A 143,754-nucleotide genomic window follows, 5' to 3' on the forward strand; every position below is an offset into this window, starting at 1 on the left:
TTGATGAATGTTACTGCGAGCCCCTTTTAATCCTCATTTGTCTGTGCAGTTTACCCCAGTTTACACTTTCTTTCTGCACTTCACACGCTGCAATAACCTGAGATGTGATGAACAACTACATCATTTATATTCTGGTTATTTATTTATATTGCACTTTTTAAAGTCAATAAACAACAACAACAATAAAAACATAAGAAATTGTAGCAAATTATTATGAATGGAAACAAAAACTTGATGGGAAAAAAAGACAAATAACCAAAATGTGTGAAAACTGTAAACTGGTCCACAGACAGATTTCCATTCAAACGATTAGTTTTATTAAATGCATCATAACACTGCGACAGGCACAGCTCAGTGGAGGTGAGGCCGAACACACAGCTGTTGCTCCAGCTGCCTGTTCTTACGTATCAGCCTTACAAGTGTCCAGATAAATAAGTAAATAAAAGAATCACAGTTTTTATGAAGGTGGGAATAATCCACACCGGCCAAACCACTTTAAGCTGGAAACACTTTTTTCATAATAACATTGAACATTTTAACATGAGAGTCTCTTGTAGGATAAGCCAGTTAATTTCTTACACACTGTTTTACTGTTTTAGTTTTAGACAATAGGCACAACACACACACACACACACGCGTACTATTATTATTGTTCAGCTTCTTGGTTTCTGTTACTATAAACGGAATAAAGATGCTTACACGTTACGCCCAGAGAGCATGAACCGACTGTCACTTCCTCAAGTGGAAAGGGAAGTTTCACAAACATGTAGTATAAATAAATAGTAACATAAACACATTCATGGCTCTCTCTGCATTTACATGTTTCTTTTGCCATCGAATACATTAGAAATCACATAGTAATGACAAAAGAGCACATATGATTACAGAAAAGTACAAATGCTTTTGCAGAGCAGCTCAAATGTGGTGTTTGATTCTGCAGCATTTGTTTAAAAATGTAACTGAACATAAATGAAAACAAAGAAATTACTTATTTTTTTACACAATCAGTTTGACACAGAAACAACACAAGGAGTTACTGTCACATTAAATAACAATTCTGTTACTGGGACTGATTCCTAATCTGCTTTAATCAACGCTCGTCTTTCACAGACCCAACAGTTTCTCATGTCACAGCTTGCTTTGCCCCAGTTGGCCAAAGGGGGCGCTTTTGGTAGGCTTAAAGCACAATATCTTTTGTTGACATCTTGTTGCATTTTCCAGAACCTAAAAAAGTCACATAGTGTCAGTCTGCATGCCTACTCAACATTTCAACATTTGACAAAATAATCTTTATTGTATTTCTGAAATTCAGCTCGTGAAGTGCTTGGGTGCCAAAAATAAGTCAATGATCTGTGTCAGTCTCTGCACACAGAGCATTCCTGATGGTAACAGGGATCGAGGCAATTTAACCAACACAGAGGCCATAAATGCACACTTGTGTTTGGTTTCGCAAAAGTCAGAGACACAACCGAGTCCATCACGGATGTGGAAGCTTAAGAAAAATGTCAAAGGTCAAAAATCATCTTTGAGAAACAAGCAGTGGATGCAGCGAAGAGTTTTTAACAGCTTTTATTATTTTTCTTCACTCTGCTACAAATAAGTTTGTTGTTTATTAGAACTTGTGTGTTCTCAGTGGTGGGAGCACACAAGTCACACAACAGTGTTAGCCAGGGGTTTTGTAGTGGCGAATTTCTGTCCCAAGCTTCGAAAAAATAATTCTTCCACTTCTTAATGTGAGCTGTTCAGATTTATTTCTGACTCGTACATACAAACCAAAGATGTCACTGTCAAAAAACGATTTGCTGCTACAGCGCACATTTCCATTGCCGTCCTGGCTCACTCTAACCTGCTACCACACATGCGCTGTAATGTTTTCTTACCCGACACAAACGCGCAGCATTTATTCTCTAACAACATATTATACAAAATCAAACATGTAACATAATAACAGTTTTCTTCACTTGGATTCATGCAAGACGTCTTTTTATGTTGAATGAAAACACTTTGTTGTTTTTTTCATTTCACAAATGCAAACAGAAAACAAGTCTGCCATCGACATGCGCTGATTCGACTTAATCGTCACTTCCTTTTCCAGCCTAAAGGTTGTTTTAACTTGGATTTTTTTAAAAATCCTCAAAATTATTTGGAATTCGTTCATACTGTAAACTTCCTGTGGCTGTAAATCTTAAACTTCTTGTTATTAGAAGAAGGAAATGTTGAAACAACTTTTTCATTCTGCTTTTTACTTCCATGCCATATTTTTAAAGGGTATTTACAATGTGTTGTTAAAATGTGTGTGTTTGCACTTATACATCTTTGTGAGGATCAAACTTTGACTGTTACTATACTTGTGGGGACCATCAGTCCCTTATGGGCCCAAATTCTAGGCTTCATGAGTTTGAGGCTGAAATTGTGGTTTTAGTGTCAGGGTTACAGTTGGGTTGTGGTATTTGTGATGGTTAGAGTTCAGCTAAGCAGCTAAGGAAAGCATAATGTCAATTAGATGAGCTAAGTAAGATATAATAGGCAAGTATTTGTATGTGTGGTGGTGGGCGGGGTCATGCTTACGTCACGGTGAGATTACTTCCATCGACCCACGTCCACGTCTTTGGGCTCTCTGCTCTCAAACCGATCCAGTAGCCGTGCTTATCATCAGCGTGATAGTCCTTAGTGTGGTTGCTGATAAATTCCTAAATTTGTAATACATGTGTTATCTACCACATAACAATAGTCGGGTTTTAGTTTTCCTTTGAGATAAAAAGAACGATGACTCGTCTATAACAGCAAAAATAAAAACAAACAGGTTTAAAAAAATAACAACGTTTCCCTTTTTTGGACACTATGTTTCCATTTTAAATGGATCAAACTGGCTTTTGTTCCCTCAAGAAATCAACACTCAGGACCCATATTGACAGTTTACACAATTATCCAGACTGTTGGCTGTAGTTACAGCTGCTGGGCTCAGACTCTGTGGGCTTGTTAGACCAGATTGCTCAGATGATCTCTCCAAACTGCAAACTCTGATCTGACGCTTAGAGTTTGGAGCTCTTGCAAATGAATTTACGTTTGTCCAATCAGATTAAAGAATATTTTTCTCTTCTCTTTTAAACTCACAGCCTGTGTCTTTTACTTCGACTATCTTTCGTCTGATGTATGAAGAGTCGTTCTCGCTCTCTTTTTAAACACTCTGGGGACTCTGTAGGAATGATCGCTGGTTTCTTTTCCACAGCTCTGACCAAAGATCATGTCATTTACTGAATTTGGAAGTGAAGGCCACGAAGACTATTTTAAAGAGAGCAGCGAGCTTGCAGTTCCTTTTTTCCTGAATATTTCTCTTTTCTTTTTAAGTACAAGTTGAGGCCTGCTTGAATCAAAACATAACTCAAGTATAAAGCAAACCCCAGTGCACTTCAGAGAACAGGATTCTGAATAGTTTTAAAATAAAATAAAAAAATTTTACAGTATTTTTAAGTGTTGATTGAGGAAGAAATACGTTTTCTTAAAATCCAGTCAAATGGCAAAAAGGTGGGAAAAGACTGAACTGAAGGAAGGTAACTTGGCTCTTTAAATTATAGTTGCAGTAACTTCCTCTTCAAGCCTTCCTGTCTAAATCGCTTGAACTTTGACACTGTTTTTCCTCTCTGCTCTTTCACTTTATTTAAACTTTAAAAAAATATATACCAATGAAATCTGGCTCACCTGTTCTTCCTGACTTTCGATCACTACCAGAGCCGCCTGATGCCTTTTGCATTGATCACGACTTTCATCCCAGCTCCTCCAATAAGCCGAATATTGATGTTGGGAAAAAAAGTAACAGCTTGACCGAAACAGCACCCAGCCATCCAGGCAAGGTTTACACACTGTTCACAAAAAGAAAGGGACAACAAGACCAGAATCATTTTAGAAATCCAACTTTACGATACGTCACAAAGAGTTTTGAAGATTTTTAAACAGTTTAAAACATTAAACCTTCAAATAAAAACATGTTTGCCTTGGACTAAACTTCAGCCCGAAGCCCTGGAATAATGCACTTAAACCTATGTCTCACTATGTTATACTTGTTTCATATTTTTCTGGAGCACTATCTGTTAACCCTTGTGTTTTGTTTTGTTTTGGGGTTTTTTTGGTTGTTTTTTTGTTTTTTTTGTGGGGGGGTTATTTTGTTTTTTTTCGTTTTGTTTTGTTTTATTTATCTATATACATATATATATATATATATATATATATATATATATTTTTTTTTTTTTTTCCTGTAATAATATCTGAATGATCTACATGGGAGAGTATGTATAACTATATCTATGTGTTCCCCTAACACTATTCATATATGATGTACATACATTACTATTATACACTCAAATTATTATTATTTTTTATTTATGTTCTCCTTTATTTTATTTGAACTCTCTCTTCCTGTTGGTTAAAATGTTGTTGGAAAAGCAATAAATAAATCTTTGAGAAAAAATTTTTTTTTAAAAAAACAAAAAAAAAACAAAAACATGTTTGCACCGGTGGGAGTCATGACAGGAAGTGAGTAAAAAGTAACATAAAACTAAGACATGTTCACCTTTCTGTGGGCAGTGTTTTTCCACTGAAAATTCCTGATATTCCATGATGACTCCGATGGTCCAGTTGAGTTGGTCTCTCAGTCTGGTCAGCTCCTCTGTCCGTCGCTCTGAGGATGTTTTCTGTGTCATCAGCTGCAGGTTCTGCGCTGTGATGTTGGCCATTTCTCGTTGCTGCTCACTCATCAGTGTGTTAACTGCAGTCAGATAAGAAACTGTTAGTGTTATTGTCTGATTACACTAAAGTCCTTGAATACACAGCAGGTGGACTTACAGTGGAAGATGAGGCCGATGACGACTGACACCAAGATGAGGCAAATAATCACCAGACCTGTCACAACCAACGCGAGCCGACTACAAGCTGGAGCTAACTCTTTATTCTCTACAAGAATAGAAAAAAATGTTTATTTTAATGATTGAATAAAAAATGATCATTTATTTGTTCAGAAAACCACAAATAACCTGTTATAACAAGGGATGCATCCAATTTCCTCTCCTCAGTGTTCACCTCGTCGTAGATTGTTTCTGTGTCTTCTGGCGTCACTGCAAAAACAAAAAGAGTTTAAAGGAAATGAAAACTCATTCGTAGTTTGTTCTTTGTGGGGATTATTTATTAAACACCAAAAATAGCAGCGACATGCTGAGTAGCATAACATCGCCAGAATTAACCAACTGGTATTGATCGTTCCCCAAAACCACAAACATCACAGTTTTGGCAATGAAAGGGAAGAAAGTAAGTCTGTCACTCACCGTATGTTGGATTTCCTTTTGTCTGAAATATCACTGTCACATAATTCTCTTCTTCCACCATTATTTATGTTTGCTGTTTATTGTCAGCGGTACTTACTTTGTTAATCTCGGAGTCAAACAGCCACTGTGGGTTTACTGGTCAGTGTAAGTGAAGTTCAGAGGCAGAGAAGTGGACCGTTGCAAGAGCTGCACTTCTTCTTTTTGTCAGAAAGCGGGAGGGTTGTGGTTATAAGAGGGACATTTTTCTTTTTTTAGATAGTTTTGCAAGAAGAGAAAAAATATGTCAGAATAAAGCGACGGCTGTCGGAGAGTGGAAGACTCACGTTTCCAGGATACTAGTGGCGTCATTTTTTTCATTTGAGTTTAACAAACAATTACCTTCAGTGAATGAAGCTTTGTTTAACATCTGTTGGCAGATGTTAACCAAAGCTAACTTTTAACTTCCAATTCATTTCCAAATTATTAGGCACATCCAGCTCAAACTGATCTAACACAGCAGTGAAATAAATAAATCAGCCACGATAAAGCTTAATGTTTTGGATTGGGGCTGCAGCTGCAGTAATGCAGACGCTGCACCGGTCCGTCGTGGTGAAGAGGGAGCTGAGTGTAAAAGCGAAGCTCTCAATTTACCGGTCGATCTACGTGCCTACCCTCACCTATGGTCACGAGCTGTGGGTAGTGACCGAAAGGACGAGATCGCGGATACGAGCGGCAGAAATGAGCTTCCTCCGAAGGGTGGCTGGCCTCTCCCTTAGAGATAGGGTGAGAAGTTCGGCCATCCGGGAGGGGCTCAGAGTAGAGCCGCTGCTGCTCCACATCGAAAGGAGCCAGCTGAGGTGGTTCGGGCATCTGACAAGGATGCCTCCTGGGCGCCTCCTGGGTGAGGTGTTCCGGGCATGTCCCACCAGGAGGAGGCCCCGGGGCAGACCCAGGACACGCTGGAGAGATTATATCTCTCGCCTGGCCTGGGAACACCTTGGAGTTCCCCCGGATAAGCTGGAGAAGGTGGCTGGGGAGAGGGAGGTCTGGGCCTCTCTGTTTAGGCTGCTGCCCCCGCGACCCGGCCTCGGATAAAGCGGATGAAGATGGATGGATGGATGGATGGTTTTGGATCAGTTTGTGTTGAAACTTCAAATGTGTGATCAATTTTTAGGCTTCACATTAAAGGTTAAAACTTCCAGCATACTTCAGTTAACCTACATGGCAGACGTTGTACGTACTGAGTACGATCAATCATCACAGTTCAATCAATGCCGCTGAAACATTAAAAACTACAGCGGCTTGCAAAAGTATTTGGTCCCCGTGAACTTTTCCACATTTTGTCACATTACAGCCACAAACATGAATCAATGTTGTTGGAATTCCAGGTGAAAGACCAACACAAAGTGGTGAACACGTGAGAAGTGGAACGACAATCAAACATGATTCCAAACATTTGTTACAAATAAATAACAGTAAATCCATGTAGAGTGTGGTTCAAGAGTTCAACGTGTGTTTCATGCAAACATGCAAACAATCAGAAACTTTAAGGACTTAAAAACAGAAATAAAGACAAATTAAATATTTTATATTCTTTATTATAATTCAAATTTTAAAAAATAAAATAGTTTACAGTAATTTAAAAAGTTAACTGACATTTCTTTGACTTGGATCTGTCCACTAAAGACTTGGGGGTAACTGTAGATTTGATCATACATCAATCTTTTTTGGCTAAATCAACCTGCAGTCATTGTTCCCCTGTTAGAAATATTGGTGTCCTTCAAGGTTCAGAAGCTTCAGAAGCACTGTGACAGAGTCTGAAACTGTGTGTGAAGTGAGACCGCTTGTTATTGGGGTTACTGGGAATATGATTGTTAGGGTTTTCTCTGTTTACACTTCAATTCAATTAAGTGTAATCAATTAAAATGTTTTGATGCTCAATCATCCAGTTAAGTAAATCTCCAAAAGTTGATTCTGTTCATCTGGACGCAGTGTTTTCCCCAATCTTATAAACAGTACATTTGCATAATGACTGAAACCAGCCCAGTGAACCTGCAGTCAGCTGAGACTGAAGACGTCACTGAAAACGTCCAGATGAACAGAATCAACTTTTGGAGAATCAATTAAAATATAAGTTTATATAAAATTAATTCAAATGGAATAATGTTAAGAAAACAGAGATAACCCAAACAATCAGAAATCTCTGCTTCTTTGTAGGGTCCTTACATTACAATATGAAACACCTTGGGGAAACTGTTGTTGTGATTTGGCACTATATAAAAAAATTAAACAGAATTGAATAATGAGCCCAAGCACACCTCGAGGCTTTGAAGACCAAAGAAAACCAAAGATTGCTGACTGTTGCTGGACTTTCCAACACAATCATGTTCATGCATGAAGCTCTGAAGAAAAAAATGTCAGAACATATTAGGATAATGTGACCTATGACCTATGAGGCTGCTGTCATTTAAACAAAAAGGGGAGGCAACTAAATCCTGAGATAATCTGAAGCTCGTGTGGATTTGACACAAACTGATGTTATATATCTGTTGATATTATCATTTGTAATGAAGCTTTTTGCTTTTGGACTCCTGCTGGCACAAATAAAGAAGCAGCATTGTGTTGTATTATAATGCATTTAGTATGTTTTATTGCTTCATCTCTGAAACAGGAATGCAAATACACAGATTCATGTAAGTCAGAGATGTAAACAAACATGCAGCAAGTTCTAATTTGGCCTATTTGAGATCTAAACGAGCTGTTTGTGCTGAACGTGGTGGTCCGCGAATTTAAGAAAACCTCGATACTCTTGATCTGTGATATACTTTTCATCCACAAGGGGGAGCTATAGAGTAACATAGTCCCTGCTGTGTAAAGGATTTGACTCCAAATCATTGTAGCAAATTCAATCATGTTCCGTGAGAGGACCTTTACTTCTGCGTTATGAGATGTTAATCGTTAAAATGAATAAGTTACCATGAACCAAAGTAACTTTGTGAAATCTTCTTGTGAGATCATCTCGAAATTTCTGCAATCAGCTGCTTGAACAACAATCAGTGAGTCACCTCAGCTGACAAATCAGCGCGCAGGATCTCTCCAGGAAGCACCTGTCGGGTGTCCACCTGCAGATCAGCAGGTACAGCGTCAAGAGAGGCACTGCGAGAGAGCTGCAGGAGAAGAAATCTCGTTTTTAAACGTTTTGTCCCGAGAGCAGCGATGGTTTGCGGCGGATTCGTTTGCACCAAGAACGCACTCAGCGCGCTCAACATCCTTTATGTGGTGAGTTGAAATCTGTTGATGTTTGCTGGAGGGTAAAATGTGTCCTTGAGGGCCACTTGACGTGAGACCTCTCTAGTCGGTTAATTTACAACTAAGAGCGGAGAAAAAAATGCGTGTTTGCCATGGCAACGAGGTGGCAGGCGTAAATGATTACTTTTTAGGTTATTTATTATTGTTTTTATTATTTTTCTACTTCAACTTTTATTTCCAGTGCCAAAAAAGTGCGTAACATGACGTTTTGAAAGCTGATCCAGTATTAGGCCCAACTTTAATATATCAGGAGTGTTTATGTGGCCTTTTCTTCTTTGTTTTGTTTAATCATCAAACTGAGTGCTGTTTACTGCTTTCCTATGAGCTGTAAAACATTTAAAAAAGCACACAGGAAGCGTCAAATTGTTAATGTAATGTCATAAAAGGAAATTTCTCAAATGGGCTTCACACAGGAAATATGATTATTTCATCAGAAATTTAAAAAAGTGTAGCATACACTGGGTCAGGTCGTACATAAACAAGTATTTGCACTCTTTTAGTAAAAATTATAATCCTGCAAAAGTATTTAAGTAAAAGTACTCAGAATCACTTACTAGACCTAAATGATTAATGGCTTTAATGTTGTAGCTGTTGCTAAGCAGCTTAACGACACACCATGATGTCATAGTAGATTTCTAGGATAAGCTCTGACAGGTAAAATGAATCAATGATCAAATTGATTAAAGCTCCATAAAATGGAACAAAATTAAGAGCTCATCAAATGAAATGTTCCTTCACAGCAACATCTCGAAACAGAACTTTTCTAATCTGCAAAAAATAAACAACTAAAGCTTTAAAGTAAATGTTGTTGAGACCAAAGTTCAAAATTTTATCAACACGTTGATGTAGAAACTAATGTAACACAGGAATACTTAAATGGCTACTGTACACTGATAACACTGTAAAGATGGACTTGTTCTTATTTTGTATTATAGAAGAACTGAACTTTGTACATAAAGCATGTTTTTTAAATTATATTAATAATTTAAAAAGCCATGTATTCTTCATTTCTGATCAGCTTTCGGTCTGGAACTCTTTGCATTTCAGTGGATTTGAGTCCAAAGTGACCTTCAACGTTTCATAATTTTGGGATGGCTCCTCTAGTCAGTTAAACCTTTTGTTTTGGTTTCTTTCCTTTTTGAGGGACAGACATTGAGTTTGTCACTGCGCTCTAATATTCTGTAACACAAGTCCATTTGTAACTCTACATTTTCTCAATGAAGTGTTGCTTTCACAGGTTAGAACGTCAAAAGCATTTTCCGTCTCACAATTCTAGATATAAATTATGTAATTCTTTTATTTGTGGAACAAATATTTGGTATTACCACCTGAAGTTGATCTTCTAACATGGACAGGTGGAGATGAGCTCTGGAGAAGAGGGATAAAAGTCAGGATAAAAGGTAAAGCAGAGTTAGTGTACGAGTGAAGTGTCAGGGGTGATGTCAGCAAGAGCGAAAGGGATGGTTTACAAGATGGTACAGAGACCTGATGTGACTGGGACAGCCCAAAGCTGGACAAAGAGAGTCTAGGAGGCTCAGATGGTTTGTGCATGTGCAGAGGAGAGATGGAGGAAAAGAGGACCTCAGGCAAGTTTCATGGATGTAGTGAAAGAAATGAAGGGAGAGCATCTTCAGATTTTACTTGCTTAGTGAGCTTAGTTTCATTCTGCAATCAGCACCTTGAAAGTTGATTCCTGCCCCTCCTAAAAAACAGTTCCTGGTCCCGACTTAAAAAATGAGACTTTTCCTTCTGTTTCCTTGTGTTATCTCACCTTTCCCCCCTCAGCTGGTGAGCCTGTTGCTGATTGGCGTGGCAGCCTGGGGGAAATGGTTTGGCCTGGTCTCCAGTATCCAGGTGGTGGCAGGGGTCATCGGCGTGGGAGTCTTCCTGTTCTTTGTTGCCTTTGTGGGTCTGTGCGGTGCCCTAAAGCACCACCAGGTCCTGCTCTTCTTTGTATCCTTCACACAAATCCAGGATTTTATGCTCTAGTGTATCCTGAGTTTTAATGGCTCGTCGGCATAGCAACAACATGCTTTAAACTTCCTCAACTTGGTCCAGTACATGATGGTTCTCTCCATAGTGTTTGTGCTGCAGTTTTCAGTGTCCTGTGCATGTCTGGCTCTCAATAAAGATCAACAGGTGAGTTTATTTTGTCTTTTCTAAACAATCCAAACAATATTTTGGACACAGTTTGGCTTTTAGACAGTTACAGGCAGACAAACGTCTTTAACGGCTCTATTCCAGTATTATTTTTATATTTGAGTATTTCTGCTATGTTTCTTCTGTATTTTGAGAGTAACTCTTTGATATTTTACTCAGTTATAGCTGCTTGATTGTAGTTACTGTGCAGATTCAGATGAATCATTAAAAATATAAATCATAATGAGGTTTTTCAGGTTTTAAAAAAAACACAAATGGGACTTGTAGTCTCAGGAACAAACTTGGAGAACTGCTGGTAGCTTGAGTGTTGGGGACTGTAGTTAAAACAAGATTGTTTTATGTGGAAACGCAGCATTTATAATTGATTTCATGTGTCTGTTCTGGGACCTCCACAACGGTGAATATGAATATGTAAAAATCCAAAGTGGTAGAATCAGCAGGCAGAAATTTGCACTCAGGCTATTTACATTATATTTAGCTTTGTACATGCAGACAGTTAACAGCAGAGCTGCACCTGATTTACATGCCAAATAAAAATCTGAGTTTAAGCAACATTAATGTTAGATCTTACTGTGCCTTAACAGGGACACACTGAGTCTTCTAAATGATGTTGTCTGCAGTGTTGCAGGCTTTCCTTCCTCCATATAAAGAGCCTACATGTTTTATAGCGCTTATAATGGCTTCCTTTCAAGACAATATATTACTCCGTCAAAAATCCATCATTTTAACTCAAACATCCCAGACACCTGTATTAAGTGTGGAGTGGACAGGGGCACTTTATTTCACTGTATGTGGGAGTGTCCACATGTGAAAATCTTTTGGGAAAAGGTAATAAATCTGTTGTGTCAAATTATTGGTGATGTGATTCCTCTTCATCCTAAAATATGTATTTTAAATATATACCCGAATAATTTTGTACCTGCTGCAAACAATAGAGCTTGTTAACGATTGGACTTTTGGAAGCCAAGTGCTGTATTGCTATGTGCTGGAAAAATCAAAAAAATATGTGGACTATCTCAGTGGCTTAATGGACTGACATCTATACTGTCTATGGAGAAAATAACTTATACATTAAGAAATAAACTGGACAAGTTTTGGGCTACATGGTCAAAATTCTACAACTTTCTGGAGAACTGCAGCGTGCACACTGTGGACTTAACAGCCTGAAACTCTAACTTGATTTGTATATCTGTCCTTCCCTTTTGTTATGGTTTGCTTTGTTTTTGTTTCTATTATTATGTTGTTTCTGTTGTTGTTGTGGTTTTGGTTTTTTTTGTTTTTTTTACTTTATTATTTTTTATTTATTTATTTATTTATTTATTCTATTTTGTTTTTTTTACTTTATTATTTTTTATTTATTTATTTATTCTATTTTATTTTTTTTACTTTATTATTTTTTATTTATTTATTTATTCTATTTTATTTTTTTTACTTTATTATTTTTTATTTATTCTATTTTATTTTATTTTATTTTATTTTTGCTCATGGTGCACCATGTAAAATCGGTTAAAACCAATAAATAAATGTTTAAAAAAAAAAAAATGGCTTCCTGATCACAGGATGACATGTCTGGACTCAGGGTCAACACTGTGGCCTGCTTGAACTGACACTGTTGAGACTCCTCTACCAGATCGCAACATCCTAAAAATAGTAGAGCTTATTAATAACAATTTAGGAATAAACTCTAAAAAGCGAACTTATTCAGAGTTGGTCGTTTCTGTTTGAGCTACTGAATGCAGGACTTTAATTAAAGAATGTTTGCGTGGCTCTGTGAAGCACATGCAAAATTCACTGTGGAGCAAAGAGAGACAAATCAATGAGAATATGCAAGGTCTGAATAAAGGATCATTTCAGGATTACTTTTAAGTCTCGTATACATGAAGTGATGCTGATTTTCATCTGCAGAACTTGCTGCTGGAGGCTGGATGGAACAAATCTACAGGCACTCAGAAGGACCTGGAGAGGACTCTAAACTGCTGCGGCTTCTCTCAAGTGGACAACAGCTCGTGTCCTGCTGTGAGTAAAACACTCTGAAAAGATTTCTTCTAAGAAGCAGCTTGGTCAAGATTGTGTTTTGTTTGCTTGTTTTGTTCCTCCAGGTCTGCGTTAACACTTCATCTTGTGTGGCCTGCGCAGACATCCTCCAGAATTACGCCGGGCAGGTGCTGCAGTTTGTGGGCGGCATCGGCCTCTTCTTCAGCTTCACAGAGGTCGGGAAAATGTCATTACAGTGAAGCTAAAAGACTCGTAGTCTGCTGTGAACGGGTGCTGGAGGAGGTTTTTGTATACTGAGAAAACTGACAGCTGCTTGTTTGTTGTTGATTTCAGGTCCTTGGAGTCTGGCTCACCCACAGATACAGAAACCTCAAAGATCCTCGATCCAATCCCAGAGCCTTCCTGTAACCCATCGCATGGAAATCAACCCAAAAGTGCGCCGCCGCTGAATCATTTTTTTTCTCTTTTGTTTCGTAAACCGAAGTTATCTCTGTGTTTGTAAGTTCTAAAACGAGTCTGCAGCTTTTGATGCACAGTCGGGATTCAAATCCTGCATCCTTTGAAAGCCTCACAGCTCAAATAATTCAAACTGTATCCTACTCTGGCCTTACCTGAACTGTTTAATATCTCCACACTTTTAAAACTGTACGCATTTGACAGGAAATGAGGAAAAATAATGGATCCAGCTTTAACTTAGATATTACTCGTAAGAAAAGATGCCTGCTGTGGTTCTGGCCCAGGAGCTTCTTACTGTGAGGCAACAGTTTTACCTACACTGTCCCTGCCATGTTTATTACTAATGACACAGTGAATCGACGTGGCGTAAAAGCTCCCCGTGTAAATGGTGCAGGCAGTAAAATGTTGTGCAATGTTAGAAAAGTACGATTGCAAACAAGGTTTTAATTTTATTAGACGTCTGTGTCATTCAACGCTTCGCTCTCTGTAAACTGACACGTCATCGTCACAAAGTCATCATGAATTCAACTTCTTGCTTGAATTATTTCATCTTTAAAGGTTTCAGTCTTTCTTTTATAGCTGCTACTTAAAATAAGAAGCGTGTTTTGTTTTGTTTTCCACTGTGAACGTTGCGTCTTCTTCTTCTCATTTAATTTCTAGGATGAAAACACTGATAGGACTCGTGTACTGTATATAAGCCGGGTTGTGCTGAAGCATGTTAATCAGCTGTGTGTTCGTGTAAGGCACGTGCTGTTTGACGTGTGCTGGACTTTTCTCTTTGTCAGGACGTCACCAGGAGCTACAGTCAACTTTGATCTCGACATAAGCAACATGCTGCTGCTCACACTTCTCTAAATGAACTGTTCTTTTTCTCCTGTTATGCTTCTGTCATCACTTTCTCACAGATATATTTGAAGTCAGGATTCTTGTCTTGTCTCTGTTAAAGAAGGAGACCAAGTATGAGTAGTTATTTACTGAAATGGAGATAATCTCATGTCATGTGATCTCAGTAATCCAAGCTTCTGTTGACTGTGGGCTTGAAAATTATGTCTTTTTGAAGGATGGTCAGTCATATACTTACTGTCATAACTCTCACTGGTTCTGGTATTTATGTGACGGCAGTCATCATCAAGTTAAGCTGATTTAACACTCATCAGGCCTCTGCTGACTCATTTACAGTTGGAGTTTAGGTTAAGTTAAAGTCTCCTGTTTGTCTTTTGAAAAACCAAATGTGAAAGCTGTTAATGGAAAAACGCTGTCGAAATAAATGTTTAAGACGTCATTTGAAACATATCTTCTAGTTTTTGAAGCTTACTTACTAGAGGTGGGAATCACCATACATCCCACGATACGATATTATCACAATACTTAACGCACGATACGATATTCTTGCAATTTTTAAAAAATATTTTGCGATATTCAGATTCTGTACATAAAGGTAAACTTTATCAATATTCATTTTATCTAATATCAAAGTCTCGCACTCAGTCTTTCTCTCATTTCAGTTTGATTGTTGACAAACTGAACGGTTTGTATTACAGTCTAGTCCAACTTAACTGAACGCAACCATCTGGTACAATTATAGCTATTCTGAACTATGCAGTTTATGAAAACTATGCAGCCCCTTCAGCAACTGAAGAATTTGAAAGTAAATTAAAACAAAATATAATTTTACATTAAATAAAAAAGTTTTAAACTTAATTAAAATAAAACATGTCTTAAATTAAAATAAGTAAACTGTCATGTTTATTGCTGCCAAAAACAAGTTAAACACATTTGGACAGTGAAGGAATGTCAGGATTCTTGCTCAGAAAAAGGATCAACATGCTCTGAAGTCAGAGCACAAAAACCTTTTTTGTAACAAAATATCGATTTCTGCTGTCCCTGTATCGATACATTATTAGCAAACAAAATATCACGATGCTACACAGTATCAATTTTTCCCCACCCCTATTACTTACACGCTAAGCTTACTTAACATGTGGCCAAAACAAAATCCAAGCCTATCCCTATAAAAGCCACCCAAGCCTTCCTGGCAGTAAAGAAGAGTAAGGCTAATTATTACTTTTAATAATGAAGGCCGCTCCTCATCACGTAACCTATGTTGTTTCCCTGAGCGAGCGGCTCTTCTCTGCTCTGAACATGTCCTGGAGCATGGTGGTCTCGATGTGATGGAGAGGCCCGGCAGTGAAAACTACAAGCTCTGGTTCGTGCTCCCGTCTCTCTCTGGCTGAAACAAATGAAGCATATTTGCAGCTCTTTCTTGGCCGACAGTTTGACTTGTCCAACAGGAAATGGCAGATGAATAAACTGCTCAGATTTTGTCATTTTGAGTGTTATCACATTTCCTTCCTGTTTCCATTCTTTATGCTAAGCTGAGCTGACCAGTCGCTTTATTACCGCTTGAAGCGGTAATAAAGAGAAGCTGCGTGAGCTCTGCAAACAATACACCTTATGCAAATAGCACAATGGTGGCTGGATGAGGACACGCCACTGCCTGAGACGGGCTGAACGCATACACTGAATTGTTTTTTCACAGTGGGTTTGTCTGTTTGCAGCGCTAACAAATGAAGATTAGGATCAGATTAAAGTCGAACCTGGCAAAGCTTGTTTGGTTTCACTTGTGTTGCTTTTTTCCTCCCTCTGTTTAAAGCACATCCCAAGTCACTGGAGCAGCTCTCCTTCATTTTTCAAATAAGCAGCAGGACTGAGGTGCTGGCACAGACACGGTCGTAGAGCTTTGTTTGCCAGATCCGCGCTGTTGCCGAGGTGAAGGTGACTCACTCTCATTCCTCACCCTGAACAGGATGCAGATCAGGAACTGCAGTCCTCGGGCGGTCGAGCCTGTTCATCAACATGTTTGTGAACTCAAACAGCTCAGCTGCTGATTTGGCAGGTGAAACAAAATGCTTTGTGTACACATTAAATAATAAAGGCCTTCTGTATTCAAATGTGCCAATGCAACTGTAGAAAATGAAATTCAAACCTCTGTCTGGACGGTGTGGGTTTGCAGCATATCTGACTTAAATATCAGCTGTTTGCTTTCTGGACTTTCTGTTTCTTATAGAAGTTTACATCTCAACACACAAAGAGTTGTTTGAAATGTTTTTCTTAAGAAGAAGAAGGAGGAGGAGGAGGAGGGGAAATCTAAAATCAACATTTCTGGGCAGGAACATATTAGAAATGCTTTCAGGGTCAAAGTTCATTTTAAAGGAAGCTGGGAGGAAGCACATGGTCTGTGTGTTCTTCATGATTTTTAATGCCTGAATTATAAGAACGTCAGATTATTTTGTTTTTGCAGTTAATTTTCATTCAGTGCAACAGTACCAAAATAAATGAAATAAGCAGTTTAGTTTCTGTCCTTTTACACCCCAAACTCTCACATTTAGAAATACTGTCGGGGTGGAATCAAGGAAAGTCGTCCAAATGACGATCGCATCTCTGTGACTTCACTGAGATCCTTCACCTTTAAGTGTCCTTCTCATCTGAGAAAGTGTGGAGCATCTGCAGCACCGAGGCTCTTGTTGTGACAGCATTTATCACATTGTCATCTGCTGCTCTCTGCACTGGCGCTCACTGAGATAGGCTGTGATGGACTGATACACTGAGATTCTTTGGATCTGCAGTAAACTCAAACCTGTCCAGGTGCAGGAACCAGAACTGAAGAAACGCTAAAATATGAGGCGTGGCTAAAAGGCTTTTATCATTTGTTGGTAACAGCACACATATTTTGACTGACAGAGCAAAGACTGGTCTCCAGGACTCTACACTCCTATAGTATCAAGTCTTCATTACAAGATAAGCCTGACCTAATTCCCATCCTGCGCGGCGCCCTTTTGGACTCTAATGGGACTCGTTTCCAAAATAAAACCGGTGTTGTATTAGGTAAGACTCGAAACTAGTGACTGAGACCATAAACTCATCAGGAGTTTATTGAGGTCATTGATCATGTGGGAAGCATCAGTGTTGTCTCAGACTTCTGTACAGTTACACATCCAGAGAAGATGCCCCCTGCTGGTGATTATAGGGGATGCATGATTTTGCTACTTCTCTTTTCTGACTTTAGTATTTACACCCATCTTTTATGTCTAGTCTTTGTATTTCAAAGTATCATCAGCACCCCCTGGTGGGCAAACTATAGAGTAGTCAGGTCATTTATTTCATTTTAGTCCTTTATTTATTTATTTATTTATTTAATTTCGGGATTTTTTTTTAAATTTTTTATTATACTTATACTTTATTAAACTCATGATAGTCAGATTTAGATACACGTTTATATATATAAAAATTATATATCCAGGTTTCAATCTTCAATCTGCGTGATGATATCTACCCCCCCAACTTGTCGTCCTGGCTCCCCCTTGCCGTAGCATGTGTGTTGTACCTCATCAATCTATAGCTCTGTGAGAGTCCCTTCTTCCAAATGTTGGAATAACTAGTGTTGTCCATGAAGGTTCTCAGTCATCCAGGTCATCGTAGTCTAAGGAGCTTAGAAAAGAAAAGCGCCTGGACTTCCTTAAGTTGTTTGAAGACGTTTCACCTCTCATTCAAGAAGCTTCTTCAGTTCTAAGGTCAAATGGTGGAGAGTCCCAGATTTAAGCCCTGTGGGAGTTTCCCCCCAAAGAGGGACAAAAGGACCCCCTGATGATCCTCTACCTAATCGCCTGAGCCAAGGTGTGAAACTGGGTGTGGGTCCCAATCAGCCAGAGTTTCAGGTGAGCTCATTGTGAAACCTGGCTCCACCCTATCATGTGATTTCCTGAGGTCAGATGGCCCAGGATGTGAGTGGGCATTAAGGCGTCTGGGGAGCTCACAGTGGACATAGATGCTTCTTTCACTCCTTTTTCAAACCATCTGTCCTCTCTGTCCAAAATGTGAACATTGGCATCCTCAAAAGAGTGACCTTTGACCTTTAGATGCAGATGGACTGCTGAGTCTTGTCCTGTGGAGGTGGCTCTTGTATGATGTGCCATTCGTTTGTGAAGAGTTTTTGAGTGTGTTGCTGGGTCTGAAGTACACTGGGATGTCGTGCTTGAAGTAGTGTTCCAACAACATCCTACTATTGTCGTCTCTTGTTCCATGACTTCATATTTACTCTCTCTGCGGTAGGCTTGCTTAGCATGGGGGGTTAGGACCTTTACAGACGCCCCAGGTGGGAATCAAACTTGCAACTCCCGGTTACCGTTTTTCTCACTACACAACTCACCTTTTTACCTTGGATTTTAGAGTTCAGTCCTATCAGGTTTTTTAAGTTGTGGTGTCTTTCTTTCAGGGTCTGCTTTTAGTCACATTACATTTATTTTATTGATCTGTGGTTTTCTCTTATTTACTAACTTGGTCAATGTTGTTCCTTTTAAAATTAGCATTTCATGAATATTACAATTGTTGCAACTTTATGGCAATCATTAACACAACTTAATGTACTGATGCACTTAAACTCATACTCAAGTGTACTTAAACCTTTTTAAAACAGGATTTTTCTTTAGTATTTTCACAGTGTAGAATTAATACTTTAGGAACTTCTTTCCTTAAAAAATATGAACAAACAGAGTACTGTACTGTAATTATCAAGATTTTTATTAAGCATACTGTACATTCATGTACCAAACAGCATCACATGAAAGTCTTCTCCTGTGCTCAAGAGTACTGACAGGAAGGCCAGAGTCCGCTAAATAATGAGGATTCAGGCTCCGCATGAACAAAGCGACACGAGGGGGGAAAAGAAAGCAAACAAGACTAGAGTGACTAGATTTAGTCTAACTTAAATCTGGTGAAACACCTTTTTCAGTGAAGAACATTCTGTCAGCAAAGGTTGGACTAAAACACAGAGCAATAAATAGGCACTAGGGAAGTAGCCACATCAGCGCTAGGCCGTTAGTCAGAGAGCTGTTGAAAAAGTGGACAGGCTGTTCGGGGGGTGAAGCTGTGCTGACTAGTAGTCAAATCAAAGTCCCAAAGGAAAGCAGGTGGAGGAGGAATCGGCTTCAGTGTTTGTGATTATGAGTCTGGTGAGAAAGCTCTGTGTGCGTTGGGAAACTGCTGAGAGCTGAAATCCGGGTCTTCCCTCACTCGTTTCTTGATGTCTGTTTTAACCTGAAAAACAATTGACTTCCATCATCAGTCAAGAAGGAGAACGGGCAGTCGTGTGACTGTGAGCAGCTTCCCTAAAGGCTACAGTCATAGTGGAGGTTAAGGTGGCGTTTTGTCACTCATCATAGTGACTTCTTCAGCCACAGTGTGACTTGGATGAGTGATGAAAGGTAAGACTTTTACTTTGAATGCAAACTGTCTCTGTTTACAGTTCGTGTCATAGTGTTACTCCTACTTAACTAACAGTTAATGAGTGTTTGGAGACGAACTGGCATCTTCCAAGCAAACTACAGGTGACCGCAGACTGTATACCTCTTTGCAACCATTCACCAACTAATTGAAGAATACACATCTTTCCCTAGTGCTGTGCGGTTCCCAGCAGATCTCTAGGCCTGTCTGGCAGTAGTGGCTTTAACCACTCTAGTAGTTTTCTACTAAAGGAAGTAGGGATGGGTGTTGAGAACCGGTTCCCACTGTTTCAATTCCTTGGAATTGTTTGCCATTTTTGCAAACGATTCCCTTATCGATTCCAGTCGCCCCGAATGACGTCACCACGTTGCGGAGCGTCATTTACCTGGCAGGAAACACGGCGGCTCAAACACTCAAAAGTTTGACAACTGGGCAACTTGCAATACTTGCAAAGTAGAGATTTCATTTAAGGGAGGAAACACTACGAATATGCAAAAGCATTTGCTCACAAAACACGTGATGACCTTAAATGAATGTCGCGTTTTTAATTCGCTCCGGACTCGTGAATCTCAACCCAGCAGCAGCGGTAATGTTTGCACGTCCTCTCCCGTTAATACGGCAGGTAAATAATCAACAACAGTGCAGATTATGTTAGCGCGATCTGCCTTATTACAAACCTGCCATTACTGTGCATTTAGGTGACCATGATGAGACAGACAGAGTCTGGCTCAGATGCTGGCAGTTCTCACTGCAGTCTACCGTAGAGTCTCCTTTCAGGCAGGATAGACGAATGTCACCGAGCAGAGACTCAGTTTGTGGTCAAAGGCTTGCAGCCATTTGCCACAGCAGATGATTTTCGGTAAGTGAATGTGTTTAATTGTAGGGAGATTACTGGATATTCTTGTGTAATTGCTACAGAAGAATATTTATTTGATTATTTTACATTTACATTTTTTTTCCTGGGGACCCTGTGACACCCCATTGAAGAGCCGTAGGCTGTGGATCTCTTAAGATCTCACTGTTGGGTTTGTAAGGCCATGTTACTCCTAAATTTCTATCTTGTTCAAAGAGAAGATATAAAACAAAGTTCTAAGCTAATCGACCTTAGTGTTCTCCTTTTTTAAAAAGAATCGATAAAGAATCGAATCGTTAAACAGAATCGAAATCGTGAAAATCTTATCAATACCCATCCCTAAAAGGAAGGAGCTCTCCAATTTACCGGTGTGTGCTAACTGCAGGAACTGACCCTGCAGGGCAATTGTCTTTACTGCTGGTTACCAGGAAAGGGAAAAAAGCAGCTACTCTGGTGCCGGGAGGTCTGAAAAATATTTTCAGGGGCCTGATTGCTAAAAGTGGCACGCACAATTTTCCTCTTCACCAAAAGGCCTGTGATCAGTTACGCTTTTAAATTGCATAACAGCAACATAGAGGCTGCTCGCTGAGACAGCGTTTTGTGAGCTTGTAAAACGTTAGAAAGCCAATTAACTGGGTCACAACATGACGTTGTAACTGTGTGATCAGATGCAGCCACTGTGTCAAACAAATTCAAGTCAACACTGCTGCATTTTTCCATAGTTTAGCATTGAGATGGACATTATGTTACAGGATTATTTAAACTGTGAGTTTCCTTTGTAGCATCCTGGTGTGCTTTCACTCATCCTTCCTGTCCTTGCTCTTAAAAGCCCTCCTCATGATTTCCCAGCAGTTTTCCAGTTAGCCAGATCTATGAAAGCTGCGCTAAGTATGAACATAAACAATGTTCGATGTGCCTCTGCTTGATTTTTGCCAGTTTCTGTAAGATGTGGTTACCTGTTCTGAATAAGCTTCCTTCACCTCCTGGGTCTCCAGGTCTTCCTGCAGCCGTTCAGCAGAGGTGATGGGCTTCACTCCGGCCGTCCTGGCTGCTTGACTCACTGCATCAGAGAGGGAGAGGAGGGCCGCGCTGCCCTGTCCTGTCTGAATCACACACACAAACATGCAGCATAAAGAAAAGGGAGAGAGGCCAAATTCTTATGCGATGACAAAAAGTTGCACCTGATTTTATTACCTTTCTGCGTTTTGCTGGCATGCCATGCAAATATGCATCAGACAATGGAGGCTGAGCCTTCATCTTCCTCTGAGTCATTATATCACACCTGATGATGGGAACCCATTCCTAAAACAAAGACGACGGAGAATATAAGGATTAAGCAGAAGTAGCTGAAAGGACAGAGCTGTGTTGCTGTGTTGCACTACAGTTAAACAAGGCAAACGCAAACGTTCAGGATTTTGCACGTGTCCAAAACTTTGGTTAAAGTTTTTTCACAGAACAGAACTGGACTTTATACTTCAGTTGATGGCCAATAGAGACGATCACCTATTATTACATACGTGTTTTTCAAAAAAATAAACAGTTGCTATATATAAAAAGAAAAAACTAGCACACGGTAAATGTAAAGCAGGGACACAAAGAGTTAAACACTTTTTCCAAATGGAGGAAAAAGACGACAGTTAAAGCAGTAAAAAGCGGTGGGAGGGAGCTCTTACAGGAGGAACAGCAGCAGCCCAGCCATCCGACTCTCCAGCAGACTCCTCCCTCCCTCCCTCCGCTCCCGCTGCAGCCATGTCGCCACCTAACGGCACGGCTCCTCCTGAGGCTCCCAGGTCCCCAGGCAACACCCTCGTGTCCCGTGATGACACCCTCGTCTCCTGCGACACCGACATGGCCTCCTCTGCTGTGGTGGCTGCAGCTGGTGACAGGTTGTCCCCGATCTTTGTAGGTGGAGAACAAAACCATGAGGAAACTCAAAGGAAAACACAGGACCAGAACCGGCAAACTAAGGTCCTCTGAACTCTCGCACACCATTCTTACCGTTGCACTTTGTGCCTGTTCAGGCTCTTGGCCACCAGCTGCAGAAGACTGATCTCTCTGTGAAAGAATATCATGTAATATTTATTAGCCATTTCAGACGTGCAGTTCAGAGAAATGTGATATGGAGCAGCCATCAGATAAGAGGGACTGCTCTCTCTGCATGTTGCACATGTGCTCTGCACTGCAGGAAACACACAAGGACGGTAAAACCAGATTCTGAGTCTTATCGCAGATGAATTATTGGCAAAGGCTTGAAAAGAGTTTTTGACCGACCTGCTTTGTCAGTATCTGCTTCATGTCACTTGGAAAGATTTTATTAATATCAGAAGAGTCTCTTAAAAAGAAGTTATTTTAACTATTTAGCTGCACAGTTTTGTTTCATGTTGTACTTAGATGGTTATGTTTTTGATGTTTAAGGCCATTAATTATCTTAGTAAGCCTGCACTGTTTCTCATGGCCAGCAGGGGGCGGGCGAGCATCCAGTGAAGTCTATGACCTCTGATGACTTCATGGTTCTATTACAACATGATGATCACTTTGTACAGTCCAAATGAAAGTTAAAGACGAGGGTGATGAGCTGCTACTGTGCAGGTGTGCGGTTTATGTATCAGATACACTCCTCGCTTGTCACACACACAGCAGCAGATGTTCTGCTTGAGGCTTCTACACAATGACTTCACAATGACCACAGTGTCTGTGTCCATCTTTTATATCGTGTTTGGTAATAGCTCAGTCAGGCTGTCTTCTTACATGAAATTTGTACTGATCTGCACACATATGTCGCAACGTGCAAAGATTTATCTGTAACTGCAGGTTTTTGTTTGCTGTGAGTCACAAAAAATTATTTACAGATTTACAGTTACACAACTCTAAACACACACTACAAAAACAGCCTGAAGCTTGAGCGGCTGCATCATGCAGGTGAGGCAGGGGGATTTGCTTTCCTTGTATTACCATCACGTCCAATTTTATTTTGAGAATTAGAAATTTAACATGCATGCGTGTGTGTGTGTGTTTGTGTCTGCTGCGTTACCTGTGTGTGAACTATGTAGCTCTGGATCTGCTCCTGTGTGATAGGGATGTGCTCCAGAATCACCTGCAGTCTCATCGTCATCATGCTGGTCATCCAGTTAACCAGACTGGGGCTGATGTCACTTGACATCCTCCGCTGGAACAAAACAAAGTTAGTTTTTTATCTCACAGGCACATTTTCTTCTGTATTTTGTGACTCTTTAGGTTACATCCTCTCTTTAAATTGTTAAAGTATACCACTTTTCTTAGTTTATATCTCTGACTATTTCTATTAACATCAAATGACAGAGCAGCTGAATTGTTCATTCTTTACTTCTAAGTTTATAACAGTGCACATGACACTTTCTCTTTATTAATCACTTTAAATAAACAAATTTAAGTAAATAAGTGCAGTACGGTACTTCTGAAGTGTGTTTCATATCTACTGTTAAACAGTGGATCTCCATATAAACTTGAACTGTTTCAAATAATGTGTAAACTGTATGTTTTACCTGTAATAGCTCAGAATTTACACTAGTTGATGCTAATTGATGATGCAGTGATAGAAAAAATATAGATAAGAGTACAATGGAAGTGTCTCCTGTCAGAAGCACTCGGTAGCGCCTCTGTGTGGCACTGACTTCTCCTGTAAATGTGTGTAAATAAAATTGAATTTGTACAAAACACCAAATTTGACCTTCTTTGACCAAAATGTACAACTTTCATTTATGATAAGTATTTTTTCTTGCTGAGTGGAAATTGTATACATACAATTCGGTGGTTGATAACAGCAGTTAGAGCCCTCTGGTCTCCTCTCAGGCAGTGAAGGTTGAGAGCAAGACACTCGAACAACGCCTGGTTACACATCTGTAACAGCTGGGGCCCAAATGTTTCATCTGGAAAACACAATTTAAATTGAATAATAAAAAAAAAGTGAATGTATTGCAGTTACAAGTATAACATTTCCCACAAATATCCCACAGATGTTCGACACAAAATGAGGAAACAATGAGCTAAAGTTGAGTTCACCATTGCAGCGCAGGATGTGTGTGGCGATGCGAGTCAGCTGCTGTCTGAAGAAAGTCATGTTGGTCTGGGTGATATCAACGCCCTCCAACACGCTGACTGAAGACTCTCTCTGTTGGGTTTCAAAGGAGAAGATCTCTTCAGAAGTATTTCAATCAAAAGCAGATGGCACTTTAACATAAGTGGCTATTACTCTAATGCTGTGCAACGGACTCAAGGTCTGCTGCTGCTTACCCTGTTTGCAAGCAACTAATGTTTTACCTACAGTGTTATCACATCCCATCTTCCTGTCATTGAGTGTGGCAAAATTCATTTGAACACTCCAGACTACATGCCATGCCAGCCATGACTGACTAGACAGAACATAAACATGCAAATGGTATAAACCGTAATCTTTATCAGTGATAGCAGCTAGGCTAGCTATGATAGCAAGTTGTTTTATCTAGGTGCTTCAGTACTGATGAGTAGGGCTGGGACAACGCATCGACGTAATCGATTACGTCGACGCGTAAAATACGTTGACGTAAAAAAATCTGCGTCGATTCGTCGTCACTTTCAAAAAAAGACATGGCGGCAGCGAGTAGCGGCAACATGAGTGAGGCAGCCGCAGTCGACTTAAACCACTCCACCCGAACACGCAGTTTTACAGTATGGGGATATTTTAACCAAAAAGGAAGTGATTCAGTCGTTTGCCGGCTTTGTGAGGTGGAAATGGCCTATCATAAAAGCACGACGGCTATGCACCAGCACATCAAACGACGGCATCCAGGAGCAGCTTTTGCAAAGGACAAACCACCGTAAGTTTTCAACTTTTTTACTAACGCTAGTTTTTACCCGTTAATTCATGCAAAATGAGTCGGAATGCGTGCAGGCTGATTATCAGAATCGGCGAAAGACGAAAATGTGAGACAGCGAATTGGCCGCAGGAAAAATGTTAACAAGGATAATGCACCACCTGCTAAACGTAGCCGTCGTGGACACTATTACAACATTGTTAAAGTGCTTGCAAAAGCAAAATGACAACAAACTCTTGATTTGTCAAATTTAATGTGTTTCATCCTATTTGAACGCTGTTTTTATACGTAATGCTTCTCCAGCTTGATCTTATAGGACAAAGTTATGCCATCTAATGACTAGAAAGCAGTGCACCAGTAAAGGTGCCATCAGCTATGGCTGTTTAAACGTTATTTTCTGCAGCCATCACGATTACTGCATATCATATGTTCAACATTGGGGATTATCATTAACCTCTTACTGTTATGCTATGAAAGCACATGGCATAATAGTGTGTGTATATATATATATATATATATATATATATATATATATATATATATATATATATATATATATATATATATATATATATATATATATATATATATATATATATATATATATATATATATATATATATATTAGGGGTGCAACAATACTCGTATAGATATTGAACCGTTCGATACAGTGCTTTCGGTTCGGTACGCATATGTATCGAACAATACAACATTTTTAATTTATTTTATCAACTTTCCTTCTGAAGATGCTGTCTGTTTTGAGCGCTCAGTGGATCTGCGCTCGACAGTGCAGCCTAGGCGGAGTAGTCGAACGCAGATCCACTGAGCGCAGGGCAAGCTAGCAAGACAGAAGCTAAGCTCTCGTTGCAACATGGCAAATTGAACCTCCCCCACCCTCATTCAGATCTGGCGTTTGGAACTATTTTGGTTTTCATGTGATGTATGACCCTGAAGGTAAGCACGTCATGGACTAAAGTAAAACAGTATGTTGGATGTGCCAGCAATGCTCAATTGCAAGGGTGGGAACTAGTGTGTTAGCGCAGTTAGCTGGTTAACGTGTTGGCCGTCCAGCCCCACGCACGGGGAGATCCGCGGTAGCTCGTTAACGGAGATTCGCCGTGTTGTGGCGTTAACCTCATTTCAGATTAACGCTGACAGCACTAGTGGGAACACAACGAATATGACTGCACATTTACACCGACATCATCCTAGTGCAAAGACAAGTGGAAGCAGACAAAAACAACAAGCACGCATGCTACAAACTTTACCCGAGTCATTTAGACAGCCGTTAGCACATGATTCTCCTTATGGGGACCTGATATGTTTAATATGCTGCTGAGAATATAGCCCAGAAGAAGCGTATAGTATAGCTTTTATTTTGGAAAGAGACATTTCTCTGTAATAAACTCTCTTTTCCAAAGATGAGTGATTTCTCCATCAGATACAGGGCTCGCAAAATCGCTAGCCCAGCTAGCGATCTTTCCAGTCGGGCTACCAAAATCTATCTCTGCCCTGCCCGTCGGCCTATCGTAGGAAGGAAAAATATATGTCAATGCTTTTGCATTCTTTTGGAAATGTAGCTGGGTAATTATGTCATTGGCATCGGCCACTGTCAATATGTGACATACTGAAATCGCGTTTGAATTTGCGCTTGTTTTTTGCTTTCACTTTGCAATCGCGTGAACTGTGTATAGAGAGCGACAGTACTGATTGGTGAGTGATGATAATTTGCGCACCAATTCCTCTGACATCGTCTTATCAATCGTTAGCTTACTATGCAAACATGACAAGTGAAATCTCCCGCAGCAAGCTTAAACATGTGAGCGGTTGATCGCGCAGAGAATCGCTGAGCGTTATGTGAGTGCGTGTGTAAAAGCAGCAGGATATATATTTTAGTTCTGCTGAGCCAAATAAGACAGGTCAGGGTGAAGAAGTGACAGCCAAAGAAAAGCTTACCACAAAACGGTAAAGTTATGACAAATCAGACTATAAGGCAAAAAGAAAGCGCAGCTTTCTGGTTTCATGGACAAAAGAATTTCTGTGGCTGCAATATGACGAGCTAAATAACCAGGGCTGCACATAAGTGGTCCGCAGGTGCGCATTCGCTGTCAAAATAAAAAACGCGCACAAGATAAGAAGTTGCAACGCGTGTTTGCGTCCATAAGATTTTCAGGAGGAGGACAGACATTTGTTTAGAACTCTTAAAGATGTCGAAGAAGCTCCTTTAAGCAATTACTTTGGTTTTCCTCCACCTCCAAAGAAATGTCAGAAGGAGTCCGAAACACAAAAGAAGCGCGTATTCTCGGAAAAGTGGTTGCAGGAGGTGAGCTGGCTTCAAACAAATGATGAACGCACAGAGATGTGGTGGAAAATGTGCCGTGAAAATTTAATAAATTACAAATTAAACAGCATGAACATTTTTTTTTTTGTATCGAAAAAATATTGAACCGTGACACCAAAGTATCGAACTGAACCGAACCGTGAATTTTGTGTATCGTTGCACCCCTAATAAATATATATATATATATATAAACCAGATCCTTATCAAATTATTTTGATATTATGCTTTCCATATAATTATTTTGTAATTATTCGAATTCATCTGTGTGCTGTGTGTGATTTATGATTTCAGGAACAAACAGAAAAGTCTGGAGGACTACTGCCAGAGAAGAAGTACACCATGCACCCCCCAGGAGGTGGCTGTACTTACCGAGAGCGTCTTATCTATGATTTTCAAAGACAAGAGACCACTTGCTGTGGGTGAGGGATTCAAAGAAATGCTGACCACTTTCCAACCAGGTTACACTCTGATTGTACGACCTCTACAACTTTATTTTTTGTCAATTGTTGTTGCAATTTTTTTTATTAAAAGGTCTTCAAATGAATAAATTTGTGTTTTTCATTTATATACATAAATTAGTAAATGTGAAATTGCTATACAAGTCAAATAATGGGGAAAAAAATCATTAATCAAATCGAATCGAAATTGAATCGGATTGAAAAATGAATTGTTAGATTAATCGATGCATCGAAAAATTAATCGCTAGATTCATCAATTAGGAAAATAATCGTTTTGCCCAGCCCTACTGATGAGACTGAAATAATACCAGTTCAATACTTGTTGCTACTATCAGCAATTCCAAACACTGTCTACCTTCATCTACTGCAAATTAAAGTAGTTTTATATACTTCACATCTGCTTTGCCTATCAGACAAAATAGCCCATTAATATTAGTCAAAGTCGAGCACAGCCTGAGCTCTGATGGATGTTACGCATGCGATGTTTTCCCTCGACAGTTTAAAAAATAAATAAATAAAATAGGTGAAATGATTTTGGTGTCTGGTTCCAAATTTGTTGAAGGTCAAATTCATATTCTTATCGTTTTTTAAGGATTTCAAACTGATAGCATACATGACAATTTATAAAACTTTTCTTTAATACAAATATCTGCAGGCTGCACGAGATGCAGATATGTGCAAAGTCAATCTATGGAATTAAATTATGTGCTTGATCGAATCCTGTTGTCATGAGAAGAGAGTAAGTGCAGGACTTACAAAGCTTTCAGTGATATATTCCTCCAGTTCATTGACGAGACTGTCAGCAGCAGCCTGTGAAAGAAAAAGAAGACAACATGCAGAAGGAAAGAAAACATCAATTATTGATCACGTCCACAAAAACATAAAACACACAAAAATGAGGGCTATGTTATGAAGTAAAATAGCTGCGTCTACTTGTAAAGTACCTTAAAATTGCCAACAACATTCTAAGAATAATACAGATTGTGGTGAGTGGTACTGACAGCAATGTTCTGATCGGTGGGCTCTCTGCCGTTGAGGTAGTTCTGGTTGAAGAACTGGGCCAGTTGTGGCTGGATGCGGCTCAGAGGCTGGTGCTGACCATGAAGCAACATCACCAGGTCGGACATGGTGAAAGTCTGACACACCAACATCAGCAGCTCCCCAAAGAACCCTGGACCCACGATACAAAAAAAAATGTACACAATCAAGAGGGAGACAACATACATATAAACAAGACTGTATCTGATATTAGGGCTGCACGATTTTGCATAAAATGAGAATCACGATTTTTTTTTGCTTAGAATTGAGATCACGATTCTCTCACGATTTTCTTTTCCAGTATAAATATTTATTGCACTTATTAACTGCACATCAACTTCGTAACAGTTGAGACTGAACATAAAAACAATAAATAAACATAAAAACAACAAATGTCTCACGTTTTGTCGTTGCTGCAAAATGTTGTACTGCTTGAAATTGCGTCTCCACCGTTGCTCGACACTGCGTGTATAGAGCAGGTAGAGCAACAATAGAAAAATAGTTGCGGGACGGCACTGTGTAGCGTTTGTCTAGGGTGTTGATCATTCTCCTAAATCCCTCGTTTTGCACAGTGTTGATGGAGCCACATCTTTGGTCAGCTGATAAGTAACAGCCTCTGTAATTTCTTTGTGCCTGCGGGAGTACGATGGGTATAGGGAAGCGCTGTATAAGGTTCCCGTTATTAATGTTTGGGTGGTTGACGGGGACGGATTTTCTCCAGTCACTTTCTTGGCCTTTACAGCTTCGTCATATTGCACTTTATGGTGACGTTTGAGGTGGTTATACAGATTTGTAGTGTTACCTTGCGGTGCTTGCAAATTATATTTTTTTGACTCTCATCGTCAAACTTCCACACGGAGGAATGAGAACCTTTTCTTGGAAGGAATTTTACAGTGGGGTTGTCATTCTCACCGCCATCAGGAAACGTTTCCTCTGCGCTCATTGTGTTTTCTCCCCTCGGGCAGTTTCACATGCTCTCCATTGTTTTTTCCCTGCCAGATGGCTTCTGTATCACGTGGTATAAGGCTCCGCCCTCGTCATTTGTTGAGCAGGAAGTGTGAGCGCTTGTTTTCATGCAGATTATGTCCCGGATCAAAATGCGGTACAATCGTCGTCTTTTTTTTTTAAAATTTAAATCGTTGTCATTTGGAAATGAAATCGCACATAAGTATGAATCGAGATCGCGATTTTCTAACGATTAATCGTGCAGCCCTATCTAATATTATAAGTAAATACAGGTTATTACTTACCCGTTGGTTCCTCGGGACTGATGAAAATGTTGGTTGACTGCGACAGCCTCTGCATGAACTGGGCGATGCTCTCCGTGTCGTTCTGACCTTGGCCCAGAGAACCCATCATGGTACTGAGGACACCGCGAACGATGCCCGTGAACAGCTCCGGGTCGAGGGCTTCAGCTGCTGCTGCGCCAGGATTAGGTGTTGGGTTGGGCCTTGCCCCGGGTGCTGGGGTGGTACCAGGGGGAGGAGGGGGTGGAGAAAAGATGGGCTGGGAGGCCTAGAAATAAAGTGGAAACAATAAGTTGGGGTTTAGTGACAGTTTAAATGCAGCTGATTCTTGTGAAAATGGAAAGAACTGCACGACTCACTTGCTACCAGCCTTTCCCTTGGAAGATATTGTGATGAATAAGAACTCATTTAAAATTATGTGTTCCCAAAAACCTTTTTCCTCCTTATGTTTGACGGGAATCTCTTGACAGCCAATAGAGATCGAGGTGATAGAGTTGTGCTCTCTGAGCTCTTTGAATATATTCAGTTTCCAATAATCTACATTTGGACATATTTCAACAAGGCAATCCCTCCATCTTTGTATTCATTTCTTGCACAGCAGAGTGCAGATCAAATCCAAAGGTTATTGAGTTCCTGTTTCTCTTTATTCTTTATCTTTTCTTCATCTTCAAGTTGCTTCCGTACGTTTTTCGGCGCTTAACTACTCCCTCAGCTTTTGTGCTATTTTCACCGTTCAAATCTTAAAAAATTCTGCTCTTTCTGCTCCTTCCTGCTATGACTTTTGGTGCTCATAACTTCTATACTTTTTGAGATATTGAATTTTTTTTGCAATATTTTTTTCCCATTTCTTCCACATTATCAGTGGCGTCACTGATTTTCCTTGCCGGGTTGACCTGTGTTTTAGCTCAGTGAGATGAGCAGCCGTTCTCAGACTGGGAGGCCCGGGTTCAAATCCTGTTTATGGCAACATTTCTTTCAGTTAACAGTTAAACTTTTTTAACTCTTTTCAACACAAGTTTCAGCTTTTTCACCGCTTTTCAGCAAAATTTTCAGTTTTTTCACCACTTTTCAGCACAAATCCCAGCTTTTTCAGCTGTTTTCACCAAAAACCTCTTTTCAGCAGAATTTTCACCTCTTTTCAGCCCAAATTTTGCTTATTCACCTCTTCTGCAAAATTTTCAGCCTTTTCACCTCTTATCAGCACAATTCTCAGCAGCTTCTTCTCATTTAAGCAGAATTGTCAGTCTCTCCACCTCTTCTTTGTGAGAATGAGTTTGGCTCAGTGAGATGAGCAGCCACCTTGAGACCAGGAGGGCCAGGTTTGAATCCTGCTCACGGCAACATTTTTTTTCACCACTTTTCAGCAAAAAATTCTCCGTCTTTACCCCTTTCAGAAGAATTTTTTGCTTTTCACCACTTTTCAGCAAAAAATTTCTGCTTCTTCACCTGTTTTCAGCAGAATTTTCAGTTTCTTCACCGCCATACAACTTTTTGCAACTTTTCAACTTTTTCAGCAGACATCTTCAGCGTTAAGGCATCCACACAGCATTTTCGCAGGAAATGCAAATTTTTCTAGTTTGCATGTGGAGTGCATTGTGTGCACACATGTCAAAGACAGGACTTACCTGCTGCATGAATTCAGCCATTCCCTGGATGAAGGCTGGGACTCCAGACGTGGTGACAGTTATCGAAGGGTTCCCCGCCGCACCGCTTCCAGCGCCGCCAGCTACCCCCAGGAGAGAACCTAGAAGCTGGCCAAGGTCTGAAGGCATCTGCTGAGGCTGGGGCTCACTGTTGTTGGTCTCGTTTTGGTTCGGGGTGGCAGCAGTAGTGTTTGTAGCAGGAGGTGGTGTTGGCCCCGAGGTGGAGAAGGAAAAGGAAGAGGCAGATGAAGCGGTGTGAGAAGAGGAGGAAAAAGAAGAAGAGGTGGGTGTGGATGTAGAGGAAGAAGAGGATGTGACCGTTTGACCAGCTGCAAAAAACAAACAAACAAAAAATCAAAACAAACAACTAAAACACTGTTGAAGAATATGTTAACAGAAACATATGCCTGCATATTTTTACTAACAAACTTTACTAAAGTAGCTTTGCATGATTTACGGCTCAAAATAATGCTTATTTATCTTATCTAAGAGAAAGAACCCTTCAATCCATCCTGTGTGGAAAAAGCTGTTTTAACTCCTCCCCTTGAATGTCATCTCTTTAAGCCAACTTCAGTTTGATTGGCTGCCCCTCATAAAAAGAAGATTTAAATAAAGGTCATTATAGTTAATTATTTTTTCCAAACAGTTTAAAAAAATATCTGAAGTAATATTGTGCACTTTTAACAGCAAAACAATAGAGAATCTGTCTTTAATTGTAGTCTGCCAATTTCAACAATGCAGTAATGATGTTGTCTGTTTATTAAGAGCACAGCATCTACATGACTGAGACTCTCAAGCCTTTTAAAATTGTTGCATGCACTGAAATATCTGCTCAAAATGTCTTTGATCCTGACCCTGATAAAAACACCCCAGATAGCATCGTACAGATCCAGGAGTACAAAGGAAAAGAAACGTTTAATACGTCTCCTTTACTGAGTAGATCATCTCACCCATTTGTCCAGGGAGCAGCAGCTGTCCAACCAGTCCACTAATCATCTGGTTGAGAGCAGCGGGGTTGAAAGCCTGTGAGGAACATATTATTATTCATTGATAATGTTTAAATATCTCATGGAAATCATCACACTGCATTATTCCCACCTGTCCCGGCTGCTGGCCTGGCATGGCAGTCCTCACATTTATGGTGGTTCCCCGGGTACCAAAGGCAGGAGGGGGCATGTTGGGTGCAAACGGGGGTCGGGTGAAGACAACCCGTGCCTGGGGTTGGGGGCCAGTACTGGGTGGTGGCGGGGGAGCGGTAGGAGTGGTGCTGGGTGTATTAGGGCAAGTGGTCGTGGCAGAGGAGCTGGCTGTGGAGCTGGGAGGGGTAGGCTGCGGTGGGGTTGGTTGGCCGGTGGAAGCTGCGGTGGCGGCGCTGGTCGCTACGGCAGCAGCATATTGGCTGATTTGTTGCATGAGATTCCTCATAAAATCAGGAGGGAGGGCGCCTAAGGGTGAAACAAACACCAGGGAATTAGTATCACATGATTTAATTTACTGGGTTTAGAGGATTTTCAGCAGTTAGCAAACGAAGGCTTTCGTTCTCATGACGTTCGCATGACGGAAAAAAATTAAGCTGTCAGAAAGCTTTTCTACATCATGTGGGCAACCCCAGCTCTTGGTACTTTTTCACTTTAGGTTTTAAAAGTACTTTGGCCCAAACAGCTCTGTAGCGAACATAAACCTAAACAGTTTAAAGTCTCTGCTGTCTCAGCCAGCTAGTTAACTTGTAAATACACTCAAGGTAGGAGACCAGGGATTCTATATCTGTCCAGCGCCAGTTTTCTGGCACAAAAATGAGAAGTGATGTTCAGCCATGTAAAAAACTAAAAAACAGGGCACATAAGATTTAAATATAAACAACAAAATTCATGAGCTATGACTTTGGTTTTAGAGCAGGATAAGTTTAGTTTGATGAAATGCTCAAACTTTTACAGCCTCTATACTCTATAATAATATTTTATTAACACTAATAAGTGTTTTTTTGTGGAATGGTTGAAGAATTTACATGAATGAAACATGCCAGTAATCTATATATGCCCAACCCTTGGTGTGACTTGAGTGAAACAGAGTTTGACACCTCTGTTTTACATGAAGACACTGGAATGTAGGGGTGGGGGAAAAAAATCGATACTGTGTAGTATGGTGATATTTTGTTTGCTAATAATGTATCGATACAGGCACAGCAGAAATAGATATTTTGTTACAAAAAAGGTTTTTGTGCTCTGACTTCAGAGCATGTTGCTCCTTTTTCTGAGCAAGAATCCTGACATTCCTTCACTGTCCAAATGTGTTTAATAAACATGACAGTTTACTTATTTTAATTTAAGACATGTTTTATTTTAATTAAGTTTAAAACTTTATTTAATGTAAAATTATATTTTGTTTTAATTTACTTTCAAATTCTTCAGTTGCTGAAGGGGCTGCATAGTTTTCATAAACTGCATAGTTCAGAATAGCTATAATTGTACCAGATGGTTGATTCAGTTAAGTTGGACTAGACTGTAATACAAACCGTTCAGTTTGTCAACAATAAAACTGAAATGAGAGAAAGACTGAGTGTGAGACTTTGATATTAGAGAAAATGAATATTGATAAAGTTTACCTTTATGTACAGAATCTGAATATCGCAAAATATTTTTAAAAATTGCAATAATATCGTATCGTGGCATGTATGGTGATTCCCACCTCTACTGGAATGCCGTACGCAGTATTTTTTTAAACATGCTATACCTGGCTGTCCAGTCATTTGCTGTCCAGCTGTTGCCGTGTTTGCACCTGGGCCTGCACACAAACAAGAACACACTCAGTTAAAGCTGGTCAGACTCTTCATGAATGTAACATTTGCATTATCAGAGCCATTGTGTAACAGACACCGGAAAGACCATCTTGCTCGTAAATCCCGAGTTAAAAGTCCCATTCTGCAGGTCTCTGCTTGCAGCAGTGCAGATGTGGAACTTTAACTCCAGTGCAGTGACAGACACACACAGCTTGAATGGAGCATTCAATCAGTGGCGGGTAGGGGACAACACACCGTCCGTGTTCATCTGCATCATGACCACCGGGACTGCCTGGTGGCTGATCCTGATGACCCGGTGGCCAGCCTGTCCCTGTCCAGCCTGCTGATTGGACGGGGAAGTCTGTGTGGGGGAGGTCTGTCCCTGACCTGCCTGCTCCGCCTGGCTGGTCGGCTGAGTGGGCGTGGCTTGTCCCTCAGTGCTGTTAGCCGCAACAGTCACTGTGGCACCCAGGTTCATCTGTTGGTGAAGACGTAAGCAGTCAGTCTGGTTTGCTAAGAGATTTCCACTTTAGTGACTAAAGCTGCTTCCATCCACTTACTTGCACTGGGATGTGGTGGTGCATAGCTCCAGGAAGGGACACCGGGTTGGTGTAATGAGAAAATGGCCGGACTACATGCAGGTGACGGGGGACGGGACTCATTAGGTTCAATCGCAGGTCGCTGAGAGCTACTAGAGTGTTACCAAGGAGACGCAGACACTCCCACGTCAGCGCGAGTGTTCGCTGGTCCTCCTCTCTCTCCTGTAGCAGAAAAGAAACCAATCTTGTTGAAGTCTTACCTCATATCAAATATAAGGACACTGTATAGAGATCACATTTACTTTATTTTTAATTACCAACTTCTACTTATTTTATTGTTTGGGTTTTGAAATCTTTACATTCCACCTACCAGAGCATTACTTTACTAACCAATTACAGCTTATTGAATACTTTACATGTTATTCTGTCATGTCTCGTCTTCTTAGTGTACTTTATCCAACATTTTTTTATTCATTTTATTTTAATCTTATTCGTATTATTTCTATGATGATGTGTCAATATAATTCTTTTATTTTCTCCAGAGTTTCTAATCGTTTTCTTTTTTTAATTTGTTGTTTGTCTAATTGCAATTTATTAGCATATCTCTGACCAAGGTTATTATCGTTAACGAAAACTAACGAAATAACGAAAACTAGAAGTGAAAAAACATTTTCGTTAACGGAAATAAAAATAAAAACAAAAAAAAGGAAAACTAACTAAAACTATAATGAGTGTTCACAAAACTAACTAAAATTAACTGAATTTATAGAAAATGTGTTTAGTTTTCATTGATGTGTGCGTGTCATACAATAGTCAAGGGTGAAAATGAAGTTTAGTTTACAGATTTTTTTCTTGCTGTGTCTCATTATGCCAGCAGGTGGCAGCACGTTAGTCGAGTCGTCTGTGTTGCTGCTCCGTCCACGCGCAGAATCATGTCAGGAAAAGTCGGGAGCCAGAGTCCAATTTGGGATTACTTTGAATATGACTGTGTTTTGGATAAAGCAAGTGTCTTGTAGTGGAAACAGACAAATTATGAGGGACATTTCTAAAGGGAAAAAAATCCCACAAACCTTAAAGTGCACTTGAAAAGCTCACACAAGAAGGCTAACCTAGCTTACCTTGAGAAGGTAAGGGAGCACACTCAACCCTCATCCCCAGAAAACAGAAGCTAACCCCAGGCAAGGCAGCGTGATGCATCCCGAGACAACAGGACGGGGATATCTACACAACTGTGTGAGTCAATTACCTTCAAAAAGTTTATCAATTCACTTGAACCAAAATTACGAACACCCGGTGCTGCGAGAGTTAATAGTCTCATTGGGGCCAAGATATACATTTTATAGTTGCCTGGTATCAATGGTTGTTCATCTGCCTTTATTTATTTATTTAAAGAACCCATAGGTGGGAATGTGAGTTGTCTGTCTCTGCGTGTTAGCCCTGCGACAGACAGGCGACCTGTCCAGGGTGCAGTATGGTAGCTGGAATAGCAACATACCCAAGGATGAGCAGAATGACTAATATGATGAAACTTGTTGTTTTTTTTTTTTTTACAGTTTTTCATTTAACTATAAACCGGTTAACATCACTGATAGCTGCAACGATCCATTTCCCCAGTGTCTAACATTAAAGACACCCGCTTGGTCAACCAATGCATCCCTGGTTATTCGTCTAAACAAGGATTTATAAGTATCAAAGCATCTGTTATACAAAGCACTGATTAAGAATGTATAGTAAAGATTTCCAGTAAATTGTTTTTTGTTTGAATCCTACTGTATTGTTGTTATATTCTGCAGTGGTGGCTGTCTCGAGGATGGTGTGAGCTCTCTGGATGAATGGTTGCAGTCTCTCCTCAACCCTCCGCAGCTCAGACAGCATCTCTGCCAGTTCAGCCGGGCTGGGATGACTGAAAGAGGAAAGAAAGGCAGACTAATTAGAATTACACATCATGACAGAGACATACAGAGAAATAAATGCACAGTTTGACCTTTGTAGAAATCTGAGTTAGCAAGCTAGATTTTGTCTCACTTGGGTCCAGGTTGCGGTGTTGGTCCCTCAGATTGAGCTGAAGAGGAGGGTGGAGGTGGGGGAGTTGTTGGAGGTGGGGAGGTGTCCATTGGCTGAGCAGAGGGAGAAGGAGTAGAGGTGGTGGAGGAAGATGATGGAGGAGGGGGAGCAGCGGCAGCAGCAGCATCGGTTGTCTCTGTTTGAGAGGACGAGTCAGTTGGTCGACCCTGAAAAACGACACAAGAAAGCAACAGAACTGTTACTGAGAAAGGCAGAGTTTCTCTGCTGAGGTATTTGGGGGGGGGGGGGGGGGGGGGGGGGGGGGTAAGTGCTCACCTCCATTCGTTGGATGACATCATTGATGTCCCTCAGCAGGTTCTCAGCTAAGACCAGCCTCAGCCTCGGCTCACTCTGCACTGGCTGGTCCATATCGATGTGCACATTCACAGACCCATTGCTCTGTAACAAAGAAGGAAAGGTGACAATAAACAAAACAATTCAGTGTCGTGTGTAGCTGTGTACTATTATGGCATCATTAGGATGAAGTTAAAACAATGCTACAGTTACAATGCTTTAGACTAAAAGCCTTATTTAACCATACTTTGTTTAACTTTATACGCTTTAAGCACTACATCTACAAACCCAATTCCAGCAAGTTGAGACACTGTGTGAAATGTAAACAAAAACAGAATGCAATACATTTCTTAAGCCCATACTTCATCCATAACAGAACAAAGAAAACACATCAAATATTCAAACTGAGACACGATTTCTAGAGGTGGGAATCACCATACATCCCACGATACGATATTATCGCAATTTTTTAAAATATTTTGCGATATTCAGATTCTGTACATAAAGGTAAACTTTATCAATATTCATTTTATCTAATATCAAAGTCTCACACTCAGTCTTTCTCTCATTTCAGTTTGATTGTTGACAAACTGAACGGTTTGTATTACAGTCTAGTCCAACTTAACTGAATCAACCATCTGGTACAATTATAGCTATTCTGAACTATGCAGTTTATGAAAACTATGCAGCCCCTTCAGCAACTGAAGAATTTGAAAGTAAATTAAAACAAAATATAATTTCACATTAAATAAAAAAGTTTTAAACTTAATTAAAGTAAAACATGTCCTAAATTAAAATAAGTAAACTGTCATGTTTATTGCTGCCATAAAAAGTTAAACACATTTGGACAGTGAAGGAATGTCAGGATTCTTGCTCAGAAAAAGGATCAACATGCTCTGAAGTCAGAGCACAAAAACCTTTTTTGTAACAAAATATCGATTTCTGCTGTCCCTGTATCGATACATTATTAGCAAACAAAATATCACGATACTACACAGTATTGATTTTTCCCCACCCCTAACGATTTCATGGAAAATATTCACTAATTTACCAGCAGCAATGTGCTGTTAAAAAAAAAAAAAAAAAGTTGAGTGGGGACAAAAAAGGCTGAAAAAGTAAATGGTACTAAAAAGAGACAGCTGGAGGAACATTTTGCAACTAATTAGTTTAACTGATTAGAGAACAGCATCACAGGTCTGCATCAGTGCCTGTGGCATCATGATGCTGTATATACAGGTGTTAGAGACATTTGCCTCCAGCCAGATGACATTTTGTTCAGGGAAAGCCTGTTTCAGCAAGATGATTCTAAACTGCATGCTGCATGTATTACAACAACAAGGTTTAATAGCAGGAAGTTCCAGGTGCTGAACCGGTCTGTCTGCAGTTCAGGCCTTTCAGCAAATAAAACCATTAAAAAATATGACATGAGCCAGCATGGTTGCAGCAGCTAGTCTCCTCATTCCCAATGTTTATGGACTCTTGTTAAAAGAAGAGGGAATCCTCCACAGCAGTAACATAGTCCTAGATTTCTCTGAGACATGTTGTTGCTAAATTTAAAACGAGTAAACATTTTCTCAGTTTAACATTCTGTTAAGGAATGAAATTGCAAATTATTTAATTCTGCTTTTATTCACATTTTTACATAGTTACCAAACATTTTTGGATTAGGACTGTACTTTTATATTTCTGACTAATTGTCAATCAACAATTAATTGAACATCCATGTTTTGGGGGTGCAGGAGGAAGGCGGTGTACCACACAGGGAGAACATGCAAACTCTCACCCCAGTGCTGGTTGTGACTCTGGCATTCCTGGCATTCTCTCCCATGCTGGACACCATTTGCTGGACTGACATCTATATGAAAAGATTCAGGGATAGAATGACCAAAATGAAAACATTAAGAGAAACCAACAGAGGGAATATTGCTTATAGACGTTAAATTCAAAGCAGAGGATCTCTCTGCTACATGTCATAATAATCAGTAGTAATCAGTAATGGAATAATAACATCGGTTCTCTGAGTTGCTTTTCATCACCCTTTGGTTATATCTGAACCTTTGCATGTGACATTGGACCATAAATATAACTTGAGAAGATAAAGCAGACCAACCTGTATTTGCTGGGGATCCATGATGTTGACAGGGAGGTTGAATGTGCCAAGCATTACGTAGCTGTTAGCGTTGCGATCGTGTGGAGGCACTTGCGATGTTCCCTGGGAGGAAGAAGATGGCCCACTCTCAGCTGAAGAGCCTCCTGACCCTGAGCCGGGCTGTGAGGGTGGAGGGGGCGCTCGCTCCACCAGGTGGATCACTTTTCCACCCACATCTGGTAGAGACAGTCATATACAGTTACACATCTCCAATCATACTTCAAGAAAAAAAAAAAAATTGCATTTCCAACACAGACTCTACTTGAATGCACTACCCAGGTATTCTGCTAGCCGCTCGACTGTCTACTAGATAGATATGATGCTTGTCTGAGTCGGGGGGTAGCAGTCTAACCAGGAGCCCAGTCCTCTCCCTCTCCATGTCTTCTGGGGGGAACATGTGGCATCAGGGCATTTTCAAGCCGAAAAAAAAAAGAAAATCTCTCCACTGCATTCTGGGTTTGTTTTGGAGGCTTCTTCCTGCTATGACAGGCCAAAAACATTTGACCTAAGAGGCGCTCTGGACGCAGCCGGGTCAGATGCCTGAACTGGCTCCTTTCAGTGCAGAGGGGTAGCAGTGCTACTCTGATCCCCTCCTGAGTGATGAAGCTCTTCAACACATTTCTAAGAAATCCTTTAGAGCAGGGGTGGGCAATCTCAGTCCCCGAGGGCCGGTGTCCCTGCAGGTTTTAGTTCTCACCTTGGGTCAACACACCTGAATCACATGATTAGTTCGTTACCAGGCCTCTGGAGAACTTCAGGACGTGTTGAGGAGCTAATTTAGCCATTTAAATCAGCTGTGTTGGTTCGAGGACACATCTAAAACCTGCAGGGACACCGGCCCTCGTGGACTGAGATTGCCCACCCCTGCTTTAGAGCAAGCCCATTTCAGCCATTTGTTTCAGTTACTACTCACAGCTCGTGGCCATAAGTGGGGATAGGACTGTAGCTTAACAGCTAAACTGACAGCTTCACTTTGAGCTCTCTTCAGCATAAAAGACCAGAACTGACCAACTTATAATTCATCATATACGACTGGATTCTGAGGAAATGATTGTAAATCATTGTAACTGATTATCAAAATGACACTCATTTTCTGCCAAATACATCTTGCAGTTAATTACACATAGCTGTTACATTCTTTTTCAGCAATGGCCCACATCATCAACACAAATCTTTTTAAAAAGCAGCAGCAACTCTTAAAACACCATAGTAAATTCCAATTTATCTGTAACCAAGTGTAACCAAAATGTTAAGAATTCATTCTCTGTAATACCAAATAACCAAATTTCCTACTTTCCAGGAGGAAGTACAAAGACCAAGAAATGACAATCTAGTTCTGCATTTCATTCTTTATTTACTTACTGTAGTCTGTCAGAGTCCTTTCGTCCTGCAGCACTCTGCCCTGGTAGATCAGCCTCTGTTTATCCACTGGTATACCCACTGATGGGGCAATGTGCTCCTTGAACTCTTTCACCGTCAGCTACAACAAAGATCGAACAGACATGAGTAACGCCACAGGAAAGATGAACTAAGACTGAGAATTTCCTCCTGAGTTTGCAATGCGTGTACTTACCTGAGCGCCAACAGTGTAGGTTCTGCTCTGGGAGTCTAATGTTTTCACCGTCACCTCTATGTCAGCAGTTTGTTCTTCCATTGTGTTCCTGTAACAGAAAGATGTATTTTCCAGTATTTATAGCTCAGCTGAAACTGGATTCTTAAGGTAAATATGATGACTGTTATGTGAGAGTTTAAACACTTTGATAATTTGAAATCCTCTCATATATCTTTCTTAACATAAACATCTACTTTTAAACATCTCTGTGAGATGTCAAATGGAACATTTGGGACTAATTAGGACAATTTACAGTATAAAACAAAGACTCTCACTTAAATTATCACAAACATGTCTTTTGTCATTTGATTCTTGCTGACTCAAAGGGTCTGTAAAAACCTGATGTGCCAGCCAGTAATTACCAACTGATACTGCTCCTACAGCTATGGCCAATGTTTATTCTCAATTAATGTGTTAATGTTTACTCACAGGGTCTATAAAATGTAAAAGGAATATATCAAAATAGCTACAAAATATTGTGGTTGTTGTAACTCATAGGTAAATATATATATATATATATTCAGAAATGTAGGACATATAAGGAAGCAAAACACTGTATCGACCTATAGCAAAACTACACAAACAAAACCACCATAAAATGTTAACTACAATACTTTTGTTTTCAAAAATATGTGCATCCTCTTGTAATAATAATTAACAATATTTAACTATTTTATTTATTTAAAGCAATTTTTCTCTACTAATGTTTTCCCAGTTATTTTCCTCTTTATTGGTGGACCACTCGTGATGTTGTGGCACTACTGTGGCAAAATACCGTTTCCTCACTTATCATTTTAAATGTTAAAGTTCATGATAGTACATTTATTAAAAGACTGAACAAGCTGACAAAAATGGCCATAGCCATCTCTCTCTAACACAATTAGATTTGCAAACTTGCATCTGAACAAACTATAAGAACAGTGTCTGTTAGACAGACAAGACAATTGTGGAGATATTTGGCCATAATACACATGCCAGTGGATTAAACCAAACAGCCTATCAGCACAAACGTCTTATACCAACTGTCAAGCATGTGGTGGAGGGGTGATGTTTTGGGCTTGTTTTGCAGTCTAGGATGTGGGCACCTGCAGTCAGTGAGTGGATCATAAATTTCTCTGTATGTCAAAGTATTCTAGAGACAAATACGAGGGCATCTTTTCAATAACTAACTCTTGTCTACAACAGAACAGCTGAAAAAGAAAAGAATCAAGTTGTTTTAATGAGCAAATCAAAACAAAATCTAAAGTTCATACTGCAATCTGATGTAATTGACAGGAGAGCTTTGTATAAATGAATGCCCGCCAACCTCAATGAACTGAAGCACAAACCATATGTAAAGAAGAGTGAGACTGATAATATCATACAGATAAAGATTACTTCAAGCTGATGCTGGTGAAGGTGTTTCAATAAGCTACTGAATCATGTGTGTACTTAGTTTTTCAAAGTAGGGCTGTGCAATATGACCAAAATCGCATATCCCGATATAAGAATTCTATCGTCGATAACTATATAAATCACAAAAATGTAACATTTTCTGTAAATTCGGTGAATCTCAGGCAGCTCGACTTGCGGGAAGTGTTTCCAACTGCACGTCACGTAGCCGGAGTCGAGTGTTTTAACCGATGCATGAAACTATACATTTTTAGACATAAGTTGTAACGGCCGCCGTTTTCTTTGTGAGTATTTATTACACAGCGTGCTGCGGGGAAAAGCCTGTTCTAACGTTTGAGTCTAAGGTTTATTTTTTTAGCTTCTTTTACTTCTCATCTGTAAATAATCTGCTCTTTCACGTGATTCAGTTTATTTTGAAAAGTCTCAACAGGATCTTGAGCTTTATTGTGAAAGGTTTATGTGGAACATAAACAACCGGACATGCGATGGTGTTACCTTCGTTGTTGCTAACCAAAACGCATAAAAAAGGCGATTGTCCGTCTGTAGCGTGGTTATATTAAATATAAGAGAAAGAGAGAACTTTAAGAAATTGATATAGCCACTACAGTGACCATCAAAACAATGAAAAAAATATTGCCGTAAACAGTTTATTTTGCGACACCACGAAACAAACTATAGCGTAAAATGAAACATAGACGTTTTTATATCGTCGTCTGATATATATCGTTATATCGAACAGCCCTATTTCAAAGGACACATTTACACATAACACACATGCTTTGTGATCAAGATCATGGTAACAGCAGACAATGTAACACGTAGGAGAAGATGATGTGAGAGACTGATAATGTCTTACAGAAAACCATTACTTCAATGTAATGATGCTAAGGGTGATTTTACAGGCTACTGGATTATTGGGACTCCATAGTTTTTCAGACACTACTTCTGCATTTTGAGTTAATTGTTGTTAAACTTTAACACAGTGTCATATGTCATGTAAGTATGTCATAATTTTCATGCGTATTATCAAACTAGTTATTATCACCGGATTTGCAAAGCCTTGAAAATAAGCAGAAGATGCATTATGCATATACCATGGTTGTAAGGATAAGGTGTGTCTTGTTTTCCCCTCTCATTTCATTTGAAATGTTTACCTAAAGAATATTTTTTCGCCACCATCTTACTTGTCTTGACAACTACACAGAATATGGATTTATAAAGAAAGTAGTGCCATCCGCAGGTGCAGAAAACTTCAGTTGCATGTTCCTTAAAACCAACAACAAAAACATGTAACGATTTTTCGTGCAAACCACCGATGAAAAACAGAAGGAAACAGCTGAGTCCGATCAGCTAAACACTTGCTCGTGTTGTTTTGGACTTTGCGTGCTCGGTAACATCGTAATGTTGAGTAGTTAGCCGAGGAACCGAGGCTGCTTCATGCTGGGCCAGACACCGACGTGCATTGTCTTTATTTAAGCCTTTTATTAATTTAACTGTTAGAACTGTGGTATTTGACTCTACTTCTATTTAACAGAAATTACGTGTAACAGTAGCTTACTTAGCCGCCAAAGGCTTGCTAGCATGAATTAGCTTTGCTTAACTTGGAAACCTGGCAGACGTCACGAACGAAGCTAACTTTGAGCTAACTAGCTAACGCTACTAAAACGGAACGTTAAAATTAGCATAGCAATCCGAGACAGTGTGAAATTTAGTTTTAATTAAGTCCGTGTCGTTAAACAGTTACCTTAAAAGTTACTATCCTCTCGACGTATCCAGTGTATGCAGCTGTTTTCTTATCATCAGCTAGCATGCAAACGACTTCCCTGTAGCTTCTCTGGTACTTGCCAGAAACTGCCAGGCTACGCGGATATGACGTCTAGGCGGCACCGGAACCACTACGCGTGTAGAGGGTGAAAGGAAAGAAAAATGGCGAATCTCGTGGAGGCGACTACCCAACAGCAGTTTGAAGATTTCTTAGCCAAAGCTGGAAAATGCCTGACCGTGGTGCATTTCCAAGCGGCGTGGGCTCCTCAGTGTGGCCAAATGAACGAGGTGATGGCCGAACTAGCCAAAGAACATGCGCACACTACGTTCGTGAAGCTGGAGGCGGAAGCGGTCCCGGAGGTGTCGGAGAAGTATGAAATTTCCTCCGTCCCCACTTTCCTTTTTTTCAAGGGGGGAGAGAAAGTGGACAGCCTGGACGGGGCTCACGCTCCGGAGCTGACTAAGAAAGTGCAGCGCCTCGCGGTGAGCGAGGGTCCCGGTGGAGCCGCTGAGGGCAGCGGCGCAGATCTGAACCAACGGCTGAAGAAGCTGCTCAACGCCGCCCCCTGCATGCTCTTCATGAAGGGGTCGCCCCAGGAGCCCCGCTGCGGATTCAGCCGACAGATAGTGGCGCTGCTGAAAGAGCACAAAATCCAGTTCAGCAGCTTCGACATCCTGTCCGATGAGGAGGTCCGACAGGGGCTGAAGACCTACTCCAACTGGCCCACCTACCCCCAGCTGTATGCGAACGGGGAGCTGGTGGGAGGACTGGACATAGTGAAGGAACTGGCTGAGTCCGGAGAGCTGGAGAACACTTGCCCGAAGGCTGTCACCTTAGAGCACCGACTGAAGACCATCATCAATCAGAGTCCAGTCATGCTGTTCATGAAGGGCAAGAAAGAGGCTGCCAGATGTGGCTTCAGCAGGCAGTTACTGGAGCTCTTGAACGGTAGCGGGGTGGATTATGACACATTTGATATCCTGCAAGATGAAGAAGTGCGGCAGGGGCTCAAGACTTACTCTAACTGGCCAACCTACCCTCAGCTCTACGTGAAAGGAGAGCTTATCGGTGGTTTGGACATTGTCAAGGAGCTGAAGGAGAGTGGAGAGCTGGTATCAGTCCTGAAAGGGGAGTAGTAGATGGATCTGCATTGGCCATCTGAGGGAGGGAACAAGAAGCTGCTGCACATACCCAGATTAGCTCCAGTAACCCTGCAGAAGGGTCAAAATATTCTCTACTAACTAATTGTATTGTAGCAGGGGGATAGATTCACTATAATTACAGACAGAAATGAAACTGCTGTCAACAGTAAGAATTTACATCTGTTTTCCTTTCTGGTAGTGGTCATTACTGGGCCACATGACGTTAGTTCACAATATCTGCATTTTTTTGGGATTATAGCTTTCCTTCCAGTGTTGACAGCCTCACACTTCAGTATGTTATATAAACTTTTATTTTCCTACCCAGGCCAGCTGCTCACTGTTCACACCGTCCTGTTTGCACATTCTCCTCCAAGCTGTTTTTAGCTCTGTGCAAGGATCACTCTGTTAACAAGCTATGTGTGTTTGTCAGTAAGATTACGATTAAAAATTAAAACAATTTAAAGTGTTTTTTCTCTTATTGTTTAATCTGTAAGCATTCAGTCTATTCACCCTGTAAGCATTAGGAAACTGAGGAGACAACTGTTGTAGATTATTTATTTACTCAGTAGAGGAGACGATACAATAAGAGACGAGCCGCCCTGTAACAATGAAGCAGCTACGTTGAAGCGCGAGATTTGACAGCGAGGTAATAGAACTAACAAAGTCTGGCTAAATATGTGTGATTCTCCTGAGGGGTAGAAGAAAATTACCACTTACACAAATCCTTTGTTTACAACACAGTTTCAGGGATGGATATAGGTTTCTACATGGTTTTTCATTGATGTGAAACAGCACCATCATGCACGCTGGCTTTAAGCTGGCCTCTGACACTAATCCCTTATGGACCTTCTTTTTATTCAGGAGGATTTCTTTTTGTTTGGGTAAAGGACATTTTCTCACGTCTTAGTACAGCTTAACTGTGCAACATTTCTTGTATAAGCCTCAGACCCACAAGCTTAGAGACCAAAATTCAGAGTTTCATTTTAATGGAAAGAGGCCGAATAATTAATCAAAAGTCCAGAAAAAACACATTATATAATAGTTTATTGAGTGAAATATGTATTTAATCCCCAAGAAAAACATGACTCAGTATGTGGGGTATTTTATAAGTACATGAACTTTGACCTATTGTCAATGTGGAGAAGCCTTCTCTATATTTGCTGCTCAGCTTCAGTGAACATCACCTTTTTTCCCCCAGTTTATTTTTTTCACCATTGCACAACATTTTTATTCTTTTATTTCGATGTCAAAACGTTTTTGAAGCATGTCTAAATATACTGGTTATAAAATTAAACTTTGAAAATGCATCAAATCTCAATTTAGAAAACAAATCAGGTTGGTTATCTACACAGCACTCTGTCAGGAACGACAGTCTATCACCGAGGTTCATGTGTGTTATTTTGAAAATGAGTTAGAGCTGTGTTACACACCTGCTTCCACAAGGTGGAGTTGTTACACCTAATTAACTTTCTCCAGATAATTCACACTTGAAAACAAATAAATAAAAATCAGTTTTTCTACATCGTAAGTCACATAATATCAGCTTTACCTGGCAGCGTCAGATAGATAATGTCCCAGAGGTGTTCTATTGACTTAGGTCAGTATCAGTTCTTTCATCCACCAGGAGCTGCCTACATACTCTTGCAACAAGTGGTTGGGCATTGTTGTGCTCCAGGAAGAACCCAGAGCCCACTGCATTAGTGTACTTATTAACTTACAACTGTGTAGGATCCTTGTATTGCCTCATGCTACCAGTAGTGACAGCGACCCTAGCCAAAAGCTAAACTAGTGTAAAAACAGTCAGAAAAGATGCAGAGGGAGAAATGTCCTCCACCCTTAACACCAATCCTGTTTTGGGGCTGTCTCATTGTTTTCCCTCTACTGCACCTGCATTTAATTTCATTAACACCAAAGCGGCTGAACCTGATTAAAAATTCCCCAAACTGACCAGAAGTTTAACTGACTTGTTTTTATACTCTACTCATTATAGTTTATCATCATTTTATTGTAGGAAATAACATAAGTTGATCACAATTATGTAACCGTATGCAAAAAAAACCCCAAATTGGAATGAAATGTGATGTGATTTAGGATGTAGGAAAAAAACTTTCCTTATTTACTTTGAAGTGTGAATCATGTGGAGAAAGTTATTCAGGTGTAACAACTCCACCGTGTGGAAGCAGGTGTGGAACACAGCTCTGAGCAGAATTCAAATTAACACTTCTTCATACACGAGACATGAAAAGGTCAGTTATTCAATTAGCTGTTCAAAATATTTTGGCAATTATTCATAGTCTTTAAAACTGGTCATTTACAGGGAATGTTTGCTTAGTTTTGTTACTTATTGATTATTGTTTTGTTAATAGTCTTAAACTAAATATTCTTTGTTTTTTACAATTGTTTTCTTGACTTTCTTTTTTTTAAATCAGAAGCAAACCTGATTGAGAGAGCCGTGTGTGATTCTTAATAATCCAGTAATTTAGTTCTCCCAAACCTAGTATGGGAAGACGAAACAGGAAGTTAATGATTCCTAGTGTGTGTGTTGACAGAAGGTGTGGGACGCGGGGCAGGATGAACACAAACAAATAAAGTCAAAACTTGGGGTTGTTGTTTGTTACGTTCGTGAGAAAATTTGGTTGGTTCCAGTTTAGAAATAGCCACAAACACCTCCCACATACGACGATGACTCAGTGATGGTGAGTTTTTAGCGAGTTTATTCCTTTCAGAAAATGTTGGATGAGTAAGACTACCTGTGAGAATAAATGTTTCAGTTTCCTATAAATGTATTCTATCCTGACGCTGAAGTTTTACGCTCATGGATGCAAACATCCCATTTCCAACTTATTATTTACCTTTAAAGTTCAGGGGTAATGCTGCTGTGCAGATTAATAATTTACCTCCACCCACACTGATAAAGTGGTCTGTTGGAGTATTGCACACATTCAGAGACAATCCTGGGAGTTTCCAGGCATTTTGATCAGGATTACTACAAAGTGTTGACTTAGACTGCAGCTATGTTAAAAGAAGTCTTCTCTCTTCTTCTGTCTTTGTACACTTTGCTGTATCAGACCATCGTTCCCTGCTTGGAGCCTGAGATGCTGTCTGTGAGCGCGATCGACCGGCAGAAGGTGAGAGTAAAAATGAAAGGTAGAGGTTTAGATTTATGAAAATACCAAAGGCACTTCCCTCACTGGTCTGAGGGTTTTTTTTATAATAACCTCAGCACGACGGGATTTACTGTTGACCTTATTGCGTAACGTTCTGGTTAAGTGCATCTTATCTGTACAGGATTGGTATTTCACACTTACTACAACTGCAGAGAGATTTACCGAGATAAATATTAAGTACAACCACAAAGATGCACTTCCTACTCCCTCTGGTCTTTCCATAAGGGGTCTTCTGACGTGGGCTATTTTAAATAGCTTTCGTTCTCATACACTTACTGCTACCCCGCACTGTCGTGTCACACTCTGTGTGTCTGTTGCAGCATCTGGGGACGTGGTACTTTAAAGCAGCAGTCAGTCACAGAGAGGCGCACATCCAGAAGTTCAGATTGCTGGACAACATTGTGTTCACCATGGAGGAAAGAGCAAACGACACACTGCTGCTGACTGGACACATGCGCATGTGAGGCAGCAAGTACAAGCACACACACACACACACACACACACACACACACACACACACACACACACACACACACATTTTCATATCTTTCATTTCTTTCTGGCCTTTGACACCACATGAGACGTTGGTTTTTATTTTTTCGTTTTATTTTAGTTGTTTTTAGTTTTATGTTGTTTTCTTTTTTAATATAGGGCTGTTTTAATTTTTATGTATTATGTGTTTTATTTATTTTTCCTGTTTTCTGTTATTCTATTTTTTTCAACTTATTTTCTGCACAGCACTTTGGTCCTGTGCTGGATATTTTAAAGTGCTTCATAAATAAAATTGGATTGGATAACTTTGTTGGGACATCTCATTGACATAATGCTTTCCCTAGCTGCATACCCGAACCCTAACCATTACAAATGAACCCCTAACCCTATCCCTTATCCTAAACCTAACCATAACCTAATTGTAACCCTGACCCTAAAACCACATTTTGAGTCTGAAAATGTCTTCATGGGGACGAGCATTTTGTCCCCATAAGTGACTGTTGATCCCTGCAAGTACAGTATGCCAGTTTTCTTTTTTCACAAATAATAATAATAATAATAATAAAAGAACTCGATGTAAGGGAAAAAATGAAATGTTCTTGCAAAACTCAAAGGATATGCAGAAGAGAATTTCTGAATGTGAAACTAAGTTTAAAATTCAAGCTCACAAAAACTGGGTAATAGAAAACTGGAAGGATGTTGAGGTCTGATGAGTCTCAGTTACTGCAGACAACATTTAGGTTTGACAATGGCTGTATCCCAATTCAGGGTCTGCAGCCTTAAAGTACGCAGCCTCAACGATCCTCAAGGGCCGCGTACTCAAAGACCGCTAAGGCCGGAAGTGCGAGGCTTGTGAAATGGGACGGTCTAGCCTCCGTTGCGCTGCTCAGGTTGCCTAGCAACCATGATACTAACAGCTAGAAACGTTTCATACAGCTTTGTTTAACAGAAACGAAGGAGAAAATCATTTGTTCACGTGTTTGTTTGTTTCTACATGAGCTTTGATCATTCTCTGTAAGATTAAGCTCAGCTATTGAACGGCGTATATTTTAAAGTAAAGGCTTTAAAACCAAGTTAGTACAAACGTCACTAATGTCACATAACTTTGCCGACATGTGGCCAACAGTAATGTTTTAATGTTCTTCGTTATTAAACATTTGCACATAAATAAGTGACATAATATTCAGTACTTACTTAAAGTTTACTCATCAGGTAAACTCCTCATCCGCCGGTTTTTTTTCGGCAAAATTATCCACACCCACCGCCGCGCTATGCATTCTGGGATATGTTGGGCCACGAAGTCTACACCGCCACGTCCTTAAAATTCAGGGAAATGAAGGACGCATTTGAGGGCCGCATTTCGAGCAGCCTTCGCATTGGGACAGCCTTCGTCGCGTCGCGGTGACGTAATCGGCCTTAAAATGCGGCCTTTAAGGCTGCAGACCCTGAATTGGGATACAGCCTGTGTTTCTAGTAAATAATGACAGAAAAGCTGAAGAGGGTGAATTGAGGCTGTGGTTTGGGGAAGGCCTCAGGATAGCACACTGTGTTTGAGCTCAGATCAGCTCAAACTGGTTTATTGAACATGATGATGACGAGTTCGCTGCAGTCTAGTGGCCTTTCACAAAACTACCAAATCTCAATCCAACACAGCACCTTTAGGATGTAAATAAATCTGCAGCTATTGTGATGCTATTGTGTCACTATGGACCAAAGTGTCCGAGGACTCATCTATGCCACTATCTGTGAATCTATGCCACAAAGAATTAAGGCAGCTCTGAAGGTAAAAAGGGGTCCAGCACAATAAAATCATGCTATACTCAATAAAGTGGCCCGTGAGTGTATATGAATGCAAATAATGAAAAGCATAAATAACCCACTTCAATGATATTCTCTGGACCAGGGGTGGGCAACTCCAGGCCTCGAGTGCCGGTGTCCTGCAGGTTTTAGACGTCCTTGATCCAACACAGCTGATGTAAATGGCTAAATGACCTCCTCAACATGTCTTGTTGAGGAGCTAATTTAGCCAGAGGCCTGGTAATGAACTAATCATTTGATTCAGGTGTGTTGACCCAGGGTGAGATCTAAAACCTGCAGGACACCGGCACTCAAGGCCTGGAGTTGCCTACCCCTGCTCTGGACCTTGAAGCTAAATGAAATCACCTGTGTAATTGTGAGTAAAAGTGTCTTTGATGCAACTTGCCTTGCATCAAAGCAAGTTGAAACATGTGATGCACACAATTATTTAATAAAATCTTATCCCGAAAAAGCACGTCAGCTTAACAGCACAGAACACTTCTAAGCTGTGAGCTATAGCTTCCTCTGAAATGGAACAACTGCAACTTACAATTATTGTAATGCCCTCTTTACGGGCATAGACAAATCACCTCTGTCACACCTGCGATTCAGAATGCTGCAGCCAGACTCCTGACACATTCTGGGAAGCAAGCTCACATTACCCCTGTTTTATTTCCTTTACATCAGCTCCCACTTGATTTTAGACGTTTTAAAATCCTCACACTTACATACAGATAAGCAAATAGACAAACTCCAGACTATTTATCTCAACTTTTTCTCAAACACACTGCTGGTTGATCTCACAACCTCGAACTTCATTAGCTGTCCCTCATCCAAGGCTAAAGACTAAGGGAGACAGAGCTTTTCAGTCTGTGGCACCGAGGCTCTGAAACAGTTTACAACTGTAGTTCTGTTTAGCTGACTCTGTGGAGTCTTTCTCTAATCCAACCTTCTGCTGAGATTCTTTTGTTATCTGTTTTTTAACCTTAAATTCTGTTTTTAATATGGTTCTTTGTTTATATTGCATTGTAATTGTTGTTCAGCGCTTTGTGATTCTGATTACAGTGAAATAAACTTTACTTACTTCCAAGTTAGTTAAAAAATAGAAATGTTCCAGTGGAGTGTTCCTGATTTTGGAGTTTGACGAAATGGATAAACACGTGCGTGAAACTGCTTAATGGAATGGTCAGAACAGGAGAAATTAACAGAAACAAGAAACCCCACAAGCACAAATAGATACTAGAATTAGGGAAGTGATGTGTAGAAAATGTAACAGTCGTCAGCGCATGTTTCAGAATGAAACGAAAGTCTTTCTGCTATGTTTCACTTGCATTTATAAAAATTGCTATGTTCACTGTTTTTCAGGGGGGATAACTGCATAAAGCAGACCTGGACCTATCATATAAATCTTGAGAGCAATGATTTGGAACTGGAAGGTATCTGCAGCACCATCTACTTACACAGACGCTTATAATACACACATACACACAGTAAATATGGTCTTTCCACAGGTCAAAGTAAGTTAGATTTTTAAGATGGTAACTTTGTGCTCATAAATAAAAAAGAATAAACAAACTGACAACAAATACAGCAACAAACTATGCAGCAGCTTCCCAGAGTCCTGCTGTTATCTGTTTGACCATCATGGCACTAAAGCGCACCAGTGAGCTTATTTTTGGATATCATTGTTCTATACATGCAGGGATTCTCTGGATCTTTATAACTTCTGGAGATTTCAGATATAAGTATTTATAAGTATTTTTTTAAATTTCAGTGCAGGCAAGAAGAAAACACCGGCAGAACTGTTGATGAAGTTAAAGAAAACAATTTTTTTCTAACTTTTCTAATTTTAATGGTGTTTGGCTCATTGCTACGGGTCATTCGATCCTTATACAACTGTTGCAAGAGCTTGGTCTGCATAGCCAGCGATAAGTCGGACTCGTTCCCGGTGGGTGATGGGTGCTGCCAGGGCTGCCCTTTGTCACAAATTCTGTTCGTAACTTTTATGGACAGAATTTCTAGGCGTAGCCAAGTGGCAGAAGGCTTTCACTTCGGTGGTCTCAGGATCTCATCTCTGCTTTTTGTGAATGATGTGGTTCTGTTGGCTTCATCCGGTAATGGCCTCCAGCTCGCTTTGGAACGGTTCGCAGCCGAGTGTAAAGCAGTGGGAATGAGAATCAGCACCTCCAAATCTGAGGCCATGGTCCTCAGCCGGAAAAGGATGGAGTGCCCACTTGGGTCAGGGACAAGTTCTTGCCCCAAGTGGAGAAGTTTAAGTGTCTCATGGTCTTGTTCAGGAGTGACGGGAGAAGGGAGCGGGAGATTGACAGACGGATCGGTGCTGCAGCTGCAGTGATCTGGACGCTATATTGGTCTGTTGTGATGAAGAGAGAGCTGAGTGTAAAAGCAAAGCTCTCAATTTACTGGCCAATCTAGGTTCCTACCCTCACCTGTGGTCACGAGCTGTGGGTAGTAACCTAAAGAACGAGATCACGGATACAAGCGGCGGAAATGGGCTTCCTTGGAAGGGTGACTGAGATAGGGTGAGCAGAGCCGCTGCTCCTTCATTTCGAAAGGAGCCACTTGAGGTGGTTCGGGCATCTGACAAGGATGCCTCTAAGCACCTCCTGAGTGAGGTCTCCAGGGCATGTCCCACCAGGAGGAGGCCCCGGGGCAGACGCCTGGGAACGCCTCGGTGTTCCACTGGACAAGCTGGAAGAAGTGGCTGGGGAGAGAGACGTCTGGGCTTCTCTGCTTAGGCTGCTGCCCCTGCAGCCTGGCCCCAGATAAATGGGAGAAGATGGATAGATAAATGTTTTTGATGAATACGCAAACACATTTTCATTATTTGAAATTCTAAATTAAATCTGTGTTGATATAATTGCTTTACTTTAGACAGACAAAAGTACATTTATTGCGTTTTGTAAATTAAATTACTGATATTCAAATTTAGCCGTCGATCATTACTCTTGGTTTGTAGAAAGTTTATAGTAAAAGATAACACAGACGTCAAGTCAACTTGAAAATTCAAAAGTTAGATCAAAACAGATAGCAGCGTGCAGTAATGCTCTGCACACTCCTGTCTGTGCTATCACCATAACGATCAATGACCCAGCTACACAGTTCAGTCACTGTGTCACAGCTTTGCTTATCTAACATGAACACACACACACACACACACACACACACACACACACACTCACATACATGCAAAGAACAATTCAGTACACAGAATGCGTATCATACCAGCCAACTGTCAAATTTTGCTCCTGCAAATGCAGAACTTCTTACAGTCCCACTAAAATTTGACACACAGTTTTACACTCCTTACGTTTGTATGGAGCCCCGCAGGGGACATGGGAGAAAAAAAAAATTAAGACGGACTTTTGCGAGATCTTGCAAAAGTCCGTCTTAACTCTGTTACTAAATGCAGATGCTTGAGAATACTGGGTTAAGTGGATTAAAGTATCAAACAACTCGATCTCATTCTAAAATATTACAGTTTTTCTTAATTGCATTGACCTGCCTAAAAAAACTGGGATCCACTCAGTTTTTAACATCACTCAGCAGAGCAAATATGTTAACAATTTCTCACTGAATTGACAGATTTTCCCCACCCGACTGCAAAACAGTTATTACAGATGTGATTCAAGTAGTCCAAACCCCGCTGTTTTAGCTGCAGTAACCAAACAGAAATATGTATGAAACCCCTAAAACACCCATTTGACACTCCAAGTTCAAGTTCAAGTTCAAATTTTATTTGCCACATGCAGTGGCAGGTTGCCCTGCAGTGGGATGAACCCACCCCCCAACCTTACACACACAACACAGACATCACATGGGGATACAAGTCAGAGAACGGTTGCATTACAGAAAAACACTGAAATATACACTACAATGGGAAAGTACAAGAGGAAAAAAGAGACCTCTGCTCATGCTGGGCTCCTGGGAGGACAGCATGAGAACAGGAAACAAAAAAACTCCTTCTCACAGAAAGCACATAAATGTCCACAGTACAACATTATAGAGCACGTGACCAGCAACAGGGTTGGGTAGGGGGTGAGGAGTAATCCTAGGCAACACAGCAGCCATCCTGCCACTGCGCCGTCTCTCGAGCGCGGGCCCAGACCTGCCGGGTTCTCCAGGAGGGAACAAGTGTCGAAGGCGTTTGGAAGGGGAGGGGGGATGTGTGAGTGCTTATCAGTGTAAGTGTATGTGTGTGCGTGTCCATAGTTCAGCTGAGACAGTGTCCCTCGCCCTGCCAGGCTAAGTAAACAGACTGCCAGCCAACCCAGGTGGCCTTGCATGGAATGGGGGGAACAGTCTAAACACAGTCGTTATCAGGAAGTTTTTGTTCGGCTCCAGCCTTGAGCCCACAGCTGGCGCCGAAGGGGTAGCCGCATTATGATGGTGATTTTTCTTTTGTGCAAACAACTCATGAGAATTTCAAGCTGTTCTTAACAGTCTGACACTGGTCTCTCAATCTCCGCGAGCTTCTCCATGAAGTTATCAAACTTGCGCTCCGTGGTCTTGTCATTCTTGTGCTCAAAGAGCCGATTCTGAGAACTCACGACCGCAGTCAGCTGCTCCATGATGTGATCCAATTTATTCTGAGTATTCACAGCAGCCGTAAGCTTCTCCAAGGTCTTATCCATGCTCAGTGAGCCCATTCTGAGAAGTCGCGCCTCGTCCCATCATTTCAATCCCAGCAGGCAGCCTTGGGGGGGTTTGAACAGCCGGTTCTGCTTTCTTTATTCTTCGATAAGCCAGGGCCAAGCCAGCTCCAATCAGCAAGAACCCTGTTATCATGGTTCCATGGTTCCCAAACAGACTGTGAGAGAGTGTTCCAGGGAAAAGTAAAAACACAAGACAAGACAAGGACATAAGAAGCTAAGCAGGGAAGATTAGGGAGAGGAGGAGAGGAGAAAAGTGCGACCGCCTTCGCCAAGAGCCTTCACAATAATCTTCAGTCTGCAGGACTTAAAAGGTGCCAAGTCTGTGTTGTTCTTTACCAGCACGGATGGAGGCGGTCTGAGGCAGATGAAAGTGAGAGTAAGAGGTAGAGGGGTGCAGGTGTAGTTGGAAAGGCCCAAGTTTCAGAAGAAATTTGGGCAGCTGTTGTTGATCATGTTATCAATCATGGCCTTTTACTTAGAGGCTGGACAAAGAGTACAGCTTGTTCTAGACAGAAACACGGCTGCATTCATTGTCCGAATTTTTTGACGGGAGAACAGATTGCTGCAGAGATATCTTCAGTGATATACTTTATGTAATTGTTTCCTCATTCCCATTACAAGTTACTATACATCTTTATAGAATCCAAAGGCTGCCATCCTCTGCAGCTGTTGTGAACATGGTCGTTACAAACAATGCCATAAGCCTGACCACCACTGACCGCGTCCGAAGAAGTAACCATGTGGAAATGAAGCAGCAGTTCCATTTCAAAGGAACTCTGATGGTGTGAAGGAGGCCCGATGCAAATATGTGGAAATATTACTATACTGTAATGCCTTGTCATATCATACAGTTAGAGTCAACTGGAGACACCTTTCATTGTAATTTTGCCCTTTTTTACTGAGAGAATAATGGGGCTTGAAGTTGGGGGCACATCATGTCTCCATTTATGTTGTAAAAGAGGAGATGTGGAAAGAACCCCACTGGGTACAGGCCCACTTTCACCGTTTCAGGACAGAGGGGCGCCAACATAACTGTGCGTGCTGCCATCCCCAGTGATGGTGTCCTATGCCATATCCCCACTATTGGCCCGTACAACACCGAGCGCCTCATAACATTCCTGAATGCACTTTGTGAGAAGCTGATCCCACCTGAGGAGAGACGGCTGTTGAGGCCTGTCATGCCAATCTTGTAATTATTTTGGAGAATGTGGTGTTGCACCACTCTCATATTGCCCATTTTTGAATCAAAGCATTTCTGATTCTGCATCCAGTTCATTGCCAGAAGACAGATTTGGTCCAGGCTATGTAGAAAGTTGACAACTGGCTACAATGACGAGCAATGGTGCACTGATTTGCACTGAGGACTGTATTTTGTTGTCCATTGTGTAACGATTGATTGGAAGAGCTCATACACGTGTTCGCAGATTGTAGTGTTTGAAGTTAAAATCTGCTTTTGTTTCATATTTTAAATGTTTTGCTACGGTTGGAGTCAGTTTGCACTTTGACCATGAGTGCCTCTGTTTAGGCCTGTGTGCGCTAACTGTTTGGAAAGTGTGGAGTTTGCTGTCATGCAGTGGCCAACTCGAAAAACCAAACCTAAAAAAGTGTCACTGCTGTGTCGGCAGACGTGTGAAGGTGAAGTGAGGACCCAAGTTCAGGCAGAGGTTGGGATGAGGAGTGAGTTTATTTAAGTGGAGATGGGGAGGACAGGAACTAAGAAATAACTAAACTGGGAAAACCTAAACACATGAAACTGAAGCCAAAACTCACAAGATAACATGCAGCAGAACACAGGGAGACCCGGGGAGACATCACAGAAGAACCAGCAACTAACAGAGGCTTAAATACACATAGGTGATAACGAGGGAATGAGACACAGAAGGAGAGCACAGCTGGGAGTAATCAGACATGACGAGACCAGACCTTCACAATAACACAGGAAATACACAAAGACGCAGACCAGAGGGGAAGAGAAAAACACTGAGGAGCATGAGGGAGAGCACAGACATGATGATAAACTAAACAAAACAACTTAGGACCAAAAGTATAACTCCAATAACAACAAATGAACTTCACAGTCTACAGAAACACAAGGAAACAAAGAATACTGGGTCAGAGTGACCATGACCATGACAACATGTGGGTGGTAATCTGCGACTATGGTACCAAAATGATTACCATCATCATCAACAACTTCCTGCCTTTACAGCTGGACTTTTTTGCCCTTTAAAAGTGGCAAAATGTGTGCCTATCTAACCACCTGCTGTGGCACTGTGGCACATCACGTTAAATAACTTTTAACAGCTGCACTGACCTAGTTTTCATTTCTTGACAAGTTGTTTTTCATTATGTGTCACATCATTTGGTGACACAGTTGTTGAAGCAGCAGTAGGTCAGATGTTTAGGCTCCTTCAATTGTTGAACTCTCCTTGGGCATACCACTAAACCCTGTATTTCCCCAAAGCAGCTGTGGACATTGGTAGATCTGGGTAATAACACTTGTTGTAAAGTGGACTTTAATGTCTGTTCATTATCCTGGTACACCAAGATTTTCTTTAATTATCCCGTTATGTCCCGGCTCTGCTAGGCAACAGGGAAGGTAACATAAATGAGGCCACCACGGAGGGAATCAGTTTAAGAAAAAGGTTTATTACAAAAAAAACTCAGAACTGAAAACCGATAGCGTCGCTTAAAGCAAACCACTAAGCAATTGGCCAACACATGCGCTGCCCAGGTTGCCTAGCAACCATGATACTAACAGCTAGAAACGTTTCATACAGCTTTGTTTGACAGAAATGAAGGAGAAAATCTTTTGTTCATTTGTTTGTTTGTTTCTACATGAGCTTTGATCATTCTCTGTAAGATTAAGCTCAGCTATTGAACGGCGTATATTTTAAAGTAAAGGCTGTAAAACCAAGTTAGTACAAACGTCACTAATGTCACATAACTTTGCCGACATGTGGCCAACAGTAATGTTTTAATGTTCTTCGTTATTAAACATTTGCACATAAATAAGTGACATAATATTCAGTACTTACTTTTAAAAGTTTACTCTTCGGGCGCCCTTCATCCGCCGTTTTTTTTTTGGCAAAATTATCCACACCCACCGCCGCGCTATGCATTCTGGGATATGTTGGGCCACGAAGTCTACACCGCCACGTCCTTAAAATTCAGGGAAATGAAGGACGCATTTGAGGGCCGCATTTCGAGCAGCCTTCGAATTGGGACAGCCTTCGTCGCGTCGCAGTGACGTAATCGGCCTTAAAATGCGGCCTTTAAGGCTGCAGACCCTGAATTGGGATACAGCCATTGAAAGTTCTTCAGCCTTTTGTAGTCACAGGCGGGTACAATCAGTCATTCATTGGTCCCTGGAGCACCACAGGTCAACAGCCAGCCAATCGTCTGTAGGTCCTGGCACACTTGGGTTTCCCTACAGGGAGGCCGGCCCACTTCCTCCAAGGCCAGGCGCCGTAACATCACCCTCAAATGATCATTTCATACACCCACAGGGGATCTCCTCCTGGTCAGACATTTCTTTTTTTATTTTTTTTTATTTCCTGGCTCTTGATGGAGGTGGTCACACTTTCTCCCTCTCCCTCAGTCAAGGCCACCCGCGTCGACCGAAGATTGTTGACTTTTGCCTAACCGAGTGAAGGGACACTTTCTCTCAGCTGAACACGGGACACACGCTTCTATGTTGTGAGATGTGATGATTCACGTGTCATGTGCTGAGGTGTTTTTTTCTCAAACTGATCTCCCCGTTGGAGCTCAGTCTGGGGGGAGTTCGTTTATCTCCTCGTCTTTCATCGTGTTGTTTCCATTGTTTCGGATCGGGTTGCTGCTCGTGCGGTCGGCCGTCCATTGCTAGCCTGACCTGTCTCCCCAATATGATGTTTGTGTGTTGTATGTGCGGTTGGCAAAGTATCTATCTTAATTGCCCCCTGGGGATAAATAAAGTCTCTCTGACTGTGACTGAGACATTGAAACACAACACCTAAGTGGTGATCAGTAGGCCAGAACCACCTCAGCTGACTCCTTTGGATGTGGTAGAGCAGCAGCTCTAACCAGACTCCCACAAACGACCCGTCTCAAAGAGTGAGCCCAAGACATGGAAGAAGCTCATGTCTACCACTTGTATTCTGCTGAATTTTAACCCAAACCATAACCTTTTTTTTAAAGAACCTAACCATGTAGGACAAGTGTAAAGTTCACTAAGCTGTAAGGTGAAAGTCACTTCTGTGAAAGATTGTTTCATGTTTTAGGAGCAAATTGATTAACATCAGCACAAACCCCCTGGCTTCTATGATGTATTTAGGGGAAAATATTTGTGACCATTTCACCAACAGTATCCTGTTCAACAGACTGTGGGTTTGCATATCTGATGTCACAGGGATTTGCAGCATGTATTTGCAATCGGTGGTTTTGTTGTTTCGTCTTTTTTGCTTGTTTCAGTAAGGGAAGGACTCGTTTGTCTCACCTCAATAGCCTTACATTCCTCAGGGTTCAATTTTAGGGCAACATTTCAGACAAGAAGACCTCAGATAGGAATGAATTGTTCAGAATTTGATTTATAGGCCCTTCGAGTCTGATAGTAATGCAAAAGAAACCAAGGATTTCTATAAATTACTTGTAATCACTTCAAACACATATAATTGACAGTTTTTATTGTAAGACATAAATTACAAAAAACAAAGCCTTGACCCATCCACACGAAGCTGGTCAAAAAGTGTGAAAGTCAGTCATCATTTTCTTTTAGTTTTAAAACAGCAAAAATAAACAGCTTCTTCTCGGTGTTTAACTCGTGCTGTCTATGCCCATAAAATTAATACTCTAAATAAAACTGCATTTGACAAATATGTGCAAAAAAAGCAAAAAGAAAAGACATCAGGAATGGGATGAATATCTTTTCAAAGTATTGTATTTATCAGCCCAAAAGAGATTTTTACATGACTGGCACTCTTTATGTTCTCGTCACTGTGAATCCCCTTTGCCGTAACAAGTCATGCTATACAAATAAATTGACAGTGAACATAAACACTGCAAATAACTACAGCGCTCCAGAAATGACTTTAAAAATGTGCTGGTCCTTTTATTTGATGGTGAATTGAGTCTACATCACAAAAACGTGGCTAGCAACAGCATAAAGACAGAAAGTCCCACATTCAGCACCTGAAATGACTGTAAAGTTTAAAAATCAACCCGGCCACATTATAGGGACAAGTGAAAATTTCTGCCACCTGTTATGGACTATTTTTATAATAACACATTAAATGGGAAACCACAATGGGACTCTACTGAATGCACTATTTTATTCCACCTTCGGTCACAGCCATGTTCTTGTGATTTAGGATTTTTGACAATTTCTTTAATGACAAATCAATAATTTCTTATTCGAGTTGACAAGATAACTAAATTCAGATTTAGCTTTTCTAACTGACCACCCTGTTTTTCTATGCTTTCATGTACCCAGGGCCCAATTTCCACTGTAGAATTCTGTTTATTTGACCCATTGAAGTAGCATTTTCTGCAGCACTTTAGCTCAAAACAAAGAATTCTGCTTCTTAAATTTAGATTTTTACACGGAGACCCTATTTAAAGCTAAAGTTTGATTAAAAGTTTCATTAGAAGAGAAGATTGATATCACAGTCATTATCTGCTTTGCTCTTTTCTGTGATTTTACTACAGGAAGGCCACAGCGCAAGAACCTACTATGGAGTGGCAAGTGGGCCGAATGCTCCGAATGCATCATTTTCCAGGAAATAGAGCCTCCACTAGATAAGGAGAAAGGAACGGAAGACTCCCTGCATAGACACATGCTGTATTGTAAGCTATTTTAAAGAATTTGAAGTTAAATGCAAATAAATGATTAAACAAAATGTCAGAAATATTACTGGTTATTAAGTCAGCCATGTGATTACTGTAAGTGTGTTAACCGCTGCACTAGAGAACCAATCTTAAAGATGACAAAAATTACAATAAAAATTTAAACCTGTGGTTATTTTAAATGTTCGACACAAGTCCAGCTTTCTGCTGAATGCACACACTAAACTATCTCGACTAACTTACTTTTCGGTAACTGCTTTTCTTTCAAGCTCGCAGCAGTAATAGCTCTGACATGGTGGCAACATTTCTGAAAAATGCAGCCTGTCATAACATGCAGGCGAGCGTCACGCCACGTCAAGAGAAAGGTGAGCGGTTTAGATATTATCTCTAATCACTCAAATAAATTTGTTTGTGCTCGAATGCAATCGTATTTGTCGACCTCTAAAGTTATATCTGTATTTACAGAGTTTTGCACGTAGTTATCAAGATTACGGTGAGCACATGCAGCATATAAATCTTTCATATGTATGTGTCTATGTATGTATGACTGTTAAAATGTTCTTGGTTTTTACAGGTTACTGTTGGATCCACTGGCATCTTCAATAACAAGAATATTTCTTTTTTTTCTTGAGTAATTGTTAACCAATTAAAACCAAAACACCCAAGTCCTGTCTCCCTCATGTAATTTGCTTTTCCATTTTTAAATTTATAAGTATATCAAGTTATGGTGCGTCAGAAAACATCACAAAAAACACAGTGATCTTTATTGTTATGAAACAACATCTATCAAAGATCTACACAGGACGGGGCCTGCCTTACAGTACGTCTCTGCAGAAAAAAACTGGGTGATTTCCACGATGCTTTTGAGCAGAACGAGATGTTCACAAAAGTTGTAAAGTAGGTGTCAAGGTTGTGCTGTGGCAGGCAGGATGTAGAAACAAAACAAGATACAAGAAAGAAAAAATGATAACCAGGAGCTCAGTGGGAGACCAGAAACTAGAAATCAAAGGAACTAGAAAACTAAGAGCTGATGAGAAAACAAACACAGGAGCAACAGGAAACAGCACAGAGAGGGTACGACATGACAACAGGCAGAGGAAAACACAGGGCTAAAATCCACAGGGGAGAAACAAGAGAAAGGAAGCACAGCTGGGATTAATCTGACATAACAAAACCTATTTTTATTCTCTGGCTTTTAACTGATATTTATTATTATTTTTTTAAATTTTATTGCTATATCTTGTTTTATTACTATGTGCATATTAGTATTGTACAGCACTTTGGTCTACCAGATGTGTTTTTAAAGTGCTATATAAATAAATAAATGATGATGATGATGATAACAAGACGGGGAGGAAGCAAAATTGAATACACTGAACACAGGACAAGGAAGCTTAACACAGTGAATGGGGAGACACAGGGAACATAGGGACAAGGGTGACTGGGCATGAAACGTGGGACATGGGAAAAGCACCGAGTAGACGTGGGAACAGAGACTAAACATAAATACTAAGGAGGAAGGACTACAATCACTAAGAACACAAGAAATAAAGGGAACCAAAACCAGGAATAACAAGAATCAAGGGAGATTAAATCAGAATCTGAAACACAAATACAGTGACAGTAGGATTATTGTGTCCACTTTATTATTGTGTATTACATCCACAGTCATTAAAGGAATAGTAAGTTTGCTTAATACCACACAGTAATTGTGCCGTCATCAAAATTCTACCATCATTGTATTTGATCTTTCCTCAGGAAAACAAAGGGGAGTGTGATTGTGAAATGAGTGTTTGTAAAAAACCCAGTCACTTAGTAACTTGTTATTGAAGTAATTCAGGCAGCTGCAAATGCCTTGGGGAATCCATCATAGGTAGTGACACACAGTAGACAGTGCTGATGAACAAAGTGAATGTTTTTTTGTATTGTAGGTTTTTTTTGGGGGGGGGGGCACCAAAGGTTGGTTCTAGAATTGAGTGAGTAACTGAGCACACCTCGTCAGTATATGAGATGTAGTAGAGTATAATAAGTCTCTCACATTGCTCAATTCAATTTTATTTATACAGCTCAAAACCACAACAAAAGTTGCCTCAGGGTGCTTTGTATTGTTAGATAAATCCTACAAAAATACTTGCTGAGGAAAACCCAACAATCATTTGACCCACTATGAGCAAGCGCTTTGATCACAGTGGGAAGGAAAGACTAAACTCCCTTTCAACAGGAAGAAACCTCCGGCAGAACCAGGCTCACCGGTGTCCACATTGTTGTGGAGAAATTTTAACCCACTCTTCTTTACATTCCTTCAGCTCATTGAGCTTTGTGGGCATTCTCTTATACACAGCATTTGAGTCAGGTTGAGGTCTGGACCTTTATTTTGGATCTTTTAGTTTTAGATTTCCGGATTTTTTTGGGATCAACAAAGTTTCAGCCAAGCTTTGTTTGTCAGACAGATGGTCTTACACTAAGGTCCATGCTTGACTGTAAACTGACTCCATCCATTGGGCCAAATCATCACCCATTCATCATAGTACTAAACATTTGGTATGAAGTGTTTACTGAGATCCTGTGTTTGGTTTTCTCCACATGTGGAGCAATGATTTATGAGCAAACATTTTCTTTTTGGGGATGTTTGACGTTTCAGTCCAAATGACATTGTTCTAGAAATCTTGTGGTTTGTTCAGATGCAATTTTACAAACTTAAAATATACCGCTATGTTCTTTTTAGTCAGAAGAAGCTTCCTCAGGGCAATCAAGCCAACTTTACTAAAGATAATATCATGAACTTGACCATCTAACATACCGTATTTTCCCGACTACAAAACGCACCTGAATATTAGCCGCACAAGCTAAAATCAGGGGAAAATCCTGTTTTGTAGATACATTAGCCGCACCTGACTAAAAGCTGCAGGTGTTTCAATGTTGACTTATCATATGTAAGAGAATATGCACAAAGGGAATTGTCAGGAAAGAGATGGCTGTTTGGAGACACACCCCTTTTATTAATATTTTGAAAAACAAGTTACGGGTTCATATTTGCATAACTTTTAAGGGGATATTTACAAGTACGAAACATGTACTGTGCTTCATAAATGAGTAACAAATGTAGTACATAACAATAACCTACAGCACACCAGAAAAATAGATTCGGCCTACCTTTTAGGCTCAGGTGCAGTGACACGGCTTTAACAAGAAGAAAAGTCAGTCATTCACCATCTTTCTCTTCTTCCTGCGCACTAAAACCACCAAAGTCCTCTTCTCCAGTGTCTGATACGAACAGGCTCAGGATGGCTTCGTCATCCACTCTCCGCTTCTCTCCTTTGTTGTCACTTTCAAAACCAAACAAATCCTCGTTGTCAGAGTCGAACACCCTCTGAAGGGCCGTGGCGGTGTCCTCCTCTCCATCATGCAGCAGTCCAGCCCTTCGAAATCTGTTGGTGATCATGGATGTTTTCACACTTTTCCACGCTGTCAGAATCCACCGGTGGAGTTGAGCATAACTTGCTTTTCGCAAGTTTATCGCCGCTCGTCATCCACGCCTCCTGCTGAACGCGTAGCGCTACTTTGAAGTTTGTTTTTCGCGCTACTTCGTACAGCACTATGTTGCCTGGTGGATGGACATGTGACCAACATACCACTCTTGAACCCCGATCCTTCCGCCAGGCAACGCAGTGCCGTACAACAGCGGAACAAACAAAACAAATCGTCTTACGATATCACAAAAATCATGGACAATCCTTAGAAAAGGCGCACCTGACTAAAAGCCGCAGGGTTCAAAGCTTGTGCAAAAAGTAGCGGCTTATAGCCCGACAATTACGGTACTAAGTCAGGCCTATAGAGTCTAAGATGTGGCTCTTGCATATTTTTGCCATTTCACTGAGCATTGCATTGTCTGACCTTAGGGTGAATCTACTGGAATGTGCCCTCCCAGGAGGATAATTCACAGAAAACAATCATGGCACCTGCACTGAAGGTTTTCTTCTTGTGAATAATCCTTCTTGGTAGGGACGGGTATCATTTAGGTTTTATCTGATACCGGTGCCAAACCGGTACTTTTGAAATGGTGCCGGTGCTTACAGAATGGAGAACACAAACTTTTTCCAAAAGCCTCTTATTTTTAGCAGTCTCTTTTTTTTCTGCAAAATGATAACCAAGTTAGCCTTTTCTGTTGATACAACATGAAGGGAGTATCTGCCATCAAACAAGAAGACAATACGATGGTGTTTGGTAGTTCGCCTTACGTGCATTAATGTAATAACGTGGTTAGCCTACTCAACGTAAATCACACACGAACAACATTAAGCTACTCATGCAGAGAAGAACGGCTGCTGCTGCCATGTGTGAATGTGTGCGTGAATGGGTGGATGACTGGATGTGTAAAGCGCTTTGGGGTCCTTAGGGAGTAGTAAAGCGCTATACAAATACAGGCCATTTACCATCATCATCCTCATCATTTCTGCTACACTGGCAGGGCTAGGGGCCAGGACTCTCCTCTTTGGGTTTTTGGGGGATGTTGCTAACTCCGGGTCCGATAACAGGCACCCCACCCGCAGTAGATGTGCTCGGTGTGAGGTCTCGCAGCAAGCTATCAAATACGGCGCATTTCTCGGCTTTTAAAAAAAACGCTATGCGTCGCCAGGTGTTTCATCGGATTTGAGGTGTTACCTCCTTTGACAGTATCACAGTATCACCTTAAAGCACTTGTTGCAGGCTGCTGAGTTTGCATCTTTTGCTGTGAAGTACAGCCAGACCGCTTCACCTTGGGCATTTTTAATCTGTAGCTCTGCTCTAAAAAAACGTACGTACCTGGGCCCGCCTAGTACCCTTGGAAAGGTAAAATTGTTGGGTCTAAAGTCAGACCCCGCTGATCCCAGAACTTATTCCCATGAAAGAAAAACAAGGCAACAGCGATCGATCTTTTTACTTGCAAGGGAGGCCTTGTCGGTATGTCAGCTCATCACAAAATGACCTCTCCGACTGACCCCTCTCGCTCCCTTTTATTGACAACGTTCACACAATAAACAATAGTTTACAACACGTAACTTCCCCCCGTAACCCCCCTTGGTTACAAAAGACAAGGCACTGTGTGTGTGTGTGTGTTATGTGAGAATGTGTGTGTGTGTGTGTGTGTGTGTGTGTGGCATGCTGCTGATCAAAGGGTCATATAACATAAAAGCACAGGAACATCCTTGGTCATAAAGAGGGTAGTCTCCCCCACACCCTAGATAACACAGTGAAGCCATACAAAGGGGAGGAAATTTACCAACATCAAACAGACCTTCACAGAGAGTGTTCCTGTGATCAGAAACACTACAAAATCCTGCTCCTCACATACAAGGTCTTAAATAATCAGGCCCCATCTTATCTTAATGACCTTGTAGTACCATATCACCCTATTAGAGCACTTCGCTCTCGCTCTGCAGGCCTACTTGTTGTTCCTAGAGTATTTAAAAGTAGAATGGGAGGCAGAGCCTTCAGTTTTCAGGCCCCTCTTCTGTGGAACCAGCTTCCAGTTTGGATTCAGGAGACAGACACTATCTCTACTTTTAAGATTAGGCTTCAAACTTTCCTTTTTGCTAAAGCATATAGTTAGGGCTGGACCAGGTGACCCTGAATCCTCCCTTAGTTATGCTGCAATAGACGTAGGCTGCCGGGGATTCCCATGATGCATTGAGTTTTTCCTTTCCAGTCACCTTTCTCACTCACTATGTGTTAACAGACCTCTCTGCATTGAATCATATCTGTTATTAACCTCTGTCTCTCTTCCACAGCATGTCTTTATCCTGTCTTCCTTCTCTCATCCCAACCAATCACAGCAGATGGCCCCGCCCCTCCCTGAGCCTGGTTCTGCCGGAGGTTTCTTCCTGTTAAAATGGAGTTTTTCCTTCCCACTGTCGCCAAAGTGCTTGGTCATAGGGGGTCATATGATTGTTGGGTTTTTCTCTGTATCTATGAAGCGCCTTGAGGCGACTTTTGTTGTGATTTGGCGCTATATAAATAAAATTGAAACGAATTGAATTAAATTGAATTGATATACGGCATGTTATGCATGAAGAAGTACTTGAGAGTTCTTTTTTATTAATGTTCCTCAGTGTGTAGCATTGCGGTTTATGGGACCGCAAAAACAGAAGTGTGAAGTCTAAACAGTAACTAAACTGAGTGAAATGTCATAAATGCCAGGGTTGAATTTTGACAGGTTAACCACTGTCCTAAATGAAGGAGTTTGTTTTTTTGTGGTGTAGTGTTGGAACATAACAACTGACCTATTGGTGGGAAATATTGTGGAGGTATTTTTGAAAGAAGGACTCATACCTGTTAGTTTTACCATTTTACTATTACAGGCTAGGTGTATAGGAAGCAATGGTGAAAATGTTTTCTTGTTTTGAGTGGGGACAGCACCCAGTAGCCCACATCCTACCTTTTCTTTTTCATGTTGTGTGTGTAGGTGTGTCTGTATGTGTGTGTTTGCTCTCAATTGAAATAAGGTTGGAGAAAGTTTGTGACATTTAAATAATCCAGGAGAACACAGACTGGTTGGTTGGGGATGTCCCATGGAACATGAAACCAAAAACAGAAATGGAAATAGACCCTCTCGCTCTCATCTCTTACTGCTGTCTTCACAAAAGGCAACTTTCACTACTGTTTTCATGCTGAGTCTCATCCTCATGAGTGGATTTCCACTTCAAATGCTGCTATATTATTCTATCAAAACAACATCTCATCCTTAGAAAAATTGTGGTTTGATTTTGACTTTTTCTTTAGCAAAACAGAATCTTTCCAAAACCAAGTCTGAGCGAGCGCAAACCTGACAGTTTGTCACAAGAAGCCATACTTTGCTGCAAAGCAAGTGAAGAATGTTCTCAGTGAGCCAATTTGTATACTTATAATGAATATTTGCTCTTCATGGTAATAGAAACGTATCAAATTCAAACACATAGTGGCTGAAACATCAGAGCACATGAACAGAAACCACCGACCCTCATTTATGGCCACGAGCTGTGGTAAGACTAAGATCACTGACACAAGCAGTGCAAAGGAAAGTCTTTCCACAAGCGTCTGTCTCAGCCTTAGAGAGAGTAATATAAAAAGGGGAAATGATAAAACTTCAAAAAGATTCAAAAACTACACACAAAAACCAATCTGTACAGGAAGATTTTTAATAACTTTCAAGTCGGGGAACTCACTGTAAAGAGTGTAGTCTCCCTAAAAACATAAAATAATAATAATAATCATTTAAAATACTCTTACATTGGGGAATGTAATGGGAGCCTCATTTTGCTATGTAGGGCTTAGGTCTTAATACAACTCAAAAAGGCATGTTATATAACTATACACCACTTAGAGAAAGATGGGGAGATTGGTCTTTAGAGAGGGCTCAGAGAGCTCTGGTTGAGTTAGTTTGAGCATCTGACTACGTTTCTCCTTTGCTGCCTTTTAGGTGTCAAACTATAAGGCGACCTTTTGAAGGACCCAGAGATGAGCAGTTCTGCCTCTCGGCTGGCTTGGTTGGTGCCACTGGTGCCTTCCCCAAACGAGCTGGAGAAGCATAAGATGGAAAGGGAGAAAAATCTGCATCAGACAGGGATGCATTGAACGGTCCCTCCCTGATCGGATGCAAATCAACCAAAGAAGGACTTCAGCAGCCTAGTCAGTCATTTAAGTACCCATCTGCTGCAAAGAAACAGTGCAGGAGTGCGACTCTACCTTTGGGTGGTACTTATTTGATTTCTCTTGGGATAGATTTATAAAACAGTTTATGCCTGCCTTGGAAAACATCCACAGGTTTCAGTGCAAGAAATAACACCAAACTGACAGTGACCTGCATGCAACTGTTAAATATCCTAAAATTGAGGCAGCTAAATGTAAAGAGCAAAATGAGAAACCTTGGATGAATTTTGAAAACATCATTGGGCCTCCAAAAAGGAACCCCGACTTTGGTTAAGCTAAAAAAACAACAACTTTACAGCCCAATAAAATGAGTTGTTGGGCTGGACCAGAAAACTATACTATCATTATCTATAAATAACACATCTTAATGTTCTCTCAGTTTTCTTTTAGTATACAGAAGCACATTTTGGAGAAAATAACATCATGAGTCATCTTCGTGTCTCAGTTTTTCCACAGCCTGTGCCAATCTACAGCGATAAATGAAAGCAAACGTTGTGGCACAGATTCTTGACTAAAGCTAGTGTCATCTCACCACTTTCTTATGTTTGTTCATAAGTAAACTGCAAAAATGAAAAATGATTAAAAAAATCAAACATGCTTTCACTTATTTCCTGTTATATGTATACTATTACAAATATATACTTACAATAAACATTAGCTGTTTAAGAAAAACTGACATATTTCAGGTAATGAAGTCTGAATATTTCCTTTTTTTAATTTAACCTTTATTTATACAGGTAGTCCCACTGAGACTCATGGTCTCACTTAAAAGAGAGACCTGTTTCAGACAAACATATTATAATTGCAACAATAAAAAACAATAAAATAACTATCTGTTTACACCCGTCATATCAAAAACAAGGACAAGTTCATGTCATTTGTCTTTTAACGTCTGCAAGTGAAATCTTAATACCCCGGGATAAACAGAGTCCAACAGAGGGAGAGAATGAGCAGGGTTTTCATGGAAATGATATCACTGTAATCAAGGAGGGGTAAAAAGATGTTAGCAACAAGCTTTTTCCTTGCAGTGAAAGAGAAACACAACGTCAGCCTCTTTAACCTGCTAAAGTTTCTTTAACTGGTAGTCAATATGTGGCTTAAAGATTATCATCAATCACAACACCCAAGTACTTCCGCCACCCTCCTATTTAAATAAGGAGCAACATGACCTTGTTTTTTGTGCATTTAAAATTAGTCTGAGCTGACACAGCTGTGACTGTTACTATCAAAGCTAGCTGTGTGAGCACAACAATAAATGATTGTATCATATGCATAAAAAATTAATGGATGGATTTACATTTTATCCCAAGTCATTAGCATAAATAGCGGCACTCCATTAGTCACATTTAAAAAACTAGAAAAGAGACCATAGAACTGCACATGGCATTGGTCTATGGCATTGTTCTATGATATTGGTCTATGGCATTAGTCTATGGCATTGGTCTATGGCATTGGTCTATGGCATTGGTCTATGGTATTGGTCTATGACATTGGTCTATGGCATTGGGCTATGGCATTGGTCTATGATATTGGTCTATGGCATTGGTCTATGGCATTGGTCTATGACATTGGTCTATGGCATTGGTCTATGGCATTGGTCTATGGCATTGGTCTATGGCATTGGTCTATGACATTGGTCTATGACATTGGTCTATGGCATTGGTCTATGATATTGGTCTATGGCATTGGTCTATGGCATTGGTCTATGGTATTGGTCTATGGCATTGGTCTATGGCATTGGTCTATGGCATTGGTCTATGGTATTGGTCTATGACATTGGTCTATGGCATTGGTCTATGACATTGGTCTATGGCATTGGTCTATGGCATTGGTCTATGGCATTGGTCTATGATATTGGTCTATGGCATTGGTCTATGGCATTGGTCTATGGCATTGGTCTATGGCATTGGTCTATAGCATTGGTCTATGGCATTGGTCTATGGCATTGGTCTATGGCATTGGTCTATGACATTGGTCTGTGGCATTGGTCTATGGCATTGGTCTATGGCATTAGTCTATGGCATTGGTCTATGGCATTGGTCTATGACATTGGTCTATGGTATTGGTCTATGGCATTGGTCTATGGCATTGGTCTAAATGGCCAAGCAGTTGGGTGGCAGCCAAAAACACAGACTTCAGACTCACCTTAACACAATTTTTAATACACGTGGCTCTTCATGTTATCAATGAGAGATGATATCTTTAGTATGGCCACAGAAATTGATGAAAAAACTGTCTTACAAGGTGCCTGAAGGAGTTTAAAATGGTTGTTTGAAATGGAAAATGAGTTGCCCAGGCCAAGTGTTTGAAAAAGAAAGGATTCTTTTGAACTCATGCAAAGAAGTAACAGTAAGAACGAATACAGAATACACCTAACTGGAAATTAAACTGTTTCACTGATATAGCAACACTGATCTCAAGTGGATTTATGACAACCGCCCCCCCCTCCTTTGAGCAAGTGTATGGTATCAACAGGGTTTGTTTTTAATTTTTTTTTTTTACAGGACAAGCTCTCTAGCAGAAGTTCTTGGACAAGCATTTGTGTGTGATAACTAGTTAAGGAGTAAGAGGAAGGAGAAGTGAAAAAAGTGATCATAGAAATACCACAAACAACAAAGAAAGCAAAAAGTAACCTGGAGCACAGGGAAAACAAAAGTCTGTCTCATGAAAATATGCAGTTATGGCATTTCATGCATGGAGGGGGGGGTGAAAAGAAGGCAACAGAAGAGAAGTGCTCAGTGCATCATGGGAAGTCCCCCAGTCATGTGATTAGCTGTATCAAAGTGAAAGTTTGAGGCCTGATGTTAAAAGCAGCGGGCAATCGATTCCTTTTTCAACATACACGGAAACGTAAAAATAACATGTTGGCCTTTTTATCTGCAGTCAGTTATGTTTAACACGTGAGCCACCGGATGGGCCCGATGCAGCTATATATTTCTCACGCTTTTATCTACAAGCTGCAATTATAAATGCATGAATAACTCTCACTCTCACCCTCTGAATAGCCTTAGATCTAAATTCAGGCTACATTCAAGCTGATTAGTTGTGATTAAAATAGACTCTGTAGAGTGACACAACGCGGCCGCAACTCATCAACAGGGAACCTGTATAGCGTGCTTTATTGCACACGCACTGTATTTCCTCATCACACATCAGGTCAGTTAAGAAGAAGAAAAAAAAAGCCCCTGTCATTTGTTTGGGTGTTAGAAAAGGGTGACTTTGACCTATAAACGTGGGAAATCACAAACCACCCACAACACACATGAATGTGTCAGCGAGGGGCCGCACCACTGGAACGACGCTTATCTTTACATCTTTTACGGCATTTTGCACCTTTTTACTCGGCCGCTTTGTAAATATATGTTTCTCTTACTCTAAAGTCATTGTGCATTGGAAATGCATGAAGCTGCATGTAATTTTGGTTTTTAGGTTTTATTCAGTTTCACACCAGGCTGTGTGAGCTGGTTTGTAGCTCTGTGCTGTTCACCGCCCCACCACCTACACCACAGCCTCCTTCCTCCCATCTCTCAAACTACTCTATAAAAAGAAAAAAAACTCCATCTAATCTTCACTACAAGCTCATGTAACAGGGAAAGCCCTGACAACCTGACATGTCTTTGAGAGACAAGCACCACATGAATTTGGACAGTGAGAGTGCAACACACACTAGGTGAGTCAAGATTGATTTAGATCCTATTGTATATATTAAATTCCTGTGATTTCTTTGTGAATATTTGCCTTTCGAATGTTTTCATTCAGAGGTCTGTGGTTGAGGTCAGTGCTGCCGCTGTGATGCTTACATGACAGAATATAGAAAGTTTTTACAGAAAAGGGAAGGCGTGTTCGGGATAAGATTTTTCAGCTTTCACACAGAACTGTGTAGAGCATAGTAATATAAAGAGTCCAATAATATGTCCCTTTGTTTATTTTTTGGATTTTGTACTAATTTAACGACACTCATATTGGCTTTTTGACTAATTGCCCTCAGAAAATGAATTGCTATCCATATCGGTTAGAATTCAGATTAAAGAGACAAAATCGTGAGCGAATTGCAGACTGAGTGGTTGAACCAGTGTTTTCACTGTCTAACCCAGGCACAAGTGCAACTATGTGAAGCCTGCTGTGCATCCTCACTGGAATGTAAATTAAACCATAGCAATGTGCATTGGACACACAATTCAGGATCAGTGGTGTCTTTTGCAATCACTGAGTGGTTTCTGTCTTTGTCATTACAAATAAACAAGCAGACCACAAAATGTTGAACCATAGAAACCTGTGTACCGGACAAAAAAACTCCCACTGAGGTAAAATCCCAGACAAGCAGCAGCATGGTTAGGTTAACCATAACACGGCAAGTGCAAAGCAGCCATTCTAGGAGCCATGTAAATGCTTTCTGTGGGGTCTGGTTTAAATGTGTGTGCTTGTGGTCACAGGAGTATTGAGGCCACTTCTTCTTTGAGTCATGTTAACATCTTACATTGACTTCATCAGGGCAAGAATTCAGTGACTTCTCTTAGAAAGTTGTCATTTCATAAGACAGCGAAAGTGAGAACTTACTTGCAACTCATCTCACTGTCTGACTTTGCACTCTGACCTAATGGAAGAGGTGGAGGTGTACAAGTCCCAAAAGCACAATAGGTGAAGCACGCTGAAGAAAAAATGCGCTCTTTCTGCAGAAATATACTGCGATAGTTGCTCAAGTGACCCTCTCAGACCCCACCCACCCCTAAAGGGTCGCAATTTAAAATTAAAGAGGTCATGACATCACAAATGAGAGGATATATTCTTGAATACTAGGTAATAAAACTTTCTTGGAGCTTTAACAATGTTTTCAGTGTCTACTAGAGTGGCTTTGCATGATTCGCTGTTCAAAATAATCCTTCTAATATATTAACATTTAAAAGATGCGGATATGATATCAAGAAAACTTTGTAATAAAAGTAAAAAGGTTATTTTTGATCCAGATGTTTATTTAACTAGGAAATGGAAGTCTTGATTTTGTTTTATTTGAGGGTCCTGGGTCAAAGTGGAGCTCTGCATGCTCCTCCACCTTTGAGGCCTCAGTGACAGAGCCAAGAGATGAAGAAAGAAACCTGTGAAACAGAATATTTAGAGCAGTCAAAATCTTGATTAACTGGTGTTAAGTCATTCTCTCAAAAGAAAGGCCGATTTGTTAAATGGTTTTGTGCGTACTTGTCTGACAGGATGGAGGATCAGCCAAGGTCGTCTTATAGGCACCTGCTGCTGCAGGCTTGGTGCAGTCTCCTCACCGTGGCCATGGTGATTATGGCTGTACATCTCGCCACAATGAATCAGAAGCCAGCAGAGGTCAGTATGCCTGCCACAAACACAGATTTCACTGAGATTCATGTTGACTGCTAGCAGGGTCATATCTTAGTTTGCATCAAGAACGTGCTCGTAAAAGCACATGCTTTGCTGCTTGTAATTTGTGTAAATGCCATATTTATAACGGTAAAGTAAATAAAATGAGCCCCACATCTACCCTTATCAGTTTATTCAAAGACATTAAGTCAGCTCTAGATACCCAGTTTGTGCCTCTAGATGGCAGCAACACCATGACTTCCTCTTGCTTGCTCAACAAAAGAAAGAATGCCTTAAGCTCTTGGGTTCTTTTAATTTCTTTTTTCTTCTTCTAAAAAACATCCCCAGAATTTGAAAATAAGGCCAACAACATCTGCCTCACAATAACAGGGCCATTAGTCACTCTTTGTTTCTAGGTGGAAGTGAAAACCTTCATCTTTGATGATTTTGTCAGATAACTCTCTCATGGGAACACAGAAACTCATTGTGTTTCAAAAGTCTCTCCAGTGTCTGTTAGACATGGCAACTATAAAAATGGAGCCTTTAGAGAAGTGGAGCTGTTGCAGACTGAAACTGAGAATTTCTCTTTGTGCATCCATCCATCCATCCATCCATCCATCCATCCATCCATCCATGCATCCATCCATCCATCCATGCATCCATCCATCCATGCATCCATGCATCCATCCATCCATGCATCCATCCATCCATCCATCCATGCATCCATCCATCCATCCATCCATCCATTCATCCATGCATCCATCCATCCATCCATCCATCCATCCATCCATGCATCCATCCATCCATCCATCCATGCATCCATCCATCCATCCATCCATGCATCCATCCATCCATCCATTCATCCATGCATCCATCCATCCATCCATCCATGCATCCATCCATCCATCCATCCATGCATCCATCCATCCATCCATTCATCCATCCATCCATTCTCTTACGCTTATCCTTATCGGGGTTGGGGCAGAAATGTTTCGTCACTCATCCAAGCGACTTCAGTCTCAGCTGACTGCAGGTTTCCCCAGCCTTTAAACAGTATAATTTCATAATAACCACTACCATTAAAATGCAGGTTCTCATGGCCACCTATCCAGAGTGTTGGGGAATGACTGCGATCACAGTATTTGAAGACGGTGAAAGATGTATCCTTCCTCATGGGTACATCTTTCACCTTCTATAATACTTTGATTTTAGTCATTCCCCAATTCTGTGAACTCTGTAAAAAAATTTGTGGGATTTCCTTAAGTGGAGTATTGATCGTGCATAAAGACAAACAATTCCTATGACTTCATGTTCAAAACATTTTCAGGATATTGACTGAAAATGAAGCAGGCTGTAATTTCCTTTAATTCCAGTTTGTACTGCAAGAGCACATCCTTATTTACAATAGTGGAAAAGGTAAAGGCTAAAGGGAAACGTGAGTACTTGAAAAACATTAAACAGCCAGGGACAGTACAAAAGATGGATATAGCTTCACTGACATCATCTATTAGATTCACAAGTCTTGAGTTTTGAAACCTCTGGATGATTTTTTCACCATATTGGTTACAAATATGTCAGATTTGACCAGGAAGGCTGCGTCTCACTGTGAAGCCGCTTGTTCAGTGCCTAACAGCGGATGGCTGACACGTTGTTAGCCAACAAGCATAACGAAATGAGAGATCGAGCTCACAAACTGAGGAGTAACTTGTGTATAGAGGTCAGGTCACAGATTTCTATAGAAATTGAAGTCTTTTTGCAACCACAAATATCTATGGTGACCTACTTAAAGAAAGGAGGTTTACGGCACACTTGTTGAGCATGTTTTGATTTTTTCCTCAAGGTTGGAGTCCCGACACCAGAGACCATCAACTCAACTCATTCAGGTCACACACAAAGGCGGGTTCAGGAACCTTTTAAGTCAGGTAAATATATTTGTCACATTTATCACGGACAATCACATAATCGTAAGAGTGAAAATGTTATAATCCTTTAAATTATTTTGCATTTCAGGAAGCTCTCCCTCATTCATCCAGATTTCCCACCATAATGGACTTCTGCCTGTAGTAGGTGAGCTCACGTCTTTTCATGTGGCATGCTCTGACAATCATGAGTTTCATGGGAAAACCGTATCCCTTGTTCTTACTACGTCTTTTTACACCAACTTTTAATGATCACACAGACAAAACTTAACTCTGCTACACATCCAAAGAGACGACTCTCACTTGTTACTGATCTCGTTTCACGATGATGCCTGCCAGGCATAAAAACTACTGTTAAACTGGACGCCTACAGATGCTAAATGCAACGAGCTCAGACGTGTCAGTAGCAGCTGAAAGTCATTCTGAAAAACGTGGGCAGCCTTCAAATGAGGCGCACGAGGACGCGGCGGGTTGAGGGGGAGGGGTGTGAACAAACAAGTAAATAACAAAATAACACCTAATTTGAATATTTCAACCAACCTGGGGTTAACTAACCGAGTCTGTTTAGACTCTGTGAAAGATAACAGGCATAAAAGATAAAGATAAAAGTCTATATGAAGGCACATGTTCTCAAATACTTAGAACTTAGACAGGAAACTGATACACTGCTGTGTTTCTCTGTGTTTTATCTCTAATCTAAAGTGGATGGGTGATCAAAGCTGATGTCATGTTTCAGTTAACCAGTCTGACAGTGGATGGATTTATTAGTATTTCCTTTTTTAATACACTGCAGGTACAAGTTTATTTCCCCTCCAAAGTGTTTTCATGTGTTACTACATTAACAGTCTGATATGAATCCCTTCACGACAAGAGCAGGCCATGTCTGTTATTAAAACCACTAAGTCAAGAATACACCAGCTCCGGTGTGGGTGAGGAGGAAAGAAGCCAAACGCAGGAACTGCTGTGATCTAAAGTTGTGCAAAGCTCGGAACAGAGATGCGACTTTAAAGACGCCTCGTTTTCTCGACGCCACGCTGTATATGAAAGATGGACGTGGCCCCTGTGAAGCTGGGTTGAGGTATTTTTGCATCGGCTTCACTTTTCAAACTCAGATGCTACTTCCATCTTTTATATACAGATTATGGCCGGGTCCTGTAAAGACCCCTCTTGGGATTAACATGGTTATTTCTTTAAACACGTTACCCCTTTTTGTTGGGGTTTACCTTCCACATTGATGAGATCGTTTTATTTAATCTCTTTGTCAGTTGCATCAACATTATTTTGTGAGCTGCAGTTTTCTTCTTCTTTTTCAAGATAATAATAATAATAATGGATTGGATTTATATAGCGCTTTTCAAGGCACCCAAAGCGCTTTACAATACCACTATTCATTCACTCTCACATTCACACACTGGTGGAGGCAAGCTACGGTTGTAACTACAGCTGCCCTGGGGCAGACTGACAGAAGCGAGGCTGCCATATCGCGCCATCGGCCCCTCTGGCCAACACCAGTAGGCGGCAGGTGAAGTGTCTTGCCCAAGGACACAACGACCAGGACAGAGAGCCCGGGGATCGAACCGGCGACCTTCCGGTTACAGATGTGATTATTTCACATTATCTATTTGAAATTTGAGATGTCATCAGCACAGGTATATTGTGACACGTTTAGTTGTAAGGTTAATGTGCTCTTTAGTTTATAGTTTAACAACAGGCAGAAGTGAAGATGTTACTTTTTTCAGATCCCATTGTGGTCTGGTGACGGCACAAAGAGACATTATATTTCATTTTCTGTCCCACGGTTCCCATTATAATTCACTTTGGTCTTATAGCTATGGAGAAGTTACTGGCTACATTTGGAGAAGGTATTTTTTATGCCAGCGGTAGAACAGATTAAAACTATGAGGTTTATTCTGTGGTACTGAAGAGATAAAAGTTATCATACTTATCCTGCTGATGAATAACTATTACATCTACGTGTTAAAAGTTCAGCACATCCACAAAGAAATCCTCTGCACGGGTTAAACCGTTGAGAAACACAGAGCTGTGCAGCCTCATTATGTTTCCAGTCTCATTTACTGTTCTCCTCCCACTATGCAGCAGTTTTCCTGTGTGAAGTGGGTTTCTAAAACCACAAGAAACCCGAAGCAGCTCTGTAATGTGGGCTGCACCGACTTAACGTATAATTACAGCCCACAGCAGCAGATTTCACAAGTTCGTCAGGTGGTATGTTGCAGGAAAATTAGACACTAATTGGAAGATCAGCTTTGTTTACCTGGTGTATTTATTCAGCTGTGATTATGGGGCCCACTGATCTGAAGCAGAGAGGAAAAAGCACTTCCTTTCAGGAAATTCAAGAAAAAAAAGACACTTTTTGTTAGTCATTTAAAAAAAAACAAAAAAACAAGTCGGTAGGAGAGTTTCCTCCATTTCCTCTTTCATGTGGTTTTCTTCACTTCAGTTGACAGATTAATAAGGCATGGGTTGCACACCCACTGGCATTCAGCGTGTCAATGTTGAGCGCTAAAATATTCATTTATTAATAGTTATTATCATCCCTGACTCCGGTATTCACCTGATTCTTTTCTGTACGCTCAAAGAAAACGTGTTTAAAGTGGAAAAATTCAATTAGCGTAATAACGCTTATACCGATTTACTGTCAGATATCATTCTATATTTCACATTTAAACGTATTGAACTGATTTAGAAGACAAAGGTTAACCCAGCTCGCCTCCGTCTTCTGTTTTGTTTCCCTCTGTGGAAAACCGGTCAAGCACAGATTAGATGTTAATCTGAGATATTTCACTGCATTACACAATCTATAATTAACCTTCAAAGCTTCAAAGAAAACTTTCCCACATACAGTGAGAAACTACTCCACTGTGAGGTTTGAGTCAACAGCTACAAGTCTCTGTGTTCTCATCACCGGATCCGAGTGACATTTGGAAGAAACTCCAGCAAAAGTCGACATTTTCCCGTCTGCCTAATCAAAGATGTAAATTAGAGAGTAATTAACAACGATGCAGTATTTATCGACGCTGCTGAACATCAGCTGCAGTGCTACCATCAAAAATGGTGCAATGGTGCATCCATTGAACTGGATAATGGTGTATACGTTAACTCACTTGATCCACCCTTCCCCTGCGGCCTCAAATCACACCTGACGTGAACATTTGGGTTGATTACACAAAACAACAACAAGAAAAAAAGGTTAAAAATTTATTATTAAAAATGAATTTAAAGTAACTGAGTGATTAAAGAAATGTTCTCCATATTTCCTACAGATTCTTTTTCGAAACAAAATCGAAACAAAACCCTTACCCTGAGTGGAACGTCCATCAACGTCCAGGAAAACGGGAGCTACTTCTTTTACGCCCAGGTGACCTTCAGGGAAGATTCACGGGAGAGAAGTGTGGTTGTGGAAAGAACTGGCTTTCATGATAACAAAACTAAGCCACTGGCTAAGGGCATCTACCCGGCCTCAACAGAGAACTCAGTGTGGTTGGCCAAGATTGTCAAACTTAGACCGTTGGACAGTGTCAGCATAAACATAACAGGTGACATCCTAAATGACTATACCTACTGGGGTGTCATCAAGCTTCAGTAGAACTGGAGGTCTGGTTGGACTGGTCTGTTATTTGTGGCCCTAAATAAACGTGTTAGAATAAAAGCAAACTGGATTTTTGAGCTAGATATTTAAATTGGAAATATTCTGCTCATCTCCAGCTGCATATTTTTATTCTTGGACTCGCGTTTTTAAACAATGTTTATTTTTTATTTTGTAAATTATTTGTTTTAGCCATTTAGCGCCGTCACTTCTGTCCAATAATAAGTAGTTTGTGAGTGCCCTCTGCTGCACCACCACCTGAACTGCAGACAGTTTTTGTACAGCGATAGGAAGTGAAATTTCTTACCTAGATTCCCTCTGTCACCCCTGATATGGTCATATTAGGAATGACTGCCTTATATCACGTCACACTGACCCCCAAAAGAATGTAATATACGGAATAATTGTACATATTCTGACCTCAGTTTTAAAAATAAAAACACTGGTAATGTTTAACATGTTTAAACAATATATAAATATATATAAAAGGAAAAGGAATGGGTCCCCTTTAACACAATATAAAAAAATACTGCAAGAATTTGATCGTGGTCTACAATTATAAAAGACTCTGTGGCTAACATGGAACACTACAATAAAGAATTAAAAAAAACTCCATTATGCAGGTTTTAATATAGACTTTACTAACTGACACCTCGTACTCTTAACAGGCCACATCTTCATAGTAAATAAAGGTCAAACAATCGTATACTGCATCAGTCCAACCTGAACAGAGTTTTAAAAATGCCAGCTGGTTCTGAGTTGTTTTTGAAGTTTTAGGCCGACATGAATGTAAACTGTGAAAGTCATCGGAATAATTATGTTCTGTTTCACTGTTATGTGCTTCTGTAATTTATGTGATTGAGTATTCTATTTTGGTTGTTGAATTCTGCATATAGACGTTTAATAAAGATTATTGTAAACCAACTTAATGCACTTTTTATTTGCATGTTGCACTGCTGACTGGCCACACGGTGGCGCCACTTCCCACCTAATCAAAGGCAGCATGAAGCCTTCGCACACCACAGCATGATCGCACACATCCTGATATGACATTTCAATCAATGAAAAATGCTTAACACAGACCACAAATGCATTCTGGGAAACCTCAGCAGTGACATTAAACGCCCCCTGAAAACATAAAACACGGCGCTGTTCACCTTTCGGGCCTGACATTAGTTCTACTCACAGGTATTCAACCGCTGTGATGTTTACTTCTGTGTGTGCTGAGCAACAGCACAGGAAGCCACATATTTGGTGCAGCCGTTACACTGCTTCCCCTTTACAACACCCTCAGACACCTTTGAGTTCACAGCACCCTCTGACCAGCTTCCCCTGAGGCAGCTTAGCTCATCTCATGCATTAAGCGTTAATTTCATTTTTAGAATTAGAATGTAAAAATCATGAAGCTAGTCATACAGCAAATCACGTGAATGTGTAAGTTTCACCCTTAATGTACTGGGACCGAAACTTAATAGAGCTCAGAGGCCGGAGTACATCATCCACACACATGTACCCACTGTGGTGTTAATAATCGTGACTTCTGAGGCCCAAAGAAGTATATTGGTAGATATTTGTTATATTCCTCCTAGATCCTAAAGGTGCAATATCATGAAATAAAAAGTAATTAGATAACATGTTAATTTAATTCTGAGATTTACTGTTTATTTCAGTTCAATTTTAAATGAAAATCATCAAATACCTATCATTAAACACACAGCAGTTAGCGCTGTTGCCTCAAAGCAAAAAGGCCCAGGGTTCCTCTGTTTGTTATTTTTAAGAAAGTCTGTTTTTGTACATGTGGAATAATAGCCCGACCGAGCTATTATACATCATTTTGTGAGAGTGCATATACATTTAAGCTCATTAAATAATGGAAGCTCTGTTGACATACATTACTTTCCTGTCATGGTTTCGCATTTCTCGCTTCTGTTTTGTTTATCTCTGTGGAAAACTGGTCAGGCATAAATATAGGATGTAATGTCTGTGAAGGTTCTCAGTCATCCAGGTCATCGTAGTCAAAGGAGCTTGCAAAGAAAAGCGTCTGGACTTCTTTAAGTTGCTTGAAGATGTTTCACCTTCATCCGAGAAGCTTCTTCAGTTCTAAGGTCAAATGGTGGGGAGTCCCAGATTTAAACCTAGTGGGAGTTTCCCCCCAAAGAGGGACAAAAGGACCCCCTGATGATCCTCTAATCACCTGAGCCAAGGTGTGAAACTGGGTGTGGGTCACAATCAGCCAGAGTTTCAGGTGAGCTCATTGTGAAACCTGGCCCCACCTTATCATGTGATTTCCTGAGGTCAGATGGCCCAGGATGTGAGTGGACGTTAAGGCGTCTGGGAAGGGATCTCAAAACTGAGATCATAGATGGCAGACAGTTGGTGTCGTAAACCACCGCCTCTGTTCAAAGATGGTCGCTCACAGTGGACATAGATGCTTCTTTCACTCCTCTTTCAAACCATCTGTCCTCTCTGTCCAAAATGTGAACACTGGCATCCTCGAAAGAGTGACCTTTGACCTTTAGATGCAGATGGATATTTAAAGAAGTCCAGACGCTTTTCTTTGCAAGCTCCTTTGACTATAGGATGTAATGCTGACACTTCTCTGCAGTCCACAAGCTGTAGACTAATAAACTCCTAAACAATGAGGCTTGAAAGAAACTTTAAGCACATAGTAGTCGGTAACTTCTCTGAAACTGCGAGGCCAAAGTCGGCAACCTTGAGCTCCACAGATGAGACACGCTGGAGAATTTTGAAATACAATGAGTCTCTGTGTTCTCATCACCGGATCAAAGTGACATTTGGGAAAAACTCCAGCGAAAGTTGACATTTTAACTTCCGCCCAATCAGAGCAGTAAATTAGAGAGTGAATAGCAGCCTCATAAAAAGCAGGGTGTAAATATTGATGTTATTGAACTGGCTCGAAAAAAGTCTCTCCCGCAGTTCTACCAGGCCCGATGCAACACAAATAAAGTACAATGAATGCCACATCTATTTTAATCGCAGCAGACTCGGCTGTGGGAAAACTAGAAAAATGACACCAGTTTGCTTTTTTAATAACAGTTACCAATCAGGTGGCAACCTCTGGGTATGAAAAACAAAGCCATCACACAAGTGTCAAGAGCTACATTTGCTCTAATGGTCATTGGAGGCGGACTCCAACCCCCACAGACTACACATAAAAGAAGAATGTAGGCACTGTCCTGTCACCAGCTGGTTTTATGACAAATTCCGACCCTCACATGTGAATGTTGCAGTGGAAATTGAGAGTAATTCAACCAGGAAACATTTTTTCTTTAACTTCATTGGACAACGTTTGTTGTAGAATTCACCAATTATGGTCATTTGTAGCCTTAATCTTCTGTCGATGGCTGACGCCCGGTGTGGTCTTCTGCTGCTGTAGCCCGTCTGCTTCACAGTTTCATGTGTTATGTGTTCAGAGATGCTCGTGTCCGTACTTTGGTTTAAGAAGAGGTTATTTTAGTTACTGTTCCCTCCCTCTCAGCTCGAAGCAATTTGGCCATTCTCATCTAACCCAGGCATCAACAAAGCATTTTCACTCTGAGACCTGCGGCTCACTGGATATTTTCTGTCTTTCAGACCATTCTGTAAACCCTGGAGATGGTTGGTGTGGGAAAATCCCAGTGGATCAGCAGTTTCTGAAACACTCTGATCAGCCTGTCTGACACTAACAAAAGCGCCACGGTCAAAACCACTTAAATGTGCTCAGTTTGAACTTCACCAGGTTCACATTTCTACATGGTTAAATGCAAAGTTCAACCTTTCAACAGCCGGGTGGACGGGTGTACCAAATAAAGTGCCTGTTGACTAAGACTAATAAAATACCAGAGTTTGGCGCTGCTATAGCAGATGATCAAAGGTACCTGGGTTTGAGTCCACTCTGGACCATTTCCTGTGTGTTACCCCAAAAACTCTCTCTCTCTCTCTGCTTTCCTGTCTTTTCTAAATAATAATTCTCTAAATGATGAATGAATGTACAGCATTTGACTGCAGTGTTAAGGCGTCATCCTCCACATATAACACAGACGTTCCCCAGGCTCTGACTCTAACACTGTTCAGGAACCAGTGTTGGGAAGGTTACTTTTAAAATGTATCCCACTACAGATTACAGATTACATGCCCCAAAATGTATTCTGTAACGTATTCCGTTACGTTACTCGATGAGAGTAACGTATTCTGAATACTTTGGATTACTTAATATATTATCATGCTGTTTACAACTACATGAATGTACTATTGCTGTGATTTATTACTGTTACTGAAGGTCCGCGGCTCTGAACCGTAGTAAAGGGACCTCTGACTAATACGGTGGGTTCTGTGTCGGCTCGTAGCTGAAAACTAGCTTTACTTTGTTGTCTGGGTCAACTTTGCTAGCAGAGACAGAGAGAGGCGTTGAAAGGCTGCTCCAACGGAACTTATTGTTTTTGGAGGAAAACACGAACACGGTGTACAGTCGAGTCTTAATAGCTTACTTACAACTGGGCTCGTCAGGCTCTCTTCTTGGCTGCAGTGGTTATTATTATATTTACATGCTTCCAGCTCCCGTTTTTGCTCGATGACAGCTCGTACTTTTCCTTTTTCTCCCTCCCTCGCTCACAGACACATAACGTGTATGGCAGTCCATTCTCCCTGCAGCACGGACTACACTGCCCATGATGCTACATTCTTTAGAGCTATACCTGTAGCATTCTGCCTGTTAGCTTAGCACAACAACAACAAGGCCTCTCTCACCCAGGAAACACGCAGAGAGAGCGTCACCCTGTAACCATGGCAACCGTAACGCTGCCGCCTGGAACAACAGAACGTAGCTGTCAAACAAAACCCAAACAGTCCTGACCCGCCACAATATGAAACAGGGAAGTACCGCCGTGTAATCCATTTATTTCAACAAAGTAACTGTATTCTAAATACCACCTTTTTAAACGGTAACTGTAACGGAATACAGTTACTCATATTTTGTATTTTAAATACGTAACGGCGGTACATGTATTCCGTTACTCCCCAACACTGTCAGGAACACACTCACTATGGGAGTGTAGCAATGACACCTACTAAGTTAATATTCACTTGAAAAGCATCCACCTTGTTACATCTTTAACACTGACTTCAGTCAACAAAGAAAAAAAATCCCTTCGTGTTATCAGTGTTAACACCGCCCGCCTCTGGGTTTGGACAGAGGCTGTAACATGACATCATGTCTAACAGGTATCTCAGCTGTAATGTCGTCACGCTTTCTTACGACACTGGCTCCTTTGTTCTCTTCAGCCTTTGTTTACGGGGCTTGTCATTTGTATTAGCTGATTAGTCAGGCCTCTAATGGCATTTCGTGGCCCACAGAGAAACAGGAGCACTCCTGTCTGAGTGGGGAAAAGGGAAGCACGTAAAGTGTCTAGTTTCAACACAAGAGTGAGGTTAGATCTAAGAAAACAAGTGGAGCTTCTAAGAACTCTCATTAAGAATTCAGGAAGCTGCTGACATTTTTCACATTTTTCAGCTTCTTCTTGTGGTCCTGAGAATTTGCAGCACTTTACATTTGCAGCATTGGGCGACCGTGGCTCAGGGGGGGAGCGCATCTGTAACCGGAAGGTCGCCGGTTCGATCCCCGGGCTCTCTGTCCTGGTCGTTGTGTCCTTGGGCAAGACACTTCACCTACAGCCTACTGGTGTTGGCCAGAGGGGCCGATGGCGCGATATGGCAGCCTCGCCTCTGTCAGTCTGCCCCAGGGCAGCTGTGGCTACAACTGTAGCTGCCTCCACCAGTGTGTGAATGTGAAACTGAATGAATAGTGGCATTGTAAAGCCTTTTGGGTGCCTTGAAAAGCGCTATATAAATCCAATCCATTATTTATGGTAAAGGGCCAGTCAAGTTAGATTTTTTTCTGAGCTTATAAACAATTCTTCTTAATATAAAGGGCGTCCAAAAAACACCGTGAGAGTTTTTTCTGTTTGACATTTTAGATTTATAGATTTGACACCCGCTACGAGTTCAGGTCTCGTCACCTAGTGGCAAAAGCATGTGACGATGCTCAACCACAGAACTGAGATAAAACGATGCTGTGTGTATACGATACCGCGTGCATGTGTGTGTTTCTATATTACCTTCCCTTTTGTGTTTGTGTTGTTCTGAGCAGCCAAATTTAAAAGTATCCAGACTGATGTGTATGACATCTACACAAGCTTATCTCCACTCATTCTTCCTGTCTGATGTTGGCATGCACCTTCAGATTGGATGAGAAGCGTCTTCAGGTTTTCTCTCAGATGTTCTGTGAGGTGCTCAGATCACTGATGGAAAACCAGAAACTTTTGCATTTACTGTTCAGTTCAGATCAGCGTAGTGCCGAAAGGCGAACCATCTGGAGAAAGATTTCTTTAAGAACCTCTCTGCATGTGATCTATCACTAAATTTACCCCCCACAGCATGAAGATACCACCACCGCTCTCCTCTGTAGGGACTGCATCAGCAGGGTACAGGCTGCTGGGATTTAACAGATACAGAGTTTGAAATTCTGCCCAGAGAGGTCAGTTTTTGCAACATGACATCAGAGAAAACCATTAAACACACAGAGTCCTTTAGATGTTGCTTGGCAAACCAGATAAATACTCCTTTTACTCAGAGCTGCTACTTTTTAGCTGCTCCAAGATGAATGCATGATTTATGGAGTGCTGCTCAGGTACTCTCACCTCTGTAGGAGAGTTCTTAAAGCCTTAAGATGAATATCGGGCTCTTGGTTGCTTCCCCGAACAAGGCCTTCCTGCTCATTTACTCAGTTTCACTGCGAAATCCAAATTTCTTCCAGTTCACATTTATTGAGGTCACTGCCCTCCTGCGAGCACTCGGTGCCGTACAAACTACAAAGAGTTCAATATTTGTCCCAGCATGCAGTATGAAATACAGGGTCATGCCCAGTTAATTTAATTTGCCACAGATAGACTTTATTCAAGTTCTCGAGACACATCTGACAAATTAAAAGGAAAAGGAACAGGATGCACCTGCCCACCGTCTGGAGACTCAGCAAAAGCCTCAAATATCAGATCGTTTTAGCACCAGTGTGAACATTTGTCGCAGTGCTTCACACGACTGCAGTCAGCTCAGAAACAGTATGTCCATGTCTGTTCTAACAGTGCATGTCAATACACAAACTCACTCTAACAATACAACTACAATCCATACGTCAGGAGTGGGTGTTCTTTTTTCCTATACGCTTTTTCGATCCACAGTGGAAGTGGGCTGTGAGGCTAACGTTTCTGACAATGGGAAAATATACAGACGATATAATGTTAACGTGATTTCGCTTCCTTCATTCAGCTGCCCGTACCTGTAAAAAAGTGAAGTGGCTGAGACAGGTCAGCCCACACCGTCCCAACATGACCATTTTAATGCGTTGCCATCACGCCAAAAATACCAAAAGGAGCACAAATGCCAGTAATCCCAGTTACAGGGATCACAACTCCCATTACAGTGGTTTGTAGATGTCACCTGCCCCCGTAAAGTGGACAGCTTTTCATTGTTACCGTACAAGAGGAAGTCTTCGCAATACAGCTAACCAAATATAGCCATCTCATCGAAGAAACTGATGATGCAATAATTGAGCCGTCTGCGTGGCCTAAGGGGGATGGTGCACTCGCAGTGTTGCAGTACATCTGTACAGCAGTGTTTGGCCTCTAACAGGAAGCTTTCGACCTTTAGCTGCTTGTACCTGGGGCCTCATTTGTAGCCTAAGTGGATGATCTGAGCAGAATACATGCATAAGTGGCTATTTATAAAAGTGCTGTTTGATTTAGAGATGATCGCACAGGCTGAACTTGTCCTGCAGTTCATCAGTTCATAAGAAAGAAAGAAAGAAAAAGATCCTGTGGAGTTTTCTTATTATTGTTTCCTTCTTTTCAGTGAAACCCGTCATGAGGTCAGAGAGTTTACACAGGAGAAGACGGTACCGTCGTCCTACATTATTGATGTTAGTCTGCCGGCTTTAAACTACAGTTTAGAATAAGCTCATCTTGCTTCACCACGTGGGTTCTCTCTCTGCTTTATTCTGTAGGCTGATGTAATCACAACACTGTTACGTTGAGAAAGCTGCAGTTGAATAAGAAAAAACCCAATAAAGCTGAATTGTTATTCCTCCCTCTGAATACATTTATTAGAAGTTTTAACTTGCCTGAAGTCAAATTATTAATGTAATTGAAATTCTTTGTATCAAAACTGGAAATTAAATCCACAAATAAATTACACACAATCACATCACACTCAGTTTACCCTCACTTCTCTGTCTCCCCACATGCTTTGGAATAGACTCTAAGGTCTTACTGCTGATGCTGATGCTCTCCATGGCCTCTCTCCGGGTTATGTATCTCAGCGGTCCCCAACCCCCGGGCCTCGGACCGGTACCGGGCCGCGAGAGTTGAGGCTCAGGTGTGAAATGTATAGTTTTCAGGGTTTTCAGCGTTATTTTGTTATCGTTTTTATCGTTAACTCGGTTTTCCTGGGTCTTTTCACGTGTGTTATGAATAAATCTTCTTTTTTTCGGTACCGGTACTAGTTTTATTTTGTTGTATTTATCCGCGACACCTTAAAGGCCGGTCCCTGAAAATATTGTCGGGCATAAACCGGTCCGTGGCGCAAAAAAGGTTGGAGACCGCTGTATCTGACCTAGTTGCATGTAAGTGGGTACGAAGCCTGAGATCCACAGTCAGACGCCTGTTTTCTAATAACTAAAGCAAAGCTTTTCTGTCAGAGGCCCAAAGCTACAAAATCAACTGCCTTAGGCTATCAGCTCAGCAGAGTCAGTGACCTCTCATAAATATGCTTTAACCAGCTGATTGATTTTATTTATCTGACTTTACACGGGATAGAAACAAAAACAAACAACAACAAGACCTTGAAGGCCTGAAGCCAATTCTTCCACAACTTTTAATCCAGCTTGAGTTGAGACTTCTTTATTATTTATTTTACCTTAAATTAAAAGAGAAGAATGACTTCCCTGTTATTTGTCATAAGAGCCTTTATTAAGAAATATGAATGCAGCACAAAGGTTCCAGGACTTAAATTTGACCAATCTCCTGTTCACGTCCAGACACACCCTGCTTGTTTTTTCTCTTCAGTATCTGATCTGCTTGTTTTCACGTCAAAGAGCTTTGTTTTGAAAAGTGCTCTTTCTTTTTCATGCTTTTGGATCCTCTATGTCGTTATCGGTCATTTTAGCCTTGAATTACAGTTCATCCATCAGCCATCATTGAGATGTTGTTTCTTCATAACAGTCATGTTTGTTATTTGGCTCTTGTTGCTACAACCAAAGCATGTTGTAATTATGAACTGTTGTATCACATTTTTAGATCAAGGAGGAAGGAAATGTACACGAATGCATTATCAACTTGTCACGCCACCCCGAATGACAGCATCGGTAGTTTACTATGACTACTTCAAAATACTACAGATGATAAAGCTGCGAGCAGTAAGCCGTAGTATTTTAGGCTCAAGAATGATTATTAACCTTTTCCACAGAGTTTAAACACTGACTGTGAGGACTATTAAAAATAGCTTAGCACACAGTGGTGAGGTGACAGTTTTTTAAGCCATCCGGTCCTGTTGATTTCCTCTTACACTTATTACTAAAAACGGCCCGTATCTGCTGTGGTCTGTACGAGGAAAGAGGTCACAGTGTACATCTTCAGTCCTGTGTTTCAGATCCCCTACACAGTTTATCAGCTCTGTATTGCTCATCCACTGGGATCATTTACTTCCTTTTAAGGTTCATCTTTGTGTTTTTCATACCTTCGCATAAGGTTTCCCACGGTGTTTCACTCTAGTCTTCCTCATAAGATGATGGGTTTTTTTGTGCAGCTCATCTGTATTTCTAAAAGTCAACTTCCTTCTGTTAACAGTTTTCATCCTTCTTGGTGATGAGTGACATTATGTGACATATTGTAGGGAAAGTGTAAAAAAGAACCACAGGATAAGATAGGATATGTATTCACCGGGTGATTAGTCAAGCCATCAGAAAAAGATTAAATGTCTTACTGTAGACACTAAATTTGATATATATATACATTATGTGTGTTTTCACCGTTGTGATTTTAAATCTATAAAAAGATAAAGTCAAAAGTAAACGGCCCAGGTGTTTTCTGAAGTAGACATCTACAGCTGCCTTGGCCAGTGTAAAGTTATTTCCAGTTTTTTGGGGGGTTTTGTCCTCTCTCTTAGGCTCCATGTTACATTAATGTTATTCTTAATCTGAAGTCTACAAGGTGAAAAAACAAAAGACAAAGAAAATTTTCTGGTTTTGTCCCAGAAGTTCCCCATTCTGCTGAGTTTGTGAACATCCTGTTTCATTAAGCTTTTTACTAAATTCACACAACAAATTAAATCTTCAGCTCACTCTTAAAGAGGACCTTTAAAAAAACATTTTAAATATTGTTTTAATGACAGGTGCTTATATAAGACAAGTTTAAAATAATTAGGTCAGAATATGTACAACTGCTCACTTATTTTCTACATTAACATTACATTAAATTTTCACTGTTATGCCGATGACACCCAGCTCTACCTTTCTTCTAAACCCAATTCATCCCTCCCATCTGCCTCCCTCTCAGACTGTCTTATTGAGATTAGATCCTGGTTCTCCTCCAATTTCCTCAAACTTAACAGTAATAAAACTGAAGTTTTACTTGCTGGCACACCATCTATCCTAACCAAATCCCACAGCTTTTCCATTAACATTGAACGTTCTCCCACCCTTCCCTCTCCTCAGGTTAAGAGTTTGGGTGTCATACTTGATAATACTCTTTCATTCCAGTCTCACATTAATTACATAACCCGGTCTGCTTATTTCCATTTACGTAATATTAACCGACTCCGCCCCTTCCTTACTCCCCATGCTGCTGCCATCCTTGTCCATAGTCTTATTACATCCCGTATTGATTACTGTAATTCCCTCCTATTTGGTCTCCCTAAAAAGTCCCTTCATAAACTCCAACTTCTTCAAAATTCTGCAGCTCAGATCATAACCCGTACTCCGTTAAGTGCTCATATTACCCCAGTTCTTCAGCAGCTTCACTGGTTGCCCATAGAAGCCAGGATAAACTTTAAAATCTTACTTCTTACATACAAGTGTGTCCATAAATCTGCTCCTTCATATCTGTGTGACCTGCTCCATATCACCACTGTTTCTCTCAGATCATCATCTGCTGTTCATCTTACCGTTCCGTCCTCACGTCTCATCACTATGGGGAGCAGAGCTTTCAGTCGCTCGGCTCTGGACCTCTCTTCCTCCTGCACTAAGAAATATTGACTCCCTCTCCGTATTTAAGACACAGCTCAAAACACACCTGTTTAAACTGGCTTATTCGCTTTAATGCTGATTTTATCTGTTGTCAAGCTCTGTTTTGTAATTTTAACTTATTTTATGTATTTTATGACTACTGTTCCTTTTATTAATTGTGTTTTTTGTAAGGTGACCTTGGGTTTCTGAAAGGCGCCCTCAAATAAAATGTATTATTATTATTATTATTATTATTAACCCATGTATGTAACACCACGCAGAGGGGATATCGCCAATATGGTCATGTTAGGATACACAGGGGCTGAGGACCAGAGATCAATCAGCTGGCAATCACAGGGAAAAGTGTGTATTCCTCGATCAGTTTGTGAGTCTCCTCCTTTGTTGCCACAGACAACAGCAGTTTTGCAGACGGTGACTACAACACTCGCAAAGCACCAAGTGCTAAACCTTGCAACAAAATGGAAAAAGTTCACCTCCAAGTAAGAAATTATACCACACTGATCTAACCAACGCATTTCAAAAGGCACAACTTCTACTTTGTATTCTCCCATTTCTGGTAATACTTTTTCTGTTAAACACTTTTCCCGAGTTTCACTACAGCTCAGAGAGAAATTTCTTCCCGTGCAAACTATGGGCCACTGCAGGATTCTGTTGGAGACCAAAAAAGTCACAAGGAAATATATGGTGCTGCACCTAACCAGCTGACCTCTTTCACCTAGCAAGCAGCAGCAACAACTTGCCAGCTAGTGGGAGAAAACACATTTCCCCTTTGACACTCGCCAGCAGGAGGTGAACTCAGCAAAAGTGAGCACATCACTCACACTTTTGTAAATATTCTGTTATATCATTTCATGGGACAGCACTGAGGATATTACACTTTGATACAATGTAAAGTAGTTAGTGTACAACTGTGTAAATTTGCTGTCACCTCTAAATAACTCAACACAGCCATTATTGCCTAAACTGCTGGCAACAAAAGTGAGCACACCCCTAAGTGAAAATGTCCAAACTGTGCTCGATTAGCCGTTTTCCCTCCCTGGTATCATGTGACTCATTAGTGTTACAAGGCCTCAGGTGTGTTGAATATGGTGTTATTGCTCTCACACTCTCTCATATTGGTCACTGGGAGTCTAACATGGCACATAATGGAAAATAATAATCTAAGGAACTAAAAAACTGCACCGGTCCGTCGTGGTGAAGAGGGAGCTGAGTGTAAAAGCGAAGCTCTCAATTTACCGGTCGATCTACGTCCCTACCCTCACCTATGGTCACGAGCTGTGGGTAGTGACCGAAAGGACGAGATCGCGGATACAAGCGGCAGAAATGAGCTTCCTCCGAAGGGTGGCTGGCCTCTCCCTTAGAGATAGGGTGAGAAGTTCGGCCATCCGGGAGGGGCTCAGAGTAGAGCCGCTGCTGCTCCACATCGAAAGGAGCCAGCTGAGGTGGTTCGGGCATCTGACAAGGATGCCCCCTGGGCGCCTCCTGGGTGAGGTGTTCCAGGCATGTCCCACCGGGAGGAGGCCCCGGGGCAGACCCAGGACACGCTGGAGAGATTATATCTCTCGGCTGGCCTGGGAACGCCTTGGTGTTCCCCCGGATAAGCTGGAGGAGGTGGCTGAGGAGAGGGAGGTCTGGGCCTCTCTGCTTAGGCTGCTGCCCCCGCGACCCGGCCCCGGATAAAGCGGATGAAGATGGATGGAACTGAAAAAAGGAATTGTTACTCAACATAAAGATGGCCTAAGCTATAAGAATATACCCTGCACCCTGAAACTAAGCTGCAGCAGTTTCAGGGTGCATACATACAGCCGTTTAACAGGACAGGTTCCACTCAGAACAAACAAGAGCATATCAAGAGTGTGTGGTGGCAACCAGGTGAGGAGTACAAAGACAGGTGTGTCTTGCCTACAGTCAAGCATGCTGGTGGGCTGCATGAGTGCTGCTGGTACTGGGGAGCTACAGTTAACCATGAATGCCAACATGTGCTGCGACACACTGAAGCAGAGCACGATCGTGTACTTAAATTGTATCTCGGCTGATGTCGCTAATGTGTCTATATTAACGGCTGTGCTGATTTTGTCTTTGTGTGTTAAAGATTTCAAATCAGTGAAACCTGCATTTTGATTCCAATCCGCCCGGTGTCTGTTTCACCTGTGATTCCCTTTAAAGGTTATCTGAGAAGGACAGCTCTCTTTTGTTGTTTGTTTTCTGAACTTAATTTCCGATGACCGATGACACTAAAAGGTACTTTTTATTTTTCCTTCGCTAATTTCCAACCTTTGGGATACGCACTTAGTGCCATGACAAGGACATTCACCCAAATTGGCCAACTTTCCACCACAGTATGACCTTTGATCCCTAAGAGGTACATCTATTCGGTGGACTCAAGTATGTAAGTGAAAAAGGCCACTTCCTAATATGTCATTTACACTTCCTGTTTAGTGCACGCCACCAATACGGCATGTAAGGATGTGATTTTTCATGCAATAATACAAAGAGGAGGGAAATGTTTCCTTTAACAGATATCCCCCACAGTCGCTCACCTGACTCCAAATCATGTTGATGAGATAAATATACACTTTTTGTTTTGCTCGATTGTGGCTCTAATCACACGTTTATCCTCATGTTCAATCAGCTGTCTGTCATGTGGTGGCGTAAACAGTATCAGGGGTAAAGGCTGGACCTGCACATTTACAAAGTCTAACTCCATGTTACTTTACAGCAAGTGTGGGAGGAAACCTCAGACAAAAAAAAGTCATTTATGCAATGCAGGAATTGATGGGCCAGAGATTACAGAAGTAAATGCGAAACTGGGAAAGCCTACATGCTCTGGTAGACATAAAAGGTCAAAGAGTATAAAATTTACTGTCAGTACTGTACGTCTTAGTCACCCTCCTTACTCATAGCAAGTAAACCTAAACAAATTCAAAGTGAAACCACCTCTGGAAAGATTTTCTTTGCAGCTGAAACACAAATCTCTCTGCAGAGATCTGTGCGCCATCATAATGATACTAATTGGAGTCTAAAGCTGCACTCTTTGTGCAGTGAATAACAAAATCAAAGTGTTTGAATAATGACCTTGTCAGCTGGCAACAGAAACAAACAAGACGATACATATCTACCAGGAGTAAGGGCATCTAAACAGTCAGTTGCAGCAAGCTTAACAAAACAGTTAATAAAGTTTATTTTAGAAAAGAAATCTTTATAATGACACTAATGTCACAATGGTTCCTAAACTTTGGGGTTGGCCCCACTGATGGGGACTTTCTCGCCCCACAGCAGGTGGAGAGAACCTGGACTGAAGGGGCTTTACTGACTTCTACAGATGAAGATCTTGTTAACCATCATCACATGGACATGCTTGAAATAACTACTGAGCGGCATTCGGTGCTTTACAAAAACAGATAACACGCACACTCACACACGATACAATCACGTGTACATCACACACACAAACATCACGTTGTGAATTTAAACTGAAAGATAAAAAATAAAAGAAGCTGGTTTATCGATTAAAACGGGGGCAAAGTCAGGTTAAATGTAAAGAACAGTTCAGCAGCTAAAAAAGTCTTTGACACAAATAAAAGAGTAAAATACTATACTGTGTATTGTGTATTTTGTTGTACAGTTATTTTATTTTCAACTTTAATTTATAGATTTTATCTTATTCTTTCCTAGTTAAATTGACCCTTTTTAATTTTCATATTTATTTCCTATCTTATTCATAGCCTTTTCTTTTTTCTTTAGGTCACGAGCAGTTGTGTAAGCATTTCACCGCATATCGTACTGTGTATGACTGTGTATGTGACAAATAAAATTTGAATTTGAATTTAAATTGCCTTCTGTTGTGATTCAGCGCTGTACAAATGAAATTAAACTGAACCCTTAAATTAAAAGTGTAAATTAAAATATTTTTAATAAGAAGCTACTTTTTTTAAAATCACATGAATAGTAAAACTGTGTTTTTATTACATTTAAGAAATTTTGGAAGTAAGTTTTTCTTCTTAATGTTTGTGTGGAACGATTATAGAGTGGAGCAAAAATAGCTCTTGGCATGTTTAGGCCGATGCTGACCAGTCACTGCAGAATTCAGCAGAATGTGTAGAAATAACTAAGAAACAGCTTTATGTTCCAAATGTATGAAGTTATTTTGGGTTTTTTAGATTGAATTTATTTAGAAATTGGTTTCCACTTCCACACTTTTTCAATCTAAAATTTCCCACCCGGAGCTCCTTTTTCCAGGCAAATTATGATCTCCATTACGAATGCTTCCCATCTGATCTAATCACTGGATTGTTTAAATGTGTGAGAATGATTTTCTAGAACCTTCCAGATCCCTCAGGTCATCTGGATCTGGTCTTTTATCAGTTCCCAGAGTCAGAACCAGACACGGAGAAGCTGCATTCAGCTTTTATGCTCCATATATCTGGAATAAACTCCCAGAAAGCCTCAGATCAGCTGAAACACTCAGTTTATTTAAATCCAGGTTGAAGACTCACCTGTTCTCAGCTGCATTTGAATAAAGCACCAAATCCACACTTAAGCTTAAATTTCAAAACTTACATTTTAACTACTGATTTTATCTGTTTTGATTTTATCTACTGTTTTGTTTGTTTGTTTGTTAATTAGTTAATTAGTTAGTTTGCTTGTTTTAATCAATTTTAAATCATGCTTTTTATTTGTTTTTGTTTCTAATGTCTCTGTAAAGCACTTTGAATCACCTTGTTGTTGAATTGTACTATACAAATAAACTTGCCTTGCCTAGAAGCTCAGCAGATAAACATGATGGTGGATTACTCCACAGACCATTATGAGAACAGTCATGAGTCATTTTTTCTGTTGGATCTGGAGTCGGGACACAAAGAGCTACAATAAACAAAAGCCAAGAACTGGAGGATAGAGCAGAACGACAGAGGGACATCCTGAAAGATAAGTTGAGCTGAGTGCTCCTTCACTACTCTGCTGAGAGAGAAGCCTCGGGCTCGTAGCGTCACAGTGGCGACGCCCATCTTATATATACGTCTATGCTCTCGTCTCTAACCCCAACCCCCGGCTGCAGGGCAGCAAAACACCAGTTTAAAGAAAAACTGGTTGTGCGCTGAGAACCATGGTGTTACTCAAGAGTTGCACACAGGTATTCCTATGATTGGGTGACACTACTGACACAACCACAAAAACAAGAGAACCCTGCCACAGAGTCTGCTGCACACTGTTTCACACGCCGTCCAACCCAGACACTGTGGTAAAGGTGCTTTCAGGACATGCCTCTGACTGGCTGAAGTACGAAGCCACGTGTGGCGTCTTGCAAATGAACAGGGACAGAGTTTCAAAGCTACATATGTGTGTCAAACAGAATGAAAACAGCGTAGATAAAACCAACTAAACTTTCCCTTTCAGAGTGATCTCAATGAGAAAACAACGTAGAACCACGCAAATGCCACAGAAGGTTACTCTGGAACGCCGCACCACAACTAAACCTTGTTTTCCAAAGATAATTTGCTTATATAGTGGTCTTATAGTAGTTTCAGGCACTCTTGCACACTTCACCCATTATGCAACTCTTACCTTTAGTTCCAAGAAACTGAAGACGCTGTGCCTATCTCAGGATCCTCCAGCCTGCAAAATAGCAGAGACTAAACAGAATGATAAGGGCACAAAGAGATTCAGTCACAATCAGGACACACTTTCAGTATATTTGACCAGATTCATATGCTGAGTTCTTTCTTCATTTCAAGAATTTAGGCTTTTACACTTTCTTGTGAAATAAAGAAGCCCTACAGGAAATGTGTAAGTTGTAATCTTGACTTCCACAAAGTGAAAAACATAATAATAATAATAAAATACATCCAGCTGTTGCATTTCTCCTCTAATATTGTTGCTTCTCGAGGTAGAAACTGTGGTCATCTTGGAAAGTCTTTTGAAAATTCAAGTGGTTGATGGGATTTTTTCATATTATTTGTTGTAAATGGACAAACATGCACATTTTGGTGCTTGCATCCACTTTTAAAAGATTGTTAGAGTAACACCCCCGCTAGACTGAGGAGGGAAAGTTTAGCTGCAAAGAGTGAAACCTGATAAAAGTAGACTTTTTTTAAAAAAAGAGGAAGAAATTGTCAGTTCTCTAGTGCAGCCAGTAAAGGTCATATCTCCTCTTCCTCAGCAGTACCAGCACACGTTAAATGCAAAACTGTTCAGTGCTTCATAAATGTAAACAAATAAGTCATGTAGGTGATTACATCAGCCAGCAGGTATGACCAGGTGGAGTTTCCATAGTCTGTCCTGCTACATGTGCTTCAGGTGACCAGTTTCTCTCCTTTTCTTCTGGTTATTAATAATTTTAAATGAAAACATTGTCATATAAAATCACATTTAAGGCTTGAAATTGACCCTCAGAGACACAAATAGCACATGTAGGCTTAACACGCCTTTAAACACATCCCACAGTTAAAGTTTGGTAAGTATAAACACAATATACTCACCACATGGTTAAATTCTGTGCATGTAGTTAAAGACAACCAGACAAGCACTAACAAGTCAGATTAGCATGAGAATAATTTCGAGGTAGAACTGAAAGTGAGCATGCCCAGTACGTCAGTACAGGAGCCAAACCACAACAAAGCTTTCTAGGTGCAAGTTGAAGCAGGAAGTCATTCTAATACACACTTTGCAACTGACACACAGGTACGCAAATATCTGGGTCGCCTTTCAGTGTGAAACGGGTCTGATGAGCCTGTGGGGTTTGAATGTTTCCCTGTGTGCCCTCAATGTGGCAACATGATAGAATTTCCCTCCTCACAGGAATGATACAATCCCTTAAAAATACACAGGATCTTTCTCTGATGTAAGCAAGCAAGGAATTTATTTATATGGCACATTTCGTCACATAGTTTCAAAGCGAGATTAGTTACAGGAGCAAATACGTAGACTTTTGGAAGCATACAGAATTAAAATTTTAAAGAAAACCAAGGAAATAAAAAGCTGTGCTTTCTAGGGTATATTTCAGCTTTTCATGGTTAAATGGTAATGGCCTGATTTTAAGGCCACTGGACGTGGAAATGTATCCAGTAAAGTCTGAAAGATTTGAACACACACACACACATACTGACACAATGTTTGCACAAACCTCCCAGCTTCTTCTAAGCTCTATTGTCTCATTTATTTCTTATCATTTACTTAAATTGCTGTGACCCCTGAGTCAGCTCGCTTCATGGATATGGCTGAATAACGTTAAGCTTAAGATAACCATCAAATCCTGTCTGTAATGCGGAAGAAAAATGAGGCAAACCACTTAATCATAAGTGAAGCGTAACTTCTTGGCAGAGGTTTGTAGGCCACCAGACTGTAGAGTCTAGAAAGAGCGGAAGCCACGCTACATTTGTGGTAGAACCTCATATCGACCTGGTTTATTCCCTTACACATCTGAGCCCACATACCCCGAAGAGGGAATGACAAGAAGGAAACCAAAACTATAAGATGTGGATTTTTTGCTTCTTCTAAACCTGCACCTGTGCATGTGTCATCACACGCATCTGAATACGAGGCTCAGCTCATAATCCTACACTAAACAACTTGTTCGCCTACAACAGCTTCCCCTCCCTCAACATCCTCCCACCCGTCTTCCTTCCAACCTTTCCTGCCCTGAGCTTATCTGAGCCGGCGTTGCTGCTGAGCTTCACGGTGCGATCGCCGCATATTCCTGGGAATGCATGATGCAACCAGGGAGCAAAATCAGCAAAGAACAAAAGAAAGCTTTTTGATGACTTCACGGATATCATGAGGGTTACATGTGGGGGAATGTGTCACCGTGTTTTTGGGACTGGCCTGACAAAGATTCGGAAAGTCAGGAAAAGGGAAAGGCACAAAGACACGAAAGCTCAAACTGAGGAGGTTTCATTTTCGGTGACATTTTTCCCAGTTCAATGAAAAGAGGCATTTGTGAAATCCGTGGGATTCAGTGAGTCATCTGTTAAAGGTCACACTTTCTTTTGTTGGGAAACTATATATCCATACAGATTTAAATGAGCTGATTAGTAAAGGCAGGGGAAATCACAGACAAACACATTTTTAGAAAAGGAAATGAGTGTAACTTTGTGTCTAGACTCTTTATTTATATTCAGGTATTTCACAGTAATTGTTTACAGTGAAGGAGATCTATTTCTTCCATTTGGTGGAGAAGGACTCCTCCGTGTTTATCATGGAAAATGTTATTCCGGAGTTTGTCTATTCACACTGGGAGGTGCATACTGTATTTTGATGTTATTTTTCTCTCGTGGGAACTAGCAAAACATATAAACAAGAAGATAACACAAAGCCACAGAGCGGTTAGTGGACGATCACAGAGGGGGAAACAAAAGAAGTCAAACATGACTACGAACAAATAAAAAGAAAAACCCAAAATCAAAACAAACAACCGATACAAAATCAAATCTGGCAAAAAGATGAGCACAAAGACAAAAAGGAACCACAACAAAAACCTAAAAGACCACAAAGAGTAAAAAGTAATGACTAGAAAGCAAAAGTAGCAATAATAATGAGATTCAACATTATTTTTTAATGTGTAAAATGATCCAATGATGGTCACAGAAACCGAACGAAACAATACTGAAAATGCAAATAACCACAAAAAGGCCAAAAAGTGATGATGAAAAAAAAGAGGCAAAAAATAATCACAGTATTACAACTAGGAACATATAATAAAAATGCAAAACAACACTAAACAGACAGAAAACTGAAAGTAATTGCGTCAAGGAGGCACCCAATCACCACACACCACTGAAAAGCAGCCGTAAAGGCATAAAAATGACCACAATGACCAGAATAAATCACAATAAAGATGCAAATCTGCCACAAACAAAGGAAAAGATTGTCGTAGGCCTAAAACAGAGAGACGATAAATCATGAAACAACCTGCTAACCTCACGCGCATGCCTCTGGATGTGGGAGGAAGCCGGACTACCTGGAGAGACAGAGGACATGGAGTGAGCACTCAGAAAGGCCGAACCAGGCGGCAGATTCAAACCAGGGACCCCGTTACTGTGAGGCAACAGTGCTGACCGCTGCACGAAGGTTAAAAAAATTGACCACATTATAATTTTTCAGGATTTAAATATATCAGAGAGAGTAACATATCATGGCCAAAATACAATATTTTATTTTCATATTTTCAAAAGACCAAAAAGTAGTTCAACTGATTAACACCAATGCGACCACAGAGTCTCCAACACCGCTACTTGAAGTGATCCTACAAACAAATATTTGTGCTATAATTAAGTCTGAGTTTGGTTTTTATTCCTGTTTCATTGGGAAATACGAAGAACCGGTGTCTTTATGTAAGCTGAGTCTCACATAGAGACACTGATTCAGTGTCTTTAGAGTCGGGGATGGTACCTATAGACGAGCTTCCTGTCTTTGCACACCGGATATCATAACCAAGAGCTTCTTTTGGAGAATCTCGTTATGAATAATCGAAAAGAGGTGGGTGAGTGAGAGGGAGGAACTGTAGACAGCATGCATGCATTTGACAGTGAGTGTGTGTGTGTGTGTGTGTGTGTCATGTGGGTGCATATGATAATGGTGAAAATGATATCATCCGGCAACATCTTGCGGTTGGTTTGTGTTTGCATGTTGGAATGAAAAAGTCAAAGCCAGACACGGAGGTGCAATTTCACTGCTGATTTCACACATGACAAGCGCACACTTTCTGCTGCGTTAATATTCAGCGTCACAGCACTCCAGTCCTTTCAGGTTTCTAAGATACACAAATTCACAATCCCCCCGATGACACACTGGTGGCTCCCCCTTCCACACTGCCGAGGTGATGATCAAGCATCAAGAATATATTACTGAGCAACTCGGCCCAAAAATAAACAAAAAAAACCAACCACACAATACACAAAATGACCACAGAGAGTCAAAATGATCACAAAAAGGAACACACAAAATCTGATACATAGAAGAGACAAAATAAAACAAACAAAAAAAACTCAAAAAAAAGAAAATCAAGAAAACATTAAAAAAAAATGACATTTAATCAAATAGAGACAAAACTAACAACAAAAATGTGAAATATTAGCACAAAATGGCTAAAGAGACAAAAAAAACCAACACATGCAGCAACAAAAGAAACACAAAATAACACAAAGTCAGAAAAAAATGACCAAAAAAGATTAAAAATAACTCACACGAGACAAAAATGAGAAAAAATAATGGAATAAAATATAATGGAATATTGTTACAAAAAGAAACGCAATGACTAAAGAGAGACAACATGCTCACCATCATAACAACACAAAACAGACATGCAAAATAAGCAGGAAGAGACGGGAAAAGATTAAATGTTACTGTAAACAACACAAAACGACCAAAAAGTAGATTTATTTTATTTTTATTTTATTTTGATGTTTTATTTTTACTTTAAATTTGATTAAATTTTATTTACACAGCGCCAAATCACAACAGTCGCCTCAAAGAGCTTTATATAGTACGGTAGACCCTACAGTAATACATACAGAGAAAAACCCAACAGGTTGAAAATCATTCATTTTGCAGAGTGAGTTTACTCGCTTCACATCAGTTTTTATTATAGAAAATGTTTCGTTTTAGTTGTAATTTGTGTTACATTCAGCCTCAGTTTTAGTCTTCCTGCATATGAAGGACATGTGTTGGAGGCAAAGCTCAAACAGAAAGTGCAGGTATGACAATAGGTAATAAAAAGCAGTTTTAGTTAGCTATAATAACTGTGTCACAAAGTCGGAAAAAAAACAAATATAGATAAGATTAACTAGATACACACACAGCAACAAAAACCCCAAAATCAGGACGACCTAAGGTCACCACAGAGATATCTAATATAACAAGAGAAAAGTAACCGCAAAAGCCATGAGACACAAAATGACTGCAAAGTGACAAAAACCGAGCATCAAAAAAAGATCCCAAACCGCAAATGCACCCACACAAAAACCCTAAATGACTACAAAACAAATACGAATACAAAGAAAGTTCTGTTTGGGACACAGTGGCAACAGATTTGGTGTCAAAGGCGATCAGCTGTAATGAAACGGTGGTTCTAAAAATCTGACGTCCACCTGAAATCCACTGATGGGCTTTGCATGAAAATCATCGGAGACACTTTGCTAAAGGCTACAAAGAATTTGGATTCTCGATACAGTTTCTAAATCTTTTTAATAAGCTCTACTTGAAACATCTTTGGGATCTCCCACAACAACCACGCACAGAAACTATTTAGGTACTTTAGCAGCAGCTCATTGCACCGACCCCAGGGGCCAAGCCACTAATTTTTGCCTCCTGTAAATTTATTCAGTGTGGCAAGCAGTGTTGGTCAAGTTACTTGAAAAAAGTAATCAGTAATTAATTACTGATTACTTCCCCCAAAAAGTAATCCCGTTACTTTACTGATTACTTATTTTCAAAAGTAATTAATTACTTAGTTACTTAGTTACTTAGTTACTTTTTAAAAACATGATTTACAACCTGAATAGGTGATAAAGCGATAGATCTTTCAGCCCAATTCTACTTTTTCTACATAATCCATCATACAAAATGTAATCAAATGGAAAAGTCTCTTTTTAAAACTTGTTTTGTTAGTTTTAATCTTTTAACTTTATGCATGAAGCAAAATTTTAATTATATGCACCATTATCTGACTGGAAGAAATTAGTTTAACATTTAAACCTATTTTCTGCACATTCCAGCACATAATATATATATATATATATATATATATATATATATATATATATATATATATAATTTTTTTTATTTTTTTTTATTTTTTTGTGTTTACACTCACTCTTTCAGATGCAAGTAAAACACAGCAGAAAATAAATAAAGTCAAAGACTAGCGGTCCTTTTGCTCTATTTTCACCTGTAAAGCAGGAGTAGAGTAGGCGGAGGTTTATCCTGGTGCAGGTGTGCTGCAGCGGTCAGTGGAAGGATACCGCAGTTTCTCTGTGAGTTTCCCATTACGTCGTAGCTACTCGGTGCTTGCTTGGAAGTTTAGGGGTTTTTTTTCGCTGTAAAAAGAAGTTTTCTTCCCACGCACAGCGGACACTAATGTTTTTGTCACTTTTTACGGAATCAAACTCAAAGTAAGGTCAGTACTTCCACGCTTTAAACGCTGCACGCTCATACTCTCTCCGCACTCGATATATGATCCATTGTTGATCTGCACACAGCTGTTGTCACGAACATCACACTCGCTTACGTCACTGTCATGAGACATTCTCGCAAGAAAATCACGGTTTTAGTAACGCAGTAACGCAGCGTTCCTACGGGAAAGTAACGGTAATCTAATTACCGTTTTTGCAATAGTAATCCCTTACTTTACTCGTTACTTGAAAAAAGTAATCGGATTACAGTAACGCGTTACAAGTAACGCGTTACTGCCCATCTCTGGTGGCAAGCAACACAAACTCTTCCTGAGTTCATTCTAGATGATTTTAGTTACATTTCAATAGGCCTAAGCTGCTGGGGCTTCCCATGAGACACATTTTTTCACTCAGAGTTTTTATCCGCCACTCTGCATTTAATTAGTAGTAATTATTAATCTAAAGTCTTCCTCCCCTCACCCTTCAATGGGTCACGGCTGATGGCTTACCCTTCCTGACCCTGGCTCTGCTGGAGGGAGTTTTTTCTTGCCAAAGTCACCAAATGCTTGCTCGGGGTCGTCTGTCTGTTACTGTGGGGGCTTCACCTTACAATCTAAAGTGATTTGGTGTTACACAAACTGAATTGAATTGAACTGATTAGCATTTAAGCTCTGTACTTTGTTTTAAAGAGATGATGGAGTGCTAAAGCATAAGCTAATGTGAGCAACCAAGATTATGTGTCAATTAATTTTAAGCCGGGCAAACACTGTGCAATTTTTGGCCCATTTTGAGCCGATTTTTCAGTCGTGCGACCGTTTTGGGGATTCGCCTTAATCGTGTAGTAAACGTGGGGTGACGAGAAGCGATTAACACCTCACAACCAGCTCCCGATCATCAATCGTTTGGTCGTAAGAAAATCAAACCTGTTTGAAATCCTGTCGGCCGTCGTCTCACACTGCGCACGCGCAAACGCAGAAATGAAAGTGGAAAGATGGAGCAGCACGGCAGTGCGGCGTGTGGTCTGGACACAAGTGATGGAGGCATAACTTGTAGAACTTTGGCGAGCTCATCTGAGGCTTTTTGATGTGGCCTCACAAAATGATCACGACCGCACCAACCATGAAAATAGTTGGATGGACGTTGCTGCTCAATCACAGCTGCCTGATCATGTTTTTCATTAGCAATTTAGCAAAGTTGACGGTGTGTGTGTCTGTGTGAGTGAAAGACAGAGAGCGAGCGACAGATTTTGTGTTATAAGCTTCATGTTATGGATGCACAGTGTGAGCACGCAGGTCACATCAGATGCACGATGCATCGTCACCTACGAACTTCTCGCCCCTGAAGTTCAATCATACAGTTTGACCAGGAGCTGAATAACGCGACTGAAAGAAATAGCCCAGTGTATGCACAGCTTAAGTTGCTCCAAAAGGCAGCGAGAGCACAAATGTGGTCAGGATGTCTATTTCAGTGACTTTTTTTTGTCCCGTTTGGATCTTTAGCATCAGAATTGTTGTCTTAAGGCCAAGAAAGATGCCAAGCGGATTTATTTTAGTTTTAGTTTCTCCATGTAACGATCTGCTAGGGAGTGTGGGGGGCCATAGCCCCGTCCCCCAGGGCATGAAGCAGGTATGGAGGAGATCCAGGCCCCAGACATCCAGAGGCCCCAGAGTACGAGGACCCGAGGAGGACCACCAAAGGGGGGGAACCGTGCCACCCTCCTGGGAAGAGCTGAGTAGAGCCCCAAACGAGAGGTCACCCAGCAGCTACGGAGCAGAGGCCAGAGGGGGTTGCAGTGGCGTGCCCGCGGGCTCTGCTGGCAGCCAGCTGTGCCAGAGAGGACCGAGCTTCAGGCCCAGAGGCCTGAGGGCACCCCACCCCCCAGAAGGGGCCCAGCCGGGCCACAGGCGCCAGGCCTCGCCAATCCGCCACCAGGAGTGAGCCGGTTCATACATGAGCGCCCAGCCCCAGTCGACAAGGACCACCAACACACCAACGTCTGAGGGCATCAGCCACCGGCAGGGAGTGTGCTGAGGGGAGATAGGCCTCCGAACTTTGGAGGGCCTGAGATGTTCCCAGAGAGGTGGAGTCTAAGACCCAACCTGACATATAGACACAGACGCACAAGCGCACGAGGACACAAACGTGCATTCCCACCCCCATATACACAACCAAATACTCGGCACTCATCCAACGTGTAGACAGACACAAATAGACACTGCGCAGACAGTCGCACTCCCCAAACATACTCTATATCCCAGGTCCAGGTACCCCCGCCCCCAGAGGGCAAGCCGCACCTAGACCCAGGAGTTACCCTTCTCTCTGGGGTGGAGGCAAGCGGATTACCTCCTTATCTGCAGTAGCAGGGAGGCCCCGCATTCCAGACCCCAATCTGATGGCTAGCACCTCCTCCCAGCCCCCCAGCCCTGAATAGTTCAGTGACTTCAAGAGTGAGTTTTTTCTTCTGCTTTTTAAAATAAATTCTCATACAATTATTATCATGTCTTTAGTCCCGCCTTCCTTCTCTCACCCCAACCAATCACAGCAGATGGCCCCGCCCCTCCCTGAGCCTGGTTCTGCTGGAGGTTTCTTCCTGTTAAAAGGGAGTTTTTCCTTCCCACTGTCGCCAAAGTGTTTGCTCATAGTATGTATTATTGGAAGGTCCACCTTAGAATATAAAGTACCTTGAAATGCGCTTTATGGATACAATTAAAGAGAATTATCACGTAAAATTGACTCTGAGAACAAAATATTCAGCCCGTTCTCACTCCCGAGGCGTAACATGCCGACGTTTTGTCACGTCCCGCGGCGTTCCTGAGGAACGCGAAAGGAGACCTTCGGCGTTCTTATGGTACCTGGCGGGTTATGGCCGAAATCCAGTGCAATGACGCTCCCGCGGTAATAGACGTTCCAGCCCTAAACCTAACCTTATCTCTAGCCCTAACCATAACCTTTTTCCTGAGGTTAACCAGGACTTTAATGATGTTAAATAGCGTGTTTCTAAGCGATTTGAAGAAAAAGAGCGAACATGTGTAGATTGAGTCCATACGGTTCTCATATTTCCTCATTTTTCCGAGGTCGTCATTTAGGAACGTGGTGGGTAGCCGAAAACGTAATATGTTGACGATTTGTCACCTAGCGTAAAATGTTACGCTTTGGGAGTGAGAACATGTTGAAATATTTCATCATGTGAATCTGTGGGGATTTACCTACTTTTGCAGCTAGTGGCCATTAGAGGAACTGCGCCTTTTGGTGTTTCCACTTTTGCCTCGCAGGTTTCTACTTTTATGTTTTGTTAAGTTTTTTCTGATACTGACTGTTGATGAAACAACGTGATCATTCATAATGTGCAGTTTATCAAAAACACAGAAGATGGCTTCAAACGAGACAAATCCTCACTGCTTCTTTAAAACCGCGTTGCTTCTGTTGCTCCGACAAAACAAACAGCAATCGGGACAGTACAAGGGAAACCAGACAAGTGTTTAAGAAAAACACAGCCAAATGAAAACAGAACTCGCTGGACATTTGTGGCACGTGAAGATAAAAAGCCCACACTTGGCCGTTATGTCTCAAACAAAGAAAGTCAGTCGAGAAAGTGAAATGGGAACAGCAAGACGAAGAAGGAGAAGTGTAAAAAGATGCTTTGTGGAGCGGCTTGAACTGAGTTGCATCACCTCTCAGTTCTGAAAGAGAAAGTAGAGAGCTGCCAAGTTTTTTTTTTCTTTCTCTGCTTCAGTTTTCTTTTTTTAAACTGAGGTAATTTCAGAAACAAATGTTGTGTTCACACCATATGTCAAGGAAAAAAAGAGAAAGTCTTCCAAAACCCCAGAAGATACTTCACGTATGACATATAGAAATGGATCACTTAAACGTCTGTTTCACTTTATAATCCAGGTGTTTTGTTTGTAGTGTGTCTACTTTCAAATTTCTACACACTCAAATGACTTTTGAACTTTCATCACATATGACGTTTTGTATGTGCCTCTCATCATGGTTATACTTCAGTTGCTGAACTTCGCTCGTGCTGTAAAGATAAAGTAGTAAAACAACACTTCAGCGCACCACCTATATTTAGCATTTATGGATTTATAGCACACTGTAAAAGAGTTCCAGCCAGGTGTAAATATTGTAGGATGATGTAATAGAAAATGAACTAAAAATATATCAAATTTCTTCATAGGAAACGTTGCTGTTGTGGACAATGAGTTCTCTGCATGGCAACATTTTTGCTGCAAGGTGCTCAAAATGCCAATTAAACCTTTTTAATTGGCATTTTTAAGTAGCAATTATGTACTTTCTGCATCCAACAACCAAAACAGATGTATTCAGCTAGCATCATGGGTCAGCTGGGCAAGAATGGTTCAGTGTTTACGTCCTGTCACACAAGAACAAGCCTCGTATCGTGTGTAAACAGACGTGTCCTCTACGATCGTGGCTCAAGAGTTGGGAGTTCGCCTTGTAATTGGAAGGTTGCCGGTTTGAGCCCCTTGGGCAAGACACTTCACCCGTTGCCTACTGGTGGTGGTCAGAGGGCCCGGTGGCGCCAGTGTCCGGCAGCCTCGTCTCTGTCAGTGCGCCCCAGGGTGGCTGTGATAGCTTGCTTTCACCAGTGTGTGGATGTGTGGATGACTGGTTGTGTAAAGCCCTTTGGGGTCCTTAGGGACTAGTAAAGCAAATACAGGCCATTTACCATTTACATACTCGTGGCTTTTGTGCATGTTTTTTGGTACAGCAAGAATAACATGCAACTTCTGTGGCACAAAAATGATGTCTGCAAAACTGCAGTTTCTCTAATGGCCACTAGAGGTAGTTTGGTAAGCAAGCGGTTTAGTTTAAACTCGGATGTTAGCACACCGCCCTCTGGGCAAATAATGGCCACTTATGGCTTGACAAAAACCTACAAAAACGAGACCTTGTGGTAGTTGTGGCCATCTTTTATATACAGTCTATGGGTAAAAAGAATACAACAACATAAATGTACTTTTTTTGAGTGAAAGGCTTCCTGTTTCTCAAAAGAGCTTTGAGCAAAATAATACTTCTGTGAAATACAAGTAAAGACAAGCTAGACGTCTCTGAGCAACCAAAACACTCTAGTTACTAGAGCTGCACTACATGCCAGAGAAAAATGTGTAGATTTGATTTGGAGATAAGCTATTATGTCAGTGTACTGTGAAGCCTTTACTAATAATTTACACGAGTCACGGTGGGGTGGGGGTTGTTTATTTATAATGTCGCTTTTCTGACCTCAAAATGTTGGTGAGCTGTACGAGTTAACCTCAGACACAGTGTGGTGCAACTCTGTGTCTGTCTCTCATCGTGTGTGTGTCTGAATATCTGTGTATATAATTTTTTTAGAAAACCAAAAGTCGCCATCAACCACTTTCCCATCCTGAAACCATAACTCCTGCGGTGACACTCCGCTAAATGTTCTGTGACTTTTCCTTCCCTTTCTCCATGACCCCGGTTGCGCTGCTGCCACCGCTGTTGCTGCTGCGCTGTCTCCACTTACACGGTGACATCACTGGAGTTTCCCCTGCAGCTGCATAAATACTACACACTCTCCAGCAGAAGTTCACTCTTAACACAAACAGCACGCTCAAAGAGAGAAGTGTCGGCACAGAAGACACGGACAGCTGTTCGGTTTCTGGATTTCTTTACAGATCAGACGGCAGAGGCTTTGTGCACAGCATGGTTGCATACACAACCGCACCGGTTGATGTCGAGGCCGGTCCTGAGGCGAAGACTGTAGTTTTAGTTGAGAAGAAATCACCTGCAGAGTGGATATGGAAGGTGTGCGCCGTCCTCGTCGTCGTGGCTCTTTGTTTAGCAGGTGTCCTGCTGTTTGCCTGGTACTGGAATACAAGGCCAGAAAGGATGGTAAGGAGCATCTCATCTTTTCGAGTATGATGAAAAGTCTTTTAAAACCTTCTGTGTTTGTCTATATATGTATCTAAGGATTCTTTTCCTCCATGCAGACACAATTAGGACAGCCAGAAGCTCTAAAGGCGAAGAACACTGGCGAAAAACCAGGTGATTATACACATGGGTGCTTATGAGAGGTTTTGAGAGCTACATTTAAGTCTTTGAGCTCACATTTTTCTTCCTTCCTTCAGAGCCCCACTCCACGCTAAAATGGATCAGCAGCAAAGCCAAGGCAGCCATCCACCTAGAAGGTGAGTCACCGCTTACCTTGATTTGGTCCTCAGCAAACAATAGGCTCATAATCTCAGCCTTCAAAGGAGCTTTTCTGAGTTTTTCTTCTCCCTCTGTGATATCGGTAGCTCTCTTCTTTTTGGAAACCAAGAGCACTATAAGGAAGTCCCATAAGTCATTCATTAGCTTCAGTCAATACTTCCTTCTGCTCTCCAAATAACAAACCTGTCAGTAATTCACACTCTGGTATTTCAAGGCTGTAACGTTTCTGATCTTTACTTGCAGGCAGCGACTCAAAAGGTCGTCTGGAGTGGAGGAACGGTCAAGGCCAGGCGTTCGCTCAGGGCGGCTTCAAGTTGGAGGCCAACAAAATCATCATCCCACACACCGGCCTGTACTTCGTCTACAGCCAGGCATCCTTCAGGGTGATCTGCGGGAATAGCGACGACAATGAAGACGAGGAAAAAAGCCTCACAATTCTCAGCCACAGGATCTCGCGCTACTCAGAGTCCGTGGGAAGCCCCTCGACTCTGATGAGCGCCCTGAGGTCGGCATGCCAAGACACCGTTCAGGATAGCTTCTCAGACCACGGCTGGTACAACGCCATTTACCTGGGCGCCGTGTTTCAGCTGAACGAAGGAGACACGCTGTGGACAGAAACCAACCAGCTATCGGAGCTGGAGACTGACGAAGGAAGGACCTTCTTTGGCGTGTTTGCACTTTGAGATGACTCTCTGCTCTGAGCAGGAAAGCTGCATGGAGCTTAAAAACTATGTGAACATATAGTTTTATTTCATCCACATGGTGATGTTTAAATATTGAAATCTCAATGGAGATGAATCCCAGCTGAAAACGCTAGGCTGATTTTTTAAAACTATATAAACTGTAACAGTTTGCAACATTGTTTCTACTTTAGGCACTTTTGACGTATTATTTATACTGACCGGAGATTGTATTAGGCTAGATTTCCTCTGCTGTATCAGATGATGACAAGGCTCTTTGGCTCAAGAGTTCAGATACAGAGGTGCTGTCATAGCTTGTATGTATTTATTTGTATTTATTTGTATTTAAATCACTGGGACCGGGGCTTTAAAGGTATTTATATAAGTTGTGAAAAGAATAAAAATGCAGAAAACTACAGAGAGTGGTCTCTTCTAATAGTTAGAAGTCTATCCAGCTGGCGCTGCAGCCCACACACACACACACACACACACACACACACACTGTAATTGGCAAAAGCTGCTATGAAATTCCTCCACAGCCAGCAAATACTTCCTTTGTTGGATCACACAAGCGGAGGGGAATTTCCTGCTTTTTTTCTGCCTCTTGCCGAGTGCTGTGTCAGGTGGAGGCCCACAGAAGCCTCAGCTCAGAGTGGGTTTTCCCCAATGGCAGCCACCCACCCCCCCACACACAAAAGCCTCTCTCGTTCTCGACACCAACCCTTTCCCTGTGCGTTACCACATACCTTGCTTTCAGTCAGCTGAAAAAAGACGGAACGGGAAGCTGTGCGAGATGAGGGATCATGGGACTGTGGCACAGCTGGGTTCGTCAGACCGTCATCATCTATAAACACACATCATACAAATAACGGACGCACTCGGGAGCAATTTGTCTACTTTTGTTTCATATGCGAGGCAAACATCCACTCATTGTCTCGGTAATGAGGTTCCCACTGGGCTTTACAGTCGGTCATCGTGTCAAATTGTGCTTCTAGCTTTTGTTTAATGAGCTTTTCTTCTGGGTTTATTTGGTTTTTTGAGTCCTGCAGAGCCGACCTGCAGACAAATATCAAGTTTCACTTGAATTGGTCAAAACAGCCCGAGCAAATCAGAAAAACAACAAATAACTGGTGACATCTAGTGGATAGTGCAAACATGAGCAAACGTGACATATAATATGTCCACTTATTTTAAAACGTATCAATTAAAACACGAGAAATACCCAGTGAAAAAACAAATATTTTATTTATGGTACCCATATATCTGCATACACATACTCTGAAATATATCAACATTTAATATCTTAGATATAGTGAATACAAATATCCCCAAATCCATGTATATTTTTATATATGTGCAAGATAATAGAACATTTCTGAAGTAATTTCTGCATTCGTATACTACACTATCAAGTGATCAAGGTACTGCACAGTTAATAAATATGGCCTATTTCATTCATTTAAGTTGACTTTGACGGTCCTCCCCCAAACCCTGAGCTAAACCGAGTGACAGCGACACAGAGCGGAATCGTTTGTTCGGTTTAAAGTGCACACTGTGATTTACAGATATTCAAAAATATTTGACAAAGTGTTGTGTTACCTGCTAACGGCGTCATTCAGGCGTCATTGCTTTATAAAATCTGGAAATAGCTCATGAATGAAATAGTACATCCGCATTAACTGCCGAATAAATACACTATGTCACGTCACTTTAAGTCCTTCGTGGATGCTTTCGCCACTTAGCTGAAGGCAAAAGATGAAGAAAAGAAATTAGCTTCGTTCCCAATCGTCTGTGGGAAAAAGGAAAAGTCATGTACGTATACATACGACACAAAAAACTAAGTTTACGAGTATGACGGGTAACAGATTTACAGGTATAAAAAAATTGTGCTTTCTCCGCATATCTACAGTAACAGCCGTCACAGAAGCCCTCGACGTTTCACTGCTGTCGAAACATAAAGTGGTTCAGATTTACAAAAGGCAGAAAGTACAGACTGTGCTTCTATTAAGTATGTTGGAATTTGGATGGCTCCAGTTTTGCAGACTGTATATGAACGTGTTCGACGGGGAACTGTACCCCCGTGAAATTAGGCAGCCAGGACAGACAGCTGGGCCTCGGTCATCATGGTAAGTGATGGTGATTACTCATCAAATATTTCCAGGACTCCACAGATAAAAATCAAACTCGACTTAAATTTGTCTGATATCCCATTCAATGCAGTCTCCTTGTGCACATCTGGAACACTTCCATTCTCTGTCCGAGGATCATTCAACCTCATATATGCACCTCCATGTATCCACCAGTTATTTTGGGGCTGACGATGGATTTCCAAGGAGCTAAATCTGGCTGAGTGACAAATTTACAATGTTTAACCCTTGAAATGCCAAAAACAACTGACCCTCAGGAGGCGACGTCACCGTCTTTAATCCTTTATGTGCTTAAACGATGACAGAACGAAAGATTTACTGCGTTTAACCTTTTAAACATTCGGAAAATTTCACTCCTCGTGAACATCCTGGTTGCACTCCTGACCTCCTGGACTACACAGAGTGTATTTCCACTGATAACTGGTGTTTGGCCCCAGTGCTGAAGCTAAGGGCCCCAAATGATGATTTGAAAGTAGGGTCAGCAGCAGTGCAGGATGAGATCCAGATGTGCACAAGAGGACGACCCCGAAGGACTGTAGATCAGCGGTCCCCAACCTTTTTTGCGCCACGGACCGGTTTATGCCCGACAATATTTTCACAGACCGGCCTTTAAGGTGTCGCAGATAAATACAACAAAATAAAACTAGTACCGGTACCGAAAAAAAGAAAATTTATTCATAACACACGTGAAAAGACCAAGGAAAACAGAGTAAACGATAAAAACGATAACAAAATAACGCTGAAGACTCACAGACCGGTACTGGTCCGAGGCCCGGGGGTTGGGGACCGCTGCTGTAAATGACAATATCTGCAAGATACGTTAGATGCAGGCTTGATGTGACTCGACGTCTCCTACTGTACTGTACTGCTAAATAAACACAAACTTCAAAAAATACATGTAAAATATGATTTCAAAGCCCAAAGCTTTCAAAACTGTCCTCATTCATCAGTAACTTTGATCATCGTCTTCTTCAACATGGGTCTAATAAGGAACTAGCTTATTAAAATGCAGTTTTGTACTTGAACACACAGTCCCGACAACAGACATCCATGCATGCTTAGCTCCCTGGCCGTTTTAATTTATGGCTGTTTAATAATGCACATTTTCGCTTCTGAGCTTCTCGGCTGCTCTTAGAGGAAACACTAGAGGGGGAAAAAAAGTCAAAACTGTACATTGCTTTGTCCCTTTGCAAACTTCAGTTTTCACAACTCTCCTGAAAGCTTAACAGAGAATAGAACAACAACTCTATGACAAAACAATCAAATATTACAGACCAATATAAATCACTACCGCATGTCTGTCTAGTTAATGAACTCGAGACAAAATGTGGAGACGATATAGCAAAGACACAAACACATCCTTTGAAGATCCTCGACACTGCGTCTCCACAACGAAACCGGATAACGAATGAGGGAGCGGAATGATTAAGAGGCTATTGTTCGCTTGGTCTTTGAAAAAGACGCCGTGTGCTGCTAGTCTTAGATGTGCTTGTCGCCACGTCGAGCCGCCGCGTGTGCCGTGTTTCTGGGTCGAACACAGTGAGATCAAAACGTAGAGGATGGGTGTTACCTGTGTGACTCTCCCCGAGTATAAAGCGCTCCTGTGTACTCGCTTCAGCTTCCACGCCGTGTTTTAAAACAGTGTCACTACTCCGCTGTGCTCGTTGGCCAAACAAGTGAAACTCACAGTGTCTCGTGCTGTTCTGTGTCCCTCGTGTGCGCCTCCCCCGCCCGGACCCTCCCGTGTTTCACCTATTTATACAGCAGCGGGATCTGGCTGTTGTGACAGTGGTTGCGGCTCATCTTGCTGTCTGCTGGGTAGAGGTTGGAGGAGTTGGAGAAGGAAGGTGGGAGGGAATGATTGTCCGTGGTCGGGTTGGGATAGCCGGGCGGAGGGAGCAGGGACTTGGGATCTGGCTGAGAAGAAGGAGGCGGGGCATTGTGGTTCTGATTCTGGCCCGCGGAGGGTCGGCGGCGGTTACGTAGAGCCTGTCGTTCAGCCAGCTGATTGCGGAGCGCCGAAACCCTCTCTTCTTTCTGAAAACACAACAAGAGTCTGCAGTTAGAAACTGAAGCGTCCCTATGATGATCCAGAGCAGATATTTGTCATGTGATCGGCATGCAGCCCCGGGGGCCGAAGCATCAGCGCGTGACTGACACTAACTGCAGCACAAGCATGTCACAGATTTTTATATCAACTCTCAGAAGAAGAAAAGCACAAACAAATAAACACTTTTCTGGTGGCCAGACATGAAGGTAAACCTGCCTGGTTTCCTTTGACAAAAACTGTGGGATTTTCCCTGATGTCAGTTTGTTGAAGTGTATGATCGATCAGTAGGTTTTGCACCAGGTCACATAACTTGACATTTATGATGATGCAGAATTTCCCAGATAACTTCTGTGTTCTTATTTAGTTGATTATTAGTGAACACTTTCTCTGAGATATACAAAGGTTTCAAAGTTCACAAGCGGGGTATTTCCTAAAGTATTTATGATGTAGGACAAAATGTGAAATAAAAAAATAAAATAAAACTTTTTGACTTTGAGACAAAAACCTGGAAGCATAAACATGTTAAAACACGCCATCAGACTGTTTAACTCCTCTCTGGAGGGGAGACAGGAGGACAAAGGAGGGGGGACAACTAAGCTGTAGTGCCTCTTCACTTCACTGTGCAATACTTTTTGTTAATAGTCAACAGTGCAATAGACTCCATACTTGAAATGTGCAATTCACTTGTATTTTTATTTTTATTCCTATTTATTCTATTTATCCCCTTTGTATATTTTATCTATATATGTCTCTGTATTTATATATGTGTATATATATATGTGTATATATATATATATATATATACACATATATATATATATATATATACACATATATACAGTTGTGGTCAAAAGTGTACATACACTTGTAAAGAATATAATATAATGGCTCTACCGAGCGTCCCGTTATTTCTAAAACTCTGATTTTTCCCTGATAGAGTGATTGGAACAAATACTACTTTGTCACAAAAAACATTCATGAAGTTTGGTTCTTTAATGACTTTATTATGGGTCAACAGAAAAAAGTGATCACATCTGCTGGGTCAGAAATATACATACAGCAACATGAATTAGCAATTTTGGTGACTTAGAAAGTTGTCAGTGAACTGAGCTTCATAGCATGGCCTCTTAACTGCTTGTGAGTGATTATGAGTGACGACAGCTGGTGACTTCTCTCAGGCCAGTTAAATAGGGCTCATTGGATACAAACGCCCACAAACGCCACAATGGGAAAGTCAAAGGAGCTCAGCATGGATCTGAAAAAGCGAATTATTGACTTGAACAAGTCAGGAAAGTCACTTGGGGCCATTTCAAAGCAGCTGCATGTCCCAAGAGCAACAGTGCAAACAATTGTTTGTAAGTATAAAGTGCATGGCACTGTTTCGTCACTGCCAAGATCAGGAAGAAAACGCAAGCTATCACCTGCTGCTGAGAGAAAATTGGTCAGGAGGGTGAAGAGTCAACCAAGAATCACCAAAAAGCAGATCTGCCAAGAATTTGAAGCTGCTGGAACACAGGTGTCATTGTCCACAGTCAAACGTGTTTTGCATCTCCATGGACTGAGAGGCTGCCGTGCAAGAAGGAAGCCCCTGCTCCAAAAGCGGCACCTTAAGGCTCGACTGAAGTTTGCTGCTGATCACATGGACAAAGATAAGACCTTCTGGAGGAAAGTTCTGTGGTCAGACGAAACAAAAATCGAGCTTTTTGGCCACAATGCCCAGCAATATGTTTGGAGGAGAAAAGGTGAGGCCTTTGACCCCAAGAACACCATGCCTACAATCAAGCATGGTGGTGGGAGTATTATGCTGTGGGGCTGTTTTGCTGCCAATGGAACTGGTGCTTTACAGAGAGTAAATGGGATAATGAAGAAGGAGGATTACCTTCACATTCTTCAACATAACCTAAAATCATCAGCACACAGGTTGGGTCTTGGGCGCAGTTGGGTGTTCCAACAGGACAATGACCCCAAACACACATCAAAAGTGGTAAAGAAATGGCTAAATCAGGCTAGAATAAAGGTTTTAGAATGGCCTTCCCAAAGTCCTGACTTAAACCCCATTGAAAACATGTGGACAATGCTGAAGAAACAAGTCCATGTCAGAAAGCCATCAAATTTAACTGAACTGCACCAATTCTGTCAAGAGGAGTGGTCAAAGATTCAACCAGAAGCTTGCCAGAAGCTTGTGGATGGCTACCAAAAGCGCCTAATTGCAGTGGAAATGGCTAAGGGACATGTAACCAAATATTAGCACTGCTGTATGTATATTTCTGACCCAGCAGATGTGATCACTTTTTTCTGTTGACCCATAATAAAGTCATTAAAGAACCAAACTTCATGAATGTTTTTTGTGACAAAGTAGTATTTGTTCCAATCACTCTATCAGGGAAAAATCAGAGTTTTAGAAATAACGGGACGCTCGGTAGAGCCATTATATTATATTCTTTACAAGTGTATGTACACTTTTGACCACAACTGTATATATATATATGTGTATATATATATATTATATATGTGTATATATATATATTATATATGTGTATATATATATATATATATATATATATACACATATATATATATATATATATATATGTGTATATATATATATATATATATACATATATATATATATATATATATATATATATATATATATATATATATATATATATATACATACATATATATATATATATATGTATATATATATATATATATATATATATATATATATATGTATATATATATATTATATATGTGTATATATATATATATATATATATATATATATATATACACATATATATATATATATATATATATGTGTATATATATATATATATATATATATGTGTATATATATATATAATATTCTGTAACTCTGTAACTTCTGTCGGTGCTGTGCTTTTTTGGAAACCAAATTTCCCAGAGGAACCCACCCGAGGGATTAATAAAGTTCTATCTTATCTTATCTTATGTTCTATTGTATGAGCTGCTGCACCTGATGGTGAAAGCAATGAAGAATGTTAGTCAGCTAATTCTGATCCATTTGTTTCAGGATCATTGAAGTCGCTGTTCTGTGGCAGAAAGCATTAAAGTAAACACATCAGTCACTTTAAATTAGCCAACATTAAATTAACCAGGGTTGGCGTGATGATGTGATTTCGCCGCAGGGACAGGAGAAGTGTTTTTTCATACTGTGCAGGACTTTAGAGAATCTGATTTAAAATCTATCTGGTGTTCAGAAAAGTAACTATGAGTTGATGTCCTTTTTTTCTTTCCTGTCCCATTTGGTTCTTTAGACGTCAGAGTTGTTGTCTGAAGACCAACAAGGATACCCAATGGATTTATTTTGCCAAATGGATCATCATGGCTTTGTTTTTATTATTTATTTTATTTTATTTTCAGTTGTTACAGACGGGACAGACATGAGTGAGGGACAGGAAAGGGAGAAAGAAAGAGGAAGGAAAAGAAAAACAGAAAGGGAGAGGGACAGTGAGAAAGGGAAAAAGAAATCTCCTGGATCACCTGTTGAGAGAGAAAGAATAGAAAACAAGCAAAAAGAAACAAAGCAACATACTAAACACAACACCATCGCATTAATCTAGCTAAGTGTAAACAGCAGTAAATACTAAATATTGAATGTTATGAGTTGATGTCCAATGAAAACTCGTCTTTGTCAGAGGGTTATCGTAGTGTCAGTGGCTGCAATTTTATACTGTTAACTAATAATTATGTGAAAATGTAAGTTGGGCAATGATGCAGAGAAATTCAAAAGTAATGTAACAAGAAGAGTAACAAATTACTTTCTTCAGGAAGTAAATTAGTAATTTATTCATATTACTTTTTGATAAACCCCTCACATCCTGAGTGTCAGGATTATAAACAACCCCCCTTCTTTCTGCCGACGTCTCACTTTGTGCTCCTGAAACTTTTTCCAATTATAAAGTCCATAAAAAAAAAATCACATTTCTGGGTCCCTCACTCTGCTGCCGGTGGATTCCACCACGCAGCAGCTTTTAGTCATTTTCCATTTTTTGCTTGCAGATGGATCTGACAAGGAGTCACCTTCACACAACAGTCAGAGAGAGACATTCATTTTCCCCTCCTGTGTGGACGGGACATAACTGCACTCTGTCTCTATAGGTTAACCCTTTAAAACCGGTCGGAGCGGGCACGCTCTGTTTTGCGTAACTATTTTTAAATCCCTGTAGAACCGGAACCGCGTGAGCTAGCGCAATAATTTTTTTTGCATATGAAACCGGAGGAGTTGTACTTACATCTTATGCCATCAGCTTGTCCTCGGTCACAGTTTCCTTCCACATATAGCTTTGCAAAAACTGCATAAAAAGCACTTGCAGCAACAAAAACATAATATTCCAGAAACACGCTTTGCCGATCCGATCAGCTGTTTGTAACACTTCCTAGTCCATCAGCGCGAACTATCGCATGTCCGCCATGACCTGCCCGAAACCAGAAGTGACGTCATTTTCGCGGAAATGTAGTTTTTTACCATCAGGGCCTCATGAGCCTATACTGGTGTTTTTAAAAGTTATGTTTGACTTTATGACTTTCTGTGTGGTTTCTGGGATGCTTAGGACTCATATTGCACTGCTGGAAATAGTTTATTTTGATGCATATGCTGCTTTTTTGCAAATTTGCATTATAATATTTATTTTCGTTTTTCCTGCAGTGTATAAAAATTGGTGTATTTCAAAAATAAAACTATGAAGACACTCAAAATAAATTTCCTGTGGTGGGAAACTATTTTGTGCAACTTTTTTGTATTTACAGTTTTGAGGGATAAGCCTCTTAAATTTCTCTAACTAGAAATATATGTTAAAAAAACAAAAACGATTTTCAATTTTTTTGTAGTTTATTGCACTTTTTTGCAATTTATGTAATTACTATGCACTTAATGCAGACATATTATTAAAATTTAGGCTGTAATGGTTGTATTGATGTATAACAACTTGAAATGCTCCCAAAAATGGCTCCACAGCATGTAAACATATAATATAAGCTCTGGCGGACTTGGTTCTATGGTAGGTCTTAAAGGGTTAATAAGTACATTTTAAAATAATAATTAAACTGATTAAAAATAAAAGCAACTCTGATATCTGATTAACTGCTTCAGAAATGTTCCTAGTGAAATACATTGGTGGGTTTCAGCTCAGCTTGTGCGATTTATGTGAGTGAAATATCTTTGGGACCGTTTGGGTGACAAAACAAGATATCAGAAGATGTTATTACAGGTTCAGGGGCTATTATGACTCTTAAGTACACAAACCAGCATGTGTGGATGAATATGCATGTTGATTAGCTCCCCCAGCAAGTGTCCCTGGACGGCGATCCCTGAAGAACATAGCAAATTAGCCTCCTGATCGTTCCAGGATTTAAAATTGGACTTTTTAATCACTGCTCATATTTTTTTATTATTAGTGCTGTTAGTAAAATGTCACACTCGGGCTCTTTTTTTAAACAATTGTTGCTGCTTCAACGTAGAAATTTCCCCTTGCAGGTTAAAAAAGCACATTTAACCTTAAACACAAGTGTTTTATATAACTCATAGAAACCTGCAGGGAACTTGTGCTACTTCCTCTAAAATATTCTCTGAAACTTGCCTAAATATCTACAAGGAGATGGCAGAACGCCACATAACACAACCCAGAGAGCCACCGCAGATCTAATAATGTTAAATACAGAAAGCTGGAATAAACTGTCACTACAGTAATCAGCAGAGATCCAGCAGCCTCGCCTCTGTCTGTGCGCCCCAGGGTGGCTGTGGCTACAATGTAGCTGCCATCACCAGTGTGTGAATGGGTGTGTAAAGTGCTTTGGGGTCCTAGTAAAGCGCGATACAAATACAGACCATAATGAAATTAATTGTTACTTATAAAGAAAGGTGAGGCAGAAATAACATGAAAACAAAACGGTTATTTCGCTGTTATTAACAGTGATGACAGCAAAACAAACACAATAACTGAAACTCCCGTCTCCATTGGCAGGACTTTCCCAGCATACAGGAATGTTTGATTATCCCAGAAAAGGTTGAGGGAAGCAGCAGGAAAATCAGCACAGCGACAATAAAATTATTATAATGTTTAACTAGTTGTTTCTTCTTTTTCATTCACATCTTTGTTTCTGAAATTTAAATGGTAAATGGCCTGTATTTGTATAGCGCTTTTACTAGTCCCGCCTAGGGATCCCAAATCGCTTTACACACCCAGTCATCCACCCATTCACACACTGGTGGAGGCAGCTACAGTTGTAGCCACAGCTGCCCTGGGACAGACTGACAGAAGCGAGGCTGCCATATCGCGCCATCGGCCCCTCTGGCCAACACCAGTAGGCAGTAAGTGTCTTGCCCAAGGAGACAATGACCGAGACTGTCCGAGCCGGGGCTCGAACCGGCAACCTTCCGATTACAAGACAAACACCCAACTCTTGAGCCACGATCGCCCAATTAAGCCTACATTAAGCAACAACAACAATAATTTTATCACCATAATTAAAGTTTTCGAAACTGAAATAAAAATAATAAAGAATTAAATCAAACATGAATTTAATAAGTGAAGAGGTGCAGGTCTTTGATTACTTTTAAAACATAAAGCAACAGACAACCTTTCACTAAAAGTTACATAACACTGTTATTAGTGTAGTTTTAAGGTTTCAGGGACTTTATTTGTTCCCATTAGGGTTTAAAATCACAGCCATTAAAAAAACGATAGAAACGTCAGTCTTTGCTGGATGTCCTCACTCGCTCTGTGGCAGCTGTGGTTTCTAATAATTGAGTTTTAGACTGAAAGATCAGATGAGCCAGTCTGTGTCTCTGGGAATGCAACACTCACCTCCTCAGTCGATGCAGACGGAGCTTTTTCCTCTTTAACTTGAACCATTATCAAAACTCTGCTTTTTCTGGCCTCTGACACGGTTTTTGTTTTTCTTTATTTTTCAGTTTCTCTGGCTGAAAATCCTCAGATTGTTTTGCTTTAGCCGCCAGGCTTCTCCAAGAAAACAGCTTCACTCTTTGCTGTTCAACCCCGAGGTAAACGTGTTTCCATACAAAGAGAATCGCGGCAGGACAGAGAGTGTTTTAATGATGGACAGAGCTTCCAGGTCTGAGAAGTGAACCCAACAAAAAGTGCCAAGTTTTCCAATTAGAGAAAGCGTCTAGCCCAGGGGTGGGCAATCTCAGTCCACGAGGGCCGGTGTCCCTGCAGGTTTTAGATGTGTCCTCGAACCAACACAGCTGATTTAAATGGCTAAATTAGCTCCTCAACATGTCCTGAAGTTCTCCAGAGGCCTGGTAACGAACTAATCATGTGATTCAGGTGTGTTGACCCAAGGTGAGATCTAAAAACCTGCAGGGACACCGGCCCTCGTGGACTGAGATTGCCCACCCCTGGTCTAGCCTTTAAGGGTCTCAGGCACTAGTTTTATACTCAATAACATACTAAGTTACCTTGGTCATTAATATAATTAAAAACAAAGATTATCCGAGGTAAGCTCATTGGCTAATGAGCTGTCAGCCAATGAGTGTGCAGACTGCGATGGTGAAAATGCTTCATAGCAGGATTTCAAACGGCACCATCACAGTGTTTATATCCATCATTTCTATTGTCTATGATTAGTGAGCGAACATGCGTTTATTGATTTATAATGATCCGACACACTACCACACAAATACACTTAAAGGGAATTTTCCACATGCATCTAATTACCGTGCAGGTTAAGAGCATTTCTATGCACATATTAGCCAATGAGGTCATCACGTTTGCACGTTTGCAACATCTTGCAGCAAATCTATGTTCACACATGCAGCACTCTCAGTGCCACATAAACATACATAATAAATGAATTACATAAGATATCTGTACAGTGAGTTTTTACGAGTGTGCAGTATATCTATCGCCTTCACGGGTGAACTCCGGGTTAAACTGGAATCTGTATCGTATGATGTTCACATTTAATAATAATAATAATAATAATATGTCCATCTGTTTAATGCGTCCTCACCTCCTGGATGATCTTTTGCAGCTCCCTGTTCTCCCTCTCCAGCTGCCTGGACTTTTCCTCGTCGTTGTTGTTGGTGGACGAGCCAGTCTTCAGGGTGTCCTGCTGCTCCGACTGCCACTCGCCGCGGGTGATAAGACGCCGCATCTGGACCGTCGCAGAGACAGGAATTCAATAAAGAAGAAAATCAGGACTGAGACCGGCTACCCAATGAATAATGCATCTATTCAGAGCTCCTAATAAAACATCTTTAATATTTGCAGCCCTCTCAGCCAAATCACTCACATTTCTCTAAAGGCTTAAAAATATTATTCATCACTGAAGACTTTTATTTGACTTTAGTGACAAGTTCAGCACTCGTTGCTGCAGTGAGCTCCCACAAATATCCTGATAATCAAAGGGTGGAGACGATATTGTGATTTCCTGTTAATGAAATTTGAATTTCTGTAAGCGGCACTCTTCCTTCTGTCTGCAGCATGTGCACCGCACGGCTCTTCTTCTGTTCATAACAACCCAATAAAACCCACGGCACGGCCGGACGTGTAAAATGTCTCACTTTGTTTGTTGCAGAAGATTTTTTTCCTACTCCAAATGTTTACGGCAGCTACAAATGTAAAAGCTCCCAGCAAGAAATTTCGCAGATTATTACCTTAATGGTGAAACAGTAAGACAGATATGATTTGAGCCGGTCCGATGTTGCGTTACACTCAAACAAAACAACAAACAAAAAAGCTGTGAAAAGCTCAGAGTGAATAACGTGATCGCGGTTGCCGTGCGCTACAGGCTGCAGCTCGTTCCTAAACATGCTGAATTTGAAATGTTTGACCCTCAGTTTCACTTCACTATGAATGTCAGCGCATCTTAAAAGGTGTCAATCATGAGCAGGAGCACCTTGGGTACAAAGAGCACCACCAGTGTGATGTAGGCAGAGAAGACGATAGCTAGAGAAGCAAAGGCAAAGGAGGCGTCCTGCTGTGAAGACAGGATCATAGTCACCGGAGCTGTGATCAGGCACAACACCTGCAGGAAGACAGAGAGAGAGAAAGAAGTGAGAACAAAGGGGAGAGCGAGATTAAATGGAAAAAGAAAGAAGGGAGGTAGGGTTGGAGGACAGGAGGTGGAGAATAAAGAGTTGGAGAAGCGACAGGATGAGAGGGGAGGAAAATCACATCCGTAAAAGCATCAGGCATCTGTTTATCATTCCGGGGAGGGCTCCCGTGTGACAACAGCATTAAAAAGTCATGACTGAAGTGGCAACGGCGTGCTGACAATCTCCACATTGTCATCTCATCAGGGCCTGGAGCTCACAACTTAGCAAAGAGGAAGGAGGTCCCTTCGCAGACGCCATTAACTATTGACATCGTCATAAAACTGAAATGTGAATATTATAAGATAAAATAGCAACATTAGACGCGACTCGCATTGTGGAGCCATGGGACGAAATGGTCACGCAAAGCTGCATTTAATGACATCATAAACAACCATAAATGATGGATGGATGATGAATCTTCTCCTCGATAAATGAGGCGAGATCTGTCCATTTATTAATGATATATCCACAGAGTATAAGATGATAAATGTGCAGCTGCTCATTAGGGGGCTTTCTTATTCATGTATTAATGGGGATTCGGGCCAGTGCAGGAAAATGTCAGTTAAAAACAGCAACCTAAAAAAACGTTTGCCTTCTCTTGATCAAAACAGGGAAAAAAAACTCTGCTGGCAGTTAAAGCAACAGAAACAACTTTTATTTTTTCTCCTGCAGACATTTTACATCAATTGCAAAGTTAGTGTGTGTCAAGAGTGTCAGGAAATGGCAGCGAGAATTTGTCTAAAGTGGCTACGGTGAACATAATGGCTGCTATTCCAGTGTGAAGTGCATCCTAGGTGCCTGCGTTTAAGATGATTCACTTGCTATTAACAGCTGCTGAAAAATGTTTATGACTGACGGCTGCTTTTACTGCCGTTCTTTAGTGCCCAAATGGGTGCATTTTTAAACCTATTGCTGCCACGGGACGGGATAACTCCATACTGTGCATGTGGTCTCAGAGATACACTTTGCATTACCCGCACTGTGCATCACGCAGTACATGCCCAGCACTAAAGCTGAACTGCAGCACTCTGATAAGGTTGGCTTGCATCTGAGTGCTGCGCAGTAACAGTCTGCTTTGTATTCTTTTGATTTCATTTAACATTTACTTCACGGTGAAATGTCTTTGAGTTTGCACTTTGCAAACAAGACATGAAATAAGAGTATCATAGCAGCGCAGGTACGATGAGGCAGCACCTGGAGCTGGCAGCAGAATGATTTGGATAGAAATGCAATAGGGGCTCTGAATTTAAGAGAAAAACATACATACATTTATATATATATACACACTAGGGGTGCAACGATACACAAAATTCACAGTTCGGTTTGGTTCGATACTTTGGTGTCACGGTTTGATATTTTTTCGATACAAAAATATGTTCATGCCTTTTTAATTTGTCATTTATTAAAATTATAAATATATATTTTAACTCAAACGTGCAGTTTTTAAATTTAATGTTGCTGAAACAACAAAGTAATAAAAAATAAATCTATCTGATGGAGAAATCACTCATCTTTGGAAAAGAGAGTTTATTACAGAGAAATGTCTCTTTCCAAAATAAAAGCTATACTATACGCTTCTTCTGGGCTATATTCTCAGCAGCATACTAAACATATCAGGTCCCCATAAGGAGAATCATGTGCTAACGGCTGTCTAAATGACTCGAGTAACGTTTGTAGCATGCGTACTTGTTGTTTTTGTCTGCTTCCACTTGTCTTTGCACTAGGATGATGTCGGCGTAAATGTGCAGTCATATTCGTTGTGTTCCCACTAGTGCTGTCAGCGTTAATCTGAAATGACGTTAACACCACAACACGGCAAATCTCCGTTAACTAGCTACCGCGGATCGCCGCGTGCGTGGGGCTGGACAGCGTCAACACATTAACGAGCTAAATGCGCTAACACACTAGTTCCCACCAATGTAATTGAGCATTGCTGGCACATCCAACATACTGTTTTACTTTAGTCCATGACGCGCTTACCTTCAGGGTCATACGTCACATGAAAACCAAAATAGTTCCAAACGCCAGATCTGAATGAGGGTGGGGGAGGTTCAATTTGCCATGTTGCAAGGAGCTTAGCTTCTGTCTGCTAGCTTGCGCTGCGCTCAGTGAATCTGCGTTCGACTACTCCGCCTAGGCTGCACTGTCGAGTGCAGATCCACTGAGCGCTCAACACAGACAGCATCGTCCAAAGGAAAGTTGATAAAATAAATTAAAAATGTTGTATTGTTCATACATATGCCTACCGAACCGAAAGCACTGTATGAACGGTTCAATATTGATACGAGTATCGTTGCACCCCTAATATATATATATATATATATATATATATATATATATATAAATCCCAGATCAAGATGAATATTAACTTCCTTGTTGGATCTAAATTGACTCTAAAATTTGAATTAAAGATTTACTCCCAACTGTAGGTGCACACAAAGCATTGTAGTCATGTATTGGCAACTAATAGAAGCATAATATGGACCAATCATGCTCATTTTCAGTGCTGTATTCTTATTCCAGGACCATTCATAATAATCCTTATTTATCTTATGTCATCCCTCGGTTCTTCCTGTCTGGAACAAGCCCGTCTACCTCCCCTGCCTCCCTGTAAGTCAGCGGCCCCTTCTCACTTGTTTTTTGCAGAAGCTAGTGTAATATAATTGTGATCTTGTTTATGCTGTCACTGCTTTGAATAATATTAGCTTTCACGCCACAGTACAAGCACATCCTGCATGCTAAAGAGTGATGCCTGCAGTTTACTTAAGGGATGTACGTATCGCTGATCACAAGTTATGCCGAGTTCCTTTAAATTACCTGTGACATTAACTTTTATAAATGACCAGAACCTGTAATGTATTGCCTCTCGAGAGCTGGCCGAGCTACCTGGCTGAACGAGCAGGAAAGTAACTTCTGGAAGGCAAAAAAAATCTCAGCTCCAAAGTAATCATGGACCACTGGCATTGATTAACTCCGCGCTGATATACTGCGGGCATTTTGTGCTACGGAGTAATAAAAACCATACTTATTGCCACTTTGTTATTCCACATCCTACAAAAGCAAGACAGCTGTAAAAATTTAAACCGCTGCACCAGAAATGGGCTTAGGCATGATGGAGCTGTTTCTTTACGGACTCACAGCAACGTTGTAAATAGCCATCCCCACGGCCCGATGGTCATTGATTTTTTCTGTGGAGACAGACTTGGTCTCGTATGCCAGAAAAATGCCCAGCAGCAGCAGCAGACCCTTGTAGCCGTAAACCACACCTAAAGGAAAAGAGAGAGAACAGTGAGGCGATGGAGGCGAGTACAGATGAGCAGCCGCGTTATGCAACGCAGGCAGTTGTTTAAAGTGCAAATATTTATATAATATATAAAATATTAATATTAAATATGATGCTGATTTCCATTTTTATGTTAAGACTCAGCAGTTTTTCCTGAATCACACACCCAAAAATTATTTATATTCATACTGCCTGCTATGCAGCTCTTCAGCTGAAGAGCTGTAACAAGCAGTTTTAGCTCCTCCCTAAAAGCCCATTTGCTACTCATTGGCTAGCTTCCGGAAGCCAGCAGAGGAGCAGATAACAAAAAAGTATTATCATTACAGAGAACATAATGCAGGCTTTAGGTGTTAATCAGGGTGTGATGGTGTTGCTATACAGCTTAAAATACTGTAAATGCACTAAAAGGAAAACTATAATGGAAAAGGTCTGCTGATAACACCAAAGGTGAACGTAGCCATCACCAAACGACTCTTTAGTGTCTCCCTGCACTCTGGGATATGTGCAGGCTGGAGTGCATTAAGTAAATGCAACACTATGAGGGACAGTTAGGGCCAACATTAGGACTGCTGAGATGTCATGGGGGCTATAAGTTTGGTCATTAGCTTCTAAGGCTACGTCCACACGTACCCGGGTATTTTTGAAAACGCAGATTTTTCTATGCACCTTTCGTCCACACGTAAACGGCGTTTTTGGTCACTGAAAACGGAGATTTCTAAGAACTCCGGCCAGGGTTGATATTTTTGAAAACTCAGTTTTTGCATTTACGTGTGGACGAGAAAAACGCAGAAAATGCAGTGTCAAAGGTGTGCGCCTTGTTTGACGTCACACTGTGCGCCACGTTATTGTTTCGGTGAAATGAATTTCTACAATACTGTTACTGTTAATTGTTCTCTCTGCAGTGTTTAAATGCTTACATACACACACAGTTACTGTCCCTCCACACATACGACTCGGTTCTGCTTCTATGCCCCAGCTTTGTTTACTATTTCCCACCGAGGCTTCTAGACTTCTGATTGGCCCACATTTCTACACGGTTAGGAATATAGCGCCACCTGCTGCTTTGGCATGTTCCTAGCAGCGTTTTCCTTCATTTCTGCCTTTACGTGTGGACGGGATTATTTCTTAAAACGGAAACGGAAAATCTCCGTTTTCAAAAATACCCGTGTACGTGTGGATGTAGCCTGAGAGTCAATCTTCATTTCGGTTCGAGTGTACGATTCTCCTGGTGAACATAATCTCACGCGTGTTCGTTCGGTCACGCACTCAATAAATAAACGACTACATGACTGAAGAAACCTAACCAGATGAACACATTCATATTATGAACGAAATCACAGACTATCTGCAAACATGTTAAACATGACAGCTTGGGACCATCGGCGTAACTTTGTGCTGAACATTTGGGGGGGGGCATCTCTGTCTAAATAAATAAATAAATCTGGTAAAATTCCCAGATGATTAAACATGCAACTATTTTGCTGGTAATACCTGAAATGAGTAAAGAACATCAACAGCCTATTTATGAAAGATAATTCATAATTTTATTGGGGGGGGTGGCATGTTGGTTGGGTCTGATTATTGGCTTGCCATAACCCCCCTAACCCCCCTGGGAATTGCACCCCTGCTTGGGACACTTCCCTTCTCCATAAATGAAATACTTTGGAATAATAGCAGGCTACCTGAAAGTGTCACGCACACGCCGTCAGGACAGTCTGATGCTGAATTACAGTTATAGCCTGTAAAGTGTCACATATACACTGTGTTCCCTCTAAAATCTGAGATATTGGAAGCAAAACTCCTCATTTCCAAAAGACCAATTTCACATCAAAATGCCCTGAAATTGTGTAAGCGACACAGCGAGATAGTCTGTTATCAAGTGAAACTGGTGGAAAAATGGAAGTTTCTCTGTGTCATTTGCTGCTTTTCAGACTCAGATGGTGTTTGGAAATGGATTCTTTATTATTAGGCGATTCTTAAGTTTGCAGTGTGCAGCTGCTGTTCTTCTTATTTATTGTCATTTTGTGTTGTTTACCTATTTCTGTCTTTTATTTATTCATTTATTGAAAGTCTGAAATGAATCACTTACAGGCCATTACCATAAACCAACAAGTTTTGTCCCTTTGCCAAATCTGTAGGTACAAACGTGAAGAATAACACATCCCCTTTACCCGGTACGGAGAAAATAATGAAAGCTATTAAAATATGAACCAAATGAAAACTAATGAATAAAATGTTTAAAACAAAATCATTTGGAGTTTTCATGATTAACGCAATACTAACATTAACACACGTGTGTAAAGATAAAACATCTTCAAACCTTAGTCGTGTTTTTTTAGGCCAAGAAAACTGTCAGTAAAGAGTTTTGGCTTTTGAAGCCACAAAGACTATTTTGTATATATTTCTCAAAGTGGATGCTGAGATGCTGAAATGTGACAGGTAGGAAAAAAAGAGCACATGCTGGGAACGTCTCCAGGATGCTGAGGTGGGAGGAGAAACTGGGGGGTTGTTGATGGGCTTGATTCGGATCAGCAGCAACATAAGAGACAGAAGGCCTCGAGGCTGTTATTTGTCCTTGGATTGCTATTATGTCATTAAATTTTAATATTGTTTCAGGCGAGAGAGTAGCCACTTAAATCCTGAATATTTGGCCAGTTTATCCAAATAATGTCTGAAATCTGCTCCGTCTATTTTGGAGACAAAGATCCGCCCGCCGGGTGAGATCGATCAGTGTCCATCACAGTCCCTGAGCTTGGCACACCCTTTAGGTCTTTACTGCTGACGTGATAAGTTGTAGTTGTGGATTTGGTTTCCCTGAATGTTTTTGCTTGTATGCCATTAGATACCACTGCAGGATGCAGTCATAGTGACACGACTGCTTCCATTAATTTTAAAGTGAGCTCTCCATGAATTGTATATGTTACAGCAAATTTACTAGTAACAGGAAGCATTACATATCCTGTAAAAACAGCCGCGTGATGCCTCTGGAGGCAAATCTGCAACCCTGATATCTCAGATTTAGCTTTTGCAAGCAAGGTTGTGTTGCATTGTGGGAGCTACAAGAGCCGTTTTTGACCTTTTCTACCACAGTAAGATTTTCTTTTTTAGCTATGCAAGCTAGCTTGAGGTACAAGGGTAGCCTCTTCTTGATCAATCACATTTTGAATGACTGAATAATTCTACTCCGATTTGGATGAATTTAATGGAATTTGGTATAATCATGAAGGCTGGGCGAATAAACTGGATGTCTTTGGTTTTCCTGCCTCCTGGTCTCTAGACCTGTGTGACTGAGACCTAAAAACATGAAACAAAAAAGTCCCAGACAAGCCTTAAACTTCATACTGCTGTATGAAAGTCCTGTGATTTCTTATGAGGACTTTAAACGATTAGTTGGGCTTTCTCACCTGGTAACATTGTATCATGCCCAGAGATGGGCAGTAACGCGTTACTTGTAACAGTAGCAGTAACGCGTTACTGTAATCCGATTACTTTTTAAAGTAACGAGTAAAGTAAGGGATTACTATTGCAAAAACGGTAATTAGATTACCGTTACTTTCCCGTAGGAACGCTGCGTTACTGCGTTACTAAAACCGTGATTTTTTGCGAGAATGTCTCATGACAGTGACGTAAGCGAGTGCGACGTTCGTGACAACAGCTGTGTGCAGATCAACAATGGATCATATATCGAGTGCAGAGAGAGTATGAGCGTGCAGCGTTTAAAGCGTGGAAGTACTGACCTTACTTTGAGTTTGATTCCATAAAAAGTGACAAAAACATTAGTGTCCGTTGTGCGTGGGAAGAAAACTTCTTTTTACAGCGAAAAAAACCCCTAAACTTCCGAGCAAGCACCGAGTAGCTACGACGTAATGGGAAACTCACAGAGAAACTCGCGGATTCTTCCACTGACCGCTGCGGCACACCTGCACCAGGGTAAACCTCCGCCTACCCCACTCCTGCTTTACAGGTGAAAATAGAGCAACAGGACCGCTAGTCTTTGACTTTATTTATTTTCTGCTGTGTTTTACTTGCATCTATTTGAAAGACTGAGTGTAAACACACAAAATATTTTATTTTATGTGCTGGAATGTGCAGAAAATAGGTTTAAATATTAAACTAATTTAGTCAGAGAATGTTGCAGATAATTAAATTTTTGCTTGATGCATAAAGTTAAAAGATTAAAACTAATAAAACAAGTTTTAAAAAGAGACTTTTCCATTTGATTACATTTTATATGATAGATTATGCAGAAAAAGTAGAATTGGGCTGAAAGATCTATCGCTTTATCACCTATTCAGGTTGTAAATCGTGTTTTTTAAAAGTAACTAAGTAACTAAGTAATTAATTACTTTTGAAAATAAGTAATCAGTAAAGTAACGGGATTACTTTTTTGGGGAAGTAATCAGTAATTAGTGACTGATTACTTTTTTCAAGTAACTTGACCAACGTATCATGACACAGTACGGTTTATGGTGGAAAGTGACACTAGTGTGCGTTAAAATGTGACAACAGTGTGAGAGTGAGACAGCTTTGGACTCTCTGGGGATGTCAACATATGAAGAGACTTGCAGAAGTCAATCAATCACCAGCTACACATCGATAAAGGCCTTTAGTCTTATTTTAGTTTGTGTCTCAAATACATTTTATGTATATTTAATGCAAAATAACTGAGATATTTATGGATGTTTTACAAATTCTGGGTGCTGGTGATAAATTCAATGTGGCCTTTGAGGAGTAAAAACACAAAAATGTTGATACAATAGACACTGAAGAGAAAAATATGCTGGATACAAAGAAATCCAGACAGAGTCGGAGAGAAAAGAGAATCGGAGTAAAATTCAACACTTATTCAGACTGTCCATTGTTTCTTTACACCGCCTGATATTAAAGCACCATCTTTTCTTCCCGGAGAAGGGAAATGCTATGGGGCAATGGCCCAGTTTGTGACCCACATTATTTGAATTTCAGCACCATTATACTTTCATAAGAGCTGCCACACTAAGAAAGATAGCAGCGAGACAGACAGAGAGGGACTGCGTGGGCCGACAAAAAGCAAAGAGGGAGTAAAGCAGGAGAGAAAAGAGGACTCAAACGTAAAGGGGCGGCGGGGGCTGAGGGATACGAGGGCTGTGATATGAGACCTGTTAAATTCTGAGTGAGCGGCAGTGACGTGTGTGCGCATATGTCCGCGTGTCACAAAGATACTCAAAGACACTCAGGGTGAAGCAGAATAGGGAGACAGATTGTTAAGAGAGGACGGATACCGACCGAGCCACGTGTTCATCTTCTTTGAGCTGCAGTGCTCCAGCAGGGGCTGAATCAGGACATCCAAATCTTCTTTAGGGGCCTCCTTAGTGAACTTCTACTCACACGGCAGACAATGGAAAAGGAAAGAGGGATGGAAGGATGAGAAAGGGAAAGAGAGCGAGAAGACAGAGAGGAGAGATAATAAGAAACTATGAAACAGTAGCATGGGCAAAATTGCACAGTAAGTATAAGCCTCGGCGACCGATCCCCTCGGGTAAATGGGGCCTTCCCGACAGGCAGATATAGATCACTGAATTAAAAGGAGATCAGACATCCAATAAATATGAAATATGAGCATTTTAAAAGTCCATCAAATGTAAGATTTGACTGTAATTACATCCACTGTGGTGCAGGTTTGTAAAGCGCTTGCTCCCGACTGAGGACGAAAGTGCTTAATGAGTATGTTTGCGTGCGTTTGAGTATCCTGGCGTTCTCATCTTAATCCGATTTGGACTGTATTCAGGACATAAGATTTAAATGGAAGACTGTCCGAAGACGCGATAATAACATCTGTGTCTCGATCCCTGAACACTGACATTCATTTTCTACTAAATGAGGCTAAAGAGATAAAGTCAGTTTGCTGTGTGGGTCACCGCCCTGTCTCAGCACGAACACACGGACTGCATATGAACGATGAATTTAGAGATCATGATCGCTGATTTGTGAACTCATTTTAATGCCTCAAAGTTGGTGCTTTCCCCTTTGCCGTGTTTATCAGAGCAGCCAGGAGTGACCATGCTAGATGCCATTTAAATAAAAAAATATTCGAATGGCACCAACACTAAAAACATGTCTGTGACTCTATTATTAGCTGAGTTGAAGACTACCGGCTAGTAGCATCTCCTATCACTCAAAATGTCCATCATATGTCCGCATGTCTTAGTAACCTTTAATAATAAGAATCTACTGGGCTCATTTGCTGCTTGGAGCCAGTCTCAAGCAACACTTTGGGGGACTGCTTTCTCATTTTTGGCATCGCTGTCTTGGCTTTGCTTTTGCAACACCCACAAACAATGACAATAAGAACGAAAGGCAAAATGTGGAGGGAAGGACGCCGCCACCTTGCTCTAATGACTTCATTTGCAACCAGAGTTTGCACAGCTGTAACCGTGGGTGGAGACGAGATATCAAGGACGAGGTATTATTATGCATGTAGGTGCAGAAGACAAACAGCTTGAAGCTAATAACATTTGTCTAGAAAACAGTTAGCATGAAGCTAGCTCTTTGACAATGAAGGACATTCCAGAAGCCGGTTGGGCTACTGTGCCGACTTTTGGGCATCTCCAATGCAAAATGATGGTAACTATTTCAGTTATATTTTGGCTTTACTTTTGTACTTTCTACTTATGCACTCTATGGCAACACTACAAAAACCCACTGTGTCAAAGGTTCCCTGTGGACACAAATGAGGACTAACATGAGAATTTAGGGCTTTGCGCAGCTTTTAGACAGAACCTTCTGTCTCTGTTTGTCTGGATGCGAGCTATTCCCGCTGCTCCGGCTCGTCTTGGTCACTTCCGTTTTTTCCTACACAGACAAAATCATCTCTTACTCAGTTTCAACATCCCTGCTCTCATCCACTCCAATCTCCTCCCTTCATCTGTGGCTCTGCTCTGCGATGTTTCATCTCGTTGGAGTCTGACCAAAATAACTTTAATCTGCACGCTCACGTTTCCGCAATAAATTTCGGTCTTATCTTCCAAATGATCTCTTCCTCTTGAAATGCAGATCATTTCGCGGAGTAGAAACTGTGAAGTGGTAAAAAGAAGCAGAGGAGAGCACTTGCAATTTTCCCATCATTGCAGTGGTTTCAAATCAGAATCTTCACATTAGCAGTGATTTACCTGCGTGCGTTTTCGTTTTATGAAAAGGGTGACTCACAGCGACAAACACACACTGTGTATTTTGCCCCAGTGTTTTTACTCGCCGCAGCTCTCAAAGCATTGTTTTCAGCTGCAGCAGGCGGCCGTTTTTAGCAAGAAAGCTGCAAAAGCCCACTGTGCACAGTTAGTAACTAGCTAGTGAATATAGTAGCTCATTTAGCAGACAAAGAGCCACATATTTCTCTCAGAGGTTAGTAGAGAATAAAAAGAGACCTAAAAGAAATTCAATTGACTAGCAGAAAGCTCGTTATGCCCCTATTAAAGTAAAACTTGAATATATATATATATATATATATATATTTTAAAAAATGCCAGTTATTGGACTTTAATTTTAATAGATTTCAAATCAAAGCAAACAGCCAAACTGTCTCTTCAAGCTGGTGTGGACAAGCAAGTATCACATCATCCATTATCAATGTCTTCTGAGCTCAAAGTGAGTTCAGCAATGTTTCATTTTTCCCCACTGTGACACATCGAAATGGCTCATTATGACATCAAAAACACAAAACATAGAAGCATTAACTGAATTTGGACACTAAGGGGATAAAAAGCAGCAAAGGAATATGTAGCCATCTCTTTATGCTGCAGGTTTTCCAGCGTTCCCTCTCTATGTTGAACTTTAACTTTGGTCAGCTTCATATTTTAAGGAATATATCTCAGTTTCTAGCTGCTAACTTCAGCACAGACTGACTGACTGCTGTGTAGCGCTCAGCAGGTAACACAGAGCACCTTATTGTCTGTGTTATTATTGAAAAGAATTAAAAAGAAGTTTAAAAGGTAGATTGAAAAGGTTAAAAAAGTAAAGATGGGTATTCAGTTACCCCGCAGTCTTACAAATGACCAGCAGGGGGAGCCTCCCGTGGTTTCGATAAGAAGTCAGCATGTGCAGAAAACGACTTTCTGCCATGTTGGTTACATTTACGTTTATTTATACATTAATAAAAACTTTCCTGCTGAGCTTATGGTCGAGTTTTGTTTCATAAAAAATTGTAAATTCATTTAAAGTCAAATAAATACAAACTTTGGTTGCTTTAGAGAAAGCTGCTATGTGAGAGTGCAGCGTCTCTAAGTCAGAGTCATAACGCTCGTGTCAAGGATTCAAAATAACTACTGCATGATGTTACAGGCACCACTTACATACTCCATATCCCTTCACTACAGGAAAAAAATGATTTTCTAAACTGTAAGAGCTGAAAATGAGCAAGCCTGAAGATTCAAACAGACAGAACCATTTTTTTAAATATACTAATGGTGTGTTTAAGTACTATTACAATTTAATGGAAGCCGTTGGTATGAAGAAACAAAGCACGATGGGTGACCCAATCACGAGCGCACAGTTATGATTGTTACAACACTTGAACGGCGGCTTAGCATCAATCGCACCGGCCTGCGTGGCCGTTTTCTAAATTTATTGTTCATAATGTGAACGCAGTACAAGACCACAGCAACGGCAGCAATACTTCACTTTGTAGTAAGTGTATGCAAAACAGCAAAACATGCTGCTCATCATTTAGAGTATGAAGAATAAAAGGTTTTAGGTGGTTAAAACATACGATCCTACAGAGAGGCAGGGATAAACTCGCTCACGATAGAGATGCCGCAGGGTAACCTGTGCTTTTAACAGACATCAAGCACAGATCAACATATAACGGCTACGTTTGGCTGCTCCCTTATTCAGCAGGTAGCTGAGCCGGTTTGATTTGACAGGTTTTTACACCTGATGCCCTCCCTGGTGTGACTCCCAAAGGATTTGCGTCTCCTCCCGGGATAAATATATAAAAGTCCTAAACGTCAGTGTTCCAGTGCTACTGCTCCTCTGCGCTTAAACATGATATTTGAGTCAAGATGAATCCAAACGAAAGAACAATTCTTCAGTCGCGACCGAGCGTCTCATTACTGCGTTTCTGACTGATGGCTGTGGCTGCACGGTCTGTGCAAACGGGCGGTGACACACAAATGATCTCATCTGTCTCTAGTACTCTACCTCCTTAGTAATGTGCAGAGGATCCACAATCTGCCAGATCATGAGTGACAGGAAGTCGATAGCCAGCAGCACCCCGACCGTTGCGTAGAGTTTCCACGGCTCCAAGTGTTGCTGTGCGAGTCAGAGACAGAGACACACAAACAGAAACACAAGAGTCATCGCTATCCAAGGGCATCACGAGCTGGTCCGCAAACAAAGACAAACCACCAGGACAAATAATGCGACAGGCGTCCTTGTGATTTCTGGATGACTGGGCACGAATTGTCTCTCCGAATGTGTGTCTTGACAGAGTGTGTGTTTTCAGAAGCAGCGGGAGTCTGCGTGCGGCTACAGAGCCCGTATTTGCACCTGAAATCATCGTTTATACAAACCGAGATGACACTGCTTTCGCGTGGAAGCGAGCGCCATCAATTCTATTATTCTTTACTTGAGCTATAATGGAAGCAATAAAGCCGTAACCGAAAAACAAGCAACAGAAATGAGCTTTCCCACTTTGCTCCCCCCTCTCTCCACTCTCCGGCTTTTTTTTTTTAACTTCAGCCATGCCGGCTTACGCACAGCACCTCCAACATTGTAACAGCCATTCGAGCGTGGAACAACCAAAACTGAAGAATAAAATAAAGAAGAAAACACATTACACAGTCCTGGGCCGCCTCTTCACTTGAGTTGCATGAAAAATGAGTTGAAAAGCGCCCATTCTCCCCTCCATTTGTGAAAGTTTCTTTAAATACTCTCACTGAGCTCTCTGGCAAATTGCCCTTCTGTGGACAGGAAGAGAACTGAAAGTCAACCTGATTCGTTCTGCTTTGGCTCAAATAATAAAGCCCCGAAGGCTGGATTTCTGCATTGAACTTTAATACTCATCCATATTCATAAATATTCCATAAATGGCTTAATCTCTTATTCTTCTGATTAGGTCTTAGAAATTCCCACAACGCATCACAGACTGGCAATATCTTACTGGCTGCAGGATACACTATCTTTAAAGAGGGTGGAAACTAACACACACACAGAACTAGATACAAACTCTGCTTCAGCATGCAAACAAATGTGATGACGAGGGAATCGGGAGCTCAGACTCTTTGTCCAGTATCTGTATCAGTGTGCGTCCAACCCTTATCCGTGCTCTCTGCTAGCGGATGCTGCAACGCTCGCCCCTCAGAAGCTTATGTTACTACGAAGGCTGCAAAGTTTTTTTTAAATAACTTTTTTATCAGCCGGTGCCACACACGCTGCGTGGCCCGCGCCCGCCATCCCATCCTTCCTCTGCTCTCCGGAGACGCCCGAGAGGCTAATCCCAACCGCCCTCGATTCCTCTCCGCCTCCCCTCCTGCTCACCTTCTTCTTCTCCTTCTTCTCGTCCTTCTTGGTGAAGAGGGTGTGGACCCACCAGATCTTGGTGAACATGCTGCCGTACGCCAGGCTGAAGCCGAGGCCGAGGAGCCACAGGCGGAACTGCAGGAGAGCAGAGAGGAGCGAGAAGGAGGAATGAGAGGATTAGGCTCGAGGAGAGGATTTTCAGTTTAAAATACCTTTATTCAAGGATGCGGCAAAGTTTGGACATATTTACTCGTTCACAGGTTTTTCATTACTTTTAGATTTTATACACTTTAAGAAAAGCACATCTGGATTATATCACAAGTTAAAAAGAAAAAACTTCAAAGAGATTCTTTGAAGCAGCCAGTTTTTAGTGTGATCTTTGCACTCTTCACTCTCTCAATTAGCTTAATGAACGTTTCCAAACAGAAGTTTTCATACTTATTGACTGCTCTCCCTTCACTCTGCGCTTCAGTTCATCCCATCTCAGCTGGGTTTAGGTCGGTAATGGTGGAGGTCACGGGATCTGATAATCACCTCAGAATTATAATCAAACTAGTCCTTTTTCACATAGTGCTTAACCCTTTAAAACCGATCGGAGCGGGCACGCTCTGTTCTGCGTAACTATTTTTAAATCCCGGTAGCTCTGCAACCACGTAAGCTAGCGCAAAAATTTTTTTTGCATATGAAACCGGAGGAGTTGTACTTACATCTTATGCCATCAGCTTGTCCTCGGTCACAGTTTCCTTCCACATATAGTTTTGCAAAAACTGCATAAAAAGCACTTGCAGTAACAAAAACATAATATTCCAGAAACACGCTTTGCCGATCCGATCAGCTGTTTGTAACACTTCCTACGTCCATCAGCGTGAACTATCACATGTCCGCCATTACCTGCCCAAAACCGGAAGTGACGTCATTTTGCAGAAATGTAGTTTTTTACCATCAGGGCCTCATGAGCCTATACTGGTGTTTTTAAAAGTTATGTTTGACTTTATGACTTTCTGTGTGGTTTCTGGGATGCTTAGGACTCATATTGCACTGCTGGAAATAGTTTATTTTGATGCACATGCTGCTTTTTTGCAAATTTGCATTATAATATTTATTTTTGTTTTTCCTGCAGTGTATGAAAATTGGTGTATTTCAAAAATAAAACTATGAAGACACTCAAAATAAATTTCCTGTGGTGGGAAACTATTTTGTGCAACTTTTTTGTATTTACAGTTTTGAGGGATAAGCCTCTTAAATTTCTAGAAATATATGTTAAAAAAGCAAAAACAATTTTCAATTTTTTTGTCGTTTATTGCACTTTTTTGCAATTTATGTAATTACTATGCACTTAATGCAGACATATTATTAAAATTTGGGCTATAATGGTTGTATTGATGTATAGCAACTTGAAATGCTCCCAAAAATGGCTCCACAACATGTAAAAATATAATATAAGCTCTGGCGGACTTGGTTCTATGGTAGGTCTTAAAGGGTTAAAGGAAATAGTCCCACTTACTTTTAGAGCGTTATTTTATTTATATTTGTCTATTTGCTGACGCAACCGAGTATCACGCAGATTTTGTACTCGGGAAAGCTTAAGGACTAATACAGCTAATGTCAGATCCAGATGCACCTTTTAGGTTTCCATAATGTATGAAAACAGCTCAAACAGCCCTCACTGAGCCCACAGTTGCTGCTTTTGTTCATTGTTCTGCTTTCAGAGTAATGATGCTTCCATCCAGCTCAACCCAGAGAGGTCAGTGTGCCTCTGCAGGGTGCTGCGGTAGCCGCGCTGGATGAGAGTTGCCTTTAATTGTGAATGAATCTCCAGCAGTGTTGAGAGGAAAGCCCGCTACACCATCACTGCTCCTCCTGCATGCTTCACAGAGCTATTTATGCAGATATGGGCTCAGTTTCACTGCGTCCCTCAAACACAAAATATTTCATAACCATTATATTGAAAGATGATCGTTTCCACTTGCCACTGTTAAAATTCGGGGATTTGATCGTCCATTGTGGGACAGCTTCACTACTCCATGTGCATTGATGGAATAACTTATAGCCATGGTATCTCTAGCATAGCATAGAGCAGCTTAAACACTATGGCCAGTATTAAACTTACCAACTAGAACAGGGGTCTGCAACCTCTAACACCCAAAGAGCCACTTGGACCCGGTTTCCACGCAAAAGAAAACACTGAGAGCTGCAAATACTTTGTGACATCTAAAATGAAGATAACACTGTAAATATTGTTTTTTACCTTTATGCTTTGTGTGAACAACTAAGGTGTGTTGCTTATGAAATCCATGAAGTGCTACAGAGAAAATTATATTTTATTTATGTAATGAACACATTTTGAACTCTTAAAGAAATATAACAAAAGGAAAGCTGAACTAAAATGATCCAGCAAACAAAAACTGTTGTGAGCCGCCACCCTTATATCGCCTTTGTGCTTTTGGAGCCTTGACCTGACTTTTAAAAAGTAATTGAAAGAAAGCACTATGCTGCTAAAAAAAACAACAACAGATATTTGCAAAATTCTGTCTAAATATGTATTTTACCTGGTTAATGTGTGTGGCGGGGCGTGGTCTGCAGCGCCGCTGCAGGGGAGGCGGACGCACCTGAGCGGCACCCGCAATCACGCCTCACCGCCTTAAAGTCTGTGCTGTTGTTGGTGTGTGTCGGGCTGTGAGCTGAAAAGCTACAGCCGGCTGTATGTGTACAACAACCATGTGTGAAAAGTGGTCAGTAAAGAGATGCTGAAAAGCGTGTTCATGCAAACATCGTCGGTCTGCCGTGATATGTTTACAATAAGACTTCTGCTCCTGAACCTCTGCACACAGCGTCTGCAAATCGGGGCTGTACGAAGTCACTTTCATCTTTAGGACTGTAAGCTGTCGTCTGTGAGGCGTGAGCGGTGTTTGTCTTTAACATAGTTCACGGTGGAGAACAGCTGCCGACATAATGTGGATCCGAAGATCCATAACTGGCCTACCTGGGGTCAAAAGTCTCGATAAATGCACGGCGTTTCGGCGGGTATACTGGCTTCCACGAGTGTGACGCTTATTTTGAGCGATGAAAAATAATAAAATATAATTTTATTTTTATATTTCAAAATCACAATAATCTTCCAATTTAGAACTACAAGTTAAAAAAGAACTAATACAAAAAAAATACACGTCAGCTAAATACTAATTTATTTTCCCAAACCACGCGGAGCCGCAGTATGAGGACTAAAGAGCTGCAGGTTGCCGACCCCTGAACTAGAACCACAGAAGAATCCGTCTGTTGGAAAAATGTGAAATAGTTGCAACTTTGTGTTCAAGCACACAAACATATAAACCAGATTGCTGTTGCAGTTTTCTTCCTGTTAAAGGGACGTTTTTTCTTCCCACTGTCACCAAGTGCTAGCTTGATTGTAGGGTATTTATTTTAAAACATAAAGAACCTCGAGGCGACTACTGTTGAGATCTTTTGCTTATATAAATAAAACTGGATTGAATTAAAGCACTAAATAAAATGAAAATTTTCTGTATTTGCATCTTTCATATATGGAGATGGGTGCATTTGTGCTGCATGGGGACGTTTGAGTTAATAATGTTTGTTAAGAATTCCAACACGGCCATTATTAAATAACAACAAAACAAACAAAACAAACAAAATCTTTATCTTAATGGAAAGAAAATCCCATTAAAGCGATATAAGGCTCTGTGTTTTCATTCTTTAAAATCCAACACATCCACAATAGGAGGAGAGGGACGAGTTAGCAAGAGGAGAGTAGCAGAGAGGGTGAGACGAACAAAAGAAAAAAGGAGAATGAGAGAATGGGGGTAGACAGACACACTGATAGATATATGAGGGGAGAGTAAAGTATGGGGCGCAAAAAAGACAGATGACAAGGTGAGATGCAGAGAGCGGGCAATAGTAGGGGAGAGATAATATGAATCCCAAGAGATGGCGAGATTGCAGGAACAGAAAAAAGGAGGAGGAGGTCAGAGGCAGAGCGCAAGAGAGAGGCAGAACAAAGCATGAGAGGGAATAACTGGACAGGGACAAAGAGCGGAGAAGCGACAGAAATGGAAATCTCCCCCTGCTACACAAAGGCTCGACACGAGTGACAGAGACATACTCCCACTCCTCATTAGCGCTGGGATCCCATCGTCTGTGCCATCCCGACACCCAGAAAGTCGTGGCCGCAACGACGAATGCCAAAATCATTTCAAACGCTTAATGAATTTCGACAGTGTTTAAACTCTGGTCGTCTTTCATGCGCTAAATAAGCACGATCAAAACCCCGAGCTGACTGCTGTCTGGTTTGCAGGTGTGTGCGTGCCACGGGCGACGAATATCACAGCTGTCCGTGCGTCACGACACCTAAACGCGGGCTTGCTTAAAGTAGACGCGCGATTTCACAGAAGGATAGAGCTTTACTAAACCTGACAGCTGCATCTGAAAAGTGCAAAAACAGAAGCAAACATGTTAAACAAATGCAGATAAACAATCTTGATTTGAGAGCTCCTGCAGCTGGACCAGTCACTTCCAATTCATGTTTCCAGAAACTATGGAAAACTTTCCAAAGAGGATCCTGGAGGATCTGGGACTAAAACTATATCTATATAACGCACTTCACTGTGTGCACGCAGCAACATGACAGCTTTAATTAACCCTTTAAGACCTACCATAGGACCACATACTTTATATGTTTACATGCTGTAGAGCCATTTTTGGGAGCATTTCAAGTTGCTATACATCAATACAACCATTATAGCCCAGATTTTAATAATATGTCTGCATTAAGTCCATAGTAATTACATAAATTGCAAAAAAGTGGAATAAACTACAAAAAAATTGAAAATCGTTTTTGTTTTTTTAACATATATTTCTAGTTAGAGAAATTTAAGAGGCTTATCCCTCAAAACTGTAAATACAAAAAAGTTGCACAAAATAGTTTCCCACCACAGGAAATTTATTTTGAGTGTCTTCATAGTTTTATTTTTGAAATACACCAATTTTTATACACTGCAGGAAAAACGAAAATAAATATTATAGTGCAAATTTGCAAAGAAAACAGCATGTGCATCAAAATAAACTATTTCCAGCAGTGCAATATGAGTCCTAAGCATCCCAGAAACTATTTAGAAAGGCATAAAGTCAAACATGACTTATAAAAACACCAGTATAGACTTTTAAGGCCTACAAGTAAAAAAAAAAACCTACATTTTCTGCGAAATGACGTCACTTTCGGTTTAGGGCAGGAACTTGATCCTCAAAGACAGAGAAAATGCATGCAGGCCATTTAATTAGTTACACCTTCCTGGTAACAGGTTGGTTTCAATTCTTCATGGCATTGATTCAACAAGCGAGCCTGAAACATTCCTCTGAGGTTTTGGACCATCCTGACATGACAGCATCACACAGTTGAAGCAGATTTGTTGGCTGCACATCCATGACGTGAATCTCCTGCTCCACCACATCACAAAGGTGCTCTATTGCACTGACTGGATCGATCTGGTGACCGCTTCCCCAGTAAGAAAATATTAGCACACCTTTACCCCACCGACAGCCTGAACTGTTGATACAACACCGAATGGATCCATGTTTTCATGCTGTTTTTACCAAATTCTGAAACTACCTTCTCAGACCAAGCGACGTTTTTCCACTATGAAGCTTGTACGCAAGATTAATGCAGATCTGTAATCACTCATCTGCTGCTAGTCTATTATTTAAATCACTTCCGCTTTCCCGCGCCGTCAAACTCGGTGCTGACATCGTTGCTCTAGTCCAATCATCTTCTTGCTGCCTTGTTCTCAGCCTCTGTGCGTGCTTTAAATCTCAGAGCTCTTCTGTCATCCTCCCTTTCGTACTCCCTCAAGAGACTCAGAAAAGCAGGACTCTCCACACTTCACCTCACAACTTTCTACAGAGGCACCATTGAAAACATCCTGACACAAGATTTTGCAGCTTGGATTGTTAAGACTGCCAGGAGGATTGTTGGTGCCCCTCTCTCATCACTGGAGGAGATCTACAAGCAGCGCTGCATACGCAGAGCTATCTCCATCATCAGAGACCTCCACCACCCCTCTCATGGCCTCTTCTCCCTCCTGCCGTCTGGCAGGTACGGAAGCATCAGCTGCAGAACCACCAGGATGTTGGAAGGGTTCTTTGCACGAGCCGTGAGCCTGATAAATGGACTGTGTCCTGTTCTACTGGGATTCTGTTCTATTCCATGTGTTGTGCATTCAGAGATGCTCTTCCACGTAACTTGATTGTAGCGATTCGAGTCTACGTTGCCTTCCTATCAGCTCCAAGGAGTCTGGCTGTTC

At 40.9% G+C, this 143,754-nt stretch overlaps 8 protein-coding genes across 14 annotated transcripts in view; 5 read left to right on the forward strand and 3 right to left on the reverse strand.

Moving 5' to 3' along the window:
- Nucleotides 1–331: 331 nt before the first annotated feature.
- Nucleotides 332–5,504, reverse strand: LOC118455001 (CD209 antigen-like protein C). Of its 2 annotated transcripts, none has more exons than XM_087847850.1 (7): nt 5,413–5,504; nt 5,028–5,108; nt 4,840–4,947; nt 4,568–4,762; nt 3,700–3,860; nt 2,569–2,690; nt 332–1,224 (listed from the first exon to the last, which is right to left on the reverse strand). In XM_087847850.1, coding segments are annotated over exons 1-7 (816 nt in total). In that variant the 5' UTR covers nt 5,414–5,504; the 3' UTR covers nt 332–1,076. The 2 variants fall into 2 exon arrangements, with proteins under 2 accessions (XP_087703976.1, XP_087703975.1); XM_087847849.1 differs by having other exon boundaries at nt 5,316–5,468.
- A 2,785-nt stretch (nt 5,505–8,289) lies between these two features.
- Nucleotides 8,290–14,503, forward strand: LOC102791458 (tetraspanin-13). 2 transcript variants are annotated; one of them, XM_087847851.1, is made up of 7 exons: nt 8,290–8,573; nt 10,389–10,556; nt 10,662–10,742; nt 12,669–12,779; nt 12,863–12,973; nt 13,092–13,192; nt 14,000–14,503. In XM_087847851.1, exons 1-6 carry the CDS (start codon nt 8,511–8,513, stop codon nt 13,164–13,166), a joined length of 609 nt encoding a protein of 202 aa, XP_087703977.1. In that variant the 5' UTR covers nt 8,290–8,510; the 3' UTR covers nt 13,167–13,192; nt 14,000–14,503. The 2 variants fall into 2 exon arrangements, with proteins under 2 accessions (XP_087703977.1, XP_006801873.1); XM_006801810.3 differs by having other exon boundaries at nt 8,292–8,573; nt 13,092–14,503.
- A 4,267-nt stretch (nt 14,504–18,770) lies between these two features.
- On the reverse strand, nt 18,771–45,009 carry bag6 (BAG cochaperone 6). Of its 2 annotated transcripts, none has more exons than XM_087848515.1 (25): nt 44,473–45,009; nt 41,298–41,385; nt 41,087–41,204; nt 39,686–39,900; nt 39,359–39,430; nt 37,558–37,680; nt 37,243–37,448; nt 36,988–37,120; nt 35,239–35,439; nt 35,066–35,156; nt 34,633–34,683; nt 33,001–33,347; nt 32,853–32,925; nt 31,885–32,231; nt 30,263–30,527; nt 28,976–29,145; nt 28,731–28,784; nt 24,385–24,493; nt 24,127–24,251; nt 23,378–23,512; nt 22,345–22,401; nt 22,020–22,244; nt 21,541–21,648; nt 21,303–21,449; nt 18,771–19,307 (listed from the first exon to the last, which is right to left on the reverse strand). In XM_087848515.1, the coding sequence occupies exons 2-25, from the start codon at nt 41,376–41,378 to the stop codon at nt 19,212–19,214; spliced, it is 3,549 nt and encodes a 1,182-aa protein (XP_087704641.1). In that variant the 5' UTR covers nt 41,379–41,385; nt 44,473–45,009; the 3' UTR covers nt 18,771–19,211. The 2 variants fall into 2 exon arrangements, with proteins under 2 accessions (XP_087704641.1, XP_087704640.1); XM_087848514.1 differs by having other exon boundaries at nt 34,934–35,156.
- On the forward strand, nt 44,592–46,098 carry glrx3 (glutaredoxin 3). The gene has a single exon (XM_006801811.3). The coding sequence runs from the start codon at nt 44,655–44,657 to the stop codon at nt 45,627–45,629; it is 975 nt and encodes a 324-aa protein (XP_006801874.2). The 5' UTR covers nt 44,592–44,654; the 3' UTR covers nt 45,630–46,098.
- Nucleotides 46,099–48,218: 2,120 nt separating this feature from the next.
- LOC148100704 (apolipoprotein M-like) lies at nt 48,219–62,274 on the forward strand. Of its 2 annotated transcripts, XM_087847853.1 has the most exons (8): nt 48,219–48,331; nt 48,704–48,763; nt 49,123–49,262; nt 52,457–52,527; nt 61,453–61,590; nt 61,860–61,955; nt 62,056–62,083; nt 62,165–62,274. In XM_087847853.1, exons 1-7 carry the CDS (start codon nt 48,329–48,331, stop codon nt 62,067–62,069), a joined length of 522 nt encoding a protein of 173 aa, XP_087703979.1. In that variant the 5' UTR covers nt 48,219–48,328; the 3' UTR covers nt 62,070–62,083; nt 62,165–62,274. The 2 variants fall into 2 exon arrangements, with proteins under 2 accessions (XP_087703979.1, XP_087703978.1); XM_087847852.1 differs by lacking the exon at nt 48,219–48,331 and having other exon boundaries at nt 48,548–48,763.
- A 10,592-nt stretch (nt 62,275–72,866) lies between these two features.
- Nucleotides 72,867–80,173, forward strand: lta (lymphotoxin alpha (TNF superfamily, member 1)). Its single transcript, XM_087847854.1, has 5 exons — nt 72,867–72,925; nt 74,460–74,583; nt 76,418–76,499; nt 76,588–76,644; nt 79,778–80,173. Exons 1-5 carry the CDS (start codon nt 72,867–72,869, stop codon nt 80,098–80,100), a joined length of 645 nt encoding a protein of 214 aa, XP_087703980.1. The 3' UTR covers nt 80,101–80,173.
- A 28,912-nt stretch (nt 80,174–109,085) lies between these two features.
- tnfb (tumor necrosis factor b (TNF superfamily, member 2)) lies at nt 109,086–110,768 on the forward strand. Its single transcript, XM_006801812.3, has 4 exons — nt 109,086–109,368; nt 109,467–109,521; nt 109,605–109,664; nt 109,930–110,768. The coding sequence occupies exons 1-4, from the start codon at nt 109,180–109,182 to the stop codon at nt 110,367–110,369; spliced, it is 744 nt and encodes a 247-aa protein (XP_006801875.2). The 5' UTR covers nt 109,086–109,179; the 3' UTR covers nt 110,370–110,768.
- An 824-nt stretch (nt 110,769–111,592) lies between these two features.
- gabbr1a (gamma-aminobutyric acid (GABA) B receptor, 1a) overlaps nt 111,593–143,754 on the reverse strand; it is a 164,446-nt gene continuing 132,284 nt past the window's right edge. For all 3 annotated transcript variants that reach the window (XM_087848516.1, XM_087848517.1, XM_087848518.1), the window contains 7 exons: nt 137,462–137,578; nt 136,124–136,234; nt 132,218–132,311; nt 126,808–126,935; nt 123,471–123,599; nt 122,583–122,726; nt 111,593–114,550 (listed from right to left, as the gene is read on the reverse strand). In XM_087848516.1, the coding sequence (XP_087704642.1) occupies nt 114,266–114,550; nt 122,583–122,726; nt 123,471–123,599; nt 126,808–126,935; nt 132,218–132,311; nt 136,124–136,234; nt 137,462–137,578 (1,008 nt within the window). In that variant the 3' untranslated portion in view covers nt 111,593–114,265. The remainder of the gene's footprint in view (nt 114,551–122,582; nt 122,727–123,470; nt 123,600–126,807; nt 126,936–132,217; nt 132,312–136,123; nt 136,235–137,461; nt 137,579–143,754) is intronic.

Source organism: Neolamprologus brichardi, chromosome 11 (genome assembly GCF_056152115.1).
Source record: "Neolamprologus brichardi isolate AB-2024 chromosome 11, ASM5615211v1, whole genome shotgun sequence".
Classification (NCBI taxonomy): Eukaryota; Metazoa; Chordata; class Actinopteri; order Cichliformes; family Cichlidae; genus Neolamprologus; species Neolamprologus brichardi.

Bases quoted from the DNA above. Each gene is read 5' to 3' on its own strand.
- LOC118455001 (XM_087847849.1), bottom strand. From the start codon at position 5,376: ATGGTGGAAGAAGAGAATTATGTGACAGTGATATTTCAGACAAAAGGA. The intron at 5,109-5,315 runs GTGAGTGACAGA...TTGTTTTTGCAG, and splicing joins AAAAGGAAATCCAACATACG to TGACGCCAGAAGACACAGAA. The intron at 4,763-4,839 runs GTAAGTCCACCT...ATCTGACTGCAG, and splicing joins CATCGGCCTCATCTTCCACT to TTAACACACTGATGAGTGAG.
- LOC102791458 (XM_087847851.1), top strand. From the start codon at position 8,511: ATGGTTTGCGGCGGATTCGTTTGCACCAAGAACGCACTCAGCGCGCTC. The intron at 10,743-12,668 runs GTGAGTTTATTT...TTTCATCTGCAG, and splicing joins CTCTCAATAAAGATCAACAG to AACTTGCTGCTGGAGGCTGG. The intron at 12,974-13,091 runs GTCGGGAAAATG...TGTTGATTTCAG, and splicing joins TCTTCTTCAGCTTCACAGAG to GTCCTTGGAGTCTGGCTCAC.
- bag6 (XM_087848514.1), bottom strand. From the start codon at position 41,378: ATGGAAGAACAAACTGCTGACATAGAGGTGACGGTGAAAACATTAGAC. The intron at 37,681-39,358 runs GTGAGAGTTTGC...TCTTTGTTACAG, and splicing joins GAGTCACAACCAGCACTGGG to AGCAATGGGTCTGTGAATGT. The intron at 24,252-24,384 runs GTGAACTCAACT...TGTGTTTTCCAG, and splicing joins ACACATCCTGCGCTGCAATG to ATGAAACATTTGGGCCCCAG.
- glrx3 (XM_006801811.3), top strand. From the start codon at position 44,655: ATGGCGAATCTCGTGGAGGCGACTACCCAACAGCAGTTTGAAGATTTC.
- LOC148100704 (XM_087847852.1), top strand. From the start codon at position 48,650: ATGTTAAAAGAAGTCTTCTCTCTTCTTCTGTCTTTGTACACTTTGCTG. The intron at 49,263-52,456 runs GTGAGGCAGCAA...ACTGTTTTTCAG, and splicing joins CTGACTGGACACATGCGCAT to GGGGGATAACTGCATAAAGC. The intron at 61,591-61,859 runs GTAAGCTATTTT...TTTTCTTTCAAG, and splicing joins GCATAGACACATGCTGTATT to CTCGCAGCAGTAATAGCTCT.
- lta (XM_087847854.1), top strand. From the start codon at position 72,867: ATGTCTTTGAGAGACAAGCACCACATGAATTTGGACAGTGAGAGTGCA. The intron at 72,926-74,459 runs GTGAGTCAAGAT...CTTGTCTGACAG, and splicing joins GAGAGTGCAACACACACTAG to GATGGAGGATCAGCCAAGGT. The intron at 76,500-76,587 runs GTAAATATATTT...TTTGCATTTCAG, and splicing joins TCAGGAACCTTTTAAGTCAG to GAAGCTCTCCCTCATTCATC.
- tnfb (XM_006801812.3), top strand. From the start codon at position 109,180: ATGGTTGCATACACAACCGCACCGGTTGATGTCGAGGCCGGTCCTGAG. The intron at 109,369-109,466 runs GTAAGGAGCATC...TCCTCCATGCAG, and splicing joins ATACAAGGCCAGAAAGGATG to ACACAATTAGGACAGCCAGA. The intron at 109,665-109,929 runs GTGAGTCACCGC...CTTTACTTGCAG, and splicing joins GGCAGCCATCCACCTAGAAG to GCAGCGACTCAAAAGGTCGT.